General features: G+C 40.6%; 1 protein-coding gene and 1 long non-coding RNA gene across 2 annotated transcripts; one reads left to right on the forward strand and one right to left on the reverse strand.

Annotated features, from left to right (window-relative positions):
• The first annotated feature begins 39,984 nt into the window (after nucleotides 1-39,984).
• LOC118829881 (neurexin-3-like) lies at nucleotides 39,985-97,194 on the forward strand. The gene is made up of 4 exons (XM_036736720.1): nucleotides 39,985-40,693; nucleotides 76,330-76,347; nucleotides 97,032-97,061; nucleotides 97,148-97,194. The coding sequence occupies exons 1-4, from the start codon at nucleotides 39,985-39,987 to the stop codon at nucleotides 97,192-97,194; spliced, it is 804 nt and encodes a 267-aa protein (XP_036592615.1).
• A 22,853-nt stretch (nucleotides 97,195-120,047) lies between these two features.
• Nucleotides 120,048-124,264, reverse strand: LOC118828407. Its single transcript, XR_005008947.1, has 3 exons — nucleotides 124,230-124,264; nucleotides 120,562-120,600; nucleotides 120,048-120,203 (listed from the first exon to the last, which is right to left on the reverse strand). It is a non-coding gene; the product is annotated as an uncharacterized LOC118828407 (long non-coding RNA).
• Between the last annotated feature and the right edge of the window lie 19,915 nt (nucleotides 124,265-144,179).

The following is a 144,179-nucleotide window of genomic DNA, read 5'->3' on the forward strand; positions in this document are numbered from 1 at the left end:
TTTTTTATATAGCTATAGATAGTTTTGATTTTTTTTATCTGAAGACTGCCTGTTCATATCTTTTGACTATTTATCAATTGCCATCCCTTCTATGTTCAGTCAGTGCTTCATGGGTAGGCATCTAATATAATAAGAATAGATAGCATTTATATGGTACCTGCTACATGCCAGGCACTGCACTATCTCATTTGATCCTCAAAACAACCCTGGGTGCTATTTTTATCCCCATTTTACAGATGAGGAAATCAAGGCAAACAGAGGTTAAATAATTTGCCCAGGATCACAGATACCAAGTTTCTGAGGCCAGATTTGAGCTTGAGTCTTCTTGAATCCAGACAAAGCACTCCATTCACTGCTATATCTAGCTGCCTCTGATGGATGGCCTTGCCTCTCCTAAATTCTGGATTCCTTGCTTGTTCTGCTCCCTCCTTTTTACCCTGCTCTTCTTCGCCAGTGCCATTCTATTTATTTCAATCAAATGAGCATTTGTTAAACACTTACTATTCCCAAGATACTGTGCTATGGGGACAAAAAATGAAATTCTCTGCCCTTAGGGAGCTTACATTCTATGAATCTCTGATAGCCACTGTGGGCTCAGATCAAATGAATTCACGTTAACAGTCCAAGAAGAAGTAAAGTTCAAAATCTGAGAATTTGATTTGGGCATGTGGATGTGGATTCTGGGATTACATCGATTGATATTATTTTTAAGTTTTTATTTTATTTTATTTTTTACCATTCTTTTCTTTTTAAATTTTGAGTTGCAGATTCTCTGCCTCCCTGTCATCCCTCCCCCACCCACTGAGAAGGTAAACAATATATCAGTTATACATGTGAAATCATGTAAAACATTTTTGATATTAACCATATTGCAAAATGAAATAGAATAGAATAAAGAGAGAAAAATTGTGCTTTAATTTGCGCTAAGTGTTCCTCAGTTTTGTCTCTGGAGATGGAGAACATTTTTTTCATCATGAGTCCTTTGGAATTGTCTTGGATCACTGTAATGATCAGAGTGTCCAAGTCTTTCAAAACTGATCATTACAATGTTGCAGGTATTGTGCATAATGGTCTCTTGGTTCTTCTCACTTCACTTTGCATCAGTTCATATAAATCTTGTCATTTTTTTCTGAAACCACCCCTCTTGTTATTTCTCATAATAGCCCAATCCGTCACAATCATATGCCCCAATTTCTTCAGATCTTCCCCAATTGATGGACATCCCCTTGATTTCCAGTTCTTTGCCACCGCAAAAAACCGTGCTATAAATATTTTTGTGCACATAGGTCCTTTGCCTTTGATCTCTTTGGATTATAAACCTACTAATGGGATTGCTGGATCAAAAGGTTTGCAGTTTTACAGCCTTTGGACCTAGTTCCAGATTGTTCTCCAGAACAGTTGGAACAGTTCCCTACTCTACCAATAGTTCATGAACATACATATTTTCCTTCATTCCCTCCAGAATATGTCATTTCTGCCAGGTGTGGGGTCATACCTCAGAGCTGTTTTAATTTGTCTTTCTCTAATCAATAGTGATTTAGAGCATTTTTTTCATATGATTATAGAATTGATACAATTATTAAACATCTGCTCCGTACTCAGCAGCCATCAAGGTCATTCTGTAAGCTAAGGAATCTCTACTATAACTTCCCTGAGCACCCATCACCTCTAAGCATCCACTCATTGCTAGGAAGTTGTTCCTCAGGTCAAGTTCAAATTTGCTTCTTTACAACTTCCTCCCATTGCTCCTGGATCTACCCTCTGGGGCCACATAGAACAACCCTTTAAGTACCTGAACACAACTTTCATGTCCTGGTCCTCCCGCCTCCCCCTTTTCATTTCTTCTTTTTTTGGAGAGGGGAAGGCAGGGCAATTGGGGTTAAGTGACTTGCCCAAGGTCACACAGCTAGTAAGTGTGTCAAGTGTCTGATCCCAGACTTGATCTCAGGTCCTCCTGACTCCAGGGCTAGTGCTCTACTCACTGCACCACCTAGCTCCACCCCCCTTTTCCAAGCTAAAGAAAAGTCAGTCTCCTACCCACCAATCCTAGGAAGCATTCTTAGGTTTACAGTGATTGAAATATCTAGTGGCTTGGATTGTGTGCACAATTGCTCCCCTCCCATTTGGTAATCTTGATTACTTTTTCTCACAGTAAAGCAAAGTAAGGCCTTTTCATTATTACTCCCTCCTCTGAGTTTGGACTGACCCAAGATAAATTCTCCTGGTATCTCATTATTGGCTAAAGCTTTCAAAAGAGCATCCTTTTGGCCACCTTGAAGGACATACTGATGCCCGCACTCCCCAGCCCTGGCCATAGAGGCCAGGAACTTGGAGAAGAGCAGATTTTTGAGAGAGCAAGGTACTCACAGCTCCTTACTGTACTTGGGATTTCACAATTGCTTTTCTCTGGCAGGGTGTTGGTTAGGGGTTTTTTTTTTGGAATCACAAATAAGGAAGATTGAGGGTGGGTGTGGGAAGGAAGCTATTTAAATGTAGATGCGAGATACAAATAACATCCATCCTTGGAAAGAGAATCTAGAAGAAAGACAGGTGGGGGTAGGGACTAAATAACTTGTCTTCTTGTAAAACTTACTACCTCACTGAGGGATTATTGGCATATTAGTCAAAACAATAACAGCACAATAATTTCATTCATTTAACAAACATTTATTAAGTGTGGTTACTATATGCAGAACACTGTGACTTCTGTATGTGGGGGGCATGCCTTTGCTTTTGGGATCCTGGTGTGACATTCATTGATATATATAGTTAATAAACTACCTACTATGTGCCCAGAATTGTGTTAGGGTCTTTGGGGGCTACAAAGATCTATAAGACATAGTCCCTGGCTTACAAAAAACTGTTGAAATCCCCATGTAAATGTGAAAGATAGTAATACACCAAATGAATGGTAGAATAAAAATTAGAGGAATTCTGGGTGTATAGAGTCATCAATTGAAAACTCAAAGAGAGACCTGAGAGGCTATCAAGATTAACCCCTTATTTTGCTGATGATGGAACTGAGAAACAGATGGGTCCTAGGATCAGAGATTTGGAGCTAGAAGGGACCTTAGTAGCCATGGAATCCAACCCTCTAATTTTAAAGAAGAAGGAACTGAGTCACAGTTAAGTGACTTGGCTAGGGTCATACAACTCAGGGCTCTATTTGAATTCAGGTCGTCTTGACTTCAGATTCACTAAGTGATGTCCATTAAAGAGAAGGCACCTGTGGCCATAGTGGTCAAGGAGTGCTAAACAGGGAAGGGAGACTTGAGCCTGGGTCTTGAAAAATATACAGTTCGTGTAAATAAAAAGGTAGCCATTGTTCAGTCATGGCAGACTCTTCATGACCCTATGTGGGGTTTTCTTGGCAAGGATACTAGAGTGGTTTGTCATTTCCTTCTCCAGTGGATTAGGGCAAACAGAGGTTAAGTGATTTGCCCAGGATCACACAGCTAGTGAGTGGCTAAGTCTAGATTCCTGACTCCAGACTTAGCACTCTACCCACTGAGCCACCTAGCTGCCTGAAAATGAAAAGGAGATTGGCCTGTATTTTAACTGGAAAAAGTCAACATCTATTTGAATAATATTTCAGAGATTAGAAAGTTGTAGGCAAGTTGGGGAGATTTTGTAGAGACCAACCTGGCAGAAATAGAGTCTTTGGGCAATGCCATATTAGGTAGTAAGAGTAGAGAAATAGACTGGGCCCAGGTCCTATAGGGCCTTGATCAAATATTTAGGCATAGATGGACCCCTGAAAATAGAATGTGTTTAGTACAGCAGTCATTTCTTTTGCAGTTTGTACAAGGCAAATCTGGTTGTGAGTTTGGTTCTTACTGTCAATGTCCTAATGGAGATGACTCTCAGTCATCCTCAGATTTGATGACCCCCACAGAATGAGTTGACTTTAGCCTGGGGGCCACTGTCCCATGGACATTAGTGTGCAGTTTGGCCTGATGTCCTTAGAACAGCCCTAGCTCATTATATCTTAAACTCCACTAAGGGCTTGAGACACAAACCAGAAGACCCAAGAATAATTAATTGTAAGACTGGGAGATGGGTGACAATAGGTGAAGTCTATTGAGCCAGGCATATGTTCAAGACTAAAAGATAGACAGTTAGGTATTAAACTTGATGTAGGACTAGAGGAAGATCTGGCAATGAAAAAGAAATCAGTCATCCACCATTTATTTTCCTAGTATATGTCCAGTACAATGCTAAATGCCATGAGAAGTCTAAGACATGGCTAGATGTCAAAAGAATTATAAACATGGCCTCTGCCCATAAAGATCTCATAAATGAGTCGAGAGACAGGCCAGCCACACAAGGAATGTTGTAGATTATTTAATGCTAAACTGTGGTAGCACATAGTAAGATTTTATAATGATGGTATAGTATAGAGGCGAGGCTAGCATGACAGTGATTTACCACTGTTAAGAACAAGGTCCAGGTCTCTAGGAATCTGGAAGTCAGTGAGGTGGGAAAGAGTCTTTTTTTAATGTTTTTATATTTTAAACACCTAGCATGTGCTTGGCACATAGTAAGTACTCATTGAGTGGTGGTTGATTGACTTATCAAATTCAGGATACTAGGGTTCTAGTTTCAGTTTTACCACTAACAAGATCACAGTGTTACCTTGGATAGGTCATTTCATGTCTCTGAGTCTTGGTTTCTTCAGCCATCAATGCTGGTAAGGGTCCAGCTCATTCAGAAAGTAATGTAGTCTTTAGGCACTGCATTAATGAATGAATCAGAAACACTAAAATGAGTCTGATCCTAGAACAAGTGTTCACTATGTAACTACTGTGTGTGGAGCACAGGATTAGGAGGCAACTAGTGAAACTAGTGAAAAGAATATCTGTGTGGATGAGATCATGTTTCTATTGAATTCTAGGTAGCTCATTAAGCTAGGACCTGGGGGAAATTCAGAGGTCCCTGTCTTCTTGTAGCTTACAATCTAGTAATGCCATATGGTACATAAACAAATAACTAAAGCACAAGATAAATGCATTTGAAAGTTGCTAATGTAGTCTGAGAAGTCAGGGGAGGGGCGGGATTTGCTTTTCTCTTGACATACTTGTCTAGCATAGCCCCTGGCACGTAGCAGGCATCTCGTAAATGTTTATAAAATTCAGTGGAATTGAATTGAATCCGTCCAGGAACCCATCCAGGAAATGATACCCATCAATGAGAGCTGTCCACAGATTCAGCTATTCCAGAATAACAAGCAGGATAGTAAACTTCCCTCCCCAACATATCATGGGCTTAAATCAAGGATTACTTAGCTCCCTTTGCATGCCAAATTGTGAGAAACTCTGCTGGAGCTTGGACTCTTTTCCTTGATAAGTCTGGTGTCTGGTTTTGGTTGCCCCATCTTGGCTTTATACTGATTCTGCCTGTTCCCTTGAATCCTGCTGACTCTAGTCTTCTTACTTGTGAGCATGATTCTTGATTTTGTATCTGGGGATCTAGAAACAGTCTCTTTGTTTGTATGACCTCCCTAATCCCTGGTTCTTCATGGACTCTGACTGTGCCATGGCAAACCATCTAACCTCCTGCCCTCATACTGCTATAGCATCCTAGATCTTAAGATACTCCTTATCTCACAGTTGTTTCCCTAGGAGAAAGACCAAAGAAAACAAGATTAAAGAAAAGTCTCTACTGGCTGGGATGACAAGGGAAGGCTTCATGGAGGGGATAGCATTTATGCAAGGTCTTGACTGGTGGGTAGGATTTCAGTGGATAGTGTCAAGGGAAGGGCAAGACATAAATATGGCATGGCATTAAAAAAGAAGAATGTAGGTAGGAGAATAGCAGCAGCAAGAAGTCCACAAACTAGGTGGCACAGTGGATAGAGCACTGAACCTAGAGTCAGGAGGACCTGGGTTCAAATCCAGCCTCAGACATTAGCTTGTAACTCTGGACAACTCACTTTGCCTCTCTCTGCTTTAGTTTCCTCATCTGAAAAATGGGGATGGATAAGAGTATCACCTACTTCTCAAGGCTATTGTGAGGACTAGATAACGATAATGCTAGTAAAGCAGCACTGTATCAATGTTAGCTATAATTATTAGCCTGACAAGTTGGATGGAGAGGAACAGTATAAGAGAAGGCTGAGAAGGTGGTATACAATTATGAGGGTTGACTGGCTTCAGATTATGGAGGTCCTTGAATGCCCAGGCAAGAGGAGCCATTGAAGGGATTTGAGCAAAGGAATGAGATGACTAGATCTTTTATATACTTGTTTGGACATGGAGGATCTCAGGTGCAGACGGATCTTGTCGTATAAGTGGGGAAAATGGCAGTACATCAACAAGGAAAGATGAGGGGATCTTCATAGTGATTCCAGACATGACAAATTGGATGGAGGATGGCAAAATCCCCCTTGGCTTCTCACGTCTAAGCATTTGACTCCTAATCACTTGACATCCTACACCCCTTTGCACATCACATATGATTTCATTAATTTGGAATGATAGAAGACTGGGCTGACAATGAAGAGCCTGAGACTTTTAAGGGACTGTGGCATTATTATTTCAAGTAGAATACACTTTCTGAGTGAAGATATAAATAGGTACTAATAAGCAAAATGAAGTAAGCTAATGAAGAAATTACAATTTGTAACAGACCTGCATTGTATAATAATGTACCACAAACATAAAGGTCCAGAATTAATTGCTGAATCCAGAAGTTGAAAATACCTTAAAAGAAAACTTAATTTTTTGAATCTATGTTTTGAAAAAGCTAATGATTTTTTTTATAGTTCCCAGGCAGAAAATTATGAGAGGAAGAAAATATAATACTTTTTACTCCGTAAGAATCTTTTAGCCTGTGTTTGCATTATTACAAATGCTTACTTAGGAAGCGTGGATTGATTAGGGTGTCAATAGTAGTAATAGATTTCATAGAACTACAGTTAGAATTCATGACGATAAGCTCCCTGAGAGCAAACACTAAAGTTATTTCAATTTTGGTCTCTTCATTCCCGTGAGGGTTTCTTTAAGCACAGGAAAAACGTTTGCTAAATTGGAAGGGACCTTAAAGATCATTGACCATCCTACCCCATTTTCCAGATGAGGGACCTGAGGTCTAGAAAGGTTCAGTGATTTGCCCAATTTTGCCCAATGAATTAGGGGCAGAACCAGAACCAGAATGCGTGTTCTGACTCCTTTATCCAAAAGCAATTTTCTGCTATACTCTATTGCTCCCACATCAGCGTTGCATTTTATTGCCACACTCTATGTGATTTGACCAGATCTGTGATTTCACCTGTGCTTGGAGTGGCCTGGCGCCTTCTCTGCAATTTTTAGAGGCTTAGTTGAGACACTGAGATTTAAATGCCTTGCCTATGCTTATACCGCTAGTATGTGGCAAGATGGAACTTGAACCTAGGTCTTCTCAATTCCCAAGCCAGCTGTTTACGCACTAAGCCACACTGCCAAACACTGTTTCTTATGTTGTATCTTTATACAGCCACCCAACGTTGTTTCTTTATTAAGATTTCAAGAGGATGCATTGATACCATGAGATTGGTCATCCTTTTTCCAATGTTACTGAATTAAAAACTATAGCTAATGGACAATTTTTTCATCTTTTGACATCAGACTCTTGAACCGGAGGCTGTAATTAAAGCTATCTGGGGACATAGAAGTGGGCTGAGCATTTGTTTTGTGCTTTGTACGTCGGGGAGCATTTAATAAAACTTTTAAAAATTAAATTGAAGTGAAATATCTCTTTTGTTTTGAAGCAGAATGGTGGAGTAAGTACTGGTGGAAGTTGAAACACCTGGGTTCCAATTCCAGCTCAGAAAGGAAAAAAAAAAAGGGTGTGTGACCTTGGGGAAGTCATTTCCTGAGGTGGATGAGCCAGATGATTTCCAAGGTTCCTTTCAGGTTAGATATTCGGATTTTAGGAAGTGGATTCTTCAGATGCATTCGCCTTTCCCACAGTCTGGTTCCTGTTGCCTCACACAGATGCCTGGGAGGAGGAACTGCTTGTTACCATCAGGAGGGGGTCAAGATGGTGCCTACGAATTATATTGCAAATAGCCCTGGGAATGCATTCTCACCTCACTTATATTTCTGAGAGTTCTTGGCTTCCTTCAGGGCTTAGCTCAGGTCCCACTTCCTTCCAGAGCCCTTCCTGGTGCCCCCTAATTGTGCCTCCACCACAAATAATGATAACGATGATCATAATAGCATTTGTGTAGCATTTCAAAACTTGCAAAGCACTTTACACATATCACTTCATTTTAGTCTTAAATGCTATTATCCTTATTCTCCCCATTTTACAGATGAGGAAACTGAGGAAGCAGAAGTCCAGAGACTTGGCCGCCAAATAGTGTCTAAGCTGGATTCAAACTCTAAAACTGGCCTGCACGACATAGGCCCGTGGCATGCCAAAGGATTTCAGGCAGCTTGCAAAAAATGTAGAGGATGTAAAAGAAAGTAAAGATGCAACGAGAGCTTTGTCTGTGACCCGCTTAACCCACCTTCCATTAGTCACTATTGTGCCTGTCCTGTGACTTGGCACGTGGGTTGCCACGGCTCACTCTCTCCTGTTTGTCACGTGACCCACGGCAACCCACCATCAGTCTGTCTTTAATCTGGGAGGAGAGAGTTCATGATAAATAAAAATCTTAAGTAATAAGTATAATTAATTGATATTAATTGAAATTTCCCCCTTTTAATATGGTTTATTTGCAAAATAGTTGAATCACTCATTATACCTTTAAGTGGAAAGTGAGCTGCTAAAAACCTATCTGCAGCCCGAAGAAGTTCAGCCTATTTTAATTTTGGCCCCTACCCACTGCCAAGTTGTACGGGTCTGTCCTAACACTTACTTGCCCAAGGTCGTATGGGTAGTAAGTGATAGAACTGAGCTGGTATTAACGCTATTGACGTGTCGACCATGGACAAGTTCCTTTGCTGGTTGGAGCCTCAGTTTGTTTATCTGTTAAATGGGATATTACCTCATAAGGCTTAAGCTAGGTAATATATGTAAAGTATTTTACAAACCTTAAGAACACACACACACACACACACACACACACGTGCACGTGCGCACACACACGCACACACGTGCACGCACACACACGCACACACGCGCACACACATGAGCTGCTGTTGTTTAGATTGCTGTTGTCAGATTTTCAGTTCCCAGAGCTCTGTGGCCATGTCTTTTTTACAGCTATTGTAGGACATCTAACCACAAATAGCTGCTTTTGTGATGATATCCTCTGGAATGTAAATTATGAAGCTCACTGGGAACTAGGTGCATGGGGTACAATATCCAGGAGGTAAATACGAGTGACATTTTTTTAAACACTCTATTTAGTAAATGCCCCTATTTTTGATGGTAGACAATTCTACACTTCATGGCCCATAGGTATTTATTTTGTGATAGGTTCTGTGTGCTGCTATGAAGGCTATATATCTTTAGAAGACAGTAAAACACAGGGGGCCCAATTTCAAACTATCTAGGGTGAGCAGATGCTGTGTGCTGGCTACACAAGGTATTTATGGACTCAGAAGCTCTTTGCCATGTGCTCATTGGGATTCCAAGGGTCCATCGTTCTTATGACTCAGCTGCTCTGGTGATTTGAGATCTAGGAGGCCAGTGGAGAAAAAGGATGAGAAAACATCCTGTGTGACCATCAGCATCAGGGGAGTGAAAGCAGAACTACAGTTATCCCTTCCACATCATGGAGGCTGGGGGTGTGGCACCCTCCATGATCTGGAAAATCTGCATAAATTTTTTTGGCCCTCCCTTCATACTCGAGAAGAAGTCTGAACTTTTTTCTTTTTCTTTTGCGTATGTTTACAGTACCTTCTTGTAAAATGTTGGTGTATTTATGGTTTTAAAAGATGAAAGATAATGATATTACACAACATTACACAATACTATGCATATACTTTATGCATTTCTGAGTTTCTAAACTTTTCTTGTGTCATCTGTTGGCCTTTGCATGTTATCTGCAAAACTCACCCCAAATTCCCATTTCATTTCTTATCAGCATAAGAAATGCTATATCATGATATATCAAAACTGCAATATATCAAGACCAGATGGGGAAAGTTTCAATGTTGAAGGAATAACTGTATTTAATGCACAGAGGCTTAAACAATATAGAAGAATAGAGGCCAGACTCAGGTGTTGGTGATGGGTAGTTCCACTCCAAATTGAAAATGCCATTGAAGTTGCTATGCAGTGATTTAGGGGGAGGGGGCAGAGGTCTTGCCAATTGTAGGATCATTGACTCAGAGCTAGAAGAAAGAGGAAAAGTTTTCTAGTCCAACCCTTTCATTTTTACAGCTACAAAATACCACCCCCCCCACCCCACCCATAGAGGTTAAGTGACTTATTCAAGGTCACACAGATTGTAAATGGCAGAACTGGGATTCATACCCAGGTCTTCTTCCTCTAAATTCAGTCTTCTTTCCACTGAACTGGAAAGGGGAAAACTTACCACAATCCTCCCTGCAGTGCTATACCACACAATTAGGACATCCCAGGCAGCCATGCATGTGAGAGTTGGGAGAGAGGATGGGGATTTACTAAGGTTACCTACTAAGGTTACATTACTAAATGTTGCATATTAGCTTTTATAGCCTTGAGCATTGAGTGTGTCAGGTATTCTTTCTGTGCCTTAGTTTACTTGTCTGCAAAATGGGAATCATGATTTTAGAGTTCAGACAAATATAGATAGATAAGTAATTACATAGACAGAGCATTTATTAAGTGCTTACTATATATTCCAGGCATTGGCACTGGAGATATAAAACTAGTGAATAAAATGGTCTCTGCCCTCAAGAAGCATATTGAGAATTAGAAGGCACATTAAAGATCATGAGATCACATGATTTTTTGCTAGACCCTTGGCCATTCTCCCTTCTTTCTCAAGGAGTTCAATAACTGACTCACTCAGAGATTTTTCCTCCAATCCAAACCTTGCCCTCATACTTGGGGACTTCAACTTAAATGTCCCACTCAAATACCTTTCTCCTCTATCCTAGCCACACATAGGACTGGTCATATAATTGAGCTCATCATCTGTATATGTTCTATCTTCACTCTTGGGGGTGTACGGGTGTTAATGATAACTATACCTCTGGTATGAGGGACTGCTGAGCAGCTCATCCACCTTTGGGGTCCACCTGGCACTCAACTCTCATCTGTGGCTCTGTGAAGCTGGAGGATGCATAGCCACACCCAGGTAAAACTATCTTGGCAGATAAGGTAAACTAGGTTGAGGGTGATTGGCAAGCCTCAGTGAGTTGGAGGTGGTGGTGATGTCTACCCCAAGCACGTGAAGACATCCCCTGGTGGAACAGGTAGATGAGAACAATTTGTTCCAATGGCCACGAGGGTGGCTGATGCAGGCCCTGTGGAACACTTAGAGCTTGGTCGGACATCCAAGATGCCAAGGTCATCCACTGCATCCTGAACCATTGCCAGCTGTCCTGACTTTTGTCTTGCCTCTGGGTTTAGAGAACTCTGGAAGAGAAAATGAGGCTGTCGACTTTATGCAACTCTATCTCACTTAAATCCAATTTGTGTACAAGTCAAGACATCACCTGTGTTGTCATTGGTCCTCTTCAAAGTACAAACAACAATACTTCCATCACCCATAACTCTGAAATTCCTGTATCTGCCCATAACCTCTCCTTCCACCTCTCTTTGTACCTCACCCCTCCTTAAACTTATTCTCCAGCCTCATCACAACTTCATTCCCTTTGCCCCCCGCTGCTTTCCAAAGTCATCATCCCTTGCCTTTATGTTTCTCTCTTCAAAATTTAGGTCTTCTTGTTAACCAGTTCAACTTCACAATTGGTCCTCTTACCCTTACCTCTTACCTCAACCTAGTTTACCTTATCTGCCAAGATAGTTTTACCTGGGTGTGGCTATGCATCCTCCAGCTTCACAGAGCCACAGATGAGAGTTGAGTGCCAGGTGGACCCCAAAGGTGGATGAGCTGCTCAGCAGTCCCTCATACCAGAGGTATAGTTATCATTAACACCCATACACCCCCAAGAGTGAAGATAGAACATATCCAGATGATGAACTCAATTATATGACCAGTCCTATGTGTGGCTAGGATAGAGGAGAAAGGTATTTGAGTGGGGCATTTAAGTCGAAGTCCCCAAGTATGAGGGCGGGGTTTGGATTGGAGGAAAAAACTCTGAGTGAGTCAGTTATTGAACTCCTCTCTTAGCCCCCTCTGTTCCTTTCCAGATCCCAATGCTGGACTACACTGGCCAGCCTTCTCTACTCCTGCTCACACACGGCTGCTGAGTTCCACTGAGTACATTACATATTTATGTTACTTCCACTGGGCCTTCACAGCTCTATGCCAATCTGTTAGGGTCTTGACCAGCAAGTTGCCCTATCTCAGTATGCAATGATGAGGCGGGAGCAATGATGGTTATAACTCCTATTTATTGGAAGCCATTATCCATATTTGTAGGTTTTTGCACTACATAAGCAGAAGCAGGTGTTCAAGGGGATGAAAGCATGGGAAAAGAGATGTGCTTCAGTAATGTATTGCGGCACTTAGATTAGTAGCGGTATCTGGTGGGAAGAATCTGGATTATAGTAAACTATGCTGCCTACAAGCGTATGGGAAAACTAGGGTTGTGGTAAGGTGGTTTCCATAGGAGTATGGGAACAGAACAGGGGGTGCTATTCTACAGTGACAGGGAAGGCTGGGAACAGGAGGGGAGTGCTGTTCTACAGTATCTAAGTAGGCCTGGGAAGGCTCGGGCAGGATACAAACTGATTATCAGAACTGTATGAGCTATGTGAGGCACGGGGCAGGATGCCCTTGTAAAGTATCAAAGAAGTTCCCATTAATTAAAGCATGTTTGTGTTAGGCACTGGTTCAAGAGCATTAGGTAGTGGCCAGCTGTGTTCCTCCTACTGGGCTTGTGAGTCCTTGGTGGATGGACTCTGCCTGCATGAGAAAGGATGGCTACCAGAGTGAGAGGGGGGTGCTGTTAAGGGGGGCTGTTAGGAACGGAAGTCTTTCCTCCGGGTGCCTACCGTTCCAACTCCTACTAGGCCTGTCTGGTATTACCCAGGAAACAGGCCAAGCGCTAGGGTCCAAGCAGCCCCGGGGTCGGCACTAACTCCCTACACCAATCCTCTTAGTCTTCCCTGATTGACTCTATCACACTCCCCACAGGAGCTATTCCAAACCTTCTCTTCTCTTCTCAAACCACCTACACTACCACCTCCCCCTTCCTTTTAGCAGAGGACCCTGCTTCATACTTCATGAAAAAAGCGAGGCCATCTGTCATCAGGAGCTCCCTCTCGGCCCCAATATCACATTTCACATCACCTCAGCATCCTCCTCCAACCACTCTTCACTTGTGCCTGGACTCCTGCTCCCTTGCCTACTACCTTGCCATCCTGGAGAAACCTCTGCTTCGAGACCTTGCTCCTTTGTTACTAGCTCCATTTCCAGGACCACTATTTTAGGAAGGACCTTAATCATGCCTCACCTTTCTCATGTCTGGACACATTCTCTTGACTGCTTCTCTTGCTTTGCTGCCATGTCTCTGCAGGGCACCCTTTTTCCTCTCCCCTGCTTTTCAGTTCCCCTATACATGTAATTTTTCCCCATTAGAATGTTTGCTTCTTGAGGACAGGAACCATTTTGTTTGCTTGTATTTGTATCTCCAGTGCCTACAACTGTGCCTGGAACCATTGCAAGCACTTGATTAATGGTCAATCTATCTGATCTATTCTATCTATCTATCTACCAACCAAATCAGTGTGTCTGTCTATCATCTCCTTTGCTGCAGTCACAAAGGATGAGGTAGCCTTTTCTGTACCAATGCTAACCTTTCTACTTGTGTCCTTGATATCATCACCTCCCATCTTCTCCAGTAACTTGCCCAATTTGATCTTTGTCCCTGTTTTCCTCATTTCCAGCCCTCTCCCCTTATTTACTAGTTCTTTCCATAAGACTACCTTTAATAAAAACAAAAAAAAAATAAAATCTTTCACTCAATCTTACTAATCTTCAAACCATTGTAATAGTAATCAGGGCAGAACTATTTGCTGTTCTTCTATTTTGGGATGCTAAGACTATCAAGTACCCTTAGTGAGTCTTGCCTTTGTTTGAATGGGGCAGATAAAGTGCACCCCTTTTTGTTTTGGAGTGCTTCTCAGCCCTAAGGCAATTGGGAGTCATTGATTTGTATATGATGTGGTGCTGGGAATTGAGGGTGGTGAGCCCTCAGGGTCCTCAATAGCATATATGTACTGGAAGGTTAGTGTTTGACTTTTGGGGATATACTCATTGAAAGAGTGTTGGTGATGATGCATGCAAGGATGGAAGGAATGTTAGAAGCCATCTAGTCACCTCCATTTCCCACTGGCTACACTGCCTTTGAAACTTCTCTGCAACTCTCCAATTTTCCCTGGGTCAAGTACCTCCTTCTACTTTCTTTCCTTCCTAGCTTTTCACCTTCCTTTATGTGTTGTCTTTCCCCATTAGAGTGAGCTCCTTGAGGGCGGGGACTATCTTTGTTTTTATTTATATTTTGTATTCCTTAGCATTGTGCCTGGCACACAGAAGGTGCTTAATAAATGTTGGTTGATTAATCTAATCTACCCCTCCACCCTTTATTTTATAGATTGTTTTTTATTTATTTTATAGTAAATTGAGGTGTAGAAAAGGTAAATGCCCAAGGTCATCTGGGTAGTAAGTGACAGAAATGAACTGAAGTTGATATTGTTGATAAATCCTCTCCTGTCTATTTTCTTTTTCTTGGGTATTTATGACACTGAGCAGTAATGATTCTTTTCCCACATGTAGGACCGATCCTTTGCAGTTTCCTTTGTGCGTTCATCATCTATATCCTTCCTCTCTATGTGTGCCACAACCTTTTCTCTACTCTTACCACAATCCACCCTAGTCTAGGTTCCAATCACTTCTTGCCCAGACTATTATAGTAACATCCAGATTGGTCTCCCTGCATTCCATCTCTGCCTTCTCCATTCCATCTTTTATTCAGCTGATAAATTAGTATCTCTAAGGTACAGGTCTTACTATGTCACTTTTCTGCTCCAGAAACTTCAGAAGCTCCCTATTGCCTTTGGGATAAAATAGTTCCCTCTGCTTGACATTAGAAGCCCTTCAAAATCTGACCTCAGCCTCTTTTTCAAGGCTGATTATATATTACTATATTAATATTATATATTATATATATATTATATTACCCCAGCTGGCACTCTACATTCCAACCAAACTGGCCTCTCTTGCTGTTCTCCATCCACAACAGATCATTTCCCATCTTTGTCTTTGTACAGGCTTTCCCCTAGCCTTAGAATGCGCTCTTGCCTCTCCTACAAGTCTTGAAGGCCTTAGGTCTCTTCAAGGTTATGTTCAAGTGTCATCCTTCAAAAGAACTTTTCCTGTTTTGCCTCTTAATGTCCTCCCAATCCTCATATTACTTTGTATTTTTGTGTATATGTCCTGCATCTGATATTCTGTAAATATAAGATTCCTCCTAAGAAGAAGTCTCCTGAGGGCAGGGTTTGTCTCTTTAGTATTTGTATTCCCTGAGCATAAGGCAGTGCCTGGCATATAACTTGGTTGCTGTTGTTAAGTTGCTTTTAGTCATGTCTGACTTTCTGTAACCCCATTTGGGGTTTTCTTGGTAAAGATATTAGAGTGGTTTGCCATTTCCTTTTCCAACTCATTTTGCAGATGAGGAAACTGAGGCAAACAGAGTGAACTGACTTGCCCAGGGTCACACAGCTAGTGAGTATCTGAGGCCAGATTTGAGCTCAGGAAGATGAGTCTTCCTGACTCCAGTCCTGGCACTCTATCCCTAGCTGCCCCATGGCATATAACAGACATTTATTAAGTGCTTGTTGAATGGCTGATTGATAGGATTTAGAGCTGGAGGGAGTTGTAGTGGTCACCTAGCCCAATGCCCTTAGTTTACAGAGATGCTAAGAGAGGTGAACTAATTTGCCCAAGGTCACATGGCTAAGTAAATGCAAGAGCCAGGATTCAAATCCTGGTCTTCTGAGTATTTTAATGGTTTCTCTGATGATCTTTGACATATTTGTTAAAATACCTTTAAAAGTAGAAAGAGCTAGGTGAATACAAGGAGGGGGTGGTGGTGATGCTGATGCTGATGATAAAAGTTAGTACTTCAGGCATCCAGAATTTCTTCAGTGTGGGTACATCTTCCCTTGATGAAAAACATAACCCCTCTATATAAGCAAATACGGGTCTTTGAGAGTTGCTATGAACAACAACAAAAAAATCCATTACCTTTTGGGCGACCCAGTGGTGAGCCTCCCTGAACTTAGCTTGACTGCTTCTTGGATACCCGACATACAGTTCCTTTCCCTTCTACAATCTCCCTCCCCACCCTCACCCCCAACAAACAAACCACACTCAATATCACTTTAGGAGGGAACATCTTCCCCCCATCCCAGGAAGTCAATACGTTTTGCTCACTTTAAATTCGTCTTGGTCATCCACTGCATCCTGGGCCATTGCTAGTTGTCTTGACTTTTGTCCTTCTGCTGGACTAATTCAGGAAGAGATAGTGAGGCTGATGACTTTGCACACCTCTGCCTCACTTAAATCCAATTCATGTGCAAATCAAGACATCCATCATGTCACTGGTTCTCTTGAAGAATCAAGGATGAACAACGGACATACAGTATGTCACTGGGCCTGTACCTGAACCCCTTGAAGCTTGGTAGAAGCACACACTTCTCAAGTGCATACACTGTTGATATAGCCTTTGAGAACCCTAGGTCGCCTCCATGCCATGATGAGGTCTCAGAATAGGGCTTATGTGGAAGAATGATACTGACAGTGACTTATCATTAATGCCCTAGGTATCTCAATGAGTTTATGTGGCAATGTCTATGTCGTGATAATGATGTCTTGGCATCTTGCCCATGGTTGCTCCCTGGTTGCCTGGGAAGTGACTTTTAAATGGGAAGCAAACTGTCCTCAACCTTTATCTCTCATTTCAACTCTTCTACTTTCTACTCCCCTGCTCCTTACAATGTACCCTCTTTTCTAGGCACGTAGATGGTACGGTGAGTAAGAGTGCTATACTTGAAAGTCAGGAAGACCTGAGTTCAAAATCTGCCTCAGATATTTACTAGCTGTGTGACCTTGACCAAGTCAGTTAAGCTCTTTTGGCCTCAGTTTCCTCATTTGTAAAATGAGGATCACAATTATACTTCTCTCATAGGTGTTTCTGTGAGGCTCAAATGAAATAGCAAATGGGCAGTGCTTTGTAAACTTCATAGCTATTACATCATCATTCCTCACTTCTTCCTATAGTTAAGTCTCTTTAGGGGAATGTTAGGAAGCTAGTTTAAGTTATCGTGCCTGACATCTTAATGTTGGTTTAGTGGTGCCTGTGGCAGGAGAGATGCTTGGAGGACATTTGTCACATAGGATCATAGATCTAAATTTGGGAGGTCCTGCGGAGGACATCTGCTTCAGCCCCCTCATTTTTGCAGATGGGAAACTGAAGCCCAGGAAGAGACAGGGACTTGGCCAAGGTCACACAAGTGCCTCCAGGGTGATGCTTTAATATAGCAATAGATTAATATGGTGATTTTGGTTATAGGTGGCACTAGAAGCAGGATTCAAATCTAGATCTTTTAGCTCCAGAATCTGTTTTCTTGACACTGTACTATGTTGATTCCTTATATTTTAGTGAGAAATAATCTGACCAGGGCTCACTATAGAGCCAGTGTTCATAATGGAGGAAAGACCAACATAGAGGAGGCGGTATCACTTGAAGGATGAGATCCCTAAGGACTAAGGGAGCAAACCCAGAACGCTGTAGACTTCATGGCCACAGAAAAGAACTTGACGTTATTCTCCTATTGTTTTGGAGGCTCATGGGAAGATCTGATAGTGTTTTGTGGGGTTAGGAGACTAAATGGGGCTAGCACCAGGTCTAGAGTCTAAGGAGATGGGTTCAGATCCCATTTCTGACATTACCTGTGTGTCCTTAGGCTTCTAAGGTCCCTTCTAGCTCTTGGTCTATGGGCCTATGACCTGATTCTAGTTCTAGATTTGACAATTATTAGTGGTGACTTTGGTCAAATTACTTCACCTCTCTGTGTCATCTGGAGAGAGGAGATATTAACATATGTACTTCCTACCACAACAGATGGTTGTTGTGTGAGGTTCCAATGAGATAATGTATATGTAAGGGTTTGTAACCAAAATCATTATATTAATGTAAGCAGCTCTTCTATTTGTTGGGAGATAACAACCCAACTATTACTGCAGGAAGTCTTTTTTTTATGCTATCTTTTCTGATTTCAACTTTGATCCCATATGGGGAAGCCAAGGCTCAGAGGGTCTCAGAGGTCTGCCCAGGATCATATAGCATATGGGTATCAGAGGCAGAGTTCCAATTCAACTTAATGTCTTCTTTGACTACTGAAATAGACCTCAGGTATGTTGTTGGAATGAATGTGGGGAGTACTCTGTTCACGGTCAGAAAGTACAAAGCATGAAAGTCTGGTTTAAGGCTAACATTACCTCTTTTGCCTTTTGGACGATAGTTCCTCTGGCTTAGAATGGTCCTGGGGAAAGAGAGGGTCATTTTGTCTCATGTGGGATTTGCAAGTCATCTTCCTGGGGTGAAAAATTCAGATACCATTGGCATGGTAGCAGCCTTCATCAGAGAGATGGGTAAGCCAAATGTCACTGCCTCCATGACAGCTGCTTGTTGGCCCTTCCCTCCTTCAACACAGATGGTACTGGTGAGTCAAAGCATGAAGGCTAAGGAACCTTCTGACCTGAGCACAGAGTGTTTGTGTGCGGAGGTGGGGAGTGGGGGGAAGATGAGAGCATCTCTTCCTAAGCACAGGCCCAAATATCCGTCAGTGCTGCTGCCCATACTCCAGGTCCTTTCCCTAAGGCTTCTCTTGCTCCTAAGGTGCTCACTCCTCTCTACTCTCCATCTCTCCATCTCCTGCGTCTAAGCATTTCATTGGCTATTCTCCATGCTTGGAATTCTCTCTTTCCTCATTTCTGTCTCCTAGCTTCCCTGACTTCCTTTTTGTCCTATTGAAAATCCCACCTTTGCTGACATTTCTTAGTTCTGGTTGACTATTTCCTTTTTATCCGTTGATCATTTCCAATTTATCTTGTGTATAGTTAATACATGGTTGTTTATGGGTTGTCTATGCCCATCAGATTGTGAGTTCCTTGAAGTCAGAGATTGCCTTTTGCCTCCTTGTATCCCCGTGCTTGGCACAACATCTGGCACATCGTAGGGGCATACTGAATGCTTATTGACTGACTCTCTGTCCCAGTCACTCCGTTGTCTATAAAGACAACCCAGTGGTATGTGTGTGTGTGTGGGGGGGTAGGTCAGGGTGGCAAGCTGGGGGCTACTGAATGAGGTAATATGAATATGATGATTATGAATTGGCCTGAAAGAATGAAAACATAAAAAGAATAGGAAAAAAATCTATATTATCTTGAAGAGTTTGGAGAGAATGAAGGAAGACATATTAGGCCTGAGCTTCTATCCCTAATCTTGAGAAGAGAGCTTAGGACAAATGAAAAGAAATTCTGTTTTATCCTGCTTATATAGAGGCCCCATGGTGTATAGGGGACAGCATCCCACTGGTGATACTTAACTAACTGTGAGATCCCTGGCAAATCATTTAACCTCTCTGTGCCTCCGGCAACTCCCTGGGACATCCGCTAAATCACAGATGTGCTGGCATCTTCACTGGTGGACAGCCACACTGGTAGTTCTCCATGCTGATAAATCCCAGATTAAGCTTAAGGAACTTCATTGATTTAACTATGTGTAAATCAAATTCCTATGCAGAGCAAGGTATGGTGGGGGATTTAAAAAAAGAGAGGGAGAGAATAAGCTGCAAAAATAGAGAATGCTGAAACATGCGAAGAAGTAAAAAAAAATGATTTAGCTAGATTATTGAATCGGTCCTCGCTGATTCTCCCCCATTTCATAGGCCCGGTCCTCCTTGGACTTCATATAACACTTTTTGCACTTTTCTAATGTACTTATTATTTAATGTTTTGTGTTGTAATTATCTGCTGTTTTGTGTCTTTTTAGTACTATTATTGAATCAATTCAAAAAAGGAAGAAATTATGTCTTCTTACTAGAGGTGTCAGACGTGGCCTTGAGAGCCGCATTGTAGCCTGAGACAAGCTTAAGTGCTGCCTCAACCAGATTAAGTTGTAATTGGGGAATAGATAAATATAGATAAAAATTAGATAATAATACAATAGAACAGAGATAATGTTAATATATGGTTTTCTAAGTCAATATGCATTTGCTGGGATCCTCATGGCTGGTTTAGTGGCCTCTGTTTCTATTTGAGTTTGATACCTCAGTCTACATTTTGTACCTTTCCTAATGCCTAGCATAATGCTCTGCACAAAGTTTCCATTAAGTACGTGAATATTGAACTGTAAAGACAGGTGAATGACCGAAGGACTTTGGGTAATGCAATGACCAGCTATAATTCCAGAGGACCCATGATGAAACATGCTACCCACTTCCTGACAGAGAGGTGAAGGACTCATGGCGCAGAATGAAACATATATTTTGGACATGGTTACTGGAGGAATTTGTTTTGCTTGACTATGAATATTTGTTACAATGGCTTTGCTTTAACTTTTCTTTTCTTAAAAATGGTGGCAGGTGGGAAGGAGAGAAAATACATTTTCATTAAAAATTAAATTTAAAAATAGATGTGTCATGAATGAATGAGCAAATGAGTGAATGAATGAACTTTAGGCAGAGGTTCCTCCATTTGTGCTGGTTAGTTTGGGTCACTGGTTTGATCTTCATCCTATCCTAAACTTCCTGAGGGCAGAGATCGTCCTGTTTTTATTTTATACATTCTAGACACTTTGTATCATTTTTGTTGTTGTTGTTGAGTTATTTCAGTTGTGTCTGATTCTCTGGAATCCCCTTTGGGGTTTTCTTGGCAAAGATACTGGAGTGGTTTGTCATTTCCTTTTCTAGCTGATTTTACAGATGAGTTAACTGAGGTAAACTGGGTGAAGTGACTTGCCCAGGGTCACACAGCTAGTAAATGTCTGAGGCTGGATTTGAACTCAGGGAGAGGGGTCTCCCTAACTCCAGGCCCAGTGCTCTATCTACTACACCACCAGCAGACAGTATTTTCTGCTTTCCATTCCTCTTCCTCTCTGCTTTCTTCATTCCACAGTTCTTCCACTGTGTCGAGAGAAGGTCGGCAGGTTCCTGCAGCAAATATACTTAGACGCCCCTAAATTAATTCTCAGCCCTTCCAGGGATAGTCATCCTAGGTGGGTGGATGATAGACCTACAAAGAGTTGTCCCCTGTTCCCTGCCCTCGATCTGTCCATTTCTGGGCCATGCCAGAACATTGTAGGCTGCATACAAGGTGCTTGTCGCCTGCTGCCTGGGAAGTCACCAGAGTTCTCTGTGCACAGCCCAGTCTTAATCAATGGCCCCTTCCCCCATCTCTGCCCAGGAGGTGGGGTTCTGTGGAATCTTGCCCAGGACAGCTCATAGCCCAGGCCTTCCTTTCACCGATCCATGCTGAGCCTTCACCAGCCCCCTCTCTTCTCCCCACTCTGGTGCTTCGTTAATGGAGAATTTGTCAAGTAATGGGAGTAATTAGCACAGTGGGGGCCATTCAGTGCCCTGGAAAGAGAACAGAAAGAGCCATCCCAGCAGCCCCAGACATGATTGCTCTGCAGGGTTATTCTTCCTCGTCTCTGTCTTTCTGTCTCTTGCTTTTCCTTTCTTGCCTGGGTTTGATTTTTCCTCTTTGTGCGGTGGGAGTTGGTGGGGAGAAAAGACCTGTAAATTGCACCCGTGCTGGGCTTGTACAGAGACAGCTGGCTAAAGGTCGACTTCTTGGGCTGAACAACCTTTCTTTTTTTGTCCTCATCAACCTCCCCCTCCCCCTTTTTGGAGGAGAGAGGTTAGGAAAGCATGAGCCCACCCAGCATGGTTCCCCCCTTTCCCTTTCCCTTTCTGTCTCTACTCCCCCTTCCCCCCCCCCCCCTCCCTGTCCCCTCATGTAAAGAACTCACTGGTTCTGAATTGAATCTTTTTTAATGGTCCCATGAGGCAAGAACCTTGAAGGGTGATTATCTTCATTATAAATTATTAACTTCCAGCAGCCAGATGGCTTCCCAGCCCAACAACTGGGAGCTCCCTGGTTACGCAGAGCCCGGCTTGTTGGGAGAGTAGGATGTCAGCTTGCTTGTCCTGCCTGATGTCCAGGGAACAGCTCCTAGGATCTAGTGCTTATCCAGAACACTTTGGATTGGGTTGTTTGAGGGAGTTTGTTGGTCAAAGTTGCTGTGAAGTTGCTAGCTCTGTTTGAATTCTGAGCAATTCTTGGTCTAAGTAAGGATCTAAGTGGTCTTTCCCCCTTCATTGATTTTAGGAATACAGGGTCAATCATAATGGAAAGCCCAAGTTCTTATGGTGCAGTAGGTATAGCATGTAAGAAAGAGTATAATGCCAAAATGTAGGGGTTCCCTATCTAGGGCACTTATATTCTCAGGGGATATGAAAAAGGTTGTCCAAGGTGTAAGGGAATATTTGGGAGATATCTCTATCATCCTATTGAAATTAATATATTTTATTTTTATTTATTTTTAATAGCATTTTATTTTTTCCAATTATATATAAAGACAATTTTTTAACATTCATTTAAAAATTGTTGATTTCCAAATTTTCTCCCTCCCCATCCCTAAAAAGGTAAGAATTTTAAATAGGTTATATATGTGCAATCCTGTAAAACATATTTTTTGTTGTGAAAGAAGAAACAGACCAAAAGAAAAAAAAAACATGAAAAACATAAAGAAAGTGAAACGATCGGTAATCAGACTCCACTATATTTTATTTCTTATGCGTGTATGCATAGTAAATGCTAGAATTTGCTTCCTTTTAAACTAAATAGGGGGTTGGGAAGGTTTATTGAAAACCTAGGGGAACAGGATAGGCAGCTAGGTGGTGCAGTGGATAGAGCCCACAGCTTGGGGTCAGGAAGACCTGAGTTCAAATTCAGCTTTAGACACTTACTAGCTCTATAACCCTGGGTGAGTCACTTAACCCTGTTTTCCTCAGTTTCCTCATCTGTAAAAGGAGATGGAGAAGGAAATGGCAAACCACTCCAATATCTTTGCCAAGAAAACCCCAAGTAGGGTCATGAACAGTTGGACGCAACTGAAATGATTTAACAACAACAAGGGGATTAGGGACTGAACATTTTTGCTATTGTGTACTTGGGATGAAAATGGAAGGATTGTGATAGTAAGGAGGTTTGGGCAACTGGGGAGAGGACTTATAGAATATATGATCATTGGGTCATAGATACAGTACTGGAAGAGACCTTAGAGTCCCTCTGGTCTAGCCCCCTTGTTTTACATATGAGGACTCTGAGTTTCAAGAGGTTAAATAATTTACCCAAGGTTGCATAGGTAGTGAATAAGGTGGAATTTGACCTTGGGTCCTGTCATTCCCAAGCTATTTCACTTTCAACTGTAGTCAAAAGAGTGAGGCTTAAATTCACTTAAATTCACATTCTCAAAACCAGTGAAGGGGAAAGTGACTCTAACAAATAGTCACTTAAAAATATTTGTTGAAGTAGATTAAGAGGGGAATAGAATGACTCTATTCAAGATAAATTCTTAATCCACCCCAGGCAGGAGAGACCACCATATTCTTTGGTAACCTCTTTGGGGATCTAATAAAATACACAGGAGACCACCTACCTAAAATGCATTATAAATGGTTTTGTGGATTTCCATAGGAAGCCCATGAGGGAGATTTGGAAATAGGATTTATAGAATGTCGTGGACAAGAATTGCATGAGGCAGCTGGGTGACACAGTGATTAGAGCCCTGGGCATGGAATCAAGGTGACTTAAGGTAAAATCTGGTGTCAGATATCTCCTAACTGTGTGACCCTAGGCAAGTAACTTAATCTTTGTCTGCCTCAGTTTCCACAACTGTAAAATAGGGATAATAATAGCAACTACCTCACAGGGTTTTTGTGAGAATCAAATGAGGTAATATTTGTAAAAACACTTAGTACAGTGTCTAGCATATAGTAGGCACTTAATACATGTCTACTTCCTTCCTTCTTTCCATAGGAGGTCCATGACATAGCACATAAGGTAGATCCTGGAAATAGTATTTATAGAAAGTTGTGGACAAGAATTGCATGATGTCAAAAGGTCATGGAAAGTTTGAAAGCTGCAACAGGGGAGGGAATGCCTATACCAATGTATTAATGGATCCATCAAAGTATAAATGTAGGTGGTATGTTCTTGTTATTCCAGCACTAAATCTGAAAGAATCTGGTCATTCTCAGTTTATGGAGGAGATTAAATGGGGATTTGGAAGACTTCATAGTGAGTTCAATGATTCCAAACTGCTCTTTACTATGATACCCCCCCACCTTTTTCAAGGAAATCAGGGTTAAGTGACTTGCCCAGGGTCACATAGCTAATCAGTGTCTGAGGCTGGATTTGAATTCAGGTCCTCCTGACTCCAGGGCTGGTGCTCTATCCAGTCTATCCACCTAGCCACCCCACTCCCTTATTTTCTATACCAGTATTCTCCTATTGATACAACATGGCTGCAAATAAATCATGGAATGCCATGATCTCAGAAGAATCAAAATTGTGAGGGAACCAACTGACAATGTACATATATGTGGTGGACATGAATATAATGCTTCATGTGGTCAAAGACGACTTGGGCATAAGAAGTGGGCTAAAAGATATCATGGAGATCTGTGTGACCAAAAAAGGAGGCGGACCAATCATGTTGCAAAAACAAGTGTGTATTTGTATGCACACATATTTAAAGATGGAGTGGCAGGCCTCCATTGCTTTTGATAGACTTTCTATGGAGGATGTACGGAAAAATGTGGACATGAATCACTTGGGTTGAGAAGGGATTGCAGTATGTACAGATGAAGAGAATGCTTCCATCATTGAGATCATGGATTTATGAAAATAAAAGTCAAATGAAAGGGCTTCAGCAAAGTAGGATGGAAATAAAAGAAAGGCAGCAGGACAAAAATTTAATCAGGAACCATTCTACCTTATAACCCAGTAAATGATAGAGACTTTGCCTCATCACTAATGAAAAAGCATTAAAGTGGAAGACAAGACCTGGAGACAAGAGATCTGTGTCCTAATTCCTGCTCTTCACCAACTGTTTGTGTGACCTGGAGTAATTTGCTTGAACCTTCTTGGTCTCTGTGCTGTCATCTGTAAAGTGACCTTTTCAACCATACACTTGTCCTCTGCTCTGAATTCCATGTCCCCTTTCTCTGCCTGTTTATGCCTTGCAAAACTTCCATCCTGGTTTACCTCCGCCATCTTTCTTTGGTGCTCCTGCTCTTCGGTATTCCTACACACAGTGACCTGTGTGTAAGAAAGATGAGATCTTTTAGATCACTTCTTATGCCCAAGTCATCTTTGATCATATGAAGCATTAGATGTATGCCCATCACACGTGTACATTGCCCTTTGGTTCACCCACAAATTTGATTCTTCTGAGATCATGGGATTCCATGATTTATTTGCAGCCATGTTGTATCAATAGTATCAATTGTATCAAGATTGGTATAGAAAAAGAGGGGATGGCAAAGTAGGGGACAGTTTGGAATCATTGAACTCACTAAGAAGGTTTTAAAATTCCCCTTTAATCTCCTCCACAAACTGGGAATGACCAGATCCTTTCAGATTTAATAGTAGAACAACATCCAACCTACATTTATACTTTAATGGATCCATAGTGGATCCATCCAATACAATGAATGATGATGGAGACAGTTACACAGCCATACTGGCTGGGTCTACTATAATTTTTTTTAATCTAATCTCACCTGGATCTTGGATACTGTACTGAAGGCAGCTAGGCAGTGAAGTAGAGTGCTAGACTTGGAATCAGAAAGACCTGAGTCCAGGTTCTGCTTCTGACACTCACTAGCTGTGTGATCCTGGGTAAATCACATCACTTGTTTCAGCCTCAGTTTCCTCATCTATAAGATGGGGATAATTGCACTAGCCTCACACATTTATTTTGAGGATCACGTGAAGTAACATATAAATTGCTTCATAAACCTTAAAGAGCTATGTGAATGCTAGCTATTATTATATCCCAGTTTATTCTTTTCATAGTCCCATAGTAACTATTCTAAGGCAAGAAAGATGGCCCCTGTCCTCAAGGAGCTTACATTCTAATAAGTGAAGACAACACACAAAAGACATCGTGGGGGGAGGATTACAGTATGTGTGTGGGGGGGCATAACGATGAAGTCCAGAGAGAAACTGATCTAGTAGAGGAATGTAGGATGGCCAGCCTGGGACCCTGACCAAAATGAGACCTTGGGAAGAATTCACCAATAGGAGAAAGGGACCAGTATGGCTAAGGGATGCTCCAGGGTGAAACAGTAGCTGAAGCAAGAAATCTGAAAAGTCTTCTATGTCAACCCACCCCTTCCCATTTAGAAGACAATATTGCCTCAAATTTTACTGATTAAATTGAAGCTATGTACCTCAAGCCCTCTCTTTCCTTCTATCCCATACCTCAAAATCTCTCTAAGTCACTCATCTTTCACTCATTTTTTATTCCAGCCCTTAAGAAGAGGTGATCCTTCTCCTTACTAAGGCCAACCCCTCTACTTGTGCTCTTGGTCTCGTCTTTTTAACTGTGTCCTCAAGGAACTTGGCATTTGATTATTCAAACTCATCTTCAGTCTCCTTTATGTGCTTGCTGCTTTGTTGATTTTGGGCAAGTCTAGGTCTCCCCCAATGTTTAAGAAGTATTAATTTGCCCTTGCCATCCCTTAAAGATGCCGCGCTTTATCTCTTTTCTTTTTCATTTCCAAACTCCTAGAAAGTAATTTAGACTCATTTTCTTCATTTTCTCATCTTCTGCTCCTTTAAGACTGGCTTGTGATACCACCACTCGACCGAAATTGCCTCTAAAGTCAGCAATGATTTCTTAACCACCAAGTCCAAAGGCTTTTTCTGATTCCTCATTCTTTCTGACTTCTTTGCTACTTTTGGCACTGTCAACTCCCCCCTCCTTCTGAGTACTCTCTGTTCCCTTGACTTCTGTGACAATGTTCTTTCCTGGTTCTCCTCATACTTGTCAAGACCCTCCCCAAGTCTTCTGGGCTGGATCATCTTTGATCTTTCAACTGCTATGCATAGGTATCTTCTAAGACCCTGTCCTAATTTTTCTTCTCTATGTTCTTGACCTTATCAGTTTCCACAGGTTCAATTATCGCGCGCGTGTGTGTGCGTGCGTGTGTGTGTATGCGCGTGTGTGTGTACATAGATATAGATATAGATTTGTATATGTATGTACACACATTGTTATTGTTGTTACTGTTGTTTCTACTCAGCCTCCTTATCCTCTCATGCTTGGACTTTGATATAACCTCTTATTTGGTCTCTTTCCTTCTAGGCTCCCTCTTCTCCAATTTGTCCTCCTATATTTTTTAATGAAATATGGCATCCTTAGCCTGGTATTTAAAGCTCTTCACATTCTGGCTCCTATCTCTCTCTGCAGATCTATTTCAGATTATTTCTCTCCATGGATTCCTAATTATAGACAAATTGGATCGCTAGCCCTTCCAGGGTTCAACATCCCATATCCCTCCTCCATGCATTTACATAGGCTGCTTCCTATGCCTAGAATACACTTTGGATAGATAGCCTTTCCTAATTCTCCCAGACATTAGTTCTTTCTTCTTCTTCAAATGATCTTTTATTTTTTTTATTCACTCTCTGGCCTACTCCATGGCCACACCAGCTGCCTTGCTCACCTAAGGATGACTCCTCTGTAAGGTTTGCTCAATGATTGGTGAGTTCTTGCCTGGGATTGCCATACCTTGGGGATCCTCAGCCAAGTTGCTCACTTTCCTTCCAGTTCGCTCTGGTTTGTTCTGTCTTTGTATCAGATGCTTAGCCCCACTGGTATTTTCTTCCCATCTTTCCCCACTCTGCTTTCCACCTCCCATTTATGCTTTGTCTTATCCTATTACAAGGTAAGGTCTTTTAGAGTAGAAACTGTCTTGTTTTTATATCTCCAGAACTTCACATATTGCCTGTCATGTAGTAATCACTTAATAAATGCTCTCTCTCTCTCTCTCTCCATCTCACCTCTCCTCCTCCACCTCTTCCTCCTCCTCCTCTTCCTCTTCTTCTTTTTTTTCTTCTTCTCCTTCTTCATTTTCTCTCTTTGTCTCTGCCTCTCTCTGTCTCTCTATCTCTGTCACCCCATCTCTTATCTCTCTCCCTTTCCCCACAGAGTGTAAGTTCCCTGAGGGCATTGACTATTTCTCCTTTGTCTTCCTATACCCAACACCAAGCTTGGAGCCTTGCACATAGTAAACACTTAATAAGTATTTGCTGCTCTGGATTGGATAAGTTTGGATTAGATGATAGTTCCTTTCAGCATTAGAATTCTCTGTAAAGAAGAGTTTCAGTCCCACTTTGTCTCTTTCCCCCTCTTCTTTCCCTTTTTCTTGCATAGTGGACGCTGCCTATGCCCTTCTTCAAATCTGAATTGTTAAGAAAATATTAGATTTATTTCTTATGAGTTGCTATCCTTGCTTTCTTCTGATCTGATCTGTGTTTATTGGAACCATTTCCCTTTCAGAGGAGGCAGGGGAAGATGGAACTTATAAGATATTTCATCAGAGGAGTGGGTAAGCACAGACAAGGGGCTTTGAGACTTGGCTGGAGTGTGTGGTCTAAAGACCTAAATACAAACATTTCTTTTGAGTGGTTGTGATGAATTCTTCACTAAAAAAGGCTCATGAGGGATCTCAAGGAGGAGGAACTAAAGGTAAAGAGAGTAGACCATGTCTAGATGTGAGAAACAATAAAGCAATCAGCAGCCATGGGGGCAGGTTGAAGAGCACAGAACCAAGAGTTTTCCTGCTCAGTGTGTGATTGGTGAAAAGGGTTGAGGAGTGATTAAGAAGGGGGAGGAAGGTATATTCCATTTACCCCTTCCTAGACAGAGATTAGACTGGAATTGACAATCTGAAGCTAAGGAGATTCAACAGGCTGAATAAGGCAACTAGAAGGCATGATTTCCAGTGACTGCTCCATGTACCTTTGATTGTCTAACATAAATAGTCCTTACCCACATTATCCTCACTATCTTGGGTAAAGCAGCTACAGTTGCACTTGATAGACCTTGCCAGAATGTGTCACCGCCCTGATCCTATAATACTCTTTAGGGTTTGGGGTGTGGAGAGGGATCATATTTTTATGACACACATGTAGTCAGCTGGAAGTAGGAAGAGAATTTCTTCTTATGCTCTGTTCAACTCCGATACTGATGTTGCTCGGCCATCTTTCAGTCATGTCTAACTCTGCGTGACTGCTATTTGGGGGTTTTCTTGGAAAAGATATTGAAGTAGTTTGCCATTTCCTTTTTCAGTTCATTTTACAAATGAGGAAACTGAGACAAACAGGTTTAAGTGACTTGTCCAAGGTCACACAGTAATTGTCTGAAGTCAGATTTGAACTCAGGAAGATGAGTCTTCCTGTCTCCAGCCACAAACTCCATTCCCTGTACCACCTAGCCACTCCCATTATACTGGTATTGTTGCTGCTGAGTTATTTCACTCATGTCCTACTCTTCATGACCCCATTTGGTGTTTTCTTAGCAAAGATACTGGAGTGATTTGCTCTTTCCTTTTTCAACTCATTTTGCAGATGAAGAAATTGAAGCAAACAGGGATTAAAAGTGACTTGCCCAGGGTTACTGTAATGGTAATCAAGGCAGGAATTTTTGTTTTACTGTTTTCTCTTTTGGAGCACTTAGGTAATCAAGTGCCTTTGATGAGTCTGGCCTTTGTTCCTTTGATTAAATTGGGAATCTTTGATGACCTGCTTACCTCAAGGGAAAGCCTAATTCACATAGGTTTGAGTTGCATGGTTGTGATGCCCTTTGACTCTGAACAGGGTATATAAACTCAGAGGTTAGCGTTTTGTTTGGGGCTCTCACTCACTGAAAGAGTGTTGTGTGATTTGACCAGATGAGATTCTGGGTAGCCATTGTTAAGAAGTCCCCCAACTTGAAAACCCAGATGTTGGTGCTTCCCTGGTAATAACTTTCTGTTGGACAGAAAGCTAGAAGCCTGTCTACTGGTTTGTGTTATTTGATCTGTTGATATTTTCAGTTTGTAATTTCTGTTTGTATTCTCTCTGAAGGTCAGGGTGCTGGCTTTTTCTGCTGAGCTGAGTGAATTATATATGTATGTTTAATTAAACTCAGATTGTTAGTGCCTTAAAGTTGCTTTTCTTAGAAAAACAGATCAAAGAACCTGTCTTGGCAGCCCTTCTGTGTGCTAGTATTATTGGTCTTTCACAGCCACAGCAGCTGCTAGAAACATTGTTGTTACAGTTACCCAGCTAGTAAGTGTCTAAGGCAAAATTTGAACTCAGGAAGAGGAGTCGTCTGGCACTCTATCAACTGTGTCACCTAGCCTCCCCCACTATACTGGTATTCACATATTTATCATATTTCAAGATTTATAGAGTCCTTTCCTCACAACGGAGTAGTGCAATGAATGATGAGCCTTGGCTTTGGGAAGACCCAGTTTCAAATCCTTTCAGACACTTATTAGCTATGTTATTCTGGGCAAGAAACTCAACCTCTCTGTGCTTCAGTTTCCTCATCTATAAAATGAGAGGGTTGGACTTGATGGCCTCTAAATCCCCTTCCAATTGATTGTATGACCTGATGATACTATAAATATAAATATTTCAAGTATCAATGCCCCCATTTCACAGATTAGGAAACCGAGGCACAGAGAGGTTGTGTCTTCCTCAGTGTCACATAGCTAAGTATTGCTCCCTATACTCAAATTCAAATCTATTTTTTTCTAAGACTGGTGTTTCCCATGCTGCTTTTTGGCCCATGTACACAGGCTATAAACACCACTCCTTTACGCATGGTACATGGCTCCAGACCTGCATTGATTCCTGTCCATTTATTCAACAAGCCTTTACTAGACCTCTGCAATGAGCCAGACAATATGCTAATTTCTGGAGATAAAATGACAAAAAAAATAGTCTCTATCCTTGAAGAGATTGCCTTTTATAGAGAGGAAGCAATGGGTGCATGGATGTCAGTCAGCCAATAAGCATTTATTAAATGCTTATTATGTGTCAGGCACTGTGCTAAGTGCTAGGGATACACTGAAAAGCAAAAATAGTTCCTGACCTCAAGAAGCTTATATTCTAATGGGGAAAGGTGCGGGGGGTGGACAATATGCAAATAACTAAGAATATATATATATATATATATATATATATATATATATATATATACACACACATATATACGGAGAGAGAGAGAGAGAGAGAGAGAGAGAGAGAGAGAGAGAGAGAGAGGGAGATTGGAAGGAAATCTGAGGGGAAGGTGTTAGCTGCCAGGGGATTGTGAAGAGCCTCTTGTTGAAATAAAAAAAATATATACAATATAAATACCAAGTAAGAATAAGTAGGTAGCGTTTATGTGGCCCTTCGAGGTTTGTAAAGAATTTTACAAATATCTCATTTTATCCTCACAACCTTGGAGGTAGTTAGTTGCTATTGTTATGTTCATTTTGCAGATGAGAAAGCTAAGGGAGAAAGATGTTAGATGAATTATCCAGGGTCACACAGATAGTCAGTATATGAGGCTAAATTTGAAATCAATGTCTTGTTGACTTCAGGTTCAGAATTCTATCCTCTGTGTCACCCAGGGGAGGCACCCAGACCTTGGGCAATCGGGGAAGAAATAAGAGCTGACATTTACATGGTGCTTTCAGATTTGGAAATCCCATTTGATCCTCACAATAATTTTATGAGGTAGCTTTTTTTTTTATTATTCCCATGTTATAGATGTTTCTCTGGTGATTTTAATTTTGACTAAAATCTTATAGGTGACCAAAGAAAAGGAAGTGTATAGTGGGTGGGAGTGAAATCTAGATTCATCACTGGGAGCTGTCTTGGATTGGGGAATAGCCCCCATGCCAGAGTACTGTTGGGCTAAAGCAACTGGATTATGAGATATTTGCAAAGATGTTAACCCTACATAAAGTGTGCCTCCTGGTAATTATGGAAATTGACTGGCAATTTGATAATGTCACTCATTCTCTTGTTCGGTTGTCGCTCAACAGATAATTATTTTTGTGCCTCAACAAGTGCCTGGCTGGGCCCCTTCAGCCAGTCTTTAAAAGGCTTTTGTGTATGGCCTGCCTGTGCTCTCCTGAACCTTGAGGTTGGGAGTTTCACAGATTCCCTTCTTTTTTTAGTTGCCAGAGCACCCTTTTTATCATCGAGCTATTTAGGTGCTGCAGGTGAGTGTGTTCTCTTCAGAGTTCTCTCTAAGAAATGCCAAGAGCTGTCCTCTTGGGGCTTAGGATATTTTTAATGGCATGCTATTCTATGCTTTTACCATGCCCATTTGGGTAACTTCCCAGAGGCAGGCGAAGTGATACCATTCTCCTCTAAATTATCATTTCCCAAGAGAGGAATAAGTGTGTAGCCTCCAGAGAGACTGTTGAGATCTGAGAAAGAGAGAGTACTTTCACTGAGTCATTATAAAATCAACAGCAGAACTTAAATTAACATGGTGCAGTGAAAGATGTACTAAACTTGGAGTCGTGGGTCCTGAGTTCAAATTCTGACATTGGTACTTACTGAGTGCAAATCACCTAACCTTTCTGGACTTTAGATTCCTCATTTGTAAAATGAGGCTATTTGGGTAAGGTGACTTCTAAGGCTTTTTCTAATCCAGACCTATGATTCTTTCAGAGTTTCCTTGGAAATTATCTAGTCCAACCTTCTTATTTTATGGAAGAGAAAGCTGAGTACTGGAGGGGGCATGTGACTTGACCAAGTTCATGGCAGAGCTAGGATGCTAATTGAGGGATTTTAGGTGTAGAAGAAATATGGGTCTTAATTTTAATGTAGTCCTGAAATTGAATTTTATCTGGCTCCCCTAAAGGAGGGGTAGTACATGTGAGACTGGAGAGAAAACTTCATTTCTTTAATTTTGTTAGTGAAAGGGCGAAGGGGAGGGAGGGAGGGAGGGGAGGGAGAGAGAGAGAGAGGGAGAGAGACAGAGAGAGAGAGAGAGAGACAGAGAGAGAGACAGAGAGAGACAGAGAGAGAGACAGAGAGACAGAGAGAGACAGAGAGACAGAGAAAGAGAGATAGAGACAGAGACAGACAGAACAGAGAGACAGACAGAGACAGACAGACAGGGACAGATACACACACACACACACACACACACACACACACACACACACATAGAGGCAGACATAGAGAGACAGAGAAAGAGAGAAGAAACAGAGAGACAGAGACAGGGAGAGATAGGGAGAATGTCTTGCCAGGGAAATAGGGTGGTATTTTAAATGTTTTTTACTGGGAGTTTCTTAAAAGTCTTTCTAAGCATAGAGATACGGGCTACCAGAAAGGGAAAGATAAAGGATTCAAGAGAGTAGGACTAACAGAACAAGGTTATGGAAAAAGGTTGGAATGGGATCCAAAGAAAAGATGAAGGGGTTAACATTAGCGATGGACATTCCTGGGGATTCAACTTTTGAAAATGAGATCCTATTTGTCACTCCTCTTGGTAATATCTCCACTGGGAAAGAGTAATTTCTGAGATCCTTCCACTCCTTAGTAGTATCTCTTCCTCAGAGGTAGGAGGGAAGAGGGAAGAAGAAAGGACAGGTCAGGAAGAGAAGATTTGAGGTGTGGAAGAACAAAGTTGAGGAAGTTCATTTTGTATGAACTAATCTCTGGAGGGAAGATTATCTGGTGCAAGTAAAAAGAACAGGATCCCATTTAGGGGCTCAAGGAAGTCTAGAATGGCCACTATGAAGAAAGTAACTGGAAGTTGATAAGAAGGGAATAACTAGATTGCCGTGCAACAATGAGGGCTCATCTCACATTGTACAGCATGTCTTTGTAGTTTAGCGTCATCAATTTCATTATTTTCTGCAGCAGTATTTCATGGTCCTAGAGTGCAAAGATAGAAGGAGATTGTGGGAGTAACTCAGTGTTGGGGATTAATAGGGCAATAACATTTAAAAAAACAAGGGGGTAAGAATTTCAGGGTAAAACCAAGTGTATTGTTGAGGGGTTGAAAGATTGTCACGATGATAGGAAGTGGGATTTTTAGGTAGGAATGAAGCTAGGAAAATTGTGGTCAGAGAAAGAAATCTCAGGGTTCAAGATCTTGGAGATGAAACAGTTGTAAGTAATGGTCTGGCTACCCTTTTGAGTGTCTGAGGTAAGAAAAAGGGAAAGTTATAGGCTATGTCATCAAGGAGCTATGAGTCTGGGGTGTTGGAAGTCTGATTCACTTGTGTTTTGAAGTCACTGTGGATGATAGAGAATAGGGTGGAGAGTGAAAAAATAAACCAGGAGCTGAAGTCATTGAAAAAGAGGGTAGAGTACATTGCATACCTAGTGATGCCTACAACAAATATTGGAAAGAAGGTGGCATTATCAGATGACATGGACTTCAAAGGAGGAGAAGCTGTTAAGTGGTGGTGATGAGGTTTCTCCATGGAGAGCAAAGAGAATATTGACTCTCTCTCTTGGCCTTGTGGTCTGCCATGTAGAAGGACTGGAATAATTTTCAGGGAATCACTTCATTTTTTCTACTCTTCTTTTACTATTCCTCCCAGATCCTAATTAATCCTAGAGGTAATAGCCATCTCCTTTTTCTCAAGCACCATGTTCCCTCTTGTGGTTTGGAAGAAGAAGGCTATTGTAAATGCTACACATGTTTCCCGCATTTCATCCAGAAAACAGAAGTTTATTTCTTTCCGTACTTATATACTGGATCATTATCGTCATTCAGATGTGGACATTCCTGGGGATTCAGCTTTTGAAAATGAGATCCTACTTGTCACTCCTCTTGGTAATATCTGCACTGGGAAAGAGTAATTTCTGAGATCTTTCCACTCCTTAGTTGGAAGGTGGATTAGTGGTGGATTTCATTAAGGAGTGGAAGGCTCTCAGAAATTACTCTTTCCCAGTCATCTCCATTTTCCGGGAGATCTGAGGCTTTGTTGATGGCAAAGGTACCTTTTCTGGAGGTCTAACGGCACCCCTCAGGCCCTCCTTGGTTTGTGGGATTGGATGAAAGTTATCGCCTAGTGAGTAAGAAGCTTGCTCTTGAGTGAGACAAGTTGAGCTGGATATCCAGCCTGTTACCCACTCAAAAAAGCACCATAACTATGGTGAAAACAAGGCTGAAAAGGATTTTGGCAGTCTAGGTCTTTTTGTATTGGCTGAAGTTTGAGAGTATGAATAGAAAGGGGCAGAAAATCCTGAATATGTTAGCGATAGGAGAGATAGTAATAATGATAACTGAATTTATATAGTACTTGAATTTTTGCAAAACTCTTTATGTACATTATTTCATTTGGGTATCACAACCACCCTGTGATGTCAGAACTGCACATATAATTATCTCCACTTTTTGGATGAGAAAACTGAGACTTGGAAAAATGAAGCGACTTGCCCATTACCACAAAGCTAGTAAATGTTAGATGAAGAATTTGAATTCAACTTCCTGTTTCAGATCTAGCACAGTATCTATCCCATCAGGATGAGATAAAGAGGGTTTCAGGAGCTGAGATGGCACTTGAGTTAGAACTATGACGAGAAAGAACTCAACAGAGGAAGAAGGAAATGGAGGGCATCACAAGCCGAAAGAATGGTATAAATATAGACAAGGAGGTGGCAGAATATTGACACGTTTTAGACACACAGTCTAGATCAATTTGGTTGCATCACAGAGTATAGAAAGGGTGATGGAATGATAGAAGTTTGGAAAGATAAGGGGGCACAAGATTATGTAGGGTTTTTACCTGTAAAGCAGAGGAATTTAAACTTTATTCAATAGGCAATAAAGAAGCACTGATGCTTTTTTGAGGCAAGGGTTAACATACTTCAGAAAAGTTTTACATTAGACCAACCTAAAGAACTTGGACACTATCTATTTGGCCCTTTTCAGCAATTCCTATGATAAGACAGACAGACAGACAGACAGATACACACACACACACACACACACACACACACACACACACACACACACACACATTTCCCAGCTGGTGCCTGGTTCACTTCAACCTGGCCTTTATTTTTCCCCAGGATAGGGATCCTATTGGGCTTCAGCCGTCTTGGCTTAGGGTTTCCCTTTTGTCCAGTTTTGTTGATTGAGTCACAGTGGGTAATAAGCTCTTGCTTGGAAGAATCTAAGAATCGTTTTTCTTGATCTGTTTCCTGGTTCTTGTACCACAGGTTCTATTACATACACAGTAATACTTTTTTTTTTTTTAGAAATGGACAGAAGATAGAAACAAGGCCAGATGACAAGTAATGAATAGAAAAGGGTTACATAGCTCTATAAACACATATTGGGAATGTTCAGACTCAGAATGAACTCTATTTGGTGAGGGAAGCCAAGAACAACAAAAAGTTTGTTCATTTTTTTTAAGCTATATTGGGAGAAAAAAGAGGAATCACAGAAAAAACAAAATCTTTGCCAGGAGTGAATGGGACTATGATAACAGGCAACAGAAAGTAGAGAGAACTGCTCCATTCTGATCTTTTGTTTCTGTTCCCTGCAATGGAGAAGAGTCTTTACCTTGGAAATGACAGAACAAAAATGAGAAACAGGGACTTGTTGCCCAAGATGGTAAGAGACTACCTATTGGCTCTTGATGAATTCAAGTTGCTTGGCACAGACGAACTACATCCTTGGGTAGGTGAAGGACCTGTCAGATTTTGCTTTTGTATCTCCAGAACTTTACACAGTGTCTGGTACATAAATGTTTAGTAAGTGTCTGTTGACTGACTGGTATAATTGCTGAGCCACCAATTATTGGTGATAATTGAAAGGTCATAGAAAAGGGGAGAGAAGTACCCCAAGACTGGAGAAAGGGAAGTGTTCCTGTTAAAAAAGAAAGCCCAGAATCTGCAAACTAAATGTTATAGTTCACTATATGTGAACTTGATTTTGATTCCAGGAAAATTCTAGAATGTATAATTTCAGATATGGTTGACTAATATGTGGAAAGGGAAGCAGTGTTGATAAAGATGTAGCATGTCTCCATCAAGAATAGATCATGTCAGGCTAGCCTCTTTCCATTTTGGCTAGAATTACTAAAAGAGTAGGTTAGGGGAATGCTGTGAATATATTTACCTAGACTTTAGCTAAACTAAATTTTCTCATAATATTGTTATGGAGAAGATGGCAAAATATGGGGTAGATGATAAGATGTTTAGATGGATTCAGAACTAGGTGGATAGATGGTTGGACTTTCTCCCTTCCCTTCCTCCTTCCCTTATTTCCTCCTTTCCTTTCTCTCTTCCTTCCTTCTTTCTTTCCTCCCTTCCTTCCTTCCCTCCTTCTTTCTTTCTTGGGAAATACTGTTTTGATGCTCTTTGTTTATATTATTATCATTTTCCAATGAGTCCTTTCTCACCTTCCATCAATAAGACCCTCTCTTATAACAAAGAAATACAGTTAAGCAAAACAAATGAGCACATTGGCTGTGTCTGACAATGTATACCTCATTTCTCACCTGTGGTTCACCACTTCAGTCACTGTGTTGGCTAGAGTTACAATGGCTTTCAGAGTTATATTGCTATTTACTATTGTGTTCATCATATAATTTATTTTCCTAGTTCTGCTTATTTCTCTCTGAAATTCATTTAACCATTCTGAGGAATTGGTGGGCACCCAGTTTCCTTCCTTCTTCTTTGCTACTACGAAAAGAGCTGAATATACATATTGAGAGTCCCTTGGACAGCAAGGAGATCAAATCAGTCAATACTTTAAGAAATTAATTTATACTGTTCATTGGGAGGATAAATACTGAAGCTGAAGTTTGGGTATTTTGGCCACCTAATGAGAAGATAGGACCCACTGGAAAAGACCCCGATGTTGGGAAAAGACTGATGGCCAAAGGAGAAGGGGATGGCAGTGGGTGAGATGGATAGATAGTGTCATGGAAGCAATGAACATGAGCTTGGACAGACTTTAGGAGATAGTGGAGAAAAGAAGGGCCTGGTGTGCTATGGTCCATGGGATCATGAAGAGTCAGACACGACTGAACGAATGAACAACAATGTATTTATATTTATGTGTGTGTGCATATATACACATGTACATATATATTTATGTGTATATATATATATGTATGTGCATAAATTTTGTAAATGGGACCTTTCCCTGTCTAAACATGCTTTCTGAAAAGGATTTCCTATTAGCTTTGGTTCTCAAGATTTTGATTCCTTTATTTCCTATAATTTCCCTCATTCCCAAGACCCAAATCCTTTCAACACAGTAGCATTAATATGTATAATACCTCACTAGTTATACCTCATCAATACATGTTATATCTCACTGGATATACCAGCAGTGTGTCCAACTTCAAATGTGTATGTATGTATGTATGTGTGTGTGTGTGCGTGTGTGTGCGTGTGTGTGTGTGGTCCCTGGTCTCCCTTTGACCCTTTCTTTGACCTACTTCTGAAAGAAGTCAATACTTAACCCTTATTTATCTGTTTTAAGAATTTTTAATTATTGGAAATGTGGAACACCAGTGTTAGTTTCTGGTTCTTGGTCTACAGTGTCTTCCTAGGGAAACTAGGGATGGAGCAAAAATGTGTCAGGAAAAAAAAATGTGATGTAAATAAAAAAGACAGGAATAAAACATTTAAAGAGAAAGTAGGAATGATAACTATAATCTATGGGAAAAAAATCATTATTAAATGTGCCCCTGAATTCAAAAAGTCTTGCCCACAATTAAGAATTAAGTTCAGTGAATATCGTGGAACAAAATTCTCCCTGTACAACTTCTCACCACACCCCAGAGAGATGGATTGAGGAGGAATCTTATCATTCTAGTTTTTGAGAATAGAGAAGGCAAGCCTTGTAAGTATAGGAGATTTGCTCTGATTCACAGTCAGGCAAATACAGGTACTAGAAACATTACCACTTGATTTGAAATATAGGAAGCTGGGTATGGTGGTGATGGGGCAGTGGGAAGGATGGTACTAGAAAAGGAAGTGATATACTTATGGAACATGTTACTAATCTTTCTTTCTCTTTCTTTCTTCTCTTCTCCCTGCCTCCCCCCCACCCCCCAGGTTCTGCAGGAATTTTGTTTGGAGCCTTTGAGCCTTTCTGAGTGCTGGGGGGTGAGTTATGGGCTGGCTTGCCTTCGGCACCCACCATGAAGCCTGAATCTGCTTCCGCTCTCCTAGGAGCTGTGCTCTGCCTGAGCTCTCCGCTTTGCTTGACCCTCATCCATCTGGTCTCCTGCCACTAGGAGGTAGACCTCCAGGATTGGTCCTTGTCCTGTTTCTACCCTTCACTCTGCTCACCTCACCACTCTCTCGCAAACATTGTTGCTGCCCTTGCCACCCCCACTGCCCCAGCTCCCCAGTGGCATCTGGGGTTTGAGTAGCATAGGGACCCTTCCTGAGGGAAGAGCATTTCCTGAAGGATTCCCCAAACCCACTCTCTATCTTCTCCTGGAATCAAGGCCTCCGGATCTACATGGATAGCTGAGATCTTTTCTTGGAGAGGAACACCTTCCTTTCCTCCAGCCCTTCCTCCATTCTCTCCTGCTCTCCTCTTTCTTTGTGGCCCCTCCCAACTCCTCTTTCTTCCCTTGTTCTCGAAGGATTTATTGGTTACGGCATCTGTCTCTGATACCTGGCTGTTGTCTTTTTATCTCTCTATCTGTATTTCTTTCTGACCTCTTGTGTGCTATCTCTGCCTCTTTCTTCTGTTTGGCATTCTGCTTACTACTAACAGAGAAACACTCAGTTTATTCCCCTGAGGTTCCCCTACTTTCCCTCAGCCTAGTTCACCCACAGCTTTGGGCCTACCCCCAACAGTAGCCATGGGTTTCACCCTTCACTCGATCTACTTCACTCTGAAGTTCAGTGTTCTGCTTGGCTCTCTGCTGGGCCTTTGCTTGGGCCTGGAGTTCATGGGCCTTCCAAACCAATGGGCCCGCTACCTCCGCTGGGATGCCAGTACTCGAAGTGACCTGAGCTTCCAATTCAAGACCAATGTCTCAGCCGGGCTGCTTCTCTACTTGGACGACGGTGGTGTCTGTGACTTCCTCTGTCTCTCCCTGGTGGATGGTCGTGTCCAGCTCCGTTTCAGCGTGGACTGTGCCGAGACGGCTGTGCTGTCAGACAAGCAGGTCAATGATAGCAGCTGGCATTTCCTGATGGTGAGCCGAGACCGAATGAGGACAGTGCTTGTACTGGACGGGGAGGCCAGGCCTGGGGAAGTCCAGCCTCAGCGGCCCCACATGGACGTGGTCAGTGACTTGTTTGTTGGAGGGGTCCCAGCTGATATAAGACCCTCTGCCCTGACCCTGGATGGGGTGCAGGCCATGCCTGCCTTCAAGGGATTTATCTTGGATCTTAAATATGGCAACTCAGAACCTCGTCTTCTGGGGACCCAGGGGGTCCAGCTGGAGGCTGAGGGTCCTTGTGCTGAAAGCCCATGTGAGAATGGTGGAGTCTGTTTCCTCCTGGATGGCCACCCAACCTGTGACTGCTCCGCCACTGGCTATGGTGGCAAGCTCTGCTCCGAAGGTAAGGCTGCCCCTCCTCCATCTCACCCTCACCTCAATACTCTTCCCTCCTTGCATGCACATAGGCGCCACATATACATATATACATTCTCTATTTTTACCACAGAACTACCAATTTGGTTTCAGAAACCAAGGGGCTCCAGTTGGTATAGATAGAGGGAAGGAAATGGACCTATTCTATAACTTCTACTTCCTTGTGGCATAGGCTGAAAAGGCTATATCCTTATCTTATATCCTTGTGAGGGTTTGAAACTTCTCACCTTCCTGGGCAGTTGCCTCTGTGGCATCCACAGGACTGACTAGAATGAATAAAGTTTGAGTCACTGTCACACAAACTGGGGCTCTCACATAAATCTCACTCCTCAAAAAGCAAACTGGAATGGCCAGTGCCCATTCATGCCTTTTGTTCCCCTAGAGTGAATGCTTGGAGTTCCCAAAGCCTACCAAGGCTTGCCACTGATAAGAAGATAAGAAATGAATTTCAGATCAGGTGCCCCTGTCCCCTTTTGGGTCATAAGTACCTAGAAATGAAAAGAAAACTCTCCACCCCTGCTTCGTTGTCCCTATAGTCCCAGGGGAACTTTGTATTCAGAACATCAAAAACAGGGAGGTGAACTTTGAGGGACGAGGGGGTTTATAAAGCCCCATTGGAGCTCCCATTAATGGGGCTGCTCACTCTCTTTTCAGACTTCCTGGTGGTTGTTAAATGGCTACATGAGACCATTGATATGGTATCTTCCTATTCCCAGCTGTTAACCCACAGATTTTTTTTTCTCCCATGAAATCTACTGTTTATATTTGGGGCTTCATGTCCTCCTTCTTTCTCATGTGAAACAAAAGTAGTATAGGACTGGAGAGGCAATTCGATACTCTATCTAACCAAAGAGCCTAGGAGTGCACAGCAAGCTTTGGAGAGACTTCTGAAATACAGCTGTGGCTCACAGGACAGATGGGTATACACACTCCTATTGTTGACATCTGAAGCACGTGGCTCAGGTTTCATATGCTACTCTTAGATCAGAGACCAAACTCTCAGTTTGTCTTGGAATTAGGTCTGGAGAAGTGGCTTGGATTTTAGTTTGCCAATTTCCCAGCCCCAAAATATAGGACCACAGGGTCTGTGGTGGTGAAGGTTTTATACTTTGTATGGGTTAACTAAGAGCCTTGTTTTGGGGATTGGCTAGAAAGTTCAGTAGTAGAGACTACTTCCTGAAGTTTGTCCTCAAGGGCATGTGGAACGGAAAGGAACAGAAATTAATTTCCCTGGTTTTAATGAACCTCTTCAAATTCCTGGTCCTTATGGCAGTGTCCTGTTTTGCTGCAGTGGGGTGGAGGGATTGTTAATGGGAGGACAGGCGAGAGGGACTGACATTTGTTTTTTACTGTTTTATGCCCAGGATGTCTTCATTCAGGTGTAATCCCCGTGCTTCAGAACTTGGGACTGATTTTTTAAAATGTGCCTGCAGTTGCATAGCAAGCTTTGGTCTGGACCCTTTCTGGACAACTCCACGCTCAAAGCAAGCTGCAATTGACCTGATCTTTTAAAATCTAATTGTGAAATCTGTGTTTAGTTTACAGGTTACTTTCACACTGGAACGTCTATAAGTAAGAGGCCTTGTTTTGGGGCTTGTTTTGGGTTCATTGAATGAGAGCTACCACAGTTTTCCTTTTCCTCCTTTCTCTGCTGGGTTTTACAGTATAGTTCTCTTTACAGGGGTGGACTATAACTGGTAGTGATAGATACATTTTCATTTTTCACTTCTAGAGGCATCAGAAGAGGGGAATGGAAGAAAGTGGTAGGGGCAGCCCCAGTCTCACTATTCCAGGTTCCAAACCATACAAGGAAACATGATAGTAACAATGTATGGAAACAAGGCTCAGAGTACATTGGAAGCTGTCACTGGCTCCTAAGCCATCTTTGACTGTGGGTGAAATTCTGTTTAAGAGTCTGAAGATGGGTAAAGTTCTGTGTGAAGATGCTGACATGATCACTTATTTTTTCTTTCATCCAGAGGGATCGGTTCCACCCTCAGAACTTGTATTGAAGTACTGAAGTCTGGCATTCTTTCTTTCAAGGGAAAGGGTGTTTGCAAATGTGTAGTTAACTTGCTGATTATCCTTGATTGCATTTTTGTGTTTAAAGGGACTCATTTCCTCTGGGCAGGTTTGGATCAGCACTTTTCAGCTGGATGGAATCTCTACACTGTGTACATGTACAATTTGTCTTTCCCTTTTCTTTGTTTTGTTTGTGCGTGTGCATGCGAGTGCATGTCTGTGCTTTTCCAGTCCTCGATGGAGTTTCTTCAGAGCAGATGGGACATAATCGATTTTTAATAGCTAAATGCAATATGTATATTTTAATAACGAAGTCTTTTGACGAGGTTCAGACCATTACGTGGCTATTGATTGTTACCTGTGTCTGTAGATGTCAAAACCACAACATAACTCATTCATCCTGCTGCTAAACAAACAACGAAACCAAGGGGAAACCACTTTGTAGCAAATTTGGTAGAGAGGAACAGGGGATGATAAAGTCTCAAAGGGAGGAGAGTGGTAAAGCTCACTGGTGACAGTCTGGGGCCTTTTGAGTCTAGTGATTGAGATAATGCTTACTCAATCACACCAGTGCATTGCATGCTATGAGAAAATATTCGTTTCCTCTACACACAGTTAATTTTTAGAGCCTGAGCTGGGGGAAATACCTTACCTGTAAAGAGCTCCTAAATACCCCTATACACACCTGTGGAAAGCTCCTAAATGCACTACACAGACACACATACACACACACAGACACACAGACACAGACACAGAGACACACACACACACACACACACACACACACACACACACACACACGGATAGCAATCACTAAATGCCAAGCAGATCTACATATAAAATTAGGTCAATAGACTCAATTATACCTGTCTATTTCCTAAAGATAATGTAGTAAAGCTAGGAAGGTGGGAGGCATTAATTTTTCATAAATTTCGTATGTCATTATGCTGAGAGGCGTCATGGCCTAATGGATAGAAAGCTGGCTTCAGACTCAAGAAGACTTGGGTTCAAGTCCTATGTTAATCCCTACTGGCTGTGTGACTTGGAGCAAATGACTTAACTTCTCTGTTTTCTAAGCAATTCTCTAAGAGGAGTTTTTAATCAGGCATCTGTGACCTTTTTTTTTTCTTCACATTTTGATAAGTGTTGTTCAATTTAATTGGATCTCAAATTAACTGAGATAATATTTATAAAGTTCTTGGCATATCCTTGGCACATAGTAGGCACTTAATAAATGCTTTTTCCCTTCCCTCTCTACCTTGAATTCTTTTGTAGTCTTACATAATTTATTTTATACATTTAAAACATTACTCTGAGATTTGGGCCTTAGATTTCAGTAGATTGCCAAAGGTGTCCAAAAAAAGGTTTAGAACCCCTTTTCTAAGATCATAAGTTGCAGAGAAGGTGGTTACCTACATTGGTGAAGGGAGTTTCCTTATCTTAGAGTTGCCTTTATTATTGAAAAAAATTGAAATCACAATAAAAAAAATTTGAAATCAGAAGTCCAGTGCTATTTCTATCCTTACCATATTCAAATAGGCAAAGCTCTTCCCTAGGAATTTTGTATTAGACACTGGCTGCCCAAATCTCCTAGTTCCCTGGAGAGGGGTATCTCCTATTTGCTTTTTCCGGGAGCTGTATGGGGCAAGAAAATTCAGGCCATCAGGGAATGAGGTAAACCCCTGCTTCACACCAAGGAGGCTAAATGGGTGGAGAAAGTTATAAGGCTTTTGGCAACTTCAGATTAATGTGGTTCTTGGCATGCTAGAGGTATGCTCTGTGGTCCATTAGCTTCTAGGCAGCCTGGCATTGTTATTAGTGTGATCCATTTGAATATCTTGAAAGGGGGGGATATACCTCCTCCCTGGAGTGACCTCCAAAGTGGTTCTATGCTTCAAAGAGATGTTCTACTGGAAAGAAGATCAGAAGGTGCAGTCTTTTTAAAATCTGGTTAAAATGGTTTTTTTTGTTAAAAATCATGATTAGCTGGTTTTTCAATTAGTATTTTATTTTTCCCAATCACATATAAAAACTATTTTCAGCATCTGTTTTTAAAATTTAGTTCCAAAATCTCTCCCTCCCTCCCCACACCTCTCATTGAGAAGGCAAGCAATTTGATATAGGTTATACATGTGTAGTCATGCAAAACATCGATTAGCTGGTTTTTCTACCAGCCGAGACTCAAAAGACTGATACTCTGGGACCCTGGTAACTGTATGGGGGCAGATCTTTAAATCGAGGATTACTTCCTTAGGTTGGGATGCTGGTCTCACTGTAGCTCCCAGTAGTTCTAAATTTAGACCTGTATAGTTGGAAGGAATGTGGGGGAAGATCAACAGAAGCCTGCTAACTTAATTGCCAGTTCCATAAATCATTACCGCACAAGACAGGAGGAGGCAAGTCTTTGGAAGCCCACCTTTTGAATTTTTATTGCCATGATGAAATAATTTGCTCCTCAACATTGATTTGACTAGCTTGGATAGAAATTTTGCTAGTCTGGTAAAATTCTTGATTTTCCTCAGTCATACAGAGAAGAGGAGTATATGAAAGACAAAATGGTGGATAATCCCCCCAAATCCTTTGGCTCTGTAATGACATTAGAGCTTTGCACACTTCCAGAGAGCCACATATACTCATTTTGCTTCTCTGCTCAGCCGTGACCTCTTCTTAGATCTTTCTTTTGATTGGTGGCCATGTTCTTGGCTAACTGACTGGCTATCCTTTGGGGAAGGGTTTCCAGGTCATTGAAAATAATTGTCAAAGAAGATGATCATCCATTCATGGATAATTGAGAGTCACTGTCACTGCCTTGAAATGGGTTTGATATTTATTGAGTCCTGAGCATCTTTTGTATTGAATGTGCATGTATTTGATTTTTCCAACACATGACAGATGTACTTAGTCCATTACTATGGTATGTATTTAAATACTAGTTTCCACTCATGAAGTTAGTTTCTCATGGGCAAGAGAAGAGGGCAAAGAACATTCTTCATAAGCTTGCTCCACTTTGTTTTTCTTTACATGTATGCCTTGATATGTACCAAGGCATCCCATGTATCAAGTATATCCCTTTCCAAGTACATATTCCATGGTATTTGTGTGCATAAACTTTTATGAATATTGATGAATATACATTCTTAACAACTTTTACTACTATTTAAGAAGGAGAAGAAAGCATCTCCTTGGATTATTCATCCCTTTTCTTCAGTGTTACTGAATTAAGAACTACAACCAGGATGCAGTTTTGACATCTTTTGGGATCAGACTCAAGAGAGAAAAATGAATAAAAGCTGTCAGAATAGCTCAGAAGTGGGTGAAGCATTTATTGAGTGCCTTGCACATTTTTTGGGTCATTGTTTAGACCTTTGAGTTGATCATCGTAGGGAAATTTCATTGTGGAAACTCCCTTCATCAGTGGCAGATTGACACCTTCTCTATAATGAATAATTTTTAAATTGCCTGGAGGCATTAAGAGATTACATGACTTGTTCAGGGTCATATAGCCATAATGTGTCAGAGGCCAGAGGAGGGGATACCTAATAAATGTTTCTTCAATTGAGATTATCTGCTTCCCTTTGAACTCAGTCAGCAAGCATTTATTAAGCATTTGCTATGTGCCAGGCCCTGTGCTGAGCACTAGAAATGAGGAAAAAGGCAAAAAAAAAGGGTGTGTGTGTGTGTGTGTGTGTGTGTGTCCCTTCATGAGCTTGTATTCTAAGGGGGCTGGGAGGAAGACACCATGAAAACAACTACTGTATATACATACAAGATATTTACAGAGGGGATGGAAGGTAATGTCAGAAAGGAGAAACTACCAATGGGGGGGATAGGAGGTAGGGGTCAAACAGACCAGGAAAGGCCTCCTGCAGAAGGTAGAATTTGAGTTTAGTCTGAAGAAGTCAAAGGCAGAATGTAAAATACATGGACTTCAGTTCAAGGGCTGCTCCCAACTAGCTGTTTATCCTTGGGCGAGTGACTTTGCTTCTCCAGAACTCAGTTTCTTCATCTGTCCAACTAGGTGATCTCAGAAGTTCCTTCCAGCTGTGGTATTCATAGATTCTAAGAAATTGCTTCCCTTGGTTGCTCCAGTCCCTTGAACAGCCTGGATCCTGTTGATTCAAAATAGGTGTCTCTCTGGGAGTAGGATCTGCTTGTCACCAACGATCTGTCTCCATTTCATAATCGGGGAGCCTCTAGAAAAGCTGGGAGCATGTCAGGGAGGTGGTTAGAATAGTGCTATTAGACATATAGGGTTGATGGGGCATAGGGTCACAGTCCTTTAGAAGATCAGAGCTGACATAGCCAGGATTAGGTTTGTAGATTTAGAGTTGGAGGAAATCTTTGGGGTTCTCTGATTTATTCCCCTCATTTTACACATGAAGAAACTGAGGCCCAGAGAGCTGAAGTGAATATTCTAATAAATTTCTATAGAGGTCAGTCCCTAAGAATAGAGGTGGAATAAGTGGTGTTGCGGGGTGGGGGTGGCATTCAGATGCCCAAGGTCACCCAGGGACTGAGGGAGAGAGACAAGATTTTAACCCAGATACAAACCCACACACTGCTCCCCTCCTTCTAAACCAACATTGCTTCTACTTTACCAGATTGCTTCCCTTCCCCTATGCCTCCTATCATGATTCCATTGAGGCCCAATGAACAGAGTGCTGGACCTGTAGTCAGGAAGACTTGAATTCTAATCCTGCTTCAGAGACCGACTAGTTATGACCTTGGGCAAGTCATTTAACCCTCTGCCTGCCTCAGTTTCCTCATCTGTAAAATCGGGATAATAATAGCACTTCCCTCCCAGGGTTGTTGTGAGCCTCACAAACCTTAAAGCTCTCTACAAATACCAGTCATTATTATCATTCCTACTGTCTAACCTGGTAATTCAGAATCCTCTGCCTGTCCTATAATATATATTACACACTGTAAAGTGAGCTTGATTTTTTTTTTGGTGATGGAGAGAAGTTGGAAACACCCCTTCAGATAAATGGAGAACCTATGGGCCTTTCATAAAACCAGTACTCGGCCTGAATGGTCTTAACACAGACCTCAATTACTCTTACATGTTTTTCATGCTAAGTTCCAGCTGCCTATTAGTAGCAAGACTATAACGATTGGCCCAGTCAAATCAAAACCCCTGGTGCATTTGTGTATTCCCACATAGCCCCCTCTCCCCTCTCCCCCTCATGCACACTTAGGCTTCTAATTGCAGCTGGCATTGTTCCTAATTTGTATGAATACTGAGTGGGCCCTGGCCAGGCTATGGGGGTAGAGAGATGGAGATGAAGACGAGGCTGGGGAAGGGGAGTGTTTAAAGAATCAGAAGTTAATAGAGATGCCCCCTCCCCTCCCCTTGGCTCTCCTTTTGGGCAACTGCTGGGAGGGCAGCATGGAGACAGAAGCCTCAAAAGAACCCACTGGCACTAAGGCTGTACCCCATACCTGCTTCCCAACCAGCAAGCCTAGCCTCAGGTTTGCCTGGCCCCAAATTCTCCACTAAAGCCAGCCAGCAGGGGCTGCATCTAAACGGAGACTGAATAGGGGTCTGATTGCTCCTTTTCCTTCTGTCTCCACTTTGATTACCAAATGAGATTTCCTGGGTATGCTGTATGCTAAATGACAGAGCAGCAGCCTGCCTCTCTCTCTAATTATCACACTTTTAACTGTGGAGGGAACAGCAATTTTTTTTAATTCCCCCACCATCATGTCTCTGCCTCTTTTAAAGAGAGGAAACCCTCCCTCATTCTTTCTCCAGTAGAGCAGCAGCCGCCCTTCCCTATTCTGAAAACACTGAAGCCAGCTGTTTGGCTTTGTCCCTAAAAACTTGGAGGAGGGGGCTGGGCTGGGGTGGGGTAAGGGTTCAGTGGCAGGAGGAAAGTGGGGGAGGGAAACTAATACTAAGATTTTGTGGGCATTTTGCCAAGAGCCTTGAAGTGGCACCTGACATTGGCAAATAAATTTACTTTTGTGTTTATCATCAGATGGCCTCAGGAAGTTAATGAATTCTAAGTTTTGTATAAGTCCTTAGGAAGCACCCTTAGAATGGATTGTATGTGACTCTAGCTAGGTGGATAGCTGTGTGCCTCTCCCTTCATGGAGTAGATGGGGCCAGTGAGAAGCTGAAGATGTAAACTGTTGGCTGGGGAGGGATTTTTGACCTGTACCTCTTTTTATCCAAGTCTCCTCCACTCCACTCTATACAAGTGTTAGACATTTATAAAGGGGAGTATGAGGGAGAGGTTAGGAGGGGGTCATATGGGGATACCTAAATGCACCAGGGATTTGGTTTGCCTGGGCCAGTCTTTATAGTATTGCTCATGTCTAACAGGCACCTGGAACTTAACATGAAGAACATGTAAGAGTTATTGAAGTCTCTGTTAACGCCATTCAGGCCAAGTCCTGATTTTATGAAAAGCTTATAGATTCTCCACTTGCTATCATTCATGATTTTTGTACAGTGCCATCACTTTTCAGAGAATTCTTGTAAACACGCTTTATATTTGATCTTCACAATAATTCTGCAAGATAGATTGGGAAGGCACTATTATTCCGATCTTATAGTTAAGGAAACTATGTACTAGGAATCCCTGTTTTGGTAATGGGATGTGAGGACAAATATAGATACTGCTTCTCACCTGGGTGAAGATTCCAGACATTTTGACTGGAGTCTCTGGGACCCTACCTCTGGGACTCATTTCCAAGGCTTCAATGCATTTCAATGTCCTTTGGGTTTCCTTACCACAGATGACTTACATACTCTGAAATGGATTATCAATCCTTAACCTAATGAATACAAATTCCATTTCTATCACTATATGGGTGAAAAGCAAAGTTTTCAATTCTTTTAGGATTAGTGATTAAGTACACCTTTCCCAAAACCTTGACTTGTCTGAACGCTGCAGTGGATGTTACCAAAAGCTAGGTCTGGAATGAAAATAAAATCTGCCTCTATCCCCCAAGTGTTGCTGGAAGCTAGTATCTGTATCAAGTCTGTGGGTGCCACAACAATCAGAACTTAGGGGAAGGATTTGGAACCCGGCTACACCTAATGAAAGATTGCTGAACTAAGTAGCTTCGCACCTTCATCAAGCTTTTGGCATTCCAGATCCCTGACATTTCCCAGCTCCGCACCCAGAGATGGTGGTAATGGATGTGGTTCCTGAATGAATTTGTGGTTCTCCCTCTTGTTTCTAAGCTCTTTTGACCAATAATATAACCAATCTTTCCCTCTCTCTCTCTTTCTCTCTCCCTCTCTTTCTCTGTCAATGTGAACAAAACTTGTTGCTGTCCCGTGATAGCAAAGTTGACTTTGGATGGATGTGTGTTCCTTCTCCCTCACCTAGTGAACCTTCATCACAGACAAATTTAAAATCGCTAGGGTTGAAAGGGAAGAAAGAATCGTGCATAGTCGAGACAGATCACTGTTTGAGGGAGGGGGATAATGGCAGGAGGGAAGTGGACGAAGCAAGTGGGTGGGTAGGGAGGCCGTGAGATGAAGGAACGAGATGTGAAATCTTTGTTACAGATTGACAGAAGGTGACAGGGAGGCCCCCTATCCCCTAAGACTTTATACTGAAGTTGCTTGCCATGGATCACTGTGGGATTGCTCTCCAGGTAACGCTCACGGAAAAGGAAAAAGGCACAGGATGGTCCGGCCTGTTTGTTCCCATGATATATTTTAGAAATGGCCTTGCTAGTAGGCCGTCATTACTACTGTTGTTTTCCAGAAATGGATGTCTTTGGGTGACCTATTTAAAAGCAATATGGGGCCCCTTTTAAATGTGTCACCATATATATCTATTCTCGACCCTTGTTTCCTCAGTCTGCAATGGTTCTAAATAATGTATTTTCCAAAGATTTTTAGGAGGCAGCACCACCAGCAGCTTTTAAAAATAAACTGACCTTGTACTCATCAAGTAAAGCAGCAGTCTGTCTCTGTGATACAACTTACTCTGTTTTCAGGTCCAGAAATTGTGGGTGCTGTGAGTTCTTCGGTGAAAGGTACCGTTTGGTAATTGGAGCAATCTGAAGTGGGTGGAGGTGAAGGAGAGGTTGATTTGAAAGCCTGGAACAAGAACTGCATGAGTTTGATGGGTTCCTGGCTGCCAATTACCTAACTGTGAAATGTCCCATTCTCCCCTTCCCATCGGTTAGCACAGTGTGTTGCACATAGTAGGAGCTTAATAAACATTTGTTGAATTAATGAGTGACTATCATTCCTGTTTCTTCCAGGAGTCCTTTCCCCCTCCCCTCTGGTGTCTCCTCATCTGAGTTTTGTAACACTGCCCTCTCCTCCTCCTCCTACTTCTGGCCCCTTAATGTTTGCAAAATGCTTCACAGCATTTTATTTGATCCTCACAACTACCTCGGGATGTAGGTGCTATTTTTATCCCTATTTCACACACAAGGAAACTGAGGCAGGCAGAAGTTAAATGACTCGCCTAGTAAGTATCTAGAGAAGGATTTGAACTCAGGTCTCCTTAAATTTCAAGTTTTCTCTACTGTGCTAGCATTTAAATATCATTTCTATTCAGATGACTCCTATTTGAATTTGGAGCAGGTAAGTTGCGGTGGAAAGAACTGAACTTGGAGTCATGGGATTTGAGTTTGAATGCTGGTTCTGCTATTTACTATGTTTGCAGTAAATAGAAAATCATTTAACTTTTCTGGACTCAGTTTACTCATCTATAAAAAGTGGACTCTAAGGTCCCTCTCCTGGGATCAGGAAGACTCATCTTCCTGAGTTCAAATCCAGCCTTAGACACTTATTGGCTTTGTGACCCTGGGTAAGTCACTTAACTTTGTTTGCCTCAGTTTAATCTATAAAATGATCTGGAGAAGCGAATGGCAAACCACTCCAGTATCTTTGCCAAGAAGACTGCAAATGGGGTCATGGAGAATAAGACACAACTGAAAGATGACTGAACAATGCCAAGATCCCTCTCCTAATTCTATGGTCATAGATCATAGGAATTGAATGACCATCTTTCTAAAGGACATCTTGAAATGGATGCCTCATATGTATCTCAACTTCATTATGACCAAATCAGAAATTATTTTCTTCCTAACTTCCTTTTCTCAGTGGTCAAATTTTCTTGATTCCCTCTATAATACTGTGTGCATTGGTCCCCTTCTTCCCACTCAAATGACTGCAATCTGAGTTTAAACTTGAGCCCTCATCACTTCTCAATGGGCTATGTCAATAGCCTCCTAATTAGTTCCACTTACTCCAGTCTCTTCCTCCTCCAATCTGTCCTCCATACAATTGCCCGAAATGATAATGCTAAGCATGTCTGACCATAGCACTCTCCTGCTCAAAAGGCTCTTCCAGATCTCTTTGTGTTTAGCATTAAATCTGAACTCTTCTGAAGTTTTGGTGCTTCAAAGTCCTTCCCAGTCTGACTTCAATCTCCCTTTCCAGGCTTACAACCTATTACTCCACTAAATGCACTCTAGGTTCTAGCCAATTGGGCCTATTCGCTGCTCTGCTTACACAAGACTCCATTTCCCATCTTCAGGCTTTTGTACAAACTGTACCCGTATGTTTGAAATGCCTTCTACCTACTCCTTTTTAAAAGCTTGGTTATTTTAAAGTACAGTGGAAGTGTCACATCTTATACAAAGTGTCTCCTAGTTCCCCCTAGCAACTAGGAGCCCCCTGAAATGATTGTGTTTATCTTGTATATACTTTTCATTTAGGGCAGCTTGGTGGTACAGTAGATAGAGTGTCAGAACTGGAAACAGGAAGACTCATCTTCCAGAGTCTGGCCTCAGATATTTCCTAGCTTTGTGACCCTGGACAAATGACTTAACCCTGTTTGCCTCAGTTTCCTCATCTGGAAAATGAGCTGGAGAAGGAAAAGGCGAACCACTCCAGGATCTTTGCCAAGAAAATTCCAAATGGAGTCATGAAGAGTTGGAAACGACTGAACAGCAAAATCTTTGCATTTATGTATGTGTTGTCCCTCCCCTAATAAAAACTTCTTTAGGGAAGGAACGGTTTTCATTTTTGTTTCCCTATTTCTTCCAGCACAGTGCTTGGCACATTTTAAGTTCTTAAAATGAAGGCTTATTGATTGATCGACTGATTAAAAATTATTTGAGAGGAGTCTCCCAAATTGTTCAGTAGAGCTAGTTACCTCTTTCCCTGCTGGCTATACCCATGATCCCTCCCCCCACCCCACAGTGTGAATTTCATTCTGGAGTCTGCCGCTGGTTTCCTATGGGGCTAGTTTCTTAGTTTCCTGAGGGGGTTATCCTGTGATATTGGAAAAGCTCCTTAGGGACTTGCAGGAGTCTCTAGTCCGTGAATGCTAAGGAAGGAAAGGGAGATGGGTAGTGCGTTTCATAGATCAGTGGTATTTTCGGTGAAATTCAATAACGTCTCCTTTAGATACGTGTTGCCTTCAAACCTTGGAGAATAGAAAAGCATGGAGAGAGAATATGTACAGTTTATTTACTTAATAAATTGCTTTTTTAGGGAGAAAAGTATAAGTCTTGCAAGGAGGTCAAAAAATAAAGATGAAGTCACTTGACTCTGACCCAGGTGGAGGAAGGCATACAGAGAGGTTAGAAAGTTGGAGGATACTCATTACTTTTTTCTTATTCTTTTGGGCTCCCTTCTTTTTCAGAAAGAGCCATGTTGCTCCGTGACTAATCATAGGATGTTTGGATTGAGAGGGGAGGAAGAGTCAATATTGAAGTCATTGAGACCCTTGGGGGAAATGCCTGGAGGACCAATAGTCTTTGGTTAGTTCTGTGTTAGTGTCCTTTTTGGGGTCACAGATTTAGGAAGGGGCTCTAGAAATTATCTACTTCACCTTCTCCTAAGGAAACTGAGGCTCAGAGAGTTTAAGTCATTCGCACACAACTCTTAGAGCGGCAGTGCCAGGGTTTGGACCCAGATGATCTGACTCCAGATCTACCTACCCCAATGCTTCCTCCTCAGCTTGTGGTCCTTTGCCCTACTAGAAGAGGGGAGGGGGGAAAGAAGAGAATAAACATATACGTGATGTGGCAGGCACTGTGCTAAGTGCTTTAAAAAAAAAAAAACAAATACTGTCTCATTTGATCCTCACAACAACACTAGGAGAGAAATGTTACTAATACCCACTGTATAGTGGAAGAAACTGAGGCAAACAGGGGTTAGGTGGCTTGCCCAGAGTCACACAACTAAGAAGCATCTCAGTATTTTAAAGGTTTGCAAAGCCCTGTGTAAATATGATCCCACTTTATCCATACAGGCAGGTGCTATTATTACCCCCTTTTCATAGATGAGGAAACTGAGGCAAACAAAGGTTAAGTGACTTGCCCAGGGTCATACAGCTAGGACGGGTCTGAGGTTAGGTTTGAACTCAGGTCATCCTGATCCCAGCTCCAAGTCTCATCTGCTGTACCACCCGATTAGGGAGGAATCAGGTGAAGGCCAGAAGTCATTCTGCCATGGTGGCTTTTTCGGGGGGGGCGGGGAGGGGAGGGTCAGTTTTGTGGCTCAGTGGTGGTTCCTAAGTGGATGAAGCTATCTATGGTACCATATTTATATACTTCTTTAGTCATTTTCCCAAGGCTGCCGGAAACAAAGTGAACTTTTCCCACAGCTCATTCTTTATAATTTCACTTTCATTTTAGCCCCAGCATTGAAATTTGTAAATGGTCACTAGCTTCCAAGCTGTGGTCTCAATGACAGGCATTACCTTGCCCAACTGTAAGCAGAAATTTTTTTTTTTTTGCTGGGGGAGGGGAAGGGATGGAACTTAACACCACAAACAATAATGCACAAATTGTTGCTAAGGCAGAGAGAGCAGCTGCATTCTGCATTTCAGTTGCTGCGGGAACCTCAGCGTTTGCATTTCCTGACTCTTGAGTTTTCAATGTTGCCTTAATGGAGATTGTTGGCTATTTTGTATGTGTAGAATATATAACTAGTGGCTACATTTTAATGTGTCTCTTGGCTCCTATCAGCTTTCACAGTCTTAATGCATGTTCTACTTGCTCAGTTGGGTTTCACGATTCATGTTCCCGGAGTGTGTGTGAGGAGACATTCTTCAGGAACCATAAGATACAAAACCCAAGGGAGTATTCTTTTTCTGGGTCCTTAATTAAGGCATGTATATAAACAGGGAATGGGTTTATATAATCGTAATAGCTTGATTTATACATCAATTTAAGGTTTGCAATGCACTTTACATATATTATCTATATACATATATGTATGTGTAAACCACTAAAGGGACATGCGTCATTTCTCTGAAATAAACCCATTAAGGATGTCATTTTTTTCCCTTTAGTTTGAAGGCCACTAAGATATATGAAATTATGTAATTTTAGTTGTATCTGAGCATGCATTCCAGTAGGTGCACAAGTTGGGAACCAGGATCAATCAGTTTGAAGCAGCTGCCTACTAGGTAGAAAGAGTACTTCTTTGGTCAGCTCCTGACTTGGTTGATTGAGTACTGGACCTGGAGCTAGGAAGACTTGAGTTGGAATCCAGTCTCAGGTACTTATTAACTGTGTACCTTTGGGCAAGTCACTTAACCTGTTTGCCTCAGTTTCCTCATCTGCACCATGGGGATGATAATGGCTCCTATCTTCCAGAGTGGTTGTGTGGATCAAATGAGATAATATTTGCGATGGCTCTTTGCAAAACTTAAAGCACTATGTGAATGATGGATGTTACTACTAATGCTGCTACTAGTGAGGCAGCTGGGTGATTCAGTGAGCACCAGAGAGCTGGGCTTGGAGTCAAGAAGACCTGAGTCCAAATTCAGCCTCAGACACTTACTAGCTGTGTGACCCTGGGCAAGTCACCTAACCTCTGTTTGCCTTAATGCACTGGAGAAATAAATGGCAAATCACTCCAATATCTTTGCCAGGAAAACCCCACTGACAGTAATGGAGTGCTATGGTCCATGGGGTCACGAAGAGCGGAGCTCGACTGAACAAAAACTACCACTAGTAGTACCATTAGTACCGCCAGCTCTAGTACTAGTACTGCTACTACCATTAGTACCACTAGCTCTAGTACTAAGTACTACTACTTTCAAATCCCTCGTCCTCTGCATGAATTGAAGATGGCAGAAGCCAAGTTCTCAGCGGAGATTGAAAGACCCAATTAGTTCATGGTGAGTCCCTGGTAAAGAGCAGAGGGGGGTTGATGGGCAGGAGGTCATAGCTGCCTTCAGTTATATAAAGGTCTGTCTATAAAAAGAGGGAGAAAATGAATCCTCTGTTGCTTGGGAAGGCAGAATAAGGATTGATGGAAATATATAAGCAACTAAGTTTCAGTTCACCATCAGGAATAACTTTTAAAAAATAGAGCTGTCCAGTGTTGGAACTAGCTTAGCTACCTTGCAAAGTACCAACCTATCAATGGAAGTATTCAAGTACAGGCTCGGGATGTTGTAAGGATTAAATCACCTTTGAGTTTCCTTCCATCTCTGACTCAGTGATTCTCTTCTTTCATGGCTTGTGAAGCTCAGTTCCTTTTCTAGAGGGAATATTTTCCTTAAGATAGTTGCTTTCATGACCCACAGTCAGCCTCCATTTTTTCTTTTTTTAAATAAAGGATCATAGATTTAGAGCTGGAAGGGGCCTTTGAGGGTGTTGAATCCATCTCCTCATTTTTGCAAATGAAGTTGAGTGACACACTGGTCACGTGACTAGTAAGCCTCTGAAGCTTCCTAACTCCAGGTCTAGTACTTAATCCATGGCACTAACCTGCTTCTCAAATTTGACGCCTTTGCTTCTGGCTTCACTTAGCAATGCTTTACCCTGGAGGAGCCATTATACCGCGTCCCTTTCATATGGAGGTTGATGTTCAGTATATTTGGTAGTTGTGGTTTTAATTCAACTTCTGGCTTTGGATATTGAATATAGCAATATGCAAACCAAGTTCCTTTCCTGTGTTCCTTTTTGACCTTGCTCTGGCAAGATTGTTTTGGAAGTTTCAGCAGCTTAGGCACAGGCAAAACAGGAAAACCTCACTCATTCAGAGATTTTACTTATTCAGAATTTCAGCTGATAAGGAAACTTTCCTCATCATGTAAATTAATTGTGTAAACACATTTGCTAGGTGAGTGTTTAAAATACTTAAGAGAACAAGGCTTATCAAGCATTTTGAAATACTTGAGAAGGGGTCATTTACATACAAGCAATTGTTATGCTAATTAACAGTATCTTATACATTCCTTGAAACTGGTCTCCACCCCCCACCCCTTCCCAAATTTTCCTCTTGGCAACACTGAATGAATAAATGAATTAATTGGAGCTATGGTTGTCTAGCTTGAGTTAAGATATACACTTAAGTAGTACAAATGTGTTGGTTTTTTTTTTAAATTCTAATTTAGATTTTAAAAGATCATTCTGTGCGATCCTCATTCACATAACCAGTTAGTCTCAGTAAGATTTTTACTACAGTATTCATTTATCTGAATTTGGATTTTTTTCAAAAGGGATTGTATAAGGGATACAGAGAAAATGAAGACCTATTACCTGCTTTCTGCAGGTTGCCATACATGTTAGAATGTTATGGATCATGAGGAGTACAAAGTGTCATGGATGTTCAGGGGAGGGAGAAACCCTTTTAAAATGAAAAAAAAAAAAGATCTTTCCAATGGTGATTGGAATTGAAAGCATTGGATTTGGCTTAACAATTTCTGTTGAAAATGGGGTCACCACGTTTGAAATGGATTAACTAAGGTGATCTTGCCCAAACCGTTATTATACAGATCAATCCATAATCATTTATTAAGCACCTACTATGTGCTAGACTATGTCCTAAGTGCTGGGAACCTAATAGCTCTTGGAACGGAATTGTCTTCACCGACTTTAGACTAATTACTATGACCCTGAGGCTCAAGTCTCTAGCCCAGAGCAACTGTTTCCCAGTTAAACTACTGTATGCTGAGGTAAGGTGAGTAGCCTAATGAGAAGGGAGGTGTGTAAGGTTTGATCAGGGGTGGGGGTGGGGGGCAGAGGTAGCAGACTTTGCTTTGCAAATGAGATACACTGTTCAAGTTTGCTCAGGAAGTTAGAGTTTTAAATGGAAGAAAGGCAATAGGATAGTTTCATTTGATTGGGAAAGAGAGGACTAAATACATGTTAGTGATTACTGGTTTGTTAAAGATTCTGCCAGGGACAGAGCATTTGGAATAACGAAAAAACACCCTTAAAGAAATTGGCACTCTGGCCCACCGCTCCCCATTTTCCTCTTTGCTTTGCTGTGGCAAGGGGAGGGGTGTCTGCGCTTTGAGCACCTGCTGCATGGTCACAGTTTTCCAGGAATTTCAGGACACGGGCAGGAATTTTCCCCCAGCTGTGTTGTATGTTTCACATTGCTGTGGAACGCTCTAAAGTTGCTTACCCAGCATAAGTTAGTGAAGGCAGGAAGGGGGAGGAATGGAAGGAACAGTGGGAACTCCTTTCTACATCTTTATCAGGAGAAACTGCTGTCTCAGTGCCCAGCTGGGATATGATAGGAACAAGTCAGTTTGAGGGGAATGACCTCTCTCACCCAGCAGCAGGCCAATGCACCTGGGAGCTCCCATACGTAGACACTTACATTGCATCCCTTTGAATTGTATCTATGTCCCATTTGAAAACATGTGAATAACCTCCAAATAAAGAACTGATATGTGGAAATATGTATCATATGGTTCTATCTATCTATCTATCTATCTATCTATCTATCTATCTGTCTATCTATAGATGTATACATATATACCATCGAAATGTAGCATGGAGAGGTGGAGGCAGAGGCAGAAGCAGAGGCAAAGGCAGCTGCCTCCTTAACTTCGGGTTTACCAGCTAGATTTCTTTCTCAAAAACCATGCCTTAAACCCAGTTTATTCTGGAGCTCATAGATTGGACAATAGGTCCCTGCCCTCCTAGTGAATGTAAATACCAAATAGTAGCTGTTTCTTTTTTGGCCAGGAATTGTGAGGGTCTTCCCCTCCCAGTTTGATTTTTTTTTTTGAATTTTGATTAAAGGGGCCATCCTTTGATCCTTCTTAAAGAGGCCTATTCACTGAATGGGCATTACCTCACTCAAAGTGAGAACCTGAAAAGATCTTAGCCTGAAAGGGCAAGGATCTGGCAATGCATCCTGGGCCATCTCCAGTCATCCTGGTGAATATCTGGCCACTGGACCCAGATGGCTCTGGAGGAGAAAGTGAGGCTGGTGACTTTGCACAGCCCTCCTTCCCTCAAATCAAAGTCACCTGCAAATCATGTCATCATTTCCCTGATGTCATGGTCCTCTTCAAGAACTAAGGACAAACACAACAACAACATATATACATACATACATATACATCATATACATACACACATATATGTAATCTTTATCAAATGTTGGCCTTCTCTAACGTGAGATTGAGAGGGAAGGAGACAATTCAGAATTCAACATGTAACAATAAATAAATACAATTTTAAAAAAAGAAAACACAGGAATATTTAAGAAGTTTTTCTCTCCGCCCCCTCCTGACCCTCCCACACCAATACCCAAATTCACTTTTGCAGCCTATTTCTGTGATTCTGTGGAAGATCATTCAGAACACAAGGCTGGGCTCTCCCATCCTCTCACACCATCCATAGTGTGCTCAAAAATAGTCAAATTTCATTTTGCTGATTCTGAATTTCAGAAGTTTAGGGAGAGCTGGAAACAGCGCAAAGGGGCTCCTCACCCTGAAGTCCAGAGGTTGACACTTGCTGTGATGTCTGCTCTCTCAGGAATGCAAAGTATAGCTCATGCATTGGAAGTCAAATAGAATAAGGATTTTAGAGGTAGGAGAGGTCTCAGACATCGAGTTCTCCCTCCTTCATTTTACAAATGAAGAAACTGAGCACAGATCACACAGATGACAGAGCCAGAACTAGGGCTCTAATGGAAGTCCCCGCACTCACAGGGGGTTGCTCTCTTCACAGCAACATCCCTAGACTACGTTAGTTCCTCGATTTCTCTTCTTTTGTTGTTATGAGGCAACTAGGTGGATCAATGGTTAGAGTGCTGGACCTGGAGTCAGGAAGATCTGAGTTCAAATTCAGCTTCAGATACTGTCTAACCATGTGACCTTTTACAAGTCTGCCTCAGTTTCCTCAACTGTAAAATGGGATCAGATGAAATAATATTTATAAAGTGCTTAGCACAGTGCCTGGCATAGAGTTCTTAATAATTCTTCTTCCCTTCCCTTGTCTTCACCTCTTGGCTATGACTCTACTAGGATTCAATACTTCCAATTTATTGCTTTTCTATTTTGAGTGACTGAAACAATATTGGGAGGCAACATGGAATGGGGGGTAGAGAGCAAGGAAAACCTGCATTTAAGTCCTGTCTTTGGCGCACACTTGGCTGTGACATCTAGGCAAATCACTCAGCCCCGCAGTTCCCTGGGCAATTCTCTAAGATTAAGTTGAAGATCTGCATTGGTAGAAGGAGTTCTTCACTAGGAATTCCCTGTAGCAATAAAAAAAAAAAATCACAAGTCTGCTACCCCACCTTCCACTTCCCCCCGCCCCCCAAAACAAACTACACTCTATCACTGTAGGAGGTAACATCTTTCCCCCATCCCGGGAAGCCAATACATCTTACTGACTTTAAGTTTGTCCTGGGTGGAAGGGGATTTAGTCTGCGCAACAAGTATTTATTAGGCATTTACTTTGTGTCGGCCGCTGGGGATACAAAGAAAGAAAGACAAAAACAGTCCCAGTCCTCAGGGAGATCCCAGTGGAATGGGGGAGAAAACATGAAACAACTATGTACAAAACGAGGTATATACAGGATAAATTGGAGATAATGTCGGAGAGAAGGCATTAGCACCACGGAGAATCAGGAAAAGCTTCTTGTAGATGTGAGATTTTAGGTGATTTTAGGTGGAGGAAGAGAACGCTAAGCCTGGAGGACAGCTGGTAAAAACACAGAATTGCAGGGGGTGGGAGGGGTGCCATTACTGAAGAACAGCAAGAAGTGTGTATGACACAGTACATACTCAGGCCTAGGGTATCAGAAAATTGTAAAGGTAGGAGGGGGCTAGGTTATGAAGGGCTTTAAAAGCCAAACAGAGATTATTATATTTGATCCTGGAGGCAATAGGGAACCACTGGCATAGATTGAATGTGGTCAGAACTTTAGTAATATCCCTTTGAAAACAGAAGATGATAAACAGGAGTGGGGAGAGACTTATGGGGAGACCAAGCAGCAGACCATTGTGATAGTTCAGGCATGATGTGCTAAGGGCCTGTATGGTGGCCATGTCACAGGAGAGGAGGAGGTATCCAACCCCCCCCCCCCCCAGGTAGAATTAACTGGACTTGACAACAAGTTGGGTGTGGAGCACGGTGAGAGTGAGGAGTCAAGGAGGACACCCCAGTTTTGAGGCTGGGTGACTGGGAGGATGGCAGTGCCCTTGACAATAACAGGGAAGTTAGGAAGTTTGTTCTTCAGCTGTGTCTTACTCTTTGTGACTCTGTCAATGGGGTCTTAGCAAAGATACTGGAGTGGTTTGCCATCTCCTTCCCTAGCAGATCATTTTTTTTTTTCGACAAGGCAGTGGTCCATCCATAGTCAAACAGAGGTTAAGTGACTTGCCCAAAGTCACACAGCTAGGACATTTCTGAAGCTAGATTTAAACTTAGGTCTTCCTGACTCCAAGCCCAACAATCTATCCATTACACTTCTTAGTTGCCACTAAATTAGGAAAGAGGGAGAGTTTTTTGGAAAAGGTAACGAGTTTAGTTTTGGACATGTTGCGCTAAAGATACCTATGTCTTCGCCATCTAGTTTAAGATGTTCAAGAGGCAGTTGGAGATGGGAGACTGGAAGGTGGGAGAGAGGTTATAATTGGCTAAAAAGATCTGAGAATCATTGGCATAGAAATGCTGAATGAATAAATGGAGGCTGATGAGACTAGCAAGTGAAATAGTCTAGAGGGAAAAGAGAAGAGAACCCAAGACAGAGTGCTATAGGATACCCAGTGTTGGGAAGCCTAGTCTGAATGAAGAACCAACAAAGGAGACTGAGGAAGAATCAGTGGACTGCTTGTTTCCTTTTTTGGGAACCTAGGTGGCCCTAACTCAAGCAACTGATTATCCTGTCTCTTGTTTCCAGTCTGGATTGGGTTGTGACAGAGAAGACACTAATTTCTTTACTCTCCTACATTCCTCCCCAACTCAACATAGAGTCCTTTGAAATGACCTCAAGATCATTTTACTCCAATCTCATCCTTCTTACAGACTCAGAATTAAGTAACTTCCCAGTGTCATACTGATAGTAAGCATCAAGCTGGAACTAGAACCCAGGTCTCCTGACTTTTAGTTCACAGCAGCTTCCCATAAATGAGAATTCTTCAATGGACTAAATATGAGTGACTACAAAGAAGTTATGTAAGAATCAAAGAGGAGAGGTTGAGGAAGGAGACACATTTTCATGTAATTTCTTAAGGTCAAGACTGATTTCTTGGCTAGGGGAAAGAGAAAAGGGAAGTTGTTAAGGTGTTGAAATCATAATGGTTGATCTGAACTTGTCCCTAGGGGCAATTCTGTCGTGGGAAGCTGTCTGTCCCCTGAAGGTTGTGAGAGTTGGAGATATCTCAAGAATTCCTGAACATTAAGGCATGAGTTGGGGGTAATGATGTTTTCCTTCAAATTATGCCTTCTTAATAGGGTAGGAAGCCTGGTTGTGCTGCGATAATAAAGTATTGAAATGCACCAATCTACAGTTTCATCAATGTGGAGATATCTCTTCCAACAAAGCACAACCCATCATTGCCTGCCCATTCTGTGCAACTAAGCAAATTTGATTGGATCAGGATTCCTATGCTCACCAGCTATGGAGCTTAGGCTGAACTGTTATCTTTTTTTTTTGTTTTTTTAACTTTGCTAGCCCCTTCACTGAGCACCCAGTTAATCCCCATCCCCTGAATAATAGGCTGTGCATGGTAGATAAGTTTGATGATACTGTCATTGAGTCATGTGCTTGAATTCTTCTACTTCAATATGAGTTTAGGTTACAGTAATCAATAAATATTACCACTGGCACTTGTTTGGAAAAAGATTAACCTGGAGGGTTGGGATTATCTATGGAACAAAGCTACAGCAGGAAGCCCATATAAGGATTGAACCCATGGACCTCATAAGCACCAAGCTCTAAGTGACTGTCAGAGTCCAAACTAGCTTCAGGACAGGCATCAAAATGATGCCCCTCTGCCAACCATCATTGCCCACTTCTTGTCTCCATTTCACCAGAGACTTCATTAGTGCCCTATCTTATTTACCTCCTACCAAAAGGCTATTTTGACATCATGGTGGTTGTTTATGTTTTACAGGTGATCCCCACTCTCCCCTGATTCTTTGGATTAACTGATGAAGACCAATGCTTTACATCTCTGCTTTTATCCGTTTATTTGACAATTTCTGCTAACATCTGAATAGACAAAGGCAATACCTAAGGTACAATGAGGATATTGCCCTACAGACATGCTCTTTAAGACTTTGATTGTATGATTTCAGGTTATCTAAAAGCAGGGACATCTGAGAAATCATGAAGTTTTAGAGCTGGGAGGGAGGTTGAAGATCATCTGGTTCAAGCTCCTTATTTCATAGATGAGGAAACAGGCTCAGAGAGGTACAGTGACTTGCTAAAAAATGGCAGAGTTTGGGACTAGAACCCTGGCCTCTTGATCCCCAACACTTTCCACTAAGTCAAGCTGTCTACTGATATACTTGAGATTTTTTCCTTCTTTTTAAATGAGGGTACTTAGACATAATTAAACTTCACTGTATAAATGCAAGATAGTTACTGCACTTAGGGAAACTTAAGTTTATCTCGCCTCCTGTTTTTTCCCCTTACTTTTCTCTTCTAAGAAAAACCTTTGTTTCTTGTGGAAAATACAACTTTGAAAGTTTGGGCAAGATTTTTGACAGCTAGTTGGTGCAGTGGGCTGAGTACTGGGCCTGGAATCAGGAAGACCTGAGTTCAAACCTCGCTTCAGATACTTCCTAGATGTGTGCCTTAACACTATTTGCCTCGGTTTCTTCACCTATAAAATGAGCTGGAGAAGGAAATGGCAAACCACTCCAGTATCTTTGCTAAGAAGTGTCTTCACAGAGCATCAGACATAACTGAAAAATGACTGAACAACAAGAAGATTCTGTGGCATCTTTCACCTGAAAGAAAATTTTCTTGACATCACATTAATTTTTCCTCCTGCCTTTTTCCCCTATCAAATGCTACCCTCTGCCTATTGTTTCTTTGTTTAAAAATAAATTTTGATTTTTTTCAATGATCAAGAATTTATTTTTTCTCCCTCCCACATCCCTCTACCCACAGAAAAGAAAGGAGAAAAAAAATGTAGAAGCCTTGTATCATATAAGCATAGACAAAGAGAGCAAATTCCACATTGTTCTTTTTAGCTCCTTTGTGATCTTTCTGAATGACAAAAATCATTGAGTATATTAGGAATGTGTCAGAAGAAATGGTGGAGAAAACATTTGGAATGCAAGGTAATCTGGATAGAATAGACCATTCTTCATATTCTGCCTCTCTCCTCACTCTATCCCATCAGGGTCTGCAAATGTCATCCCCATCTGCTCTTCCAAAAGAAATGACACTGGGGGCAGTGACAGAAAGCCCCCTAGCTTCCTACATCTTTCTGAGCTAAGCCTGCTTGGGTGTTGTGATTTGCAAACAAGCTCGACCAAAAGGGAAAAATTCTCTTTGGAAAATTAGGTCAACAGCCCAGTTGGGGGAGGGGAGGGAATTCAGACCGCACATCTTATTTTCCCATCCTTAGGTTTGTCCTTCTTGCCCCAAGCAGTTAGGACAGCAGCCTTCACTGTTGCTGGGAGTAGTCATCTAGTAGAATTGTGTGTGTGTATCGATTGTGTGGATGGGCCTATGGTCCAGCTGTTTCAGACTCTTTCCTTTTCCAGTTGTATTTATCCTGATTACTGGGAGTGTAGTTATTAGGTTGAAAGCAAATAGATTGGAGCCCAGACACAAGTGCATGTAGGTCTTCCTTTCTCTTTACCTGCTTAACCGATAAGTTCTGTTCCTTTTTAATTTCTTAGGGACATAGATGAAGGGGAGAGGTGGAAGGAGGGGCCTCAGGAAGGGGTATTGTTTCTCTTCTCTTTCTATGTTCATTATCATTTATTGTAATCAACACAAAGCATTCATTAAGCATCTAGCCTGTGTAAGGCTCTGTGCTAAACCCCGGGAAGACAAATAAAGAGTAATATAGGCCCTCCCCTCAGGGGGTTTACATTCTCCTGGGGAGATTTGGCATATTCACAGATATTGACTATACAAACATACATAGTGATTGAGATGGGAGAATCTCAAAAGGTCTCTTGAAGGAAGTGACATTTTTTTCTGAATCTTGGGCAGGTAGGTGGGGCAGTAGATAGTGTGGTGGGTCTGGAGTCAGGAAGACCTGAGTTCGGATCTGAACTCAGACACTTACTAGCTGTGTGACCCTGGGCGAGTCACTTAACCCCATTTGCCTCAGTTTCCTCATCTGTAAAATGAGTCGGAGAAGGAAATGGAAAACCATTCTAGTATCTCTGCCAAGAAAACCCCAGAAGGGGGTCACAAAGAGCTGGATATGACTGAAAATGGTGAAACAACAACAATGCAGGGAGCCAGGGCTTCCACGAGTTAAGGAAGGAGAGCATTCCAGGCATGAGAGATAGATGACCTGTGCAAAGAGAGGTAAGTGGGAGATATTATACACAGAAATAGTAAGCAGACTATTTTAGCTGGAAGTTGTATAAAGGTGATCAATGTGTCATTATCCTGCAAAGATAGGCTAGACCCAGACAGAAAAGGATTTTAAGTGTCCAAAAGAGGAATTTGCATTTTAATCCAAAAGCAAGAGGGACTCACTCAAACTTCTTGAGTAGAGGAGAAATGTAGTCAAACCTGGGCTTTAAGAATATCCGTTTGGTAGTTGTGTGGAGAGGGGAGAGTCTGGATCCAGGAGATAAATTACGAGGCTATTAAAATATTTGAATATTCTAGTTGAGAGGTAATAAAAGCCTAGGGCAGTTAGGTTGCACAGTGGATAGCGCGCCAGGTCTAGAGTCAGGAAGATCTTGGTTCAAATCTGGCCTCAGACACTTCTGAGCTATGTGACCCTGGGTAAGTCACTTAACCCTGTTTGCCTCAATTTCCTCATCTCTAAAAGAAGCTGGAAAAGGAAATACAAACTGCTTAAAAAACTTAACAAAATGAAACCCAAAAGGGGTTTCAAAGAGTCAGAATACGAATGATGTGTAGTAGAAAGAGCACTGCCTCTGGAGTCAAAGGACCTGGATTCAAATCCTGTCTCTGATTTTGATTACTTGTGTTACCTTAGACAAGTCACCAAATCTCCCAGGGCTTTTGGTTCCTCATCTGTGAAGTAAAGGATGAGCTGACCTCTCCGGTCCATTCTAAATCTTTGATTTTGTGATGAACCTGCAAAGGAGGCCAAGAAGGACCAGTCCCATGGGTAGGAAGTGAATCGGGATAAAGCAGTCCCACAAAAACTCAGGAAGGAGAGAATATTCAGGATAGGCTGGTGTCAAATACCACGAAAGTGACCAAGAAAGATGAGGGATGAGAAAAGGCCATTGGTTTTTTGTTGTTGTTCAGTCATTTCAGTCATGTCTGACTCTCCATATCCCCATTTGGGGTTTTCTTGGCCAAGGTACTAGCATGGTTTGCCATTTCCCTCTCCTGTTCAATTTACTGATGAGGAAACTGAGGCAAACAGGATTAAGTGACTTGCCCAGCATAACGCAGATAGTGGTGTCTGAGGCCAGATTTGAACTCAGGAAGAGGAGTCTTCCAGACCTCAGGCCCAGCACTCTATCCACTGTTCTACCTAGCTGCCCCCTTGCTTCTTCTATTGGCTCCTTAAATAGATTCTGAATTAACCCTAATGCCATCAGAAAGCAGGAACCATGATTGACAATAAAAATTATGAATTTGAAGATTTAGGAAAACCTGAACGATTTTTTCCCAAATCACAGTGCCCTGATCCTATTAGGTCCTTAATAGATGTTTGGAAATATGAATTAAATCAAAACATCTAAAAATAAATATTCATTGCCTGGTTGGAACATTCTGAAATGGGGCTTTTGAAATCATGCTTAGATCTTCTTACCTTCCCTCATCCCCATTCCAAAGCTGTTTTAAAAAGCATAGAGTGTCTAGAGCTTCTTATCAAAAGAAATTTACTATTAAGACAGTTGACAATATTCATTCTCTTGGATCGTTTTGTTTTGATTATACATTAATCACCCCTTTACCTTGAAGAACAACAGTCTTGGATTGCTATTCCAGTAGAGAAAAGGGATCTCAAGGAAGAAAGATCCTTATTTTCCAAAATGGAGATTTGTGAGCTTTTACCCAGAATGCCCTTGTTCAAATTGGTGGAGGTCAAAGGGAGATGGCTGTGCCTTGTGGCCACCTCCCAGAGCAGGGGTTCTCAACCTCTTTATTTTTTTTTTTGGCAGTGGACCCCTTTGGAAATCTACTGAACCCTATGGACTTCTCAGAATAATGTTTTTAAATGAATAAAATAAAATGCATTAGATTACAAAGGGAGCCAAACGTTAGTGAAAATAAAGACATCATTTTTGTTTTCCCAACCACATTCATGGACCCTCTGAATTCTATCCACAGGCTCTTGGATCCCAGGTTAAGAACCTCTGCTCTAGAATAAATCCCTCCCAGACTCTTTTTTTTTTTTTTGCACTGAATTGCTCTTCTATACCAGAAAGAAAAAGGACATAGAACCTCATTACTTTTGATGCCACATCAGGTGACTGAACCATTTCTTCCACTACCATTGTGTTGCAGCGGAAATGGTGTCAGAGCACCTGGATTCAAATCCTGACTTTGATACTTGTATGGACTTGGAAAAAAATCATTTAACCTCTACAGACCTCAGCTGCTGAATTTCAAAAATGAGAGAGTTAAACACCATAATTCTTTGGGTCTATCTCAGCTCTAAATTTATGATCTTAACATCCTTCCCTTAGCTTAACGATGCTTAAGACACCTCCTACTTGCAGCATGGACACTCTGTCAGTGAAAGGGTTTAAGCACAAATATCCTTAGAATGGACCCAAGTCCTATCTCATATTAATCATAAATTGCCCCTTCCACCTCCTCCTTAATCCTCTAGAGGGGATGGCTATAAGTCCTGGAGAGAATATAACAGTCCCTTTTTATAATGTTGATGCAGTACCTGACATTGGTATAGAAAGAACTGTCCCTATCGTCATAAAAAACTTGGGAGAGTGGGCTACAGTTTTTGGCCCTCAAGAAAAATATGCAGACAAAATAGCATAGTGACCAGGATGCAGAGGAATTGAAGGAATGGAAATATATGGGGAAATATGCTTCTGGAATAAAGATATCTAGTAATTTGTTTCCCTTGGCATGACCTAACCCTTTCCTGTCTCAACAGATGATGGAGAGTCTTCTTATTTAGGTCAGACTAGCTCTGTTTTGTTTTCTTATTTTCCAATGAGGCATAGCCACATCTCTGCCTAGTAGGTCATCCTGCCTCCTTTGAAGACTTTTTTCCCTTCATTCCTCCTTCCCTCCCTCCCTCTCTCCTTTCCTTCCTTCCACAAATATCTGTTAAACACCTACTATGTGCCAGGCATTGTGCTGGTCATTGGTAATACAAAGGCAGATTTGAAAGAGCCTCTACACTCAGGAAGCTTATATCTACCCCTTCATGAGTTCAGGTGGGACCCCAGGTAAATTTTAAGGCAGTGTTTGGCTAGCTAATTGACCTAGTCCCTTTTCCTTGTGAGCAAGAGTCCAACCTGATTTGCTGTGGCCCTGAAATGCTTTTCCACTATAAAGATCCTGGGAATCTCAGCTTTGACCCTTTCTTTAAATTGCAACAAAAATTTATTGTTTTTTGAGTGCAAAGCAAGAGGCAGCAAAGTGCCATGACTGGGGGCCAACCTTAGGATCAGAAAGATCTGGGTTCAAGTTCTGTTTCTACTAATTATGCAACCTTGGGTAAGTCATTGAAGTTTGTAACTAGGTGGTGCTGTGGATAGATTGCTGAACTTAGAGTCAGGAAGACCTGAGTTTAATTCTGGCCTCTGATGTCCTCTGGGCAAGTCACCTGATCTCTGTCTGCCTTGGTTTCCTCATTTGTAAAATGGGGATAATAAAAGTATCTATCTCCCAGAGTCATTGTGAGGATGAATTTAGATAATCTTTGTAAAGTACTTTGCAAATCTTAAAGCACTATATAATTTTAATTTTTTTTTAGTTTTCAACATTCATTTCCACAAGATTTTGAGTTACAAATTTTCTCCCCATCTCTACCCTCTCCCCCACCCCAAGACAGCATGTATTCTGATTTCCGCTTTCCCCAGTCTGTCCTCCCTTCTGTCACCCCATTCCCACCATCCCCTTTCCCCTTACTTTCTTGTAGGGCAAGACAGATTTCTATACCCCATCACCTATATATCTTAAAAAACAATTTTTTTTTTTACATTTGCTTAAAACACTAATTGTAGCTATAGATACTCTGCCAGCCATTATTATTGTCACTTAACCTTTGCCCCAGACAACATTATAAGACTATAAGTTGCAGATGAGTTCCTGAATGAGATTGGTGGAGGAAGTCTCCATACTGAGAATTCCTTATACTATCGAAATCACAAGTCTAGACCCTGCTCCTGTCCCCTCCAATCCCCTACTAAAAAAAAAATAAAGTGAAGCAGTCTGGGGCTAGGAAAAGTATACACGTTTAATAAGATAGAGATTGACCCTGGCCTCCTGGAGCTCACAAACCAGTGCTGTGGTTATTAGGCATATATTGAAATGCAGTGTGAGAGGAATAATAGCATTTGTAGCATCCTATAAGGCCTGCAAATTGCCTTAAATATATGGCCAGTGAGTCAACTTTGAGAAACCTAGGAAGGGGACATCACAGGGACGCAGCCTACACTGATACCTGTCCATCTCGGTAGCCTCAATAGAAGGGATGCTTTTCTTTCTATCTGTCAATCAAGTACTATTCCCCCGAGCTAAAATCACTACAACTCTTTTAGCTCCCCCAAAGACATTCACATTAGAGGCACTGGAGTGACCCGATGCAGGAATATCTGCTTTGTTCCTCGAAGGGTTTTTCATTCCTCCCGGATCTCACTCTCTCCTTTACTCCAGCTGGGATGCACCTGACAAAATTGGCCACCCCACTGCTGGGTTTTGCAATCTGGAGTCGTTAGCACCAGAGAACAAAAGCAAACAGCCCTGGGGCCCCAGGGCTAGCTCTCTTTAGGGGCGTGCTAAATGGGCTCTTGGGTGTAGGAAAAGAGCTAACACCGCCCTGCCTTTTGTATCCTCACAAATCTCCCTCTATTTGAAGAGCTCAAATAAAGAGAAAGTGAAAAAATCCCTGGAATATTGGAAAGGAAGACCTTCCTCTAGTGGAAGTTTTCTTTAGGTTGTGGCTGGGAGGTCTCTATGCTTCCTTGTTTGTTCTTGAAGCAAAGGGAATTATCTTGCTCCTTACTCTCCCCAAGGGAAAGAGAGGTAGGTGGGAATTAGAGGGGGAATGGAGAAGCCAGTTTTTGCCCTTTTCATCTCCTGGCTTCTCTTCTCTGGCTCCGCATGATACTCAGCAGGAAGTCTTTGACACTTCCATCTATCTGCCATACTCAAAGCCTGTTCCTTGGACATGGGTTCTTTAATCTCTGCCCTATCTAATTCAGTTTTGGGGTGCATTTTCTAACTGGGCAGGCTGAGGCATAGGGAGAGATGCCAATATAACTGATAAGTTCTCCTCAGACCTTGGAGCAAAGGAAGGTAAAAATATGCAAATTTTGAGGCTGATTAGTTCTACTAAAAAGGGCAGCTGAGTGGTGCAGATCCCTGGCATCAGGAAGACCTGAATTCAAATCCAGTCTCAGATGTTTCCTAGCTGTGTGACCCTGGGCAAGTCACTTAACCCTGTTTGCCTCAGTTTCCTCATGTGCCAAATGAGCTGGAGAAGGAAGTGGCAAACCATTCCAGTATCTTTGCCAAGAAAACCTCAAATGGGGTCATGAAGAATCAGGCATAACTGAACAACAACATGTCCTACTAAAACCCTATTGTGCTCTTGGGATATTCCCACATGTGGGGAATATAAATTTCCCCCCAGAGATTGGCCAAAGGAAATTTTTGTTTGTTCGTTTTTTAAAATGGAGGAGAAAAGGGAAGAAGAGCAGTAAATCAGTAAGTCAGTTTAACCTGATTTGGGTAGCACAACTTCTGTGCTCTCCCCTAGCCCATTTACAGGTTTCCTTCCCCTGATGTTTTGTTTTCTCACACGGCTCACCCTGCAGTTTCCAGAGTACTGCTGCATCTAAATCTATATTCTATTTTCTCTCCAAGAAAAATAGGTCAGACCTGAGGCACAGTTCACCAGGTGGGGTCTCTGAGGGTTTGATTCTGATATACCTACAGAACACTTCAGATTTAGAACCTTTTCCCTTCTGTGCTCTTTCTGACCGCCAAGTTCATTCATGCGGTATGGGATGGTAGTTCAGGTGGGAACTAGGAGAGTTACGGTTTCATCTGTTTTGGAACTGAAAGAGACCATGGAGTTTGCACTTGGATATAGAAGAATCAAGCACCTTGGGGTTGAGTCCCTGGGTCTGTCATTTACTAGCTGTGTGACCTTGGGCAAGTCATTTTAATTCTTTGGTCATCAGTTTTGTTATTGTATAAAATTAAATTGGATTCAACTTCTAAGGTTCCTTCCAGCTCTAACCTTCAGTGATTCTGAGATAACTGAGCCTAATGAATAACATAAAGAGGAAGAGAGGACAGAGAAATGGCCTTGCTGATGACCATTAATGGCAGAGATGACACTTCTGTGATGGGGTGGGAGGAATGCACTGGAGAGACCCAGTAAAATCAAGGATTTTTTTTTTTTTTTTACCACTTTGAAATTTTGTAATTGAGTAAAAAAGCCTCTTATTCGAGTTACGTTTGTTAAGAGCTAGTGAACTGAGTGTCAGGAATTAAAAAGATATCTTGATTTTGGGTAGACTATGTAATGCTGAGGAGACATGGAGAAGGGTGGGCTTTTCCCCTCTCCTCCTGCTTTGCTAACTCAGTTTTCTCTGTGACTTTTCTGAAACAGGTAGCTAAAGAGTAGGTTATACTATCTTTTCTGGTCTTTCCTGATCAGGCTAGCTCCTCCTCCATCTTCCTCCTCTGTTCCCTCCTCCCCCCACCTTGCCCATTTTACCTTGTACTATCGTTGTTGATACAGGGTTTTCTTTTAGCAGCTCTGCCTCCCTTAAATCCAATTCAGGACAAGTCTAGACATAACTGGTGAAGTCATTGATCCTCTTTGAAAATGAAGGATGGAGATCAACAACAAAGAGTGGGTGTCCCAAAAGTCTTAGTGCACTTTTTAATAGTTCTAAACTGCAGCAGTCTTTTTAATTCCTCCTTTTGGACATGGGCATAATGATGTAGTGGATAGAAAGTCAGTCTTAGAAAGACCCAACTTTCTTTTTTTCCCCCTTTTAAATTTATTTGTTTTTAGTTTACAACGTTCAGTCCTACAAGTTTTTGAGTTCCAAATTTCCTCCCCGCTCCCCACCCAAGACAGCTTGTAATCTGATATAGGTTCTGCACATACCTTCGCATTAAACATATTTTCACAATAGTCAAGTTGTAAAGAAGAGTTATAACCAATGGAATGAACCACCAGAAAGAAACCAAAAATGAATTAATTAAAAAAAAAGAAAGACCCAAATTCAAGTTCCACTTCAGATAATGACTAGCGGACCATGGATAAGTCACTAAACCTTTTAGTGTCCCAGGCAACTCTTTAAGATGCTAAGTTGAAAAGTAGGTGCCCATCTGCTTTGATGGAGTGAGTTCCATGTTGAGACTGCCATGCACTGATGAAATATCAGGTCCAATCCAAAACTAATTTGTACATACTCATGGGTGCACGTGCTATCTCCCCCATCCTCCTCTTCCTCCTTCCCCCTGCCCCATCTCCCACTCCATAAAATGTTAAGATCCTTGATACAGGAACTGTTTCATTTTTGTCTTTGTAGTTCCCAGTCCTACCACAGTTCTTGGCACATAGTAGGTACTTATTGATGAATTTCAATTAATCAAATATTTATTGACTGTCTGCTATGCGCTCTGGGAAGCAGTGTTATACAGTGGAAAGTACCTTGGATCTGGAACCAGAGGATCTAGGTTTAAACCCTAGCTTTCCTGTTATTACCTGTGTTAACTTCTCTGGTTCTTAGTTTCCTCACTGTAAAATGAGCAGGTCAGAGTAGACGACCACTAAAGCCTCTTCCAGATCTCAATTCCATGACCCTGTGTACAGCACAGGGAGATAAGGCTCAAATATATGAAACAACTAGAATAATATGTGCTGGTATGTAATTAAACAGATGATCATCCCCCATTAGATAGTAAGCTCCTTGAGGGCAGTGACTGTCTTCTCTCTGTCTCTGTCTCTCTCTCTGTTTCTTTCTCTCCCTCTCTCTCTCTCTCTCCCTCTCTCTCTCTCTCTCTCTCTCTCTCTCTCTCTCTCCCCCTCTCTGTCTCTCGTATCCCCAGCATTTAACACAGTACCTGGTACATATTAGGTACTTAATAAATATTAATTAATTTTTCAATTGATTCTGTGGTATATACTACAAGTGTCATGGTAATTTAGAGAAGGCTGACAGCAAGAAGAGTTGGAGTGTCCAGTGACATCCTTCTGGAGTAAGTGGGACTTGAGCTGGGTCTGGATGGAATGAGTAGAATTTGGATAAGTGGAAAGGAAGGTGGGAGGGAAAGAAAAGAAAGGGAAGGGAACATGCATTTATTAAACACCTACTATATGCCAATTATTGTGCTAAGTGTTTTTCAAATATCATTTGATCCTTATGACAACCTTGGGCAGGTCACATAGTCATCATCATCATCATCATCATCATCGTCATACCTTAGATTTTCATATCACTATATTCTCAAAAGGGCAGCTAGGTGGCACAGCAAATAGAGTGCCAAGCCTGGAGTTAGGAAGACTCATCTTCTTGAGTTCAAATCTGGCTTCAGGTTCTTACTTAGCTTTGTGACCTTTGGTAAGTCACTTAACCTTGTTTGCCTCAGTTTCCTCATCTGTAAAATGAGCTGAAAAAGGAATTGGCAAACCATTCCAATATCTTGACCAAGAAAACCCCAAATGATGTCATGAAGAGTTGGACATGACTAATTGACTAAACAAAAAAAGTTTGCAAAACACTTTGAGTACATATTTGGTCCTCACTACAATTACTTGGTCCTCACCACAATTTTGTGAGGATTGTGCTATTATTATCTCCATTTTACAGATAAGGAAACTGAGGTTGAGAGCAATCAAGTGACTTGCCCAGGATCACACAGCTAGTAAATATCTCAGGCAGGATTTGAATTCAAGTCCAGCTCTCTATTCTGCTTCTCACTGCAGGCATTACTACCAGGGTGCTCTCTCTGACCACATGGAAATAGTTTGCTATCCTGTTTAATTAAGGAGTAGGTTAACGACCACTATTTCAAGCAATCAATCAGTCACAGTTAATGGCCCTGCTTAGTTATTTATGCAACATGTTTTCCCTTCCCACCTCTTTTGTTTCCCCTTCTTTATCCCTCCCTTCTGCCACTCCACCCCTAACTTTAACTCTGAAGTAAATCTGAAAGGGACTCTTGCCAAAGGATGATTTAAGGTCTTCTCTAAAGGTCCTTGGGGTATATATGTATTGTGGAATGAACTGGTGGGGGCTCCAAGTGCAGTCTGGGTGTTTTCACTATCCCTCCACTATTTGTGGCTTATTCAGTTGCTTCTCATGTTACTATAGTCCATTTTTGCCAAAAAAAAAAAAAAAAAACCCAAAAACAAACAAACGAAAAACCTCACAGGATTTTCTATTCACTGTCTTATCTATTTGTATAGATATTTTAATTATTGGCACAAAGGGTATTACCGTTTGCATCCAGAAAGGGAAATAGAGGCACAGAAATTTCTTGTGGAAGACATCTATAACAAGATATATTGTCATCCCACATGGGAATAAAGAAGTCTGCTCTCTGACCTCACCTGGCCTTGTACTCAGTTCTCTTGGAATCCAAGCTTCCGGGAACAAGGTGTGCAATTCAGCCTTGAAAACCAAGGCCACATAGAAGGCAGTGTGATATAGTGGAAGATGTTTTAGATTTAGTGAGCTCTGGTTCTTGTACTAACTACTGTGTGTGGATGGGAGGAGTTGGTTTTCCTCACTCCAGTCATTTGACATAATCACTATAAGTAAGGGGGCTTATTGTTCAGTAGTTTTCCGGTTGTGACCCCCTTTGGGGTATTCTTGGCAAAGACAGTGGAGTGGTTTACCATTTCCTTCTCCAGCTCATTTTCCAGATTTTCCTGAGGCAAACAGGGTTAAGTGACTTGCCCAGGGTCACACATCTAAGAAGTAGCTGAGGCCAAATTTGAACTCAGGAAGATGAGTCTTCCTAACTCTAGACCCAGCACTCTATCTACTCTACCACGTAGCTGACCTAAATAAGGGGGTAAATAACATTAAAAGCCATGAGTTTTCCCATTTTTGGAGTGAAGAAGGGCTAAGTTATCTTTAAGGTCACTTTCAACTTAAAAATTCTATGAGCTTAAATGACAAGCACAGCTAGTCAGTGGTTTCCTTCTCCATTAATGGTAAGCCTTCCTAAGCTTAGAAAGATGTCCTCTAATACTTACTGTGGCCAAAACAAACACCTTACCCTTTGGCCAACCTAGGAAGATGAACCTTTCCAAATTTTGGTGGTCTCTGAGCAATAAACTTGTTGCTAATTGATATGGTTTTATCCAGTGATGTTTATTTGTGTATGCCAGATTTGGCTTAAAATGATGATTCCTGTCTTTGCTGTTAAAAAGTGAGAAGAATTAAATGGGAATGTTCAGTTCACCCATATTGCTGTCTGTGATGAAGGATGGTCACTAGGAACACTGGGAGTGAATTAAAAGAGATGCTTGTTGTCCTGTCCTTCAGGACTGGGTGGCCAACAGCCCTACAACTTGTCCTAAATTCATGTGACTCCTTTTCTCTAGTTTCCAATGGGAATGCCTTAGTATTATTTTTTTTCTCTGCTCTGGAAACTTGCTTGAATTTACATGCAACGTCCTGTCTCGTGGGTGAAACAGATTTGTGTTTTGTGATTGTCATGCCGATGAGAATATTTTAACCAATATTCTTGCTGATTTCAGGTCTGGCTTTGCTCTCTGGAGCGCTATCTGTTTCCAGGACTACTTCTCTCCGGACAGATGTGAAGCTACTCTCTCTTGCTACATGCACAGTGAAAGGGGATCTTGGAACCCTCAGCTTGCATGGGTGGTTTTTGGGTGAAGGACAGAGCTAACTCCTCAGAAACTGAACAGTCTTTGAGTCTTGCATGAGCTCCACAGCCATGCAAGGACATACAGGGCTGCTGTGTGTGTGTGCTGCTAATTCTCTTCTTTCTTTTTTCCTCCCTCCCGCCTTTCCTTCCTCTCCCTTTCTCTCCCTTTGGAAATGCTTCAACAGATGTCAGTCAAAATCCAGGTAAGTCTTTATGTTTCAGTGAGGAGAGAATCCTTTTCTTCTTTTGGGTATGCATGTTTTTCCTGGGGAGTGGTATCAGAGAAGATTTTTAGCACTGGAGCTTATCTAGTCCAAAACCTTTATTTTACAGATTAAAAGAAAATTACAGTTTCAGAGAGTTATTTTCCCAAGACCACTTGGCTAGTAAATGGTGCAACTGTGGATTAAATAATGTGGATTCTTGTTGGATTTTGAATAACTTTATTTTAAAATAATCAAAATATCATCTCCATCACAATTATATGCATATACACACATAAACATATATTTATAATATATGTTTGCATATATAGTTATATACAATTGTTTCCTTCTTTAATAGTTCTGTTTTGATTTTCACATGTAGTCTTTGTATATAGAAATGCCATTTTTTATGTTTGTTAAATTCAGAATAAAAAAAATTAATTTAAAAAAAGAAAAAAAGTTTCCTATTCAGTCAGTGAACAAGTATTGACTAAGTGCTTATTATGTGCCAGGGCCTATGCTAACTAAGTACTAGGGCTTCAAAGAAAGGAAAATACAATCCTTGCCCTCAAGGAGCTTACATTCTAATGGGAGAGAGAGTATGTAAATAACTATATGCAAACAAGATATATAAAGGGTAAATTGGAGATAATCTTAGAAGGAAAGTGTGGGGTGGGGTAGGTGTAGAGATGACTGGAAGAGGCCTATTACAGAAGATACGATTTGAACTGAGTCTTGAAGAAAGCCCCTATTTAATGAGTGTTGGATATATCTAAAAAGTGAAAAGTAAAGCTTTGGGGAAATTATTTTCAAATCATTCTTCAGTTATGATTTGGTATATATTTGGAGGTATCTCCAGATATACCAGTCCTGAATTATCAACTGCTTTTTGGACATCTCTCCCTGGATATCCTGTTGGCATCTCAAACGCAACAAAACAGAGCTTGTCTTTCCCTCTTCCCTTCTAACACCCATCTTTCCTCTAAACTCATTTTCTATTGAGATATCCCCCATTCTTCCAGTCACCCAGATTTGCAATCATAAAATCTTCCTTCTCCTTCATCCCATTGCCAAATCCTGTTAATTCAACTTCCATGTCTCTCTTATGTGTCCCCTTCTTTCCATATACACAGTTCCCATAGTAGTTCAAGACTTCATCACCTTTTGCCTGGACTATCGCAACAGTCTTATAGTTGGACTCCTGGCTTCCAGCCTCCTTCCTCTTTGATCTAAACTCTACCCAGCTGCCAAAACAATCATCCTAATGCACATAAAATGATGCCACTTCAGTGCTCAAATGCCTTTGGTGGCTCCTTATTTCTTCTAGAACAAGACAGGAACTGCTCAGATCAGCATTTAGATCCTGGCCTCGCTTTCCAAGTTTGTTTTAAATGATCTTCCTTCGTGTAGTCTATGTTCTAGTTCAAACCGGTCAACTTGATGTTCACTGTTCTTGACACTCAACTGCTTCTGAGTCTTCCCACATGCTTCCCTATCACTGGAATACAATTCCTCCTCACTTGCCCCTTTCAAAATCCATAGATTTCTTTAAGGCACAACTAATATTCGCTGATTGCCACTACCCTCTTCTCCTCTCCTCTCCTCTCCTCTCCTCTCCTCTCCTCTCCTCTCCTCTCCTCTCCTCTCCTCTCCTCTCCTCCCCTCTCTTCCCCTCTCCCTTTCCTTCTTTCTACTTCCTCTCTTCCCTTCCCCTCTTTTTCTTTCCCCTCCCCTTTCCTCCCTTCCTCTCTCCTTTCTTCTCCCTTCTACTCCCCTCCCCTCTCCTCCTCTCCCCTCTCCTTCCTTCCCCTCCCTTTTCTTCTCTTCCCCCTCCCCTCTCCTCTTTTCTTTCCTCTCATCTTCTCGGCTATCCTCCTTCCTTTCCTTTCTCTCTCATATATGGGTATGTATATTTACATATATGTGTATATGTACACATACGTGTGTAAATATATGCATGTGTTCACTTATTCATTTGTTTAGTGATCCATCCATTCATTGGATTATATATTTACATGTTGTATTCTTGAGGGATTCTACTTGAATAAGCCACTTGAGGGTAGGGACTTTTTTTTGTTTTGTTTTTGTTTTTGTTTTTTTTTTTTGTTTCTTGGCATCGCCAGTGCCTAGCACAATGCCTTGTAAATGTGGTAGGTGCTTAATACCTGCTCGTTGGATTGGACTGGATCTCGTTAGCTGGGTAAATACCCTAAAGCACAGCACACTAATTCTCAGGTACGCTCTGGTTAATAAAATGTTTTCTTTGTGATAGGCACTCTCATTTTATTTCTTAGTTTCCCTTCTTTTGTCCAGTTCTACTACTTTCATTTTTATCGAATGAAGTCCCCCTTCCTGAATTCTTTCTGTAATAGACGTTTCTAGAAAAGGATGAATTCAGAATGGCTTGGCTACCTTAGTGGCATAGTGTGACCACAGTCAGAACATGGCTTCTTGGAGTTTCCCTCTTTAACAATATGGAAACATCCCATCTACCTTTACTTAGGGGATATCCTAGTGGTGTTGCATCTGAGGTCATGTGGCTTGTAGACAGTTTTTGTTGCCCTCTAACAACTTTTCTTCAAACCTTCTCATCTGTGGCTCCTGTACATAAAACCCTGCAAAGTTGGCTCTGCCTTCATGGCAGTAGCTGATTCATTCACTCTAGAGTCTGAGCAAGTCTGGCCTTGGATGAGGTGACTTCACAATCTCTGTCTTTCTGCGTTCCTTGCCAGGCAATCTGGATCCAGTCAGTGGGGCTCCTGAAGAGAGATGCTTTAGCTTTAATTTTAACAGTTCTCCATTCTCTCCCTCCCCCAATCCCCTCAGGAAGACAAATAGGAGATTTTATAAACTAATGTGATTCTTTACCCATGGGCAGCTGGCACACTATGAAGGGCCAATTGATTAATTGATTAATTTTACTTGCCGAGTGGATAAGTTATAAGCAACACTACTGTAAAATACCCCTCCTGGACAGCAGGACATGTCATGAACTTTGTGGGTCTCAGACTGAATGGTATTGAATTTTTAAATCCTGGCATCGTGGGGTCCAGTCTTAGCGATGGTTAAGACTGTAGAAAGGATTTGGAATTGGGAGACTTGGATTTAAATCTTGGTAATGCTATTTACTGTCTGACATTGGTCAAATTACTCAATCCATCTTGGCCTCAGTTCCCTCATCTCTAAAACAGGGGAATTGGACAGTGAATACAATGGAAAGAATGCTCAACTTGGGGTCAAAAGACCTGAGTTCAAATCCCAGCTCTGCCATCTGCACATTACCTTGTGACTTTAGGCAAGTTGCTAAACCTTAATGGGGAGAGGGTCAGGGTGGGAGGGAATAGAGTATTTATTTATTTATTTTTAAATTTTTTTTTAATTTATTTAACATATTTAGTTTTCAGCATTGATTTTCACAAGAGTTTGGATTACAAATTTTCTCCCCATTTCTACCCTCCCCCCCACTCCAAGATGGTGTATATTCTGGTTGCCCTGTTCCCCAGTCAGCGCTCCCCTCTGTCACCCCACTCCCCTCCCATCCCCTTTTCCCTTCCTTTCTTGTAGGGCAAGATAAATTTTTATGCCCCATTGCCTGTGTGTCTTATTTTCTTGTTGCATGCAAAAACATTTTTGTTTGTTTTTGAACATCTGTTTTTAAAACTTTGAGTTCCAAATTCTCTCCCCTCTTCCCTTCCCACCCACCCTCCCTAAGAAGTCAAGCAATTCAACATAGGCCACATGTGTATCATTATATATAACCCTTCCACAATACTCATGTTGTGAAAGACTAACTATATTTTGCTCCTTCCCAACCCATCCCCCTTCATTGAATTTTCTCCCTTGACCCTGTCCCCTTTCGAAAGTGTTTGTTTTTGACTACCTCCACCCCCATCTACCCTCGCCTCCATCATCCCCCCCCATTTTTTTTTTGTCTTCTTCCCTCTTCTTTCCTGTGGGGTAAGATTCCCAATTGGGTATGTATGGTATTCCCTCCTTAGGCCAAATCTGATGAGAGCAATGTTCACTCATTCCCCCCTCATCCACCCTCTCCCCTCCTCCCACAGAACTGCTTCCTCTTGCCACCTTTATGGGAGATAATCCATCCCATTCTATCTCTCCTTATCTCCCTCTCTCAGTATGTTCCTCTCTCATCCCTTAATTTCATTTTATTTCTTTTAGATATCTTCCCTTCATCTTCAACTCACCCTGTGTCTGCTCTCTCCCTCTCCCTATCTCTCTCTCTCTCTCTCTCTCTCTCTCTCTCTCTCTATATATATATATATATATATATATACACACATATAGATATATACATACATACACATTCACCCATATATATATATACATAAACATATATGTATGCATATTCCCTTCAGCTACCCTAATACTGAGGTCTCATGAATCATACACATCATCTTTCCATGTGGGAATGTCAACAAAACAGTTCGCCTTTAGTAAGTCCCTTGCAATTTCTTTTTCTTGTTCTTTTTCTTGATTACCTTTTCATGCTTCTCTTGATTCTTGTGTTTGAAAGTCAAATTTTCTATTCAGTTCTGGTCTTTTCACTGAGAAAGGTTGAAAGTCCTCTATTTTATTGAAAATCCATATTTTGCCTTGGAGCATGATACTCAATTTTGCTGGGTAGGTGATTCTAGGTTTTAATCCTAGCTCCATTGACCTCCGGAATATCGTATTCCAAGCCCTTCGATCTCTTAATGTAGAGGCTGCCAGATCTTGGGTTATTCTGATTGGGTTTCCACAATACTCAAATTGTTTCTTTCTGGCTGCTTGCAGTATTTTCTCCTTGATCTGGGAGCTCTGGAATTTGGCGACAATGTTCCTAGGAGATTTCTTTTTGGGATCTATTTGAGGAGGTGATCGATGGATTCTTTCAATTTCTATTTTGCCCTGTGGCTCTAGAATATCAGGGCAGTTCTCCTTGATAATTTCTTGAAAGATGATATCTAGGCTCTTTTTTTGATCACGGCTTTCGGGTAGTCCAGTAATTTTTAAATTATCTCTCCTGGATCTATTTTCCAGGTCAGTGGTTTTTCCAAGGAGATATTTCACATTATCTTCCATTTTTTCATTCCTTTGGTTCTGTTTTATAATATCTTGATTTCTCATAAAATCACTAGCTTCCACTTGCTCCAATCTAGTTTTTAAAGTAGTATTTTCTTCAGTGGTCTTTTGGACCTCCTTTTCCATTTGGCTAATTCTGCCTTTCAAGGCATTCTTCTCCTCATTGGCTTTTTGGAGCTCTTTTGCCATTTGAGTTAGTCTGTTTTTAAAGGTGTTGTTTTCTTCAGTGTATTTTTCAGTATTTTTTTGGGTCTCCTCTAGCAAGTCATTGACTTGTTTTTCATGATTTCCTCACATCCTTCTCATTTCTCTTCCCAATTTTTCCTCTACTTCTCTAACTTGCTTTTCCAAATCCTTTTTGAGCTCTTCCATGGCCTGGGACCAGTTCATGTTTTTCTTGGAGGCTGTTGGTGTAGGCTCTTGCACTTTATTGACTTCTTTAGGCTGTATGTTTTGGTCTTCTTTGTCAGCAAAGAAAGAATGCAAAGTCTGAGACTGAATCTCGGTGCGTTTTCGCTGCCTGGCCATATTCCCAGCCAACTAACTTGACCTTTGAGTTTTTCAGTGGGGTATGACTGCTTGTAGACTAGAGAGTTCTATGTTCCGCGTTTGGGGGAGAGGTGCCAGCTATGCCACACCAGCACTGCTCCTTCCCCAACCCCCAACCCGGACTGGGCTTAGATCTTCAGCAGGCTGTGCACTCCTGCTCTGATCCGCCACTTAATTCCCCCCACCAGGTGGGCCTGGAGCTGGAAGTAACAACAGCTGTAGCTGCCCCACCTCCGCTGCCCCCGGGGCTGGAAGCCAAACCTCGAACTCCTTCCACTCCCGCAGCTTTTCCCACTAACCTTCTCCGCAGTCTTTGGTGTTTGTGGGTTAAGGAGTCTGGCAACTGCCACAGCTCACTGATTCAGGGCGCTAGGGCCCCCTCCACCCGGCTTCTGGTCTGGATGGTCCATGCCGTTCAGGCTGGGTTCTGCTCCACTCCGTTCCCAGATCCCAGCTCCCAGCTCCCAGCTCCGTGTGGGATAGACCTCACCCAGAGACCATCCAGGCTGTCCTGGGCTGCAGCCCTGCTTCCCTCTGCTGTTTTGTGGGTTCTGCCATTCTAGAAGTGGTTCAGAGCCATTTTTTATAGGTTTTTGGAGGGACTGGGTACGGAGCTCACACTAGTTCCTGCTTACCAGCTGCCATCTTGGCTCCGCCTCCGGAATAGAGTATTTATTAAGTGTTTACTATATGCAAGGCACTCTGCTAAGCACCGAGGGTATAAATACAAGCAAACCAGACAATTCCTATCCACAAGGGGCTTATTCTAATGGGAGAAGACAATACTTAGAGGGGAGCTAGAAAAGAGTGAAGAGGGAGGAGAGTGAAAAGTTGCTGTTTAAAAGATGTAGAAGGAAGTCAAGAGGGGGAGTCAAGTTTGTGAATGAAGGGGCTGGGGCCTCTCATGAAATGGTGCTTTGATCCAAGGACTCATCCACTGATCATAGGACCCAGTGGACTCCATCTACTTAAGTGACTCTTGGCAAGTCATTTCTGCTTTTTCCAACTCTGAATCTATGATGCAATAAGTAGGTGTCTTCTAAGGTCTCTTCCAACTCTAAATCTGTGTTCCTATGAGTTGCCTGTTTTGGAGACACCCTTCCCACTCCTTCATCCCACCAGCCCCTTTGCTCCTGAGCTGTTTGGCCCAGAGACTGAGGTGACAGAAGCAGCTAGATTGAGATGGGGGAACTTAGCAAACGGAGTGAGAGAAAGATGGAGATGCCAGTCTTGGACTCCATGTGAAGAGTTGCTGACAGTTTGCTTGCTCTGGGCTGGAAAGAGGGGATAGAGGAGGAGGGGTGGCTGAGTAGCACCCTGTCTGTGGGTGTGAGACTTACTCTCTGCCCTCCTCCCCTTTGTCCCCTCCCCCATCCCACCTCTAGGGAGGTGGGCCTGTTTATAAGTGTTCCAGTGACAGCCTTTCTCCTCAGAAGGGATAATAACTCAGGCCTTGGCTGCTGATTAGAGTTTGAATTTAAATGAATAACACTGACCTTGTTGAAGTGCCCTAGTTATTCAGAGGCCTGATGAGGAAATAGTCCTCTTGCTCTGAGTCCACCAGAGCTTTGGCAGGAAAGTAGCGGAGGGAGGGAGAAGGAGCTTCTGGATGGCAAGACCAGAGAGGATACTATTGCTGGAGAGAATTGAAAAAATTTTTGCTCAGTTTCCTTTCTCATACCTCTGTTCTTCAAAGTACCTCTCCATATGCTGGTCCAGTTCTACCCACTCTCCTCCTCTGGTTCTGGGGACCCCAGAGCCTCAGTCTAGCTTCCTACCCTGGCTCTTCAATGAGCAATGAATATGGAGTCAGATGACTTAGCTCTGAATACTGGCTTTTTAATCTGTATTTCCTTGAATGAGTCTCTTGACCTCTTGAGGCCTCCAGTTTCTCATCTGTAAACTGAGGAAGGCTAGATTAGAAGATCTTCAGGGTTATTTTCTGTTCTTCTATTTGTGATTCTTGGATTTCCCAATGCCTTCAAGTGTAATCAGGTAAAAAGAGGCTGTCAGTCAGTCGGGAGCATTTCTCTTCTTGTCCACTCTGTGAGATAAAACCCTATCTGCTAAAAGATGGGGCTATCCTCATGGAAGGTGCTACCCATTGAGTGGGGCATTCATCTAGAGTCCTGATGGGGTAGTGGGGGAGGGAATCATCTTTTATTGGACTCAATGGACTCCATCAACATTTGTGACTCTGGGCAAATCACTTAACCACTGTAGGTCTTACTTTCCTCATCTATAAAATGAAGGGATTAGACTAGATTCTTCTTTTTCTTTCTTTCTTTTTTTAAACTAGTTTATTTATTTTTAGTTTTCAACATTCACTTCTATAAGTTTTAAATTTTCTCCCTCTCCTCCCATCCCTCCTCAAGATGGCCTGCAATCCAATATAGACTCTACATATACATTCCTATTAAATATATGTTCACATTTAGACTAGAAGTCTTCTAAGTTCTTTTCCATCTTTAGGTCTTCTATGTTCTTCTGTCTCTTCCCCCAGGATCTCTGGATCCTATTGAAGCTATCAAAGTGGAATTTAGTGAAAAAAAAAAGTCCTTCAACTTCTATGCTGGGCACTGCATACTTCATACTTGATTCTTTGGAAGTCAGGGGTTGGGTAGAGGAGGAAAATTGAGTTTCTAGACCACCTTTGTTGTGTCTTTGTCTATTGCTTACAAATACACTTTTTTTCAATTGTAGACTTTTAGACCTTTGTATTCACATACTTGCTCTTCTTTTATCCATATTCTATACTCATGCCTTCCATTCATTTACTCTACTGTTTCTCTACACTCAATCCCATGGCCATCTTTATCCTCCCATCCCCAACGGACTTATGTTACCTAGAGTAAAATTTTTTGGGAAAAGAGCTATGGGGAGGTTGATAGGATTATGTATTCTGAATCAGGAAAGACTCTTTGGGGTCAACTCCCTCATTTTACTGATGGGGAAACTGAGGACCACAGAGGTTAAGAGACTTGCCTAAGAAAACATAGATACTAAGCAGTAGAGAAGAGGAAGATGACATCTTTCCTTCATTGAATGGTAGCCTGTAGCATCTAGTTCTAGAAAAATGGTTGCCTGTTTTCTCCTCCCCCACCCTCACCCCCACCCCAACATACTAGTGGTGGCAGAATGGCCATCTTCTGTTTCCCTCTTTCTCATACTTCCATGGGGAATCACCACTTAAACCTGAGGGTATAGTATGACCTCAAGGGTATCCTGAAAATACTTCCCTTCCCCTTCTCCCACCCCCTTCAAAAAAAAAGCTATTATCCTCACTGGGGCACAGTTCAAGAGAAACCAGAAGAAAGGAGAGGAGAGAGAATTTACAATTGTGTGTAATTGGTTGGAAGGAGGCCCTAGGCTAAATTAACCATGATCAGCTTCCAGCCAATTAACTAGCTAGGGGTTGGAAAGAGCCCCTTGGCTACCCTATGTGTTCTTGATCAACAAAATATGAGTGAATGACTACCTCCCCACTTACATGAGAGCTTTGGCTGGTTCTAAGGAAGTAGAACTATATGTGTCTGTTGTGGAACCCTTGACTGGGCCTCCTTCTTCAGATTCTCTTGATACCTCCCTACAGAAAAGAGAATCTGGTAGGAGTTACTGAGGGAGCTTACAAAGTTTTCATTTAAGGGAGCTAGAGCCAACAGGAGATTAGAACTGGAAGGTGTTATGGATGCTGCTCTGGAAGGGATTTGGGGGAGTGATTGATTCCCCTTTTGGGTCAGAAGTTCTCAGATGTTTACAAGTGGCTGTGAACCTCACTTAATAAGCAATGGAAGGCATGACTATATGAAAAAATGAGGAAAGACATTTGATGATGTCTTATAAACACATAGCTTTTTGGGTAAATTTAGCTCATTACAAACATTTAGGCAGCTAGGTAGAACAGTAGATAGAGTCCTAGGCCTGTAGTCATGAAGATGAGTTAAAATCTGGCCTCAAGACTGTAAAGATCAAATGAAATAATATTTCTAAAGCATTTTGCACAGTACCTAGCACAGTAGGCAGTTAATGAATACTTGTTCTTTCTCCACTTAAATCCATCAAAAATAGCTTCTATAAAATGAGTCTATCATTCTTAATTCCTAACAATTATCCCAAAGAAATAGACACAAAACTTTCCTGAAAGTACTATGGAATTAGATTCTTCTAATTCTAATTCTTCTGTTGGGTGTCTGTCAGAGATACATAGGAGAGACAGACAGACAGATAGACAGATAGGAGATAGATAGATAGATAGATAGATAGATAGATAGATAGATAGATGGCTAGATGGATGGATGGATGGATGGATAGATAGATAGATAGATAGATAGATAGATAGATAGATAGATAGATAGACAGATATGTAGATACATAAATACATAGGTAGATGGTAGAATATATTTAGAGCTAGAAGAGGTTGTAGAGTTTATCTAGTCCAACATTCTTACTTTACAGAGGAAAAAACTGAGGCCTAGAGGGTTTAAGTAACTTCCCCAAAGCTGGATAGCTAGTGTCAGAAGCGGTACTTGAATTTAGGTTGTCTGAGTACAAATCTAGCACTTACCATTAGTTAGGATCATAGATTTAGAGCTGAAAAGAACCTTAGGGGTCATCTATGTTAAATTCCCCCATTTACTATTTTTTTTTTTGCAGATGAGGAAACCTGAACCCAGAAATGAATTGCTTAATGTCATGCAAAGATTAAGTAGCAGAGTCAGAATTTGAAACTTGTTCTCTGCCTACAAATCCAGAAGTCTTTCCCATTACCCCAAGCAGCCCTGTGTGCATCTTCCCTGTATTTGCAAATGTTCCTAATCTAATAAGGTCATGCTTCCTTTTTGCCAATTTCTGTTGCCTGTTTCTTGGCTCCCTTGAGGGATAGAGGCAAAGTCACAATTTCTACATTCTAAGCTCCATACCAGGTCCTCCAGTCATTGAGACAAACTGCTCTTTTGTAAATGGCAAGTCTGTTTGGAATCAAGAAGGTCTGGTCCTGTTAGAAACAGTCATTCTCTCAATCCAGGTCTATGTGGGAGATGAGAGAGGGCTGAAGGAGGGAGGGACCCATATGTTAGTATGCTCCCCCATTTCAATTCCAAATAGCTGAAAGGCAATGAGGCATCAATCGATAATTATAATATTGCCATGCACAGCAAGAAAGACAGGCAGGACTCAAACAAATGAAATCTGAGAGATCATTTAACCCAGCCTCCTAATTTTACAGAGAAAGAAACTCAAGCCCAGAGAGTACCTTGCCTGAGTTCATATAGCTATGTAGAACTAGAACGCAACTCTTGTGTTTATTTAGTACCTTATATAGTACTTTAAGGTTCACAAAGTGCTTCCTCCTCATCCCGCAACAACCCATTTTACAGATAAATATTCTATCTACTGTGCCACTATCTGCCTCATGTGTCTGGCCATTCTATTTTAGGGCAGCTTGAACTGTTAGTGTCTTTCTTATACTGAGCAGAAATTTGCATCTCTGTGACATTTTTCTTGGTAGGGAGGACAATCAGGATTAAATGACTTGTCCAGGGTAACCCAGCTAGTAAGTGTCTGAGGATGGATTTGAACTCAGGTCTTCCTGACTTCAGGGCTGGTGCCCTATTCACTGTGCCACCTAGTTGCTGTGTCTTTGAAGCTTCTTCCCGTTGATCCTAGTTCTTTCTGAGTTCAAGGAAGACAAGAGTCATCGCTCTTCTACATGTAGCTTTTCCCATATCTGAACACCTTGATATTTACCTCAAGTCTTTTTCAGACTAAGGCTTCTCAATTTCTTCACCTGATCCTCAGATTGCATGATTTTGAGTCCTTTTGCTATGCTTCTTGCTTTCCTCTGGAGAGGTGTCAGCTTATTTCCTTTCTGAAATATGATACTTTTACCTGGACGTAGTACTTCTTGATACTCTCTGACTGGACAGAATGAATGGGTGTAGCTGGTGTGGTGGCACATTCAGGTCATGACTCTTGACAGGGAGGCTGAGACTGGTGGATTGCTTGAGGTCAGGAGTTCTGAGGTGCAGTGGGTTAAATTGATGAGGTATATGAACCGACTTCAGCATTAAAATGGTGAGACCCTCAGAGCAGGGGTGGGGGTGGGGCACTTAGGCTGCTTAAGGAGAGGTGAACTGTTCTAGGTCAGAAATGGAGAAGGCCAAAGTTCCCATGCCAATCAGAATGATATGGATGTGAGATGTTGATGTACTTCCACACTGGGCAAGACAGAGAGAGAGAGAGAGAGAGAGAGAGATCTAATCTTAAAAAAAATACAATGGGACTAACACTTCTTTTATGTAAGCATTTACTTCTATTAATATAGATTGCACTATTATTATTACTGTCACATGGTATTGTTGACTTGTATTGAGCATTCAATCCGCTAAAACTAAAACTTCCATAGGATAATGGAAAGTACCTCAGAGATCATCCCAGTGCTTCTTTTTTTTTTTAAATGACTTTATTTATTTTTAGTATTCAACATGCACTTCCATCCCAGTGCTTCTTAAACTGTGGGTCTCGACTCCATGTGGGGTTGTTAAAAACATGCAATGACCAAAAATTACTTAAAAATCAAACATGTAACGAATGCAAAGTGTTTCTGGCAGCACTTGCCCATGCTGCATCTTGCAGCTTCACTGCAGCCTTGTTTCTGAACACAAAGCATGTGCACTTTGTACTGTGCATACCCTCAGGCCACACAATGCCAACAAATGCTGTTGAACTTTGAAAAAGGGGGCTAGTAGAAAACATTTAAGAAGCCGGGATAGTCAAACCTCCTCATTTTATAGATAAGAAAATGAGGCCAAAGAAATTAAGTGATTTGCACAAGGACATATAGGTAGTGGCCATGCTAAGATTTGAACCCTGTTCCTATGACTCTAAATTAGTGCCATTTCAACAGACAATGTTGTCTCTCCAACAGAACTCAATGAAAAAGAAAAAAAAAAGCTAAACTTTTGTAGAATCGTGTCCCCCTGCCAGTTGTTAAGGTACTTAGAATAAAATTTGAATCCTCTTTATACAAAATTACCTTAATTTCCCCATTCTTGTAACTGCTAAGAAACCATATATTTCTTTCTCTCTATTTTTTTTAGGGTTTACTATTGCTTCCTAAAAGTTATTAATATACAATTTTCCTTTCTTTGACCACCACTCCCTCTCTCATTTTCTCCATGTTCTTAATAACCCCCAAACACAAGGCAGATATTTGCATTTCATTTTGATTTCAATTAATTTACCCATTTTAAAAAAATCCTGGTTGCTTAATAAGAATTCAGCGTTGCTACTTGGCACCATTGTGTAATTAGTGGCATTTAATTTCTTTACTTCAAGTTGCAAAGTGAAATGGTACATGTAGATTTTTCACTGGAGGAAAAAAAAGTTACCCTGAGAGCTAGTGAGACAAAAATCTTGGTAGGGATTTTTTTTTTCTTTTTTGCTACATGTGTGAAACCACTATTTTCCATGAGCAACTTGCTCTCTCCTTCCCTGAAATTCTTGACTCAATTTAACTATAGGGAAGATAGGAAGGAGCCAAAAGAATTTGAAACGTTTGAAATGTAAGTTTGAGAGGAGGGAAGCATAGAGTTGAATGATGGAGGCCTTTATCCAAAAGCACTGCTTTTGAACATTGCAGCTTCATCTGCCCAGTTCAGTAATGGTTTCTATTCTCTCATGTGGTTGTTTTCGAGATAGGTTCATTGTAGCTTCAGTAACACAGACAATGATATTTTGGATTTATTTTTATGGCTATTTAAGTGTGATCTAAGTATCATTGTGAATGCAGTGACCTCAATGGGGAATTTTCCCTAAGGGCACCAGTCAGTGCATGACATAGTTAGGAGGGCTATAACTATATTTTGCATGAGATTTGCATATGATTTGCAGTCAGTTCTCAGGCAATTTTCAAGTTTGAATGCTGTTATCATGTCCCTTTAGGTTGTTTCTTTTGTGTCTTTTTCTTTTCCTCCTCACACCCACCTTATAGGAGCTCTTATAGGATAAGTTGAAAGTAGGAAGGGAGCTAGAGGAAGAGTGTGTATGGGGTGGGAGGTAGAGCTGGTGTAAGCCAGCACGTAGTGGAGAGAGCAGAATTTGGAATCAGAAGACTTGACAACTCTTCCTGTGTGACGGGGCAAGCCACCCCCCAGAACCTTCATTTTTACATCTATAAAAGGAGAGCTTTAGACTTAGATGATCTCAAATGTTCAACTATCTTATGATCTTGTCAGGGACTAATGGCCTCCAGACATAGCTTGCATAAGACTGTCAAAGTGTGCCTTTTAGATAGGAGAAGTCCCATGTTCTTCTTCAATCTCCCTTTCCTCTTTTAATGGTATTAGGTGGGAGGGAAATATTACCAAGGCCTTCTAGCTAGTAAGGATGGATCGACCTTGGTCATAATCAGAACAATTTTGCCAACTATACTCAGGTCTCTATTTTAGGTATGCTAGAATTCAGATAAGAGCAGCTAGATCGTACAGTGGATAGAATGTTGGGCCTGGAGTCAGGAAGACTTGAGTTCACATCTGGCCTCAGACACTTACTAGCTGTGTGACCTTGGGCAAGTCACTTAACCCTGTTTGCCTCAGTTTTCTCATCTGTAAAGTGAGCTGGAGAAGGAAATGGCAAACCACTCCAGTATCTTCACCAAGAAAACCTCAAATGGGGTCACAAAGAGTTGGACACAACTGAAACAACTGAATAGCAACAAACAACAAAATTCAGGTATCATGATCTTTCTTCAGATGAATTTCTCAGAGGAATCCACAATTTTATTGTATTTTATGCCCTTGACTTTTTTTGTAGAATTATAGTTTTAGAACGGGAATGGACCTTAGAGACCATTTAGTCCAACATCATCATTTTAGAGATGAGGATATTGGAGCTCAGAAAAGTGAAGTGACTTCGTATGGTCTGAAGTGTCAGAGTCTGGATTTGAACCAGGTCCCCTGACTCCAAATCCATTGCTTTTTTCCACTGTACTACACTGACTTCCCCAAATCCTTTCTCACCTGTCTGTAGCATCAGTAAATAATGAACAGCAAGAATTAGAACTCCAAATAATAGCTCCAAACTCCACTCCGTGTACATCTGAACACCACTGAGGTACAGAAGCCAATGTTGAAATCCCTAGCATAAATTCTGATTCTCTTCCAAAAGTCAGCCAATTGGCAAGCATTCTTCTTTTGTTCTCTAGCAGTGTGCCTAAACTGTGGGTCTCTCTGGCTTCTCCTTCTCAACAATAGATTCAATACAAATACACAACAAATATGGTTTTCTGACTTTTTCTTTTTAAGGTTTTTCTTTTTAAAATTTAAACATAATCATCTATAAATAAAAGCATTTCCATATACATAGCAAGTCACCAAAAGAGGATTTTATATGAAACTGAATCTCCATTTCATATTGCTTGCTAGCTTTCCTCACTTTTCAAGAGTGATAAAATATCCTTTTATGTATCTTGGTTTGGGTATTTTTCCATACTGATCTATTACTATTCAAAAAAATCTTTTTTACTCTCTTAAAACCCTGATCATGCTTTCTTTTATTCTTGGCCAATGACTTATCCTCCTACTGAAACATCAAGATCATCAGATATAAGTTCCCTTTCTATATCTAAATGTCTTTTTATCTTCTAAAACTTACTCAAGGGAAGAGTTGCCCCTTTATTGTCTTCTTATTCCCTTTTTGTGTGCCCTTGATTTCTCTTTCTGCCTTTCCCTAAACCTGGATTCCTCACATCCTCTGCCTCAAATCTTCAGTATCTTTGCTCTCCTAGCTCCCCAATTTCACTGATTTCACCACTGGCTCCTCTTCCTTCTTGTGCCCCCTAAATATGGGTGTTCTTCAAAGTTCTGACTTCACTCCTTGTCTTTTCTATCTTCTCTCCCTTGGAGATTCTGATTTCAGATACTGCATCTCTTCCCATGGGATTTTCAATTCTTGGTAGGATCTCTAGAAGAAAAGTGGATGAACTTCTCTGTTTTTATTACAGGAAAATATCTCCCAAATCTAAATATTCATTTAAACCTTGAGTCAAGCTACTTTCCTGCATCTCTTGCCCCCTTTGGAACATTCTATATTGATGTCCCACTGTTAGCTCAAACTCAACAGGCTAAAACTGAACTCATCTTCCCCTTTAAAACCATTCTCCTCCCCCCACCCCCAACACTTCTCTATTTTTGTTCATGGCACCACCTATCTTACAGGATTTCTGTGAGGAAAGTATGTTTAAAGCCAAAAGCATTACATAAACAATATTATTCTCCCAGTCCCCCAAGATTAAAACTTTGGTGTCAACTCACTTTGCCCAATCACTTCCTCTGCATCAAATGAGGTATAAACAATTGAGTGTTTCTCAGTCTTTTATGAAGAAAACATGTCTTTACTTGTCTGAGTGTTCTTGTCTCCAGCTCTATATATTACAAGAAAGAAGGAGATTCCAAAAATGGAAACTATTAGCTTTTCTCCCCAGCTCTCTTCCAGGATTTCACTGGGTCTTTTGGCTCTTCTATTCAGTGTCTTTATGTAACACCTTGATGAGTTCCACACTTGGCTCTTGTTTTCTCTTCCAAGGCCCAGACCAGGAATTCTGTTGATTGTTCTTCTTGTAAAGTTCTTCCAACATGTTCATCGTTCTCCAGTGTTGTGTCATTAAAAAGAATGTTCTAGGTTTTTTTTTTTTTCCATCTAGCTGTAGGGTAGTGAAATGAGTACTGGCCTTGGAGTGAGAGGACCTGAGTTCAAATCTTTCCTTTGTCATATGCTACTTATGTAACCTTAATAAAGTCACCACTGACCTCAGAGTGAACTTTCTGTTCTAGCTATATAATCCTATTATGCCTCAGGGTAGGGGGCCCTCTCACTTAGTGCTCTGCCTATGGATCCTAAAGGGGTTCATTCTTCTCTAACTCTTTGACTCATTATGTTCTTACTTCATAGTTTTGGGGGAGGCAGTCTCCCCTGTATTTAAAATAAATTTTTATTGATAGATTTTGCATCAACTACATTTCCTAATGTATTCCTCTCAATTCTCTTTCCCAGAGAGTCATATCTTATAACAAAGATTTTTTTTAATTCAGCAAAACTAGTTAATACATCCAAAAGTCTTCTTCATTTGGTGTCAGACCTGCTCATTAAATTTCACAACATTACTTTGTTTTATTGTTGTTATCATTTCCTTTTCTATTTTTGTAGTTATTTTATACATTATTTTCCTGGTTCTGCTCACTTCATTTGCATCAGTTAACATAAGTCTTCCAGTACTTCCCTGTATTCCTCATTTCTTAATGCACAATACTATTTGCATATATATATGTATATATATATGTATGTATGTGTGTATGCATATCACTAGCTGGTGAGCATCTACTTTCCAGCTCTTTGCTACTACAAAAACCAGCTCCTATAAATATTTTGGCATATATGGGACCTTTCTTTTTTGTCATTAACCTCCCTGACATATTTGCTTAAGAGTGTAATCTCTGGCTCAAATGATAAGGACATTTTAATCACTTTCTTATCACAATTTGAAATTACTTTTCAGAGTAGTTGAACCAATTCACAACTCCACCAAAAAAGCACCAGGGTTCCTTCCATAACTCTTCTAACAATGAAATTCTGGTTATGGTCAAATGGGGTCTAATACTACTTGCTTAGGAATGGGGCTAGTGGGCATTAGTGATATGTCTCCAAGAATGTTAAAGGGCAATAGATCTTCACAGCTTTTGTCTCTTACCTTGTTAAAATGGCTGACACCCTAATACAATGCCTTGGTGTATAATATACTTTTTTTTTTATCATGTTATCCTGTCAACTTTTACAGAAAACTTAGGTCTTGGCTCCATGGTGCTTCCTTTAGGTTTTAAATTTCCACAATTGCATCTCATTTGTTTTGGAGGTTCACTAAACTCTAAAGCCCCTTTGAAGGGGGCTTCATTCATTGTTGCTGCTCTTTTATACAGTATCATAGATCTAGAACTAGAAGGCACATTAGAGACCATCTAGCCCAACTCCCTCATTTTACATAGAAGAAACTGAGGCCCAGAGAGGCCCAAGGTTACATAGGTAGCTAGCATCAGAAGCAGAATTTGATCTCATGCCCTTTAGCCCTCATACCTCATGGTCTTTCAGTTGCCTTTCTTTCTTGCTCCCTGGTAATAGCACACCAACTTGTTAATCAATTCAAAGGAGAATTTTCTCTGATGTCTTATAGGGGAACATACAGTGAGAAAATAAAACTTAGTTCACAGCTTGAAAGGTTCTTATAATTTTAATTTAGGTCTTCTATACCAGCTATAGAATACATATACCTATTCTCCTTAGCCTTTTCTTCCTTGATTTTCTGTTTCTTGGTCTGCAACTTCATATGAACTCATTTAGAGTTCTATCATCAAAGAACTGACTGGTCAGGGTGCCGTTCATAGCTCTTTGGAGTCTGTTCCACCAGCCTGTAATATAGCATATGAAAGTTTGGGACTTTGACAGGACCTTTCTTCCTAGTGTCCCTTCAGTTCAATCTCCTCTGGATCAATTACCCATCAGCCCACTGGGAAAAACTTGGGCAAGCTTCTCCTTCAAACTTGCTGGTTACCTAAGGACATTTTCCCAATCTAATCACCTTGGGTTTCAAACTTTGATACCTCTTTTACCTTATCTGGAGACCTATATGTCCTGGCTCCCTTTGTCCCATCACTCTTCTGACTGTTCTGCTGGTTCTGTCCTTGATGGAAGAATAGACTCTTCTATGTGGACCTTAGACCTTGTGGCCTGGGTTTGTGTGTGGATACGGTCCATTTTCTATACCCATGAACTAATGCTTCTCCCAAACTCTTTCTCCACTTCTGATCTTGACCTCCCAGTTACTCTGGCTCTAGCTCTTCACTGCTGACTGAACCAAGCTGAGAAAGTCACCTAAAAGCCAACTGAGATTGACAGCCTTCCCTGGTCCTCAGCTAGAGAGCCACCATTTCCCTTCCCCCTCCCTCAGGGAGGCTTTAACAAAATTATTATAATCATTATATATCACACTATTACATGGATATATCAAAGTAACATATTCTGTCCTGCCCCCCACTTCTTTTTCCCAATCTGTAAATTGGTATAGATAGGGTCATTTTGCCAGTTACTAAGTTCTCAATTCTCCCATCACAATCTCTCTTTAATTGATCTTTTCTATTCTCTCACCTCACAACTAGACTATCCCAGTTGCTTTCTAATCTGCTTTTTTTGTTTTCATGCTTTATATTCTTTATTTTGCTGATATCCATAAGTCTAATCTTAAAATAAAACTTTTATACTCTCACTCAGTTGCTCAAAGACTTTCAGTGTCTCCCCATTATCTACAGGATAAAAATCATCCCTCCTTCTCCTAGCATTTGAGGTCCTCTACTATAATCTACCTTTTCAGGTTTTTTTCTATCTCTTTCCTTAACTAAACCATCTGTTTCACCCACATTCTTCTGTTCACTGGTCCTTGAATCTCTCTTGTGCTTTTCTATGAGGTACTTGTGAAATCTTATTCTTAACTGGGAAATTGGATGCTGGGCTAGTGCTAGGGATCTTAGAATGGTTCAAGAGACTTGAGTTTGGTCCATGCTTCAGAGGAGTCTTCTCTGAAACAAGCTTGAAATTCTTTTCTTCCTAGAAACATCAATATCATCTGTGACCCTGACAGGTACTGCTTCCTTCCTTATTCTGAGGCACATTTGTATCCTATTATTTGGTATAATTTCCCAACGATGCTTTTCGGTTGGGATGTGTTACTTCATTGAAGTAAAAGAACCTCCTAATATGGAAACTCAATCCACCAGTTTAACTCTGCCGTTGTCCTGTAATTTATTATAGTTCTAGAGAATTATATAGAGAACTATAATTTATTATAATTCTAGAGAATGCCAGGGGCACCAAGAGGTTATATGAGTGGTTAATGGTCACAAAGTGAGTATTTGTCAGAAGCAGGACTTCAGCCTAGGTCTTCCAGACTTCCTGATCTTTGGAATCCATGTGGACAGTATGCCACACTGCTTCTCTACCCACCAATCTTTTCTGAAACAGATGAGCATTTTATCTAAACCAATTTAGTGAGTGAATATGCTTCATGATTTTTATGGTTATGCTCTCTCTCTCTCTCTACATATCTATGCGTATAGCATTTATATTGTTGTTCCTTCCCAAAGCCGTAGTTTGACCCATATTTTGCTTCTGATTACTTTTCTAAATTCGTATTAATCTCCAAAAACATTTAGAAATTTGTATCCTTTAGAGATTTTCCTTTATTAATCCCCTTTTCTCCCTGAACTTCTCTTAGGGTAAACATCTTTCTGGATCATCTGGATTTGGGGGAAAGTAACAGCAGTAGTAATGATAACAGTAATGCAAAAATAAATATCCGAAAAACTAGCTAACAGTCAGAAATCTTTCACTTTACCAGCTTTAACAAGGCTTGTACTCACCTGCAAGTAATGCATTCTTTCTTAATAACCTTGCTTGATTTCCATAATAAACATACACAGAGGTGGCCTTATTTGTTCATATAGGTGTACCTGCTCTCAGCTCAGGTGGTTTCATATATTTAGAACTCTGAAATTCTGTCTTAGGGGCAGTAGGGACCTAGAGGGAGAAGGTATCAATTGGGAAACAATACAAGGTAAGTGATGTGATTGGGGAGAGCCCAGTTTGATGAAGCAGGTAGAAGTGTGGAGCTCTCTAAGCTTCCTTTGTTGGGCAGGGATGACTCTAGAGGTACAATGCCAAGGCCTGCCTGAAATGTTACTTTTTTGTGGGGATCAGAGGTGAAAAATGATCTTATTACTGGGTCTAAAGCAGTATGCTAAAGCAGGATGCTCTTCTTTAACTGGGAAACCAAGGGTTAAGGCCTGAAGCTAGAGAGCTGGCCAGGTTCAGCATGTGTGCGCATGTGTGTGTGTGTGTGTTTGGGACACTATCCTTTATTATAGTTGGGATTATAACTTTGTCTTCTTTTTTTTTCTTCCCTGCCTCCCTTCCTATCTCCCTTTTCTTCTCTCTTCTGTCTCTTCCTCAAGGCCTTTCACATCTCATGATGAGCGAACAAGGTAGGTCCTTTATCGTCATGTTTTCCTCTCTCTGCCTAGCCCCATATCCTTTCACCTCCACTTTCACCTCCTTTGGCTGGTCATAGTAGATGATGCTGCTGCTGGCTCTTTGCCTGTACTGCCGTATGCCTAGCTGGGCAGGCTGGCTGCCCTGAGGTGGGGGCATCTACTCAAAACATTATGGTTCCTCAACGTTCTGTCTGGATTACTCCCCTCTCCCCCTTCCATTCCCTTTGCTTTCCCATGCACCACTACCATTTGTCATACCAAAGGCTGTATCCCTGCAGTGCTGGGGACTATGCCTCTGAGGAAGAAGCATGAAATGAAGCATGACAGTGGTGATAATGGGGGTGAATGAAGCTAATTTCAGAGCAAGAAAACTGGTAACTCCCTTCCTTCCCTTTCTCCCACCCTCCCCTCCTGAGGGAGGAGGGGGTGGACGTTGGCCTTTTCAAAACCCCTATCCTTTTGTCTTCTTCCTATCTTTCATGGTCCAGTATAGTCACTTTGAAATCCTATCTGATAAAATGCAGCCCTTGAGGTTTTATTTTTATTTTAAAAAACATATATATATTATATATATATATATGTATATATATAATAAGTATGTAAGAGAAACACTCTTGCAATAGCATGTTAATGCCCTCATGGCATGATTCTAACTCATTATGTACCCAGAAGAAAACTGCATATAAAGGTCTGTAAATTCAGCATCTGCAACCTAAAATATTCAAATATACATGGAATAAAATGTGCATGAAATTCAGCTCAGCTAAGCACATGGTGGGCTGTCAATGGGCCTTTAAAAAATAAAAAAAATTTTCCACATTATCAGGCTAAATCAAGGTTCAACAACTGAGCTTATTTTAAAATTATCCTGTTAAACACACACACACACACACACACACACACACACACACACACACACACACAAACAACCTCCTACTCAATTGCTGACACTCTTTTTCCTGGATCCTGTGATGATTGAAGGATGAATCCACCAATGTTATCCTGGCACAGGGGCATTGGAGATCAGTTCCTCTCTTTATGCCCACCTTTCACCCTTTTGAAAATATAAAGAACCAAATATTCAGATAGAAGTTTCTTTTGCCTGAAAGTGAAAAAACGTGGAAGGGTCGTATTCAGTTCCCTCTTATTTTGCCAGAAATGTTGCTCAGCCTCTTGTGGCAACTTTGGTTCTTAAAACCAAAGGTAGCCAAGGAAGGCCAGGGTTCCTTCTGTGACCACTTTACATCTAATATATTGGGTATTTCTGAAGTAGTTAAAGGAGTTGGACCAGACCAAGGGGCCAGAGGGCTGAGATGAAAAAAGCTAAGGAGATTGGCATGTATCCCAAAGGTTAGCTGAGGAAGGAGAGGAAGGGGAAATGGTCCTAATACAGAATTCTAAGTCCATATTTGGATTTGTCCACCCAATAAAGCCCAATAAGGGCCTTTGATCTCCAGATGTTTCATGGATGAGGTTTCTACATTGCAGGATGATATTCAAAGAATGGAAACAGAAGGGTGGATTAAAACCCAGGCCAGTAGGTACCAACAAAAGATGGTATCTCACCTTGTATTGCAGGTGAATAAGGGCAGCAAGCTATCACAACTGAAGATGGTAAAATAAGTATGTTCAGGAGTGAATTTGAGGTTGATTCATGGTCCATGTGGTTTGGAGATGGTGGAAACAGATCCCAAGACCATGGGAGGAGAAGCCACTGGCCTAAGGTTGAGATGAAGAAATTTTTAAAATGAGAAAGTCAGGTCAGAAGACAAGTTGTGCCAGAGAAGGCAAGCCTTGGATGGAGAGTTGATTGCTACTGGTCCTCTCTATCTAACTTTATTACATATACTCATTGCTTTCTTGCACTAATTTTGTAAGGAAATCTATTATTAATTTGGTTTTCCCCATGGAACAAGCTCCAAGTAGATGAGATAGTTGAGATGAAGGCCTTATTTCATCTTGTTTTGGGTTGTTTGACATTCATTGGTCCCGACCAAGTTCTTGGAGGATGCATAGGGAAGATCCAATGCTTCTGGGCCAGAAAGTTGAATCGTCACATTGGTGTGGGCGCTATTTAGACAACCTGGAATGAACACCTCTGTGGCTTTTCAGCTATGCTTATAGCATGATACTTGTGCCCCTGGGACTCCAGCTTAATGTATAGGAATCAGCACGGACATAGTAGGCCCACTTGAGATAAGGCAAATATCTAGTAAAAGAAGTGTTTGTCCGGGCACATAGGTTCCCAAAGTGGGCAATACTGCCCCCCAGGGGGAGGGGGGCTGGAACGATTCAGGGTGGTGGTGGTAGTAGTTTGAAATGATGCAATTAAAAAAAAAGTTATAGGGTTAAAGAAAGTAGATTTCCAGGGGGTCCCTGAGTAATTTTTTTTTTGAAAGGGAGAGACAGGCCACATAAGTCTGGGAACCCCTGGCTAGGGCAATGTTTGGATAATGAAGGTGCTAAGGTTGAAGTGTGAAACAGGAATTCTTTTGCAAAGAACAGAATGCAGAGTTCTTCTGGGTGGACAGGGTTAGGAAACCTTTCAGTTAGTAGTTGCTGTTGAGTCAGCTTTAACATTTATTCTTCTATTACTTTCCCTCCCCAAGCAGAGTTAACCAATTTCTACCCAATTTCCAATTCCTGCTCATCTGACAAATCTAAAAGCTGTTGATCTTTCAGTTGTTCTTCTCCTTCAGCCCTCTTCCTCCTTTCAAGAAAATGGTCTATATTTTGTATTCGTTGAATCAACAATGTTTTTTTGGTTGTCCATGAAAATATATGAGCATACTTATGTATGTTGTATGTATGTCCATTAGTATGTGTATATACAAATTCAGTCATCATGGCTCACATTCATGTTTGTATAATATTGGAGGAATAGTTTCCCCTTACTTTTCTAACCAGTGTTCTGTGTTTGTGTATGGCTTGGCTAAATGTGTATGTTTTAACAAGTGTATGATTCTGCAGTGCCTTTGCATGCACAATGTGTCATCTTCTTAGCCATGGTCTAGAGAAGATGTGGAAAAAAGGGATGAGCTTAAGCTGAACAGTGAGCGGGACCGAATGTGCCGGTCACACTGTTGGCCATCATCTTAAGCTTTTCCTTTTGTGTTTGTGCTGTGTTCCCAGGATGTGTTGTGGTGCTATTGCCATTACAGTTGTTTGTGTGTGTGTGCCTATGTGTTACATTTCTTTGTGACTGTGTGCTGTGTCCTGATGTTTTGTTATTATCCTTGCTCTCCCTGCTCTCCTCTCTCTCGCCGCCTCCGTGGTGGATGCCTTTGTTACCTCTACTTAATCGGATCTTCCACTTCATTTCTGTAGGTAGAAGTAAAGGTAGAGATCACTTTATTTTTTATTATTATAACTATTGATGTGCTTTTTTCAATTATTCATGTGTCCTGGGGGGGATTGTTCATTCTGATGAATGTAAACCAGACCGGAACTTAAGGCTTTTAACTACAACCAAAAAAATAATAATAAAAAGACTAGTCCTGTTGTCTGCCTTTAATGTGCCTTGGATTTATATAGATGGGGATGTCCCAGAAGCCACCTTGTCTCCCATTACAACTTGATAGTGCTTTACCCACTTTGTCTTACCTATTCCTAGGAAGGAAGTGGGTCATGCAGGTGATAGAACGCATTGTGGCTTCAGATGCTAAAGGAGGGGAAGTGTATTTTATGTGCAAAGGGGAGTTCTCTAGTAGCTGAGGTAACAGGCTAACCAAGATATGGAAGGGATCAGGGTGGGGGATGGAGATATTAATTGATTTTGCATTGTTTAAATATTGCGTGGGGGTTGCTGAACTTTGGGATGATGTGTGTGTGTGTGTGTGTGTGTGTGTGCGCGCACGCATGCGTGTGTGGGCAGGGAAGAAAAGGGTGGCCTGACTAATCGTCATTCTGGTTTGAGCAGAATATGGTAGCATTCATTTGTTTGTCTCTCTTCCTTTGTTTCTCTTTTGCTTTTATTGTTGTCCTAACCAAGTCTGGAAGTGGGAATGTTGATGCTATGGAAATCAAGGGTAGGAGGGGAGGCATGAAAGAGAAATGGCATTGCATTATGAGGCATGGCCAAAGGAAGGAATAATGACAGGCCTTGAACTTGGCAAATCTTCCTTTTTCTTGTCAATCATGGAGAATAAGAGAAACTGGATGAGTTTGCTCTGGTGCTCTGACATGCCTCTCACAGTAGCTAACACCTTTTGGTAGCTCATGTGAAGCCATCCATTCTTAATCAAAGCTGTCAAAGAGGTAAAGCATGGAGGACTTGGTATGGTGTTCAAACTGGCTTAGCTTTTTAGAAGAGGGGAGAAAGTAGAGAGAGTGGTTAATTAATAAAATAAAAATATTTATGTGAATCCAGTTCCTCTCTCTTAATGAATGGCTCTCCCCAGTTCACCTCAGTGAGAACATTCTGCAGGCTTCTTCACAGGTAGGCAACCTCTGTTGAAGAGTTGAACCAAAAGGGATGAAATTCTAGTTTAAGGAGAAGGGGAAAAGAAGGGGTTATGGGAATGCTTAAAGAATTGGTGATCAGTTTGTAAGGTCATTGACCAGCTCCTATTTCAGTATTGCATTTTTTTGAACGTGACAGCTAAAGATTCAAATAAAGAATCTTATTGATTGACCTAGAAGAGATCAAATCTATATTACTTCTCTCCTCTTACAGGTTGAATGTACTGGCTATTATTGATAAAGCATTCCCAGATGATTTCATTTTTAAAGGATGTTATGTGTAACCCATGCCACAGTGCTGTCTTGGGATCTTCTCATGGGGGTGAGGGTGGGTAGAGGAAAAGGGAGGGACATATACTTATATTGAATTGGACTGGCCTTAAGCAGGTTGGCTTCTATATAAATAGTTGCCTCTTTTTTCTTTAAGGTTCTATTTTGTTGCCAGTCATGAAAGCTAAAACCACCAGCTGCCTAGACCAGCTGATTGTCTTCTGTCTAAAAGAAAGCCCCTGTAAATGTTGGTTGGGTAAAATTCCTGAATATCTTTGATTTAGGTTGGAAGTGACAAATCCATTCCAGAGTGGCACTTGAAATAGCTTTTGTGTTAGCATATCACCTCAACTGAAATGACTTGTTTGAAAACCAAGGTCCCAGTGCCTCTCATTCATATGTCCATTTTGAATGGGTGCTGTGACATTACTTTCTGACAAACTCTGAGACTGAGCGTGTAGAAGGATTTTCACCAGAGAATGGTCAGAACTCACTGATTTCATTTCCGTGCTGCCCAATTGAGAGTCAAACTCTAGGAAATTAATTTTTCTCATCTTCTCTCTCTGCCCCTCCCCCCAACTCTAATGAATATAAAATGGTCAAACTTGAATTGAGTCGAATTGTATGGAAACAAAACTTGGTCAGTCAATAATATTATTGTCTAATTGAGAAGAAACACTACCGGTGCTCCAGGAATGGCATGACTCCCAAGATGGTAATTGTGGGGCATTGTTTCTGTAAGGGAGTGGCACTGATCTGAGAATACCCCTTCTGGCTTCGTACTTTGTGTGGCTCCCCACACTGCACTGGCCTAGTTGTACTGTTACATTGTTGCCATAATGGGGACACAGCTCAGCAATTCATAATTCATGTGGGATCTTCCCTTTTCTTTGATGTTGTATCTTCCTAAGTGCAGAGGGGAGTTGAGAGGGAATGACCACCCAGTTACAGGAACATAGAAGAAATCAAATAGATGAATATCTCTATAGTTTCCAGGGTCACTTTGCTTTACTCAACTCACCTTCTTCTCCTTATGGCTTTTTTTTTCATGTGTGGAAAGGTCCTCTTTTTCTTTTTGTGGAGGAACTGTGTCCCATAGGATCATGGAATGGACGAAGTGCTGTAGTTCCTTTACCTCCTCTTCCCTGATGACTGAGTTTACTTCACATTACCCTTTACCTTTGGCCTTTTTTTAGTTGGTAAAAGTGTTGTGGAATTGCAAAAATCCCAAGTGGTCTAAGATTAAGAGGGGGAGAACTAGAAAGAATCTTTAGAATTTTTTTCCCCTTAAGATCTATAAAATGAGAAAGGGATCCAAGTATTTCTGATTTCATCAGATTTTAAAGGCAAATGGCATAGCAGTGGCTCTGCAGAGGAAAGGATATGTATTTTAACCTAAAAAGATGAATAGAATGTTGAGGGGAGAGCTAAGAAAACAGTACTCAAGAAGTCTTGGGCTGCAATATTAAAAATGTAATTGCAAACTTTCCAATAAATGGCAGCAAAGATGAAATCATCAGCCCTATATGACATGAATGAATGTTCTGCCACCTTCTCTCTAATCTTTACTCTTTGTTTTATATTTTCTTATTGTGATGATTTCTAGTTAAGTTTTCAGGATATGAGTCTGTTTCCTTAAAGTTCTCCTCTTCATTTTATTAGTGTTTGGAGATGTCCATTATGGGTCAGGCTTTGGGTTTTAGTTTGTAGCCTGATGCTGGGCTTAGAAAGTCAAATCTTGAGGAAGGATGAACAAAATTTCTTTTTTTTCCCTTCCTTCTTCCCTTCCTTCTTTCCTTCCTTCTTTCCTTCCTTCTTTCCTTCTTTCCTTCCTTCCTGCCTCCCTCCTTCTCTTTTTTCTTTCTTTCTCTCTTTCTTTTCTCTTTCTGCATACACACAGACACACATATACACATACATACATATATGTATGTCTGTCTAGTTACTTACATGTTATCTCCCCCATTAGAACGGGAGCTCCTTCAGTACAGGGACTGTTTTTGCCTTTATTTCTATCTCTAGGCCTTCATGCATGGCCTAGAACATCGTGAGCAGACTGAACAGAAGACTGAAAAAAAATTCTGTCTCCCTTTCCTCCTTTCTTTCCTTCCTTCCTTCCTTCCTTCCTTCCTTCCTTCCTTCCTTCCTTCCTTCCTTCCTTCTTCTTTCTTCCTTCTCTCCCTCCCTCCCTCTCTTTCTTTCTTTCTTTTCTTCCTTCCCCCCCCCACCCCATCTTCCCCTGGCAGCCTGGTGTCTCTTCCCTCTCTGGGGCAGCAGGTGGTGGGGGTGGGTGGGTGGTGTAACATATCATTACCAACAAATTATTATTGGATTTAGTACAGAAATGCCCTACGGAAACTCAGCTTGAAATCTAGCTCTCTACCAGTCTCATTCTCCTGTAGCAGCAAGAATTACAGGCCTGTGCCACCGCGACTGGACAGGACACTTTTCTAAGTCCTTCTATTGCGGTGATATTAGTGATAGTAGTTTCCTGTTTATATGCCTTGGTGTTCTTCTGCCATAACAGCAGTGAGGACATTATACATCCACTCTTGCCACTCTGGCATGTTGGCCAATTGATAGGCCATATTAGCTTAGCTTCTGCCGTCAATCTCTTTGCCCCATAGCAGCCCATTTATAAGGCACACAGAGTATTGTTCCTAAGACAGTATATCTACCTGTAACTTGGAACCTGTTCTGAAAAATTTTTTTCTTAGGTAAAAGAGAATTTTCAGGGCTTCAAAGCCTGAGCTAATCTACACTGGTTGAATTAGAAGTGTAGACCAGAATTGTCTGAGTTTCAACAACAGTCCACGTGGCTTACATTTTACTGGTAATAAAATTAGGTAAAAACTAAATGAGTGAAAGGTTAAGTTGTCCCATGCTTCCTTTCTGATGTCACTGTTAGGACTTGAGCACTTTGAAAATAAATAGTGAATGGATAGCCAAGGGTTTATACAAATTCTTAAATGAAATGCCAGCAACTAATTATGAAAATAAACTCATTTGTGCTCTATAAATATCTAATTATAATAAAATAGGAACAACATTACATTTCCATCTCCTGCCTCATCTGCTTCTCACCCACCACTGATTTGTCCTCTCGACGTCAAAAAGCACTTCATTTTTTTTTTTTGTAAGTGGCATGTTTTCCCTGGTTTTTGTTTTTCTAATGTTTGAAGGTTTGTGGGGGAATGAGTTTTATTTTAAAAGTAAAAGCAAATTGCCCAATTTCAACAGTTCTGTGATTTTGATAATTGTACCCTTCAAAATGGTGTTTTTGAAATATGAAAAGTTTTTTTCTTTCTTTCCCTTTTAGTTTGGAAATGTTCATTGGATGCTAGGACATTTTTAGGTTGTTTCTCAGAACAATTTTAATAATGTAAACTACTACTGTGGCTTTATGAGTATAATCTAATCTGCTATTGGGATCGTTTAATTAGCTACTAATTGGAAGTATATAAAAGACCAAACACTTCTGAAATTTTAAAGCAATAAGTCATCATCATCAGCATTATCAATTCGTATTTATTGATTACTCACACATTTCCTGGCAACAAACAATATGCTATAAAACCGGTGTTTCTCCTTTGAGCTGAACTAGCGTTTAGCTTATCCAATTCTTTGCTTTACTAGCTGGGTTATGAAGGTGGGAAGGTAGGAGGGGAGAAATACAGGTTATGTCATTTGCACGTATGAACCCATGTATACATCTATTTGAACTAGACATGACATTGTTTATAGCTGGAAGATAGCTTGACTCACTTAAATATCTTTTTATTTCTGACAATTACTGCTCTTATTTTTAGAGAGCCAGAAATAGTAGCTCTATTGGGGAAATATTAACTATAAGACAGAACAAAGTGTTTCACTTCACATGTGTAGGCATGAAGAAATCGAAATTTCTCGTTTTAAAAATTTTTGAGACGATTTTTGTATTTGGGTATATAGGTAACTTGTTTGAGCAGGTACTCATAAGTATATACAGTGAAATACCCTCAGCTCATCTTCACTCAAACTGAGTATTTTCTCACATATAGCTTCAGTTTCTAGGTGTCCTGAAAATGACAAAAGCAAATTTCACATACAGGATGATATTTCAGCGATTTTAGCATTCTCTCTATTTTTAGGCACTTGTGAATACAATGTTTGCAATTGAAAAGTGACTTCCTCTATAACAACAACTCCAAAATTAAAAATCTCAAATGGCTTCATAGGTTGTATTGATCAATACTTACTCTCAGCTTAAAGCTGTGTTTCCATAAGGAGACTATATGGGGGTGTCAAGGCTTAGGGGTGGTGGCGGTTAGGAATTTGATAGAAATTAATTTATCCAACCTCAGATTTTCTGAATCTGCAAAAGAAAAAAACCAAATCTTTTCTTTATGAAACAAATGTCAAGATGCTTACCCCCCCTCACCTGATTCTGTCCATTTGTTTTTGATAAATACTCCATTGCCTTTTCTGAAAACTGTAGCTTTCTGTGTAATAACCAGCTGACTCCAGATTGCTTTAATTTTCATTAAGAAGGATTATCCTTGTGAGAGTTGGAGGCATTGTGGTTTACACTGTGTGTAAATAGAGGCAGAAATATTGTCCTCTTGTGTGGTATTGTTTTGTACTCTTTTTGATGAGGCTCAGGTTTCCTCCTGCACAAAGAGAATATCTAATTGATATCATTGGAAGTTGTTTTTTTCCCCCAAGGCATTTAGTGGTGAGTGGAGCTACAGAGGTAGGAAAACAGACTGTATGCTTTGTAAAAAGCCAGACTAATAGCGCTTTTGATGGACATCTGATTTTAAAAGTGCTGTATCTTTCATTAAAATTTACATGTAAAGTAAGGGCAAATACAATGACATGAAAGCTAATTCAACTCGCACATCTTGACATAATAACAATCACAAGAAACTGGAGATCCCAGATGGCTGCTTGGCCTTTGCCATCCTTTTAATAAGCTACTAACTGCTAATTATTTCACTCTTTTGGGCAAGTTAATTTACTGCTGATTCTTAAAGAGATACTGCTCTTTTTTTTCCTCTTCTCTTCTCCTCCCCCCAACACTCCACATGGGAACACACACACACACACACACACACACACACACACACACACATATCCCAGAACCTTTTCAATCAGAGCTTTGAGAAAAGCCTCAGCAGATACTGGAGGCTTTCCAATAGACAGTAAGAATGATGTAAAGCAGTAGGGTGGAAAATGCTGCTTTAAATACATTTTCCTGCAGAACTCCTCGATGCCGGGCGTGTGTATGTTGTTCAGTTTGGCTTGGACATGACTACATTTTCACATTTGGAAGGGCAATCGATCAAGAGGCTAATACAGGGTGAAGATCTGAATTTTGGAGCCTATTTAAGAGGGGAAGAACAGCTGCCTTTTAAATGGTCTCTAATTTTGACAGTTAATGCTTTTTTGTGAATGTGTGATTTTCTGTGATAACGTTGGGGAGGGATGATGGTGGGTAATAGCTTATTTCCTAGGCTTTATGATAATGCAGACTAGTGATGAGAATGTGGTACTAAAATAGAACCGTGGTCCATGAGTCCCTTGAATACATCAAGCCTGGGGAAATATGGCTTTTTCCTGCCTTTAGAAACCTTTTGGCTTTCCAGAAGAGTGATGTTACCTTTTACTACAGATAGGGGATTATTAAAAATGAGCGATGTGTGTGTGAGCTGGCTGTATGAGCTGGCTGGGCTGCATCGAAGTGAGTGTTCTGGAAAGAGCCTTGTTTGCAACACTCTCTCTGACAATCAAAATATTTACTTAAAGATAAGCTAATGAATAGGGCATACAAATGGCTGCTGAACCATTATGGAATTGACAATCTTTTCTTTAGCTACCTGCTTTTCAAAAAGAAAACCTAAACGTCAGGTACCTTCTTTTGTTTATTTAAAATGCCCTTCCACCACCTCCCAAATAAAAGAGAACTGAAATTAAGGGGAAAAAAACCCCTCACGAATATACCAAGCTATTTCAAGCCACTGGCACTTTCCCCACCCTTCTGTGGTGTTGAAATAAAGCTTGGTCTATTATCTTGAACCTCGGGTCCTTTTTTACCCCTTCTTAATGTTGTCAAATGATTTAAAATGTGTGTGCAATTGTGTCTTAATGAATCTTCTGAGGACTAACCTTTGATCACTTTAGTTGTCTGATGCTGCTAATCTGACCCTAAAATGTTGTAACTGGGTAGTATTTTGTACAATGGCCTGAAGAGCTATAGAATGAAAACATAAGGATTCTACTTATGTTTTAATGTTTGGGAAGCTATACCTATTAAAAACAATTAAAAAATTTTAAAACATAAAATATAAAAAAATTTTTAAAAAATGTATCTTTAAGTTTCAAAGTGCCCCCAAAGAAATCCAGAGTGATAAGATTTGGATGAAGCACATGAACTGATTTCATTAAAGATTGCTCTTAACCGTATTTTCTATTTTGATTAGGGAATCATTTATTGCTCACTCTCTCTTTTTTCCCTTTTGGATGGGCTAGCACCAAAATGGAAATTACTGTTTCCTGGTTGTAGTAAAATGTGTAACACAGATGTTAAAACAACTGCAGTTTTAAAGACACTAGAGTCTTGTTAAACACTTCCAGTATGTAGTACCCGAGTGCTTAAATGGATATCCATGTAGGGTGTGTGTGTAAACAGTGCTTCTGATAATGGCTTGCTTAACTCCAAGAAGAGCTGATCACAGCATAAAATGGGGGAAATTACAGGGAACTCTTCAAGCTCATTTGCTTTGAAATTTGAACAGGTTAAAAGTTTTCATGGTGGCTTCTCCATTGTATGACAATGTTCAGGTGTCAGGTGTCTGGACTATTCTTGGCTCATTCAATAAGACTGATGCCTAGATGATGAGTGATTGTTTTGCAGAACCGGATTTTGTGGTAAAGGTCAGCTTCTTGGTTTGGGTAGAGGATGTGTGAGAATATTGCAGATTTCTGTAACGTATTGTTTAAGGGCCACTTAATCCATATTTTGATGGCCATCTAGGAAGATTATATTCTATGAATGTGCTATCCTTTATACATGAAGTTAATGATTATAATTCAGTTACATTGTGACATGGTTTGATTTCCACAAGCTTATAAGGCAGTTATTACAGGTTTTATAAAGGTACCAGATTTGACAATCAAGTGATTGTTGGCATTCTTGGATAAAGCAGTTTCAGTTGAGCAATAAAGTTGCAAGGAAGATTTCAAGGTGAGGAGGTGGAGGTAATATATACAGACAGAACTGAATATGCAGAAATGAAAAGCAACAAAGTTTTTGCTCACATTACAGCCTAATACCATAATGCAATGCATAACAATAATAATAATAATAATAATAATAAATGATTACACTTGCCCCACTTACAGCAAAAATTTATGGTGAATATCAAATGAGATAATAGATTTATAGTGCCTGAAAACAGTAAAGTGTTATAAAAATGCAAAGAATTATCAAGGTCCCAAGGAGGTGCTAATTTATGATGTCAAAATTCAGTACTGTGGACAGCTCAGTCCAGCACCCCTAGGTTGTTCTGTATCTCCTTGTTGTATAAGTTGCAGAACCACAGGTAGGTCTCTGACCCAGGCTGCAAGCCAGTCACTCTCAGCAATTTTATATGAAAAGAAGCAAAACTCAACTTTTGGAAAGCACTTTACTTTCTCTGAGCTCTAATACTCTTCTTTAGGTCTGACTTAGATACCATCACATTTTCATTGGGTGATTTCCTTTGTTAATTACTAAATAAATGCAAACTACCTTTAAAAGTATTTGGTTAAATTTGCCTTGAAGAAAACATATTGATTTGTTTAACCAAACCTTAGAATTGTAGCATCGCATAGGTGGAAGAGACTTTAGAAAACAGGTATTCCAGTTACCTGATTTTAAAGATGAGGAAATTCAGGCCCAGAGAAGTAAAGAGATTTCAGCTTGACAATTCAAAAACTTATATTAAAAAGTTTTCCTCCTTGAACCCCTTTTTGCCTTTTGTCCTTGGCAGTTATCTATCTCCCCTACCTTGAATTTTTTACTCTTCTTAGGTTAACATAGCTAGTTAGTGGCAGAATAGGCTTTAGAACTAAACTTAATAAATATTAGGTACCTACCATTTGTTGGTCATCATGATAGGAATACAAAGATGAAAAATGACATCATTATTCCATAAAAATAACTTACAACAAAATGGTGGGGATAGGATAAAGTAGGATAAAAGATAGAATGTGATAAGCCTTTCTGCGTGAGATGAGTCTTCCTGATTTCAGGCCCTGCACTCTACCAACTGCACCCCTTAGCTGTGACAAAGGAGCATTTATGAAATTCGTACTATGTGACAGTCACTATGCTAAGCATTCTACAACTCTGATCTCATTTCATCTTCACAACAACCCAGGGAAGTGAATGGTATTATTACCCCCTTTTCCAGCTGAGGAAACTGATACAAATAGAGGTTAAATGACATTCTTATGATCGCATAGCTAGTAAGTGTCAGAGGTCAAATTTGAAGTCTGGTCTTCCTGACTGTAGGCCCAGAGCTCAATATACTGAATAGGCTGAATTGGAGAAAGAAAAAACTGGGAGAAATGAGACTTGTTTGGATAATTACTATCATCCAGATAAGTAGGTTGGTATCATTACAAAGGGAGTGATGTGTGAAAAATATTATGGAGGAGGAATAGATAGCATCAGACTACTGATGTGATGTGGTTTGTGAGGGAAAGAGAAATCCAAGGTGATGGTGGCATTTTGAAACTGATTGACTGGACAATTGTGATGTCATCTACAGAACAGGGAAATTGAGAAGATATGCAGCTTCTTAGTGGGAGGTGATAATTAATTTATTATGGTGAGTTTGAGGTGCTGGTGGACATGTCCAACAGCCAGTGGGTCAGTTGAGACAGGAGCTCACAAAGGAGGTATGGCCTGGAGACCTAAATCACTTAAATATCACCCCTCACCCTGTCTGCCTTCACTCAAATCTTAGAGGGGAAGAGATTGTCCTTTTTCTTGTAGATGCCAACCCCTCTTTTATACTCTTGACCCCATCACCTTATATCTCTTCCAGTAGCTTGGCCTCACAATCCTACCTTCTCTCTCTCTCTCTCCCCCTCTCTCTCTTTCTCTCTCTCATCTTCAATCTCCCCTTATATTTACTGGCTTCTTCTCCACTATTTATAAGGATCAGATCTCCCTATCCTTAAAAACAAACAAGTCTTCACTTGACCCTACTAACCCCTCAAAATACTGTTAGATATCTCTTTTCCACTTTATAGCCAGAAAAAGCTGCCTACATTCATTGTCTCCATTTTCCTCATTTTCTACTCAGTTCTGAATCTCTTGAAGTCTGACTTCTAATCTCACCATTCAATTGAAACTACTTTCTCCAAGTTAATAGTGATCATCTAATCGCCAAATCTTAAGGCCTTTAAAAATTATTTTTTAATTTAACTTAACAAACATCAACAAGAACAAGCATTTTGGTACACACAGAACAAAAAAAGAGGATTATACATGAAACTGTGCACTTCTGTTTCACAGTTTAAAAAAAAAGCCATACATTAAATTTACCAGGATAGTAGTGAAACTGCTTTGCTTGTCTGTGGCCTCTTCTGAACTTCCTTCTGCTCTCTTCTGTGTATTTTATAATGTCTCATTGATTTTCTTTTTTTTTTTGTATCTATATCACTCCCCTACAGCACCTGGTTTCTCCCCCATAGAAAACCTCCCCTTCAACAAATAAATATATTTAAGCAAAACAAATCAATACTTTACCAAAATCCGAACATGCATGACTCATTCTGCATCCATCGCTTCTCAGCCAAAAAGTGGGGGGTATAATTGATCATTAGTCCTCCACTAATTATTGAATTGATTAGAGTCCTGAAATGTTTTAAAGTTGTTTTCCATTTACACCTTTTTGGTCATTGAATAAATTTTGTTTCTTTGTTTCTACTCTCTTCATTCTGCATTGGATCATGCAAGTCTCCTCGGATTTTTTTCTAAATCTGCCTTGTTTGTCATTTCTTAAGGCACAATAATATTCTTATACATTCACAAACCATGATTTGTTTAGCTATTGTTAGGTACCCACTCAACCACTTTGTTTCCAGTTCTTTACTACAACAAAAGTTTGTGTGTGTGTATATATATATATATCTATACACACATACCATTATATATGTATATATCAATATATATTATAAATGTATATATTTATATTCATACATGAGTGTTTTCTCTTTGGTTTTGACCTTTGGGGTTAAGGTTGTATTTTTAAGTATTTCTTAATAGTTGTATTTCTAAGATAGAGCAACGAGGTCCCAGTTGAATGGCTTTTGGGGTATAGTTTCAAGTTGCTTTTGAGAATGGTTGAACCAATTCAGAATCCCACTTATTTAGCACATTCCTGTGTCTGCACTTCCCCAGCCCCTCCAACAATGGTCTCTTTCCTTTTCATCAATTTGATGAATTTGAGGTGGAATCTCAGAATTGTTTTAATTTTTAATTTTTCTTATCATTAGTGGTTTGGAACATTTTTATATTGTTATTAATAGCTTACATTTCTCTATTTAAAAATTGCCCATTCATAATCTTATGGCTTTTTCTTAATCCTTATCCTTCTTGACCTTTCTGTGATACTGTGGACTACTACCTCCTTTTAGATATTATTTTTTATTATTATTCATTGACACTCCTAATTCTCTTCCCAACTGTTTGGTCACTCCTCCTCAATCTCCTTTGCTGGATCATCATCTTGCGTGGGTATATGCCAGGGCTCTATCAGGCAGTCTTCTCCCTCTTCACTCTCTCAGTGACCTCATCAGCTCCCATAGTTTCAAGTACTATCTCTTACAGACAATTTCAGATCTATAGAGACAGTCTCAGCCTCTCTCCTGAACTCCATTCCTGCAGCTGACATCCTCAAGTGGATATCTAGTAAGCTTTTCAAACTTGCAAAGCAAAACACATTGCGTGTCTCTCTCCAGCCCAACTCTCCTAGCATCCTTCTAGTCCCCCAGGCTTACAACCTTGAAGGAAGCCTTGACTTTTCCTTCTCTCTTCGCTCCTCACATTCAGAAAGTTGTTAACTCTTGTTCATTTCAATCTCAATGTATCTCAAAATTTCTTCTTTTCATTTATATGACCACTACCCTAGTTGAAGCCTTTGTCAGTTCTTGTTGGACTATTGTGATAGCTTCTTATTTGGTGTTCTAGCTTGTAATTTCTTCTTCCTCCAAGTCATGTTCCACAAGACTACAAAAGTGATATCCTTAAAGCACAATCTGAATCATGTCAATTCCCCATCCCCCACCTTTCTCTTTCCTTTCTCTAGGGCAGGGATTCTTAATACTAGGTCTGTGAACTTGATTTTAAAAATATTTTAATAACTATTTCAATAGAATTGGTTTCCTTTGTAATTCCATGTATTTTATTTTATGCATTTAAAAACATTATTTTGGGATAGGGTCTACGGACTTCACCAGACTGCCATGACACACAAAAAGGTTAAGAATACCTACTTCTTGGATGAAATACAACTTCTTCTGTTTATTATGGGTCTAGCCTACTTTTCCAGTCCTGTTGTACAATGCTGTCCTTTATGCATTTCATGGTCTAGCTCAGGGGTGGGGAATCTGCGACCTCAAGGCCACATGTGGCCCTCTAGGTCCTCAAGTGTGGCCCTTTGACTGAATCTAAACTTTACAGAACAAATCCCCTTAATAAAAGGATTTGTTCTGTAAAACTTGGACTTAGTTAAAAGGCTGCCCCCGAAGACCTAGAAGGCCACATATGGCCTTCAGGACACAGGTTCCCCACCCCAGTCTAGTTAAACATAACATTCCATCTCATATCTTTGTACCTTTACTGGATGACTGGAATAGACTCTTTCCTCATCTTTGACTTGTAAAATCCTTACTTTCCTTCAAAGATTTTATCAAATGGCACCTTCTATCTTAAACTTTTTTTTTGTTTCCTGCTTGCTAGTTCCCTCCTCAAGAAATTACTTTTGTGAATATTTTTTTTTCTATGTACCTATTCTTTTCTCCCCAAGGAATAAAAGCTTCCCAAGGGCAGGAACTATTCTAATTTTGTCTTTGTAGTCCCAGCATCTAACTCAGTTCCTAGCACATGGCAAACACAATGCTTATTCAATGAATGAACACGAAAATTATATATACATATATATGCATGCATATGTGTCTATATATACACACATATTTGGGAGTCATGTTAAAAACAATCATTGAAATGATAAGGGTAGATGACATTGACCATGGAGGTAACATAGAAAAAGAAGAGAAGAGGATTGAAGGCAGAGTCTTAGGATCTAATCAAATAAGGTAGAATGGGGAGGAAAATGAACTAGTGAATGAAATTGAGAAGAAGCAGTTACACAGGCTGAAGGAGAACCACGAGAGACCAATGTCATGGAACCAAGGGAGGAGAGAGTATTGAAAAGGAAACAGATGGTTAACAGTGTTAAATGCTATAAGACAAGTGAGGACTGAGAAAAGACTATTGGATTTCAAAATTAATGCATAAGGATGATTTTGGAGAGAACCGTTTTGGTTGTGTCAGGTCAGAGGTCATGGGGTTGTTGGGGAGTGCTTATTGTCAAAGTTTGGCAATGTAGGGGAAGAGTTATGTAAGATGATCATTTGGGGGAGGCTGTAGGGTCAAGGGAAGATCTAGTTTATAATTGGAAGATCTTCCTAAGGCTGTACAGTAATACAGGCTACCCTCTAGCTACATAAGGTCAGCATCAGAATTGCAACTCAGGCCTTTTGAATTGCAGTCCTGTGTTCTTTCCATCACAACATGATCGTTCAAAATCTAGACCAGCTTTATGACCAGACGTAGATCATTGGCTAGTAGGTTAGATCATCACTGCGAGCATCCTATGACTGACTAGAGAAGTATCAGCCCAAGCTAGTCTCTTACTAATGCTGAAAAGTCAAAATGGGAGTCCTAAGCAAGAATGAGTGCCTTAAAAATAACTTGACTTTTCCAAGATACCCAATCAAAGGTTGACTTTTCAGGTTGTTAGAAAATGATTCTGTGTCCTCAGGTAGTACAATATCCCCCAGAATTAGTTGTTTTGCCTTATTGAATTAAGACTTATTGTATGATATCAGCTGACTTAGAAAAGAAATACCATAACCCATTGATTTTTTTTCCCTCTCTTTGCTGTGTCACGTTGACTGTTTATAACGGAGCGAATGTAATTTGTCTTATGTGCATTAGAATGGTGCTGTGAAGATTATTCACTTGGGACTGATTTTTGACAGGAGCTTAATGATATTTCTACTTCCTTTAAAAGTAGTTTACCTGATTTAATTTGAGATTTCTTTTAAAACTAAAAAGGGAATTTTTTTCTTCCTCAGGTTAGAACATTTATTTTTAAGCTACTGTCGCTCCTTTTCTCCCTCCTTCTTTTAAAAAATGATTTTCCCCTTCAGGTATTTGCTACTTGTCTGGTGGGTTAAGTTTAGTACTCTTCCATGAGCCATCTTTGGTAGATGGTGATCAGTGCATGAAATCAGTTCTTAAATGCTTGCAAAATTGCCTTCCTTCCAACTGTTTTGATCACAAGGGCTCTCAAGTGTCAAAGTCATTTGGAGAACTAGATAGATAAAATGCATGAGCACTAGCATTTTCCAGGATAGAATAAATAAATGTGTTTTCTACTGTGTGCTTAGCCTTTGATAGTGATTTGTTAAAAGGAAAAAAAAAGAAAGGCAATGATATTAAATATTTACAAGAGTGATTTAGTTGTATAATCTCGTGTCATGTATCCCTGTTTAATAGTGAAATCAGCTACAGTTTAAGGAAAAGCCATTAAACCCTAGTGCTGTGAAGGTCACCACAGATACAATATCAGAGCAATTTACTAAGAGGGACGATTTTTGTCAACTTTCTAGAACCTCCATTTTTGTCCCTTTTGCCCCAAACTAATCAGAAAGTAATACATTTAAGGCTTCACATGCTGATTTCCCCTCTCTCATTCCTTTCTCCTCTGTCTGGCCAGCTCAGCCTCTAGAAACCCTTTTACAAGTCTTCCTGTTTATCCATTTAGCGGACAAACACACATTTTGTTCTTCCCTGGAGAGGAGCTGGTTACATCTCCACTTACTGGCTTTTCTGCTGGTCATCGCTTGGCAGTTCACTTTAGTGGTTGAAGCTCAGTGCCTCTGGTTTCTGGGAAATGGTTTATCTCATCCGAAATGAGCTGTAAACTCCTCCTCCACCGCCCCTTCTGCCTCTTTCCAAAGAAAAGATCTTTTGGCACTTTATTATTCATCCTCTTTTAAACAGTCAGCTAAAGGCTGTTAGCTAGAGTGAAGCGGAGAAGTGGATTGTAGAATTCCTAGTCTCCTTCAGAGCTCAGCTCAGCTATATGAGGAGAACCGTTCTGCTCCTCTCAACTGCTAACGCCTCACCCCTGCCCCCTCATACCTTCCATCAATTTTCAAAAATATTTATATGTAACATATACAAATATTTACATTTACATAAATTAATATTTTATTAAATATGTAAATGTGTATATACACACATATATGCATAAATACATAATTAACCTTATTGCCTCATTTCTTCCCTCTCCCATCCATCCTCCACAACGATTTTTTCCTAAAGCACAGGCTGAACCATATTGTGCCCCAACTCAATAAACTCCAATGGCTCCCTATTGCCTTTGGTAAAAAATATAAATTCTCCTGTTTGTCACGTACAGCCCTTCACAATTTGGCCCCAATGTAATTTTCCAGTCTTGTCATACACATATTCTTGGGTGTTACCAAACCGGTCTTCTCATTGTTCCTCACAGAGGACACACTACTTGCCTTTGCGTTGTATGTGCACAGGCTCGTTTCATACATTTCATATATTTGCTCCTCAACCTGACGTCTTAGAATCTTTTGTTCCCTTAAGATCTGAGCTCAACTCTTTCTGTGGTGGCCAAGAATTGAAAATTGAGGGGATACCCATCAATTGGGGAATGGCTAAACAAGCTGTGGTATATATATATGAATATAATGGAATACTATTGTGCTATGAGAAATGATGAGCTGGCAGAAAAACCTGCAAAGACTTATATGAACTGATGCTGAGTGAAGTGAGCAGAACTGGGAGAATATTTACACAATAACAGTGACATTGACTAACTTTGATAGACTTAGCTCTTCTTAGCAATGTAAGGATCTAAGACAACTCCAAAAAACTCATGATGAAAATGCTATCCACATCTAGAAAAAGAACCATGCAAATTGAAGCATACTATATACTCTCTCTCTCTCTCTCTCTCTCTCTCTTTTTGTTTCTTCTTTCTTGAGGTTCCTCCCATTGGTTCTAATTCTTCTTTTCAACATGACTAATGTGAAAATATGTTTAATATGAATGTATTTTAAATGATATAGAGCCTATATCAGATTGTGTGTTGTCTTAGGGAGGGGGGAGAGGAAGGAGGTAGAGAAAATTCAAAACTCAAAATCTTACGGAAATGAATGTTGAAAACTAAAAATAAATTAATTAATAAAAAAAAACTGAGCTCAAGTATCACCTATGTGAAGACTTTTCTGATGCCACCAGATGTTGGTGACCCTGCCCGTCCACTACCTCTTGTTTATTTTGTATAAATTTCCTACATACTTTCATATGTATGCATTTCTCCCGACAGAATATAAGCTCCTTGAGGACAGGTACCGTTCTATTTTTATCTTCCCAGTACCTATCATCATGTCTGGCACACAATAAGCACTCAATAAATTTTGTTGATTGAGGATGCTTTTTTCCTAACAGTGAGGAGCCATAATGAAGAGCAAATTTCATTATATCTAACTCAACAAGAAGGGCCCAAATGATTTAGTCCTAGTTTAAATACTGTTGAAATAATGCTTCAAAAAACAAGCTGAGACAGATTGGCTGGCTTGGAAGTCTTTTATTTTTTCATGTAATTATACAAACATTTCTTTTTAATGGTCTTTGTTATCATTAAATTTGACTTTCATTTAATTCTATCTTAGATCCTCCTACCTCATTACAAGCATTACATAAGCAACATTGCTTATGCCAATGCTAGAACACGAAAGGCATTAGGAAGGGGTGTGCTGGAGCCAACTCTAAGTGACTTGTGAACCATTGGTGTGAGATTTCAGTGTGAGCATTTCTACCTCAGAAATCCCCGATCACTACAGATAAGGGCTTGATTTATTATTTGGTTGATTGTCCAGAGTTAACAAAGTATTAACAATGTAGACTAAATTTAAAAGTATTTGTCCACACAATTTTTTTTTTCCTGAGAGAGTCCAGTCATTAAACATTTACCAGCATACTCCTGGCTTTAGTTAATGGCATAAATGTGAGTGCATCCACAGTGAAAAAGAGAATAGGGCAACCTTAGTCCCAGGCCATGGCCACTTGCTATAGACCATAACATTTAGTCATTCTTTTAAAAAATCCCCTCTCCATATGCAAAACAAGGCTCCTCACTGATTTCTATTTAGATGGAGTTTCACACTGACTTCCTCCTCCTCAAATCCACATGTCCCATTTCATTTTTTAAAATTTATTTTTATAAGTTCTACTGATGTCTTTTTCTTTCATGTCACAGTTATTTCTAGATATAGCATACCTTCTCCCCTCAAATGAATCCTCTCTTTTAACAAAGAAAAAAAACAAGTTAAAAAACAATTTTAAAAAGTCCAACTTTTTGTTTGTTTTTTAAACAATTGATGCTGTAACATATGAGATATTCCACCTCTATAGTTCCCCAGTCTGTCTTCTGAGAGGGCAGAAGTATATTTCATTGACTTTTATTCAGGATCTATATTGGTCGTTAAAATTACTCAGGAGTTAGGTTCCCCTTTAGTGTTGTTTTCATGTATAGGATTGTAGACATAGTTTTCTTCTTCTGTATCTGCTTATTTGCTTTTGCATCAGTTCATACAAATCTTCCCATGTTTCTCAGGTTCCTCATTTCTCGCTTCATAGTAATACAGGGTTGCGCCCCGCCCCCCCCCGCCCCCAACCAAGCTGAATACTTTCAAAAAATATTTCTCAGTTTAACTAGGGTATATATGAACATGTATTCAAAACCAGTTTGTAAAGTAGCAGTTCTGAAGAAAATCAATAAGTGTGAGGGTAACTAGAATTTAGTATTGCATGTTTATACATAACCTAGTTGGTGAGGAATCATTTTTTCAAAAGTGTTCAATTCTTTTTTAATCACTCTGCATTCTACTACATTTATAAACCACAGTTTGTGTAGCCATTCCACTTTGATTCTTGTACTCTGCTACCCTTTGTAGATTTTTTAAAAAATAAGACAGGTTATGACAGGCCCCACTGTGGTCCAGGCTCATTGGTCCTACTGTGCTTTATGTGATCCTATACAAACTACTTAGTCACTTACTGCTGTAAGCAACTCTTCAAGAAGATAGGTTGAAGAAAAGGTGCCAACTTGCATTGTAGAGGGAGTTTATTCATCCAGTTCCATATACCAATGGGATCATGAGTCCAGGCCTTATGCCATCCCTATACTCTGCTTAGATTTTACTGAAACTAACAGTCCAAAATAAACGGTCCATTGGCAAAGGCTTGAAAATCAAATTTCTGTGGTAGCAGGATTTGTCATAAGGCAATTTGATATATGTCACAAATCCATAGATGAGAGTACAGGGTAAGCTGGATCTTAGATTGAATTGGTGCCCTTGAACAACAAATACATAACAATAATAAGCATTTATTAAGTACCTGCTATGCTCTGGGCACTGCTAAGTGCTGGGGTTACAAAGAAAGACAAAAATAGTTCCTGCCTTCAGGGGAGTCACCGTCTAATGAGGGACAGAACATTTAAACAATTATATACAAACAAGGTATAGGAGGAAATAAATTGGAGATAATCTCAGAAGGAAGACATTGGCCTTAAGGTGAACTGAGAAAAGCTTCTAGAAAAAAATAAGATTTTAGCGGAGATAGAAGGCATAGATGAGGAGAATTCCAGCCATGGAAGACAACATGTTAAAATGCAGAGTAAGGAATGGTGTCTTGTTTGAGGAACAGAAAGGAGGCCAGTGTCACTGAATTGTAGGACAGGTGGAAAGAAGTAAGGTTTAAGGTTTAAGAAGACTAGAAAGGTAGGAATGGGTGGGGTTCTAAAGGGCTTTAAATTTGTTTCTGGAGGTAATAGGGAGGCAGTAGAGTTCATGGAAGGGGAGGTAAGACTTACCCTTTAGGAAGATCACTTTGACGGCTGAGTGGTAGATGAAATGGATTTGAGGCAGGGAGACCAACCATGGAGCTGTTGCAATAGTCTAGGCATGAGGTGATGAGGGCCAGGGCCAGGGTGGTAGTGGTGTCAGAGGACAGGAGGCGGACACATCTGAGAAGGGCTGAGAAGGTGGAATTGATAAGATCTGGTGATAGCTTTTGTATCATTTTCCAAATAGCACCCCAACCTCAACCTCCTTTTATTCTGGATAATTAGGGAGGAAAGACCTTTTGCTAATTGATTGTCTTCCTATTTCCTAGCTTTGGAAAAGAATGAGATAGGCTTGAATCTTATTGAGTATTGGTTCGTTGGCAGGTAAGTATTACTAATGGCCACTCATTTAAATTCTTGGATTTTGATGTTATTTCATCCTGCTCTATGCATAGGAGAGGTTAAAACCATGATTCTCTGACAATGATTTCTTTTCTTCTTCTTCTTGCTCCCCCCCACCCTTCCCAACCCCCTCTCTTATTTTTTACCTTTTATCCATTGTGAGAGAGGCTGGTTCAGCTAGGTTTCTGGAAGAGATGTCAGAGCTTGGTTAATTCTGGCCTTGTGAGTTTTCTTTTCTTCTGTTTTATCTGGCTCGTTTTGTTTCTTTGTATGCAAGTCTATGATTAGTATTGAGTCCTTTCCAGAATGCCAGCAATTATCTCACAGGTGGAAGGATTAAGAAAGAGCAGGGAGAATTGCACTGGGGATTAAAATGAAGGTTTTTTTTTTCTTTCTCCTCTTTAAATATAGAGACAGAAAGGGGTAGTGAGGGAGGAGGAGGGAAAAAGGAGTGTGGAAAAATTGTTCATGATATTTAGGCTCCCAAAGGAAGAAAGGAAGGAAGTCTCATGGGAAAGGTTACCATGAGCTCAAGATGATGGTTGGATTATGAAAGCTCTTGGCTCTTTGCCTTATTGGAAATGTTGGTGGATCCTAGGAGGGGATGCCAATTTTCTATTTCTCTCTCTTTTTCTAACCTGTAATGTAGGAATAGTCTGGTATTGGCCACATCTTCCTGCTGTCTGCTATATGCCTTCATTTGAAGGCAGTCAATGGAAGATCATAGAGGCATAGATCTAAAGCTGTCCAATCTGGGATACTTTACAGATGAAGAAACCCAAGCTATTTGCTCATGTAAATTTTAAAAATTAATTATATGTTAATATATGAATTATATGTTATATATTATAGTAATAATATTATATATTAATAATATATATTTTTTGATTTTTAGAGGCAATTGGAATTAAGTGACTTGCCCAGGGTCACTCAGCTAGTAAGTGTCTGAGGCCACATTTGAACTCAGGTCCTCCTGACTCCAGGGCCTCCGAGGCAGGACTTGAACCTAGTTCCTCTGGACTTGAACCTAGTTCCTCTGAACCCAGAGTCAGTGCTTTTCCTCTTATACTTATTTGCATGAACCATGAGGGCAGAGCACATACCATGCATGGCCAAAGTACATTTGAGGGCACAGCAGTCTCAAGATGGTTTATTTACCTGGGAAGTAAGACGGTTCTTTGGAAAAAAGAAGGGTGCCCAGGTGTTTTAGTTTAACTAAATGCCTACTCAACGTACAGTTGTCCTAGGCATTGTAGAGGCTGGTACGTAATCATTCCCCTTCCTCTCATTAAACTATAAGCTTGTTGAGAGTACATGTTGTTTCATTCTGTCTGTTTGTATCCACAGTGTCTGGCACATAGTAGTTGTTTTAGTTTAACTGAATGCCTACTCAATGTACAGTTGTCCTAGGCATTGTAGAAGCTACATTTCTACAAGTTCAAGACAATATAGTTGCTTCATTCAAGATACTTAAGTAGTTGGGGAGAAACAAGGTATAAGTCTTTAAAAGTAGCATAGTAATACAAAAGGTAAATGACAGTTAAAAACAAGTTACCACAGGGTCCTACATGAGACATACAATTCATGCAGTGAACTCGGAGGAGGAAGAGAAATGTGTGAAACTGGCCTGCAAAGGCTTCATTGTAGGAAGAAGGATTTGAAATGAGTTTTGAAGGATGACTAGGATTTGAAGAATCGCATCAGCCAACTCAGATGCCTGGAATTCATACTCATTCTTTCCTTTCCTCTACTTCATGGAGTCCCATTCTTCCTTTAAGATATTCTTCAAATTGAGAATGATGGTGCAAGCCTATGATTGCTGCTATCCTGGCAACTGAGTCTTCCTGATTCTAAGCCCAGTGCCCCAACTACTCCACCACCTAGCTACCCCCTATTTAGCTACGTTGTATGTGTATATTATTAATTTTATATTTATGTCAAATATGTTTTTAGTATGTAATCATCCCCCCTCCCTTCATTAAACTAAAAGCTTATTGACAGTAGGTGTTTCATTCTGTCTGTTTGTATCCACAGTGTCTGGCACATAGTAGGCACTGGAGAAATACTTGTCAGGGAAATTCGGAAAATCAGAAATCAAAGCCAATTAGTTCCCCAGTAAATGAATTTGGGTCAGTGCCAGGCTATCTATAAAGTGTTCTTCTTTAGGGAAGACATGACTTTGGCACATGGTCTGATCACCACCCAAGATTTCATTCAGAAGTCGGGGATATGTAAAGGAAAGGCAGTTGCTGTCAGAGCCCCATTGATTCCACGAGACTGCTATATTTAATTTCAGTCCATTGCTATGAAAAGGAGCTGTGGAAAGAGGCTTGCTGTAATTGTCTGAATGCCTGCTCCAACTTTCATCAGGTGAAAATGGCTTCTATTGAGTATCTTAGTCCTTACCTTGATCTCAGACCCTCAGTTTATGTCACCTGATGTGGATTGCTATTGATGGATAGCTGAGTGAGGAGGTAGACTTCTCAAGTGTGTTTTTAGTGGAGTGGCTCTCCGTAAATACCTTTTTTTTCTCAAGTGCCTTTTCTCATTCACTGAGTCTTCCTTCCTTCCTTCCTTCCTTCCTTCCTTCCTTCCTTCCTTCCTTCCTTCCTTCCTTCCTTCCTTCCTTCCTTCCTTCCTTCCTCTCTCTCTCTCTCTCTCTCTCTCTCTCTCTCTCTCTCTCTTTGCTTCCTCTTACTCTGTTACTGCCCTCTTGATACACTGATCTAATTGTGAACCACAGAACTTGTCTGTTAGTTTGAGGGGCTCCCTAACCACATTGCTATTGCACCATCCACTCACCCTAGCCTGAAGCTGAGGCCTGTGACCAAAGGAACAGGGAATATAATGTCATGACGTACAAGACATGGCTTATGAAAAATGAGGTACCATGTTCAATAGGTTAGGAAATAGGAAGTTACCAGTAGTCCCAAACATAGCTACATCAGTGAGGCTACTCATGCCCACACCATGGGGTCTAGAACTGCACACTGCAGTGGACTACTCTATAGCATAGAGTTGTGTTTTTCTACTTTAAAAAGTTTTCTTTGTCCAAATAATAATAATAATAAGTAGGTATTTAATAAATGTTGCCTGATTGCCAGGCACTTTGCTAGGGGCTTTACAAATATCATCTAATTAATTCTTGCAACGATCCTGGGAGATACTTTTATTATCCTCATTTTACAGATAAGGAAACTGAGGCAAATAGAGGTTAAATGATTTGCCCAAGGTCACACAGCTAGCAAATGTCTAAGGCCAGATTTAAACTCAGGTTTTCTTGACTCCAGGCCCAGTACCACCACCTAACCCCCCAAAATTCTCTCATTGAGTTCAGAAAAGAGAAGATGAGCAGTGCTTCCTTGGAGGTCTCATCACAAGTCAGGGAGAAGAACTAAGACTTGAACTCACAAGCCCCACAGCCTTAGCTCACTGTTGTTGCCTTGAGGCAGCTGAGCACATTCCTGGGCAAGCGGAAGACCTTACTTTTCAGTTTGACTATAGCCACAGTTGGCCGCCTTCTGTCACATCTGTAAGAACAGTGAAATATTGATTTATCTTTTAGGGCCTACAGAATCATTAAGAGATGGTTTTTGTGATGAATACGGAAATGCTGTTTTATTGTCCCATTTAAGAGGGGAAAAACAGGGAGCAGGGAAGGGAATATACATTTATTTAGCACCTACTACATGCCAGGCACTGTGCTAAGCACTTAATAAATATTATCTCTCAACAACCCTACAAAGTAGATGCTGTTCTTAGTCTTCATTTTACAATTGAGAAAACTGAGACTGACAACAGTTAAGAGACTTACCCAGGATCATGCTGCTTGTTAAGTGTCCCTGGCTGGATTTGAATTCAGGTCTTCTTGACTCAAGGACCACTTAGCTGCCTCAGGTAAAAGATTCTGTAATTCTATAACCACCAGATTCTTCCTTTTGCTCCTAAAAATTATTATTTGTAATGAATCATCCACAGTTAGCCTTTAGGAAGCACTGCTCATGCACCCTTCAAATGTTATAAAAGTTGCAATGGGCATATTCGATAAAGGGTCTACATTGGAGTCAGGAAGATGCAGGTTCAAGTCCTACTTCTGACCCATACTAGCTTTGTGACCTTGGACAAGTCACTTAACTTCTCAGTGGCCAGGGCAACTCCCTAGGAATTTAACTTACAGGTGAGTTGCTGATCTGCATTGGTGAAAGGGGAATTTATATGCATAGAGGATCAATCAATTTGCATTTATTAAATACTATGTGACAGGCACTGTACTAAGTGCTGGGGATACAAAGAAAGGCAGAAACAGTTCTTGTTCTTGAGGAACTCATATACCTATAGGGGAGGAAACATTTAAATAAACATATACATACAAAATCAATGCAGAATAGAAGGCAGGGGGCCTTAGGTGGGAAGGTTGAGGTGGATGGGGAAAACCTAGGAAAACATGGTACAGAAGGTGACATTTGAACTGAGTCTTGAAAGAATCCAGGGATGTCAAAGTGGGAGATAGATCTTGCAAAGACAAGGAAGTGTGCGATACGCCATTTTGATAGAGGACAACAAGGAGACTGGTATTTATGAATTGTTGTTCAGCTGTTTTTAAGTTGTGACTGAGTCTTCATGACTGCATTTGAGATTTTCTTGGCAAAGATACTGGAGTAGTTTGCCATTTCCTTCTCCAGCTCATTTTACAGATGAGGAAACCAAAGCAAACAGGGTAAAGTGACTTGCCTGGGGTCATACAGCTAGTAAGTGTCTGAGGTCAGATTTGAACTCATGAGTCTTCCATATGAGAGCTATATGGAGAGATTGGCTATACAGGGTAAAGGAGTGAGGATTTGAGGATGACACTGAAGTTTTGGGCTTGGTAACTGGGAAGATGGTGGCATCCTCAATGGTAACAGAGAAGTTTAGAAAAGGAAAGAAGATGAAGATGAGTCAAGCAACAACAATTTATGAAGTGCCGTTTGGCAGGCATTGTGCTAATCACTTGAGGACAAAGAAAGACATAGTCTCTACCCCAAAGGAACTTACATTCAAACAAAGGAAACATGCTCTCCCTGTCTCTCTCTCTCTCTCTCTCTCTCTCTCTCTCTCTGTATATGTATATATGCTGTATACAGTGTAATCAAAGATAATTAAGAGGGAAGACCTTAGCAGTGGAATTGGGGGAGAGGGATAAAAAGAGAGGGGCATCCCATGAAAAACCTCCTACGGAAACTGGAAAACATAATGAGTTGTGCTTTGGACATGTTAAGGTCACACTGTCTAATAGGCAAGTGGAGATGTGGGTTTTGCTCTCAGGAAAGAGTCTAGGGCTGGTTATATAGGTCTGAAAATCATCTCCACGAGATGATAATAATGAACCTAAGGGAGAAAAGGTAAAAGGACCTAGCACAGAGACCTAGGGGTCGCCTACAGCTAAAGAGTATGACTAGGATGAAGAGTCAGCAAAAGATGTTGAGAATGACCTGTTAGACAGGAAGGTGAACCCAGAAAGAATAGTCACAAAACCCCAAAAGGACAACATATCCAGTAGGAGAAGGTTATCAACAGTGTCAAATGTTGTAGAGAAGTCAAGAAGGATGAGGACTAAGAAGAGACCATTAGATTTGGCAAATTTAAGGGATCACTGGTCACTTTGGAAAGAAATGAAATGACACATCTGGACCAAAAAAAAAACCACCCTAAAATGAAACGAAACACCAAACACGAAACACGAAACACATTCACCAGGAGTGGCTGTCCTTTATGAAAGGGTGATACAAATACAGTATCTCAAGTGTGGAGAGAGATTTTATCCTGAAGCCTTAACACTGGGGATGTGACCTTTGTCTCAGGGGTCTCTGGGGTTACTCGTATCAGATTAGGGGCACCTGTGTATGTCAGTTTGTTTTCTCTCCTATATTCTGTTGAACGTTTTTTTTTTTCCTCCTCCTGATTTCCTGCTTGGATAAAGCCCATTAAGTATCTGATCTAAATAATAATGCTGAGGAGAAAGCCCTTAGGAAATAACATCTCCACATTTTCTGCAAAGCTGGGTATTTAACTTTTCACTTAATTCATGGGCTTTATTTGGTTAGTCTAGTTGTGGCTTGAGTAGGGAGGCCAGGGGGTGGGTGTGGGTAGAGAAACTGCTAACCTCTACTGGAAGAACAAAAGTGAATTGAAAGTCTCTTATTACACAATTAGCTGCCCCTCTCTGGATTGGCTAGATGGATTTATTACAAGGTTTGGCTCCAGTTACAGGCTAGGAATTGACTGGGTTCAGGTGTTTATCTGGTGTCTTCAGGGATGTTGCATAAATAGATGTAAACAGAGCTAGTTATTCAATTCACTCACGGGAAGGTTAAATTGTAGGTCTTTAGGTTCCCCTGAGGGCCAATCCAGTAGGTGGGGGTGGGGCACACCGTATGTATGCATGAAAGACCAACCAGAGTTTTTGTTATGACAGTTACGAATGAAAATGTTTTCAGTTTAAAGCCTAATTTTAGCGGTAAGAAGAGAAACACGACCAGATATAAATTATTTACTCCATGACTGGGGGCTAGGGAGCTTGTGGTAGGGGTTGAATTCTATCTTCCAGAAACCTCCAGGTTATAAAACTGTGTTGTTTGGAACTAGAAGGGGCCTCAGAGGTCATCAAAAGCCATCCCTTTATTTCATGGATTAGGAAACGGAGGCCCAAAGAGTGAGTGGCTTCCTTGTTCAAAGCCACCTTGATGGTAAGTGGCAGAATCACATTTCAAACTCCAGATTATAGATTATTTCCTCACAGATCTGGAACTGCTTTATTTGTGTCTTGGCAGCCTGGAGAAGACTGTGGACCTTTCTCAGAATGTGTTTAAATTCATTAAAAATACATAGGATTACAAAGGAAACTGATTATGTTGAGATATAGTTGTCAAAATATTAAACACACACACTGAGATGATATATGCATTATATAAATGCTAGCTATTATTATTATTTGTTATTATTATTAACAATAGATGAGGGAAACTGAGGCCCAAAAATGGCAGATGGCTTTCTTAAGGTCAAAGAGGTAGTTCTGAGTGGCAGAACCATGGTCCAAATTCAGAGCTTCCTACATGCCCTCTTCCCCACCCCCACCCCCATTATTACCCAAACGCAAGTAGATGAGACTACTTATGTTCAGCAGATCCTTCAGCCTTGGCTAATTTGTCTTGAGAATAATCCAATTAAACCTCATGTCCTTTCTGGAATTAAAGCTAGCGTAAATCCTAAATTAAAAGAAATTATGTTGTTTATAAGAAGAATGACAAGAGGTGGCACATTATCTGAAGAATTAAAAGTGCTTCATGTGTGTGACTTAACTTTGCTTCTCCATATCCCAGTGAAGTTCAAAGACAAGAGGCATTAATGGTTTCGTTTTCTCAAAAAGGAAACTGAGACAAGAAGGGGTCAAGTGACTTGCCCAAGGAGACAATTACTGGCAATCAGGACAAAAAAATATTTTTTTTTCTCTGTCAACAAGCATTTATTAAGTGTGTATGTTCCACTAAGTCCTAAGGATACAACGAAAGACAAAAATATAGTCCCAGCACTCGAGGAGCTCACAATCTTATTGGAAAGACATGATGAAAAGAACTGGGCAAACACAAGATATCTACAGAATGGCTAGAAGGTAATTTGAAAGAGGAAGGCATTAGGGGCTGGGGGAACCTGAAAAGGCCTCCTTACAGAAGGTGGTCTTTGACCTGAGCCTTGAAGGAAGCCAAGGAAACTAAAATGCACTGGTGAAGGGAGCAGAGCAGGAGTAAGGATAAGGTGCCAAGGGAGATGGAGGGTCATGTTTGTACAACTGCAAGTTGGTCACCTATGATTGGATCAGAGAGTACATAGAGGAGGGTAAGGTGTGAGAAGACCAGAAAAGTAGGAAGGGGTCAAGTTACATAGAACTTTAAAGGTCAGAGGATTTTATATTTGATCCTGGAGGTCATAGGTAGCCACTGCAGTTCACTGGGCAGAGGAATGATGCGGTCAGACCTATGCATCCCGGGCCATCATCAGTCATCCTGACTTTTGTCTTGCCACTGGGACTTCCGATGACTCTGGAAGAATGAGTAAGGCTGATGACTTTGTGCAGCTCTGCCTCATTTAAATACGATTCATGCACAAGTCAAGACATCAAACCATGCTGTCACTGTTCCTCTTCAAAAACAAAGGACAAACAAAAACAACAGAAAAATTACTTTGGGAGCTTATGGGAGGCTGGAATGGAGTAGAGAGAAATTTGAAGCAGACAGACCAGTCAGAAGGCTATTGTAGTCATCCACCTAGGTTGTGTGAGGCCCCAAACTAAGTTGGGGCTGTAGGAATGGGGAGAAGGGAATATACAATATATAAGAAATACATGAATCCATGGTATGAGTGAGAGTAAAGAGTTGAAACTGACACAAAGATTCCAGAACTGGGTTACTGGGAAAATGGTGGTGCCCTTGAGAGTAATAAGGAAGTTTATAGGCGTGAAAGTTTGGGAGAAAAGATAATGAATTCTGTTTTGGGGTGAGTTTAAGTAGCATATAGGACATCCAGTTTGAGATGTTCAAGCAGCAATTAGAGATGTGTGACTATAGCTCAAGATGGAGACAAGGGCTTGATATGTAGATCTTGGAGTCATCTGCATACAGATGATAATTAAACCCACTGGAACTGAGATCATCAAGTGAGAAAGTATAGATTGAAAGGAGAAGTTGGCCCCAAACAGAGCCTTGGGGTCACCCATGAAAACTGAAGGTGAAGACTTAGGAGAATAGTGATGTAAAACCCACATTCCTTTTGTTTAAACAGATACATGCATAGCATATGTAAACTACAAGTTAATTCTCCTAATTAGCAATTGCAAAAATGCTACAGCTATTTAAAGTTACACCAAATAGTCAAATGATTAGGCTTGGTTTATTCTTTTTATTTTATTTTTTATTCTTTCAGTCATGAAAGCAGCCCCGAGACCGATGAAAACAAGAAGCCACATTCTTATGGAATCCTAAGCACGGGTTTGTCTTTCAGGCAAAAATATGACATCTTATGATCCTTTAAAAGGAGAGAGTGAAGGAAATTGATTGGCATAGCTGAATGATACTCCTCCTTTCATATGTTCTAAAATATCAAGGACTCCTGAAATCTGAGAAGGTCCTCCTTCTGGAGATCTAGGGTTTGTTTAGAACCTAGAACAAGAAATTGCAAATAAAATTTCTTTACCCATAAACTTTATTCAATGCTGGAAAGAGATCAGATGACTAAATAACCAGAAGTAGTTTGGACTTTTGGTTGAATCTACATAAAGACCAAAGGTCAACAATGAAGTGGAATTCGTTAGGAGTATAGGGAATTTCTTGGAGATATCCATGGAACCTTTTAATTTAATGTATTGATATTGGTGAAGGAATATCACTTATGTACATTTCTTCATGCCCATACTTCCTGCCATCCCTAGAATATCCCTTTGATCAGTTGCCTAATTTCTCTGAGGCTTTGACACAAAATATTCAACTTTCGCTATCCCTCCTTACTTTTACTACTTTTCACATGTTCTTGGAAGACAGTTTTAATTTATACTCTTTCTTTTTTAACTTTATCTCCTTCTGATTCCCAATATAAGTATTCCACTCCATCCAGGCTGGTCCATTCCCTGTCCTCTAAACATATCTTTCTCACTTCTGCTTCAATGCCTTTGTTCAGTTCATCATTCATCCCGACTGTAATGTTCTCTCTTTTCCTCTTTATACACCTGAGACCTAACTTTCTAAGTTCAAATTCCGCCCTCTCTGTGAAACCTAACCTGACCACCACAGCCCATAGTGAGGTTTCCTTCCTCAGATCTCCTGTAGCACTGTACTCATTGTTCTACTAATTTAATATAATCATATACCACCTTCAGAGGCAGCTAAGTAGAAAGAGTGATGAACCTGAAGTATAAAGACCTGAGTTCAAATTCCACTTTATATATTACCCACTTAATCCTAGGCAGGTCATTTAATCTGTCTGCCTCAGTTTCCTTATCTGTAAAGTAGAAATAATAGTAGTACCTACCTCCCAGAGTTGTCATGAGGATTACATAATATTGGTGAAGCACTTTGCCCAGCTGTTGTTATAGCTAGTTACTTTTCATGGGTGTATTTTCTTATTTTTGTCTCTTCTGCTGCTAGGCTACCCTCTTTGAATGCGTCTTTGCTCACAGTGTCTTGCAGGTAATCATGGCCAATCTATACTTGTTGATTGATTATGTCTAGATAACTAGCTTCTTACCCTACTTACCATAGGTCTACAAAAGGTAGATGCTAGTTAATGCCTAAGCCTGCAGCAGCACAGATGAATCCAATGGACAAGGGCACATGACTCTCACAAAAGGACTATTATCTCATTTGGAGGTTTTGCGAAATGCTTTGTGCTATGCCTCCCCTGGCTTTAAATTGTCGCTCCACCTTCCCTTTCATGACTTTTACTAAGCCTTCTGAATATGTGAATTTTTTTTTTTTTACTTTGACCCCAGTGTGGCTTTATAGCTACCTGTTTATATCATGCCTTTTCCCCTTTACCCCACATGTAATCTCTCCTTTTATTCCTGTAGTTACCCTTACTCACCAGTAGAGAACAGAAGAACACCTAAAGGGGAGGAAGGAAGATAGTTTGAAAAGAGAAAAGTGGATTTTAAATTGATCATGCCTTTTCTAACCATGAGCTTTGAAAATAAGCCAAGATACAGGATACTTGTTGTGGGAGATGGGAAGGGGGGTCGCGGGATGAGGATAGGAGAGGGGAAAGATGATCTTCCCCTCAAGGATCTGTTACATCTACCCCAAGAAGCAAGAGAACCAATAAAAGAACCACTCAGCTGTGGCAGGAGGCTAGACATCCTACTTACAAGAGTCAATGGTCACATTCCATACCACTTCCTCAGCAGCCCCTGGACTATTGCAAATGTAGATGGGTCAGGAAGCTGCCTGAATGGAAAATTCCATTATAGAACTGTCAATAAAGAAAAAAAAGGTTTGTAAAATGTTGGACTGTACTACCATCTTTCCAGTCATACAGGTTTGGATTGGTGTCCACCTCCATTCCTTCCTCCCACCTAACTCCATGTATCCAAATTGCCAAATATTGCTGTTCCTGCCTCTGCAATATCCCTTGCATACGGCCTCTCCTCTCCGCTCAGTACCTTCCTTTAGGCCTTTATCACCTCTCATTGCAATACCTTCTAACTGGTCTCTCTGCCTTCAGTCTCTCATTTGTTCTATACACAGCTGATAAGGTACAGAGCTGACCATGTTGCACTTTACTCAATATACTCTGATTATTTCCTAGAGACAAGTATATATATAATATGTATATTACACAATATAATAATATATTATAATATATAATGACATATAATACATATAACATAATAGTAATAATAATAATTAACATTTATATAGTGCTTTCTATGCGCTAGTAACTGTCCTAAGTGCTTTACAATGATTATTTCATTTGGTCCTATGATTATCCTCATTTTATAGATGAAGAAACTGAGGCAAGAAGCCTTAAGAAACTTGTCCAGGGGCACATAGCTAGTGTCATAGGCCGGATTTGAACTTGGGTCTTCTTGACTCTGGGGTAGCTAGATGGCACAGTTGATAGAGTTCGGGGCCTGGAGTCAGGAAGACTCATCTTTCTGAATTCAAATCTGGCCTCAGATGTTTCCTAGCTGTGTGACCCTGGCGAAGTCACTTAACCCTGTTGGCCTCAGTTTCCTCATCTGTAAAATGAGCTGGAGAAGAAAATGGTAAGCCACTCTAGTCACTTTTCCAAGAAAACCCAAATGGGGTTATGAAGAGTCAGATATGACTGAAATGACCAAATAACAACTTCTTGACTCTAGGCTCGGCAGTCTTTCCTCTGTGCCTCCTAGCTGCACTATGTTATAGTGGATAGAGAGCCGGCCTCAAAACCAGATAGACCTGGGTTCAGATCCTCCCTTTGATACACAGTGGCTATGTGATACTAGACAAGTCACTTAACCTCACAATACTGTAGGCAATTCTTTTAGATTATCAATGGCAGAGAAAGTGCTGACCTGCATTGTTTGCAGGAATTCCTGCTCCTGGATTCCCCCCACCCGTTTACAGTACTTAGCACAGTGCCTGGGATATAGTAGGTGTTTCATAAATGTTTTGTGTTTCGTATAGATCTACACATTTGCATGTTGTCTCCCCAGCTAGAACGTAAGCTCCTTGATGGCTGAGACTATTTTATTTCACCTTTGTGCCCCCCAGGGACTATCGCAGTATCCAACACACAGTTGACACTTAAATGCCGATTGAATGACTGATTGATCAGAGGCAGTGCCAAGGTATAGATGGAAAATGCTTATACTAAAACATTCAACATCTTGTTCAGGGACCTGGCTGTAAGTTATTAGCCAGTAGACTGTAAAGTGTGGGAATAAAGGTAGTGTTCTACTGGGTGTAAGTTTGGATACTTCAGCTCTTAGGGTCTCCAAAACGACGGGGTTGGGTTAGACTTGCAAAGCTACCCTCTAGTCTGTGATTTTAAGAGGTATGGGACAATGATTGGGAGGAAAGAAGATGGTGGTGAGAAGGAAGTGATTGGGTAAAATAAGAATGCTTTATTTTTCAGAAAAGGAGAGAAGCCCTAGGCTTGACTTTTCCACAATTGGCTAGTTGTATGAACCTGAACAAGCTACTTGACTTCTTTTACTTTTATTCTTCATAATTAATGATATTCTTTTATCTCCTTGTCTATAAAATGAGGAGGTGGGACTAGTTGGCCAATAAAATCTCCTCTAATTCTTATATCTATGATTCTTTGATGATTGGCAGCCACGCAGGTTACCTCCAGGAAGCTAGGTGGTGCAGTGGACAGAGAGTTGGGCCTGGAATAAGGAAGACCAGAGTTCAAATCCAGCCTGAGACACTAACATGACCCAGGGCAAGTTGTTTAGCCAGTTTATTCAGCTGTCCAAGGGGGATTACGATAGCACCTACCTTCCAGGATTATTATGAGACTTGAATGAGATAATCTTTGTAGAGCACATAGTAGTTACTTAAATGCTTATTTTGTTTCTTCCTTTTCTCTCTCTCCTGTCCTTCCTCCCTTTCTTCCTCTCTTTCATAAACCTAACTTCATTCTTAAGCCAAACAATGAAAGAAAATCACAATGATGAAAAATCTGTAAATACCTAGAGGGAAAACAGATGAAAAAGCAGCAAATAACCTGAGTTTGGAAAAAAGCAGATCACGTCAGGGAACCCCAATCACTTTTTAAAGCATCACATCACAAAGGCAGTAAATCACAAGCAGGCAGTTGCTATGATATGTGTGGACTTTTCACGAAGCACTTGAAGAAGAGTGTCATGAAATCTTGTCTGAGAAATTAATTCAAATTGGCTCGGGTGGAAGCCCTGCCAGTCAGACTGAAAACTGCCTTGAACAACTGGAGAGAAAGGCATGATGACAAATGGTCAGGGTTTTGAGGATTGCAAGAGGTCGGGATAGAAGACCTAATTTTGCTTTCATTATTTAACGATCTGGAAGGGAGGCTAAACTCGGGAGGTAATGCAATTCACACATGGTGCTAAATGTGGAAGTGTCATTATTAAAGGGTCTGAGGATGTAGGGCAGACTGGAACAGCAGCAATGGATTCAGGCAGGACAAATGTATTGTGACCTTCCTCTGGGGAGAGGCAGCATGCTGGAGTAGGGAAAAGAATGCCAGACTTGCAGGACCTTGCTTTAAATCCTGTCTTTGATATTTACAGGGACAAGTCGCTTCACTACTTGAGGCAGCGTCCTCATCTATAAAATTATAACAACTAAGGAAGTGAATAAGCATTTATATAGCCCTTACTATGTTCCAAGCATTGTGCCAAGTACTTTTTTTTTTTAACAAATAGTATCTCATTTGATCCTTACAACAACCTTGGTTGGGAGCTGGGTGCTATTAATTACCTCCATTTCGCAGTAAAGAAACGGAGGCAGACAGATGTTAAGTGAATTGTCCAGACCCAGCACTTTATTCACAGTATATACATACGTACATACATACACCCACATATGTGTATAAAATCTACGTATGTATATATGCACATATACATAGATATAGATAAATTAGATGTAGATATAGATAAAGATATATAGATATATAAAGACAAAGATATATAGGCATAGATAAATTTAGACATAGCTAGACATTGATATATGTGGTTTATGTATATGTAATGAATATGCATATATCTCTATGTATATGTATAAAGTAACATTTATAGAGTAGTTTGTTTTGCAGTGTATTTTGCATATGTTAACTTATTTGATTCCCATAACAGTCCTACGAAGTAGGTGCTATTTGTTGTTAGTGTTCATGTTATTCAGTTGTGTCCAATTCTCCATGACCCCACTTGGGGTTTTCTTAGCAAAGATACTGGAGTGGTTTGCCATTTCCTTCTCCAGCTCATTTTACAAATGAGGAGCTGAGGCAAACAGGGTTTAGTGACTTGCCCAGAGTCACACAGCTAGTAAACATCTGAGGCTGGATTTGAACTCAGATTTTTCTGACTCTAGGCCTGGCACTTTAGCCACTGTGCCACCTAGCAGAAGGGATAAAGAAAGGCTTCATGTGGAAAGTGGAGCTTGGACTGCATATTGAAGGAAGAGAGGGAATATTTGATGGAGAAGTGAGGAAGAAGCATATTCAAGTCATTGGAGATGGTAGTTATGAAGTCAGGATGGTGGGAGAGAGAATGCTGTGGTTGAGGAGCAGAGAGGAGTCCCATTTGGGTGGAAAATAGTATTCTAGAAGGAGAGTAACACATAATGTGTTTGGAAGGATATGTTGTGTGGAGGTTTTGTAGGGCTATAAAAGCTAAACAAGGGAATTTCTATTTTATCCTAGAGACAATAGGACGCCGCTGGATTTTATTGAACAGGGAAGCGACATGGCCAGATTTGCATTTAAGTCAAATAACTTTTACAGTTTTGTGGAGGACTTATTGGAGCCAGAGAGAGTTGAGACGGGGAGACCAGGCATCAGGCCATTGCAATAGTCTAGGCCAGAGGTGATGAAAGCTTAACCTAATATAGTAGCTATATGACTAGAGAGGAGGAAGTGGATGTGACAGATGTTTTGGAGGTAAAAACAGCAAGATTTGACACCTGATTATATATTTTAGGTAAGACAGGAAAAGCTGAGGATAACACCATGGTTAGAAACTTGGAATATTAGAAGAAATTTCCTAGAAATAGTGAAAATCTGAAGAGGTATGCATTTGGAGAGGAAAGATAATGAGTTTCTTTTGGACCTGTTGAGTTTGATAAATTTATTGCCTTGACACAACTGACTCTTTTCTTTTCTATTAGGCCACTATTTTGTGATGAAATGCTTTGATGCTTATTTTTTGTAACATATTTTTAATATTAAGAGAAGCTTTTGTGTGGTACACATTGGTAAAAACATGTGAGTGTTCATAAAAAGAAACTGATAAACGTATGGGACCCTCCAGATAGGACAGCAGACTATCAATGGGAAAATTTGATAGACAACTTCATCATTAACTTATATCATTAGGAATCAATCAAACTAATTAGTAAACAAAGGAGGTCACTAGCCACCAACAAGAACTTGGGTATAACCAGCTAATGCCCAAAGGCAGAACTATAATAAACTCATCAGAGGCTGCAACCTTTAGCCTACTCTTGGGTGATAACTAAAACTGGCTCCTGCATTCCTTCAAACTTGAGACTCAAGCATCCCACATGTTCATCTGAGGGCCACACTGATTGACTGATGGAGATTTGCTGACTTGCCAGGCAACCGTCTTGGGAGGAGACACATGATTTCTGGCTGAGCAGAGAGTGAACCCTGTGGTTGAGCACTGCTTACTTGGGGATCTCTAGGAAATCAGGTTGGTGGTTTGTTCCTAGTGGGCTTAATGTTTATATTGTCTAATGGATTATATGAACTAATGTTTGCATGCATTTGATTAATAAAGTTTGATTGCTTGCATTGAGAATTGTAAGTCTAATTAGTGTTTCCATATAACTCATTAACTTGTGTAAAGTTTTTCATGTTCACCATGAGTTACAAAAGAGTATTGAGGAGAATCATTCTTTGTTGTCCTTTGTAGTTGAAGAGGACTAAAAATGACATTGTGATGTCGGGGTCAATGTACAGTGTATCTGACTGGGGCTGATCCAACCAATACGAGCTCGGAAGGCTCTACCACAGATTGGGAACAAAGAGTCTTTATGAACATTTGGAAAGGAGATGTCACTGAATTTGCACAACTGTATATCAGGAGAACAGCCAGCAGTGTCAAATAGAGTAGAGATCAAGGAGGATGAAGTCTGAGGAATGATCACCAAGTTGGGCAATTGAGAGATCATTAGTAATTTTGGAGAGAATTGTTTCAGTTGAGAGACAAGGTTGGAAGCCAGGTTGCAAAGGGTTGAGGCATTAGTGAGAGTAGAGGAAGTGGAGAGCAGGGTATGGATAGCTTTTTCCAGGAGCTGCACTGAGAAAGGGAGGAAAATCACTTCAAGGGACAGTTGGATCTAACGTAGCTTTTTTGTTTTTTTTTTTAATGATGGGGGAAGCTTGGGCATGTCTGAAGACAGTAGGGGAGGAACCAATAGATACGGAACCATTCATTCACCAGATCCACACGTAAAGCATTTCTAGCTTGGTAGGACCTTCTAGAACAGGGGCTCTTGGGCTTTGTAAGTTCTGAACTTTTTTTTGGCAGTCTGGTAAAGTCTACAGGCCCCTTCTCAGGATAAATAATTAAAGAAAACGCTAAATTTCAGTTAGAGACCAGTGAAAATAAAGCTCTCTCTCTCTCTCTCTCTCTCTCTCTCTCTCTCTCTCTCTCTCTCTCATCTCCAAACTGCATAGAACACAAATATTTCAAAATGTAGAAAGCTATACCTTCTCAAAGTGGGTCAGGGAACAGAGGGAGAGTATTTGGAATTCAGATAAAGAAATAAACATTAAAAAAGGAAAATTTTTTATAAACAAAAATCTACCCCAAGGGTGATCTGGAGCTAATTCTGTTGGAGCCAATTGCTAAATTTGCAAGTGAGCATTTACACCTCAGAAATCAGCAAAGTAGGCCTTGCTTTATTGTTTTATTAAATATCTAGATTTAAGAAAGTGATTAAAAATGTTAGTAATCCAGGTTGGGCTTTAAAGGGTGTTGTGGGTTTTCAGAGAGCTGGTTGTTAAACATTTGCCAGCATACCTGTGAATTATCACCCCACCCCACCTGCCCTTCCCATCCCCCAAATGTGCTCCAGTTTTGACAGATTTTGGATATAAATACAAGATCATCAATGAGTCTACAAGGAATTTTCTTGAAAAAAAAAGTTGCCATGATGTTTAAAAAATATATAGAAAACTAACAGAAGAAATAAAAACCTTCGGGAACAGGATGAAGCTCATTGTCATCCCTCTAGTCCATGTCTAGTCTATTTCCCTCTGAGATGATCTTCATCTTAGCCAATATATATTTTGTTTGTACATGGTTCTTTGTAAGCTGTTGCCCTATTAGGCTGTGAGCTCCTTGAAAACAGGCATTATTTTTTTACTTTCTTTGTGTCCTCAGTGCCTAGCACTGTACCTAGTACAGGATAAATACTTAATAAATACTTGTTGACTAGACTGACCGCTGGAATTGTCTTGAAGATGTTTTCTGCAAGCCTACAGAAAATGAACTGACATTCCATTACTTTTATTCAACTACAAAGAATATTCATGTTTATCCAACAGCACACTACTCCACAAAACATTGAATAGAAAAAAAAATAATAGCGGATAGTCAACTTGTTACATTTGAAGTCCAGAAAAGAGATGAGAATGAGATATTTATAACAAAATAGCTGACATTTTCTAGTGCTCCATGGTTTATTTAATTATTTACTTAATTATCATTATTTCATTTTATCTTCATAACATCCCGGTGATGTAGGTTGTATAGATGTCATCATACTCATTTTACAGAAGAAGAAACTGAGGCACATACAGTTTAAGCAATTTGCCTCAAAGGCAGATAGGCTATAAGTGGCTGAGGTAGACCTGGCCTCTGACTCCATACCCAATGCTTCTTTCCCTCTGCCACGCTGATTCTAGTAATAACGAATATTTCTATGGTGCACACCCCTGTAAGATAAGAACAGCCATAATAATGGCCATTTTTCAAGTGAGGAAATTGCAACTCAGACATAGGAAGTAACTTGCCCAGAATAACACAGATATTGAGTTTTGGAGCAGAGATTTGAGCTCAGGTGTACTCTTATTCCAAATGATTAACTCTTTCTATTATGCCAGCAACCATGAGGGGGATCTTTTTCTTTTGAGGGGGAAGGCAGGGCAATTGAGGTTAAGTGACTTGCCCAAGGTCACACAGCTAGTAAGTATGTCAAGTGTCTGAGGCTGGATTTGAACAGAGGTCCTCCTGACTCCAGGGCTGGTGCTCTACTCACTGTGCCACCTAGCTGCCCTCGAGGGGAATCTTTTTTATTCACGTTGCAATGTTGTTTTCATTAAATCTACTGCTACCCTAATATCATTATACATAGTGAACCTGCTAGCCCTTTCTCTTTTTCCTGTGATAGCTTAAAGACCTGGCTATAGTGCATTATTAGCTAACCCAGTTTAAGAAATTTGCTCTTGGGTTCTGCCCTGGTGCTCCCAGTTTTGATGTGATGTGAGAGAACTACATCTTCCAGGTTTGACATATTACGGGGAACCAATAAATGTGAGGCTATCTCTGTGGAAAGAAAGAATTGAATTGAGAGCTGCAGTGGGTTGCCCCATTCTCTGGAGCTCAGTATGAAATAACATGTTCATTTTTGAACACCTTGGGGACCTGAAAGTTGACAGGTTGTTAGGTACTGAGAGAGGATCCTTCCTAATGATTGACAGGAGAGAGGGAGTGATTGATGAGAAGAGATTAAAGAACAAAATATGTAGCACTTTATCAGTATATAGCTACAGTGTGTGCTTTAGGGGCATGAGAGGGTGAATGTGACAACCACTCAGGAGAAGAGGAGCAGGATCCTAGGGGAGAGCACAATGGGTAAAGCTCTAGTTTAGGCAGAGGTACAGAGTATAAGCAAACAGTCATCAGATTGTTTCACATATTTCTTTTTAAAATTAAAAAAATGTTATTGATAGCCTTTATTTTTGTATCACCTTCATTTTAAAATATGTTCCTCCTTACTCAACCCCAGAAAGCCATCTTTTGTCAAAGCTAAAAAAGAGAAATAAAAATAGTTCATCAAAACTAACAAACACTTCAACCGAATCTCAATGCCCAAGCAATATTCCGTAGTCATATTAGCCCATCTCTGCAAAGAAGGGAGAGAGTTACTTTTTTAATCTCTTCTTTAGAGGCAAGCTTGGTTTTTATAATTATACAACATTCCCTTTCATTTTTGTTGTTATTGACTTTCTTTCCATTTAGTAATCATTATGTGTATTGTTTTTCTGTTCCTGCTTACTTCACTCTATACCAGTTCATATAATTCTCCTCTTACTTCTCTGGGTTCTTCATGTTCTTTATTTCTTATGTATTTCATTACATTAAATGCAAGAATTATACATCTTCCTTAATACAAAGGAAACAGAAATGTGGAGAAAGCATTTTAATAAACTATCGCCATGAGATGGGCGTGTTGCTGTGTTGTTGTTCAATGCTACCTAGATTCCCAATGTATCTTCAGTATGTGGGGGAATGACCTTCAACTTTCCTGGTCATGAGCTTGACTGAGGTTGATTAAACTTCTGGGAAGATGATGAAGCCCTGGGCTTTCTATTCATATCACCCAGGTCCTGAGATGGTACCCACAAGGAAATATCTCTTTAGGGATGGGGAATTTCTAGTAGTACTCACCACCACCACCACCACCACAACCACCACCACCATCACCACCATCATCATCAACACCACCACCACCACCATCATCATCATCATCACAAAAAGCCATTTAGATGAGACATCACACAGAAGATTTTGCTGGCATAGAATATTCAATGTAGGAGAAATATGTAGAACAGTAAGAACGTGGGTTTAAAAGAGGAGCTAAGGCAAATGTGGAAACTGAGGAATGTAAAATTAAAACAGGCAATATGTGGTAAAGTGGAAAGAACACTTAATGTAATCAGCAGTCCGGGGTTAATAGATCAGTTTCAACAGTCACTGTGTGATCTTGGGCTAGTCAACCTCTCTGGGTCTTAGTTTCCTTATCTGTAAAATAGTTTTACTCTGTACAAAACCTGATAAATACAATTTCAAGTACAATACTTACAAAGCTTTGTAAATCTTACAGAGCTATATAAATGTAATTGCTTCCTATCATCATTAATTCAATATATATTTTCTGAACATCTACATTCCCAGCACTATGAGGGATAAAAAGAAGCATCGATATCAACTTTCAAGAAGCTTATTATAGCATATAGAGATGGGATATGTACACAAATAACTAATGCTAGGTTATAATAGTGGGTTATAATAGTTATAATAATAGGTTAGGCTATAACATGAGTGGCACATAGAATATATTGTATGAGCATGGAGGATGGATTATCTTAGTAACTGAGGCAGTTTCTGTACCTCGTTAGACCCTTTTTGGAGTTGGGAACATTTTGATGACAGTTCAGAAAATAGTTCTTGTAGACACTTGCCACATTACCAGGTGATTTCCTTCTCCCAATAGGCTACTATGACATATGTGATACTAGGTGATGTTTCATTTATAAAAATGTAAACCTATGGTTCAGTTAGCATAGAGGATTCTTCTCTTGTGTGCAAACTCCACTGATGCATTGTGGACATGAGGGATGTGTTGCTAGCAGCGAGAGCCAATTATTAAAATTTTTGGTGTGAGCATTTAGACTTTGGAAATTGGCAAACTATAAATCAGGTCTTGATTTATTGTTCTATTGACTGCCTAGTTTTGCAAAAGTGATGGAGAAAGTATTAATAATGCAGAGGTTAAACTTAAAAGTATTTCCTAAATTTTTTGAGATCTGGTTGTTAGATATTTACCACCACACCCATGAATGTGGTAGAAGGGGAAGAGCATTTCTATTGAAGTTAGAATGCTTTAGTTCAAAACCTGCCTCCAATGCTTGCTACCTATGTGACCTTGAACAAGTTACTTCATCTCTCTGGGACACCGGGCCTCAGTTTCCTCAGCAAAATGAAGTAGGACCTGATGGCCTCTGAGGTCTCTTCTGTCTCTAAATCTCAGCAGCATGTGTGAACCACACTCTTAGAGAGGTCCCTGGGGACATAGAAAATTTGAATGACTCGCCTGGGGTCACACAGCTAGTATGAGTCGGAAGCATGACATATACTTGACTCTTTCTGCCTCCAAGCCTAGCCTCCTATCCACCGTGTTTTGATACTTCTCATTCACATGAATTACAAATTAAAATAATATTCACAAAATTTTACTTTTATCATTCACTGTGCTCTAAATATCAGCACTCAGTGAAAGAACCCTTTTTCCTCCCAGTAAAAATATCATTCTTTGCATTTTGGAGCCTTTGGAGAAATTAGAAGTCTGGGGTCAGCATCACTCAGCCATGTGGAGAGGGCAGGGAAGAAGGCAGGTAAACAGTGGCATCTATGTATCTGTGTACTTTAAGAAATGAAAATTGGCCAATATATCATGATTACATCATTGGTAACGCCTGATTGCAGTGTCTTTTTTAAAATTTATATTTATTTTTCTCCCTACCTCCCTTGCCTAATTGCCCTCCCCAGAATGGAGGCTTCGATTGCCTTTTGGCTTCATTAACGACTTTCATTTTCATTAAGAGTTTTGTGCTAATGGACTGTTATAAAATGCATAGTCTTTTCAGACAGACATCCCCAAATGACTTTCATCTCACTGACAGTTTTATGCAATAGGCCAAAAAAAAAAAAGCGGTGTTGAAGGGGAGAAAGCCAACACAAACCAGTGTGTTTAATGGGTCTAATGGGATACCTGCTTCAGTCTTGAGGCTTCCTTAAAAGAGTTGGAAGGCTTGGAAGGTCAAGGGTATTTTCTATCCATTATTCCACAATGGGCCTCTCCTGGGCAGGTAGGTGGCACAGTGGATAGAGTTCTATGTCTGGAATCAGGAAGACCTGAGTTCAAATGCAACCTCAGACATTTACTAGGTGTATGACCCTGGGCAAGTCATTTAACCATATTTGTCTTAGCTCCTTCATTTGTAAAATGAAAAGAAAATTTGTCAAGAAAACCCCAAGTGTTGGGGCAGCTGGGTGGTGCAGCGAGTAGAGCACAAGCCCTGGAGTCAGGAGGACCTGAGTTCAAATCTGGCCTCAGACACTTGATATACTTACTAGAGGTGTGACCTTGGGCAAGTCACTTCACCTCAATTGCTTTGCCTTCCACCCTCAAAAAAGAAAAAAAAAGAAAACCCCAAGTGGGTTCACATGTTGGATATGACTGAAAAACAACCAAACAACAAGAAGGCCTCTCCTGACATTGGTTCTCATGGAAAATAGACCAAGCAAGTTGTATATTTCTTAGGATATCCTGGAACATGTGGATTTGGAAGAAATGAGATGTAGAGGTTTCCATTATAAGGGAATGGTAATGTTCGCGTTAATTACACATTAGATTGTGAGCTCCTGAAGGTAGGCACTGCATGTTTCCTCTTTTAGTGTCTCCAGTGCTTAGCATAGTACCTGGAGCATAATAGATGCTTAACAAATGCTTATTAACTTACTGATATTCAAGTGATTTGAATGAAGTGATGTCTTCCGGGTATATTGCACTGTAGAAGCAGCATAGAGGATAGAGGGAAAAACCTGGAGTAAAGAAGACTTGAGTTTAAATCCTATATCTGATTCTTACTGTGTCTGACCATTCTTCAGTTTATCATTTTTTAAATTAAAAACTTTAACATTCATTGTGTCAAATTTTGAGTTCTAAACTCTCTACACTCCCCCGCCCCCGCATTGAGAAGGCAATTACTATTTCAATTATATGTGCGAACTCAAGCAAAATATATTTTCATATGTTGCAACAAACAAAAGCAAAAGCACGAAAAATAAAGTTTAAAAAGTATGCTTCAAGCTGTACTCACAGTGCATCAGTTCTCTCTCTGGAGGTTGATGGCATTTTTCATCATGGATCCCTTGGAACTGTCTTGGATCATCGTCTTGATAAGAGTAGCTAAGTCTTTCACAATTGATCATTGTTACAATATTGCTGTTATTGTGTATAGTTCCCTGGTTCTGCTCACTTCACTTTGCAGCATTTCATATAAGTCTTCCCAGGTTTTTCTGAAACTTATCCCCTTCGTCATGTCTTATAGCACAACAGTATTCTATTGTCATATATCACAGTTTGTTCAACCATTCCCCAACTGATGGGCATCTCCTCAATTTCCAATTTTTTACCACCACAAAAAGAGCTGCTATAAATATTTTTGTAGAACAAGGTCCTTTTCTTTTTTCTTTGATCTCTTTGGAATATAATCTTAGTAGTGGCATTGGTGGGGCAAAGGGTATGCACAGTTTTAGAACCCTTTAGGTATAGTTCTAATTGTTCTCTAGAAGGGTTGAACCAGGTTACAATTCTACTAACAGTACATTAATGTGCCTGTCTTTCCATAGTCCCTCTTAGCTGTTTATTCTTGGGCAAGTCACTTAAACTCAGACTCAGTTTTCTCATCTGTGAAATATGGATCATAATAGCATTTTCCTCAATTGTTTATTTTAAGA

The sequence above is a fragment of the Trichosurus vulpecula genome, chromosome 8, assembly GCF_011100635.1.
Source record: "Trichosurus vulpecula isolate mTriVul1 chromosome 8, mTriVul1.pri, whole genome shotgun sequence".
Lineage (NCBI taxonomy): Eukaryota > Metazoa > Chordata > Mammalia > Diprotodontia > Phalangeridae > Trichosurus > Trichosurus vulpecula.

Bases quoted from the DNA above. Each gene is read 5' to 3' on its own strand.
- LOC118829881 (XM_036736720.1), top strand. From the start codon at position 39,985: ATGGGTTTCACCCTTCACTCGATCTACTTCACTCTGAAGTTCAGTGTT. The intron at 97,062-97,147 runs GTAGGTCCTTTA...GGCTGGTCATAG, and splicing joins TCTCATGATGAGCGAACAAG to TAGATGATGCTGCTGCTGGC.